At 44.4% G+C, this 144,179-nt stretch overlaps 2 protein-coding genes across 6 annotated transcripts; one reads left to right on the top strand and one right to left on the bottom strand.

Annotated features, from left to right (window-relative positions):
• Window positions 1-25,391: 25,391 nt before the first annotated feature.
• On the bottom strand, window positions 25,392-31,624 carry FBXO48 (F-box protein 48). 2 transcript variants are annotated; one of them, XM_084625272.1, is made up of 3 exons: window positions 31,526-31,624; window positions 30,617-30,957; window positions 25,393-25,816 (listed from the first exon to the last, which is right to left on the bottom strand). In XM_084625272.1, the coding sequence occupies exons 2-3, from the start codon at window positions 30,920-30,922 to the stop codon at window positions 25,655-25,657; spliced, it is 468 nt and encodes a 155-aa protein (XP_084481398.1). In that variant the 5' UTR covers window positions 30,923-30,957; window positions 31,526-31,624; the 3' UTR covers window positions 25,393-25,654. The 2 variants fall into 2 exon arrangements, with proteins under 2 accessions (XP_084481399.1, XP_084481398.1); XM_084625273.1 differs by lacking the exon at window positions 31,526-31,624 and having other exon boundaries at window positions 25,392-25,816; window positions 30,617-31,506.
• A 115-nt stretch (window positions 31,625-31,739) lies between these two features.
• APLF (aprataxin and PNKP like factor) lies at window positions 31,740-123,285 on the top strand. Of its 4 annotated transcripts, XM_084625268.1 has the most exons (11): window positions 31,741-31,981; window positions 38,885-38,956; window positions 59,285-59,451; window positions 61,396-61,588; window positions 63,225-63,351; window positions 65,292-65,479; window positions 72,369-72,772; window positions 81,030-81,155; window positions 101,668-101,714; window positions 105,016-105,057; window positions 120,498-123,285. In XM_084625268.1, the coding sequence occupies exons 1-11, from the start codon at window positions 31,889-31,891 to the stop codon at window positions 120,704-120,706; spliced, it is 1,668 nt and encodes a 555-aa protein (XP_084481394.1). In that variant the 5' UTR covers window positions 31,741-31,888; the 3' UTR covers window positions 120,707-123,285. The 4 variants fall into 4 exon arrangements, with proteins under 4 accessions (XP_084481396.1, XP_084481394.1, XP_084481395.1 ...); XM_084625269.1 differs by lacking the exon at window positions 105,016-105,057; XM_084625270.1 differs by lacking the exons at window positions 101,668-101,714; window positions 105,016-105,057 and having other exon boundaries at window positions 31,740-31,981; window positions 120,498-120,666.
• Window positions 123,286-144,179: the final 20,894 nt, after the last annotated feature.

Genomic DNA, 144,179 nt, shown 5'->3' with positions numbered 1-144,179 from the left:
AGGACAAAAGAAGTAAGAGATGAAGAGAAAGGAGGGAGGGATGGAGGAAAAGGTAAAACCACCCAAAGGACAAACCCTAATGTCCCCAGTGATTCTAAGGGACAAAATCCTAGGTGGGGAATAAAATTCTGCCACCTTAAACTAGCGTTTTCCATGCCTAGAATTCACCTGACACCAGATGGATCAGATTGAACAGGTTCCAAACCTCTCAGAGGCTCTTACCTTCTCAACAGGGACATCTGTTTTCTTGTAAAATCTGTAAAAGGAAAGGAGAAAACTCCAAAGAGGTTCCTCCTCGTGCTCACGTACGTGAACCCTAATACTCTCTCAGTCCTCAAAGAGAGACCTCGAGAAGGAGACTTCCTGAAGCAAAGCCACAGGGATCTCTGGACCTTCCCCTGGCCCTACGCCCCTGTCCTGCCTGACTGATGTTAGCATCTCTCTGTGAGGTCACCACCTCCCCATCACCTTTGACCAATAGGCTGAGCTCCTGCAAAAGGCCTTTGTGATCTCTCTGACACACCCACCCCTCCCCTGCACAGCTAATGTCCTGCTTCTGGCCAGACACTTTGGAGGTTTCAGCTACTAGTACCCTGTGGATCATCCCACTCAATGAGGGTTCATTCCAGGAAGGAAGCCGGCTAGACAGTAAAACATCAGAGGCTGCTCCCAATGCTACACTCAGTTTTTCAGAAATTAGGAGACTGTATGGCCAGAAGAGGCCATTACAGCATTTCATCTGACCCATTGCATATCACAGGTCTCCTGTAGACCACAATAGCTCCTCTCGGGGCAAACACATTTCAGGTAGGCATCTAGTCTTCATTAAACGACATCAAGAGATGGAGAATCCACCACTTTCCTTGGTGGCTAGTTCCTGTGGTGAATCATCCTCGCTGTTGAATATTTGTTCCTTATTTGAAATATGAATTTCTCTCTTTTCACCTTCCAGCCATTGGGTCTTGTGATGCCGTGCTCTGCTAGATTAACGACCCCCTTCATACCCAATATTTTCTCTCCATTAAGGCACTTCAACACTTCAATGAAGTCACCTTTCAATCTTCTTTCAATAAGCTAAACAGGTTGAGCTCTTTCAATAGCTCACTAGAAGGCATTTTTCTCCACCCCTCAGAACATTTGGTGGCTCTTTGCTGCCCCAGCTCCAAGGTCTCAACATCTTTTTCAAATGAGACCACCAAAACCGTATTCCAGGGTATGTCTACACTATGAAATTAGGTCGAATTTATAGAAGTTGGTTTTGTAGAAAGCGTTTTTATACAGTTGATTGTGTGTGTCCCCACCCAAATGCTCTAAGTGCATATAGTCGGCGGAGTGTGTTCACAGTACCGAGGCAACCGTCCACTTCCGGAGCGTTGCACTGTGGGTAGCTATCCCACAGTTCCCGCAGTCTCCACTGCCCATCTGAATTCTGGGTAGAAATCCCAATGCCTGATGGGACTAAAACATTGTGGCGGGTGGTTCTGGGTACATATCGACAGGCCCCTCTTCCCTCCCTCCTTCCGTGAAAGCAAGGGGAGACAATCATTTTGTGCCTTTTTTCTTGAGTTACCTGTGCAGATGCCATATCACAGCAAGCATGGAGCCCGCTCAACTAACCTTCACCGTATGTCTCCTGGGTGCTGGCATACGTGGTAATGCATTGCTACACAGCAGCAGTTTATTGCCTTTTGGCAGCAGACAGTGCAGTATGACTGATAGCCGTCGTCAATGTAGTCCTGGGTGCTCTTTTAACCGACCACGATGAGGTCAGGGGCGCCTTAGCAAACATGGGTGTGACTCAGCCAGGTCATTTCCCTTTTAAGTTTTGTCTCATGGCGATTCAGTCCTAGCAGCAGTGCACTGTCTTTTAATCAGCAGCCAGAAGATGATGGCCAGCAGTCATACTGCACCATCTTCTGCCGAGCACCCAGGAGATGATGATGGCTAGCGGTCGTACTGCACAGTCTGCTGCCAGCAAGATGTATAAAGAGAGATGAAGTGGCTCAAAACAAGAAATAGACCAGATTTGTTTTGTATTCATTTTCTCCTCCCTCCCTCCGTGAAATCAACGGCCTGCTAAACCCAGTTTTGAGTCCTATCCTTGAGGTTTTGAGTTCTATCCTTGAGGGAGTCATTCTGTTTCTCGCAAAGCCACCCCCTTTGTTGATTTTAGTTCCCTGTAAGACAACCCCGTAAGCCATGTCGTCTCATGTGATCCCTCCGTCCGTCAGAGCAATGGCAGACAATCGTTCCACGCCTTTTTTCTGTGCAGACACCATATCACGGCAAGCATGGAGCCCGCTCAGATCACTTTGGCAATTAGGAGCACATTAAACACCACATGCATTATCCAGCAGTATATGCAGCACCAGAACCTGGCAAAGCGAAACCAGGCAAATAGGCAACATTAGCGCGGTGACGAGAGCAATGAGGACATGGACACAGACTTCTCTCAAAGCACTGGCCCTGGCAATGTGGGCATCATGGTGCTAATGGGGCAGGTTCATGCCGTGGAACACCAATTCTGGGCTCAGGAAACAAGCACCGACTGGTGGGACCACATAGTGTTGCAGCTCTGGAACGATTCCCAGTAGCTGCGAAACTTCTGTATGCATAAGGGCACTTTCATGGAACTTTGTGACTTACTTTCCCCTGCCCTGAGGCGCACGAATACCAAGATGAGAGGAGCCCTCACAGTTGAGAAGCGAGTGGCAATAGTCCTGTGGAAGCTTGCAACGCCAGACAGCTACCGGTCAGTCAGGAATCAATTTGGAGTGGGCAAATCTACTGTGGGGGCTGCTGTGATGCAAGTAGCCAATGCAATCAAAGATCTGCTGATATCAAGGGTAGTGACCCTGGGAAATGTGCAGGTCATAGGCGATGGCTTTGCTGCAATGGGATTCCCTAACTCTGGTGGGGCCATAGATGGAACCATATCCCTATCTTGGCACCGGAGCACCAAACCGGCGAGTACATAACCAAAAGGGGTACTTTTCAGTAGTGCTGCAAGCACTGGTGGATCACAAGGTATGTTTCATCAACATAAACGTGGGATGGCCGAGACAGGAACATGACGCTCGCATCTTCAGGAACTCTGGTCTGTTTCAAAAGCTGCAGGAAGGGACTTTATTCCCAGACCAGAAAATAACCCTTGGGGATGTAGAAATGCCTACTGTTATCCTTGGGGACCCAGCCTACCCCTTAATGCCATGGCTCATGAAGCTGTACACAGGCAGCCTGGACAGTAGTCAGGAGCTGTTCAACTACAGGCTGAGCAAGTGCAGAATGGTGGTAGAATGTGCTTTTGGACTTTTAAAAGCTCGCTGGCGCAGTTTACTGACTCGGTTAGACCTCAGCAAAACCAATATTCCCATTGTTATTACAGCTTGCTCTGCGCTCCACAATATCTGTGAGAGTAAGGGGGAGACGTTTCTGGTGGGGTGGGAGGTTGAGGCAAATCGCCTGGCCGCTGGTTTCGCACAGCCAGACACCAGGGCGGTTAGAAGAGCACAGAAGGGAGCAGCGCGCATGAGAGAAGCTTTGAAAACCAGTTGAATGACTGGCTAGGCTACGGTGTGACAGTTCTGTTTGTTTCTCCTTGATGAAACCCCCTACCCCTTGGTTCACTTTACTTCCCTGTAAGCTAACCACCCTCCCCTCCTCCCTTTGATCACCCCTTTAAGAGGCAATAAAGACATTGTTGCTTCACATTCATGCATTCTTTATTCATTCATCACACAAATAGGGGGATAACTGCCAAGGTAGCCCAGGAGGGGTGGTGGAGGAGAGAAGCACCAGGAGGGGTGGTGGAGGAGGGAAGGACAAGGCCACACAGCACTTTAAAAGTTTAAAACTTATTGAATGCCAGCCTTCTGTTGCTTGGGCAATCTTCTGTGGTGGAGTGGCTGGGTGGCCAGAGGTCCCCCACCGAGTTCTTGGGCGTCTGGGTGTGGAGGCTATGGAACTTGGGGAGGAGGGCGGTTGGTTACACAGGGGCTGTAGCGGCAGTCTGTGCTCCTGCTGTCTTTCCTGCAGCTCAACCATATGCTGGAGCATATTAGTTTGATCCTCCAGCAGCCTCAGCATTGAATCCTGCCTCCTCTCATCACGCTGCCGCCACCTTTCAGCTTCAGCCCTCTCTTCAGCCCACCACTTACGCTCTTCAGCCCGCCACCTCTCCTCCCGGTCATTTTGTGCTTTCCTGCACTCTGACATTGTCTGCCTCCACGCATTCGTCTGTGCTCCATCAGTGTGGGAGGACAGCATGAGCTCACAGAACATTTCATCGTCAGTGCCTTTTTTTTCACCTTCTAATCTTCGCTAGCTTCTGGGAAGGAGAAGAATCTGTAATCTTTGTAACACATGCAGCTGGTGGAGAAAAAAAAAGGGACAGTGGTATTTAAAAAGACACATTTTATAGAACAATGGGTACACTCTTTCACGGTAAACCTTACTGTTAACATTATATACATAGCACATGTGCTTTCGTTACAAGGTCGTATTTTGCCTCCCTGCAGCGCGTGGTTAACAGTGGGGAACATTTCTGTTCAGCCACAGGCAAACAGCCCAGCAGGAATGGGCACCTCTGAATGTCCCCTTAAGAAAAGCACCCTATTTCAACCAGGTGACCATGAATAAGATCACGCTTCTTAGGATAACACAGAGAGATAAAGAACGTATGTTGTTTGAATGCCAGCAATCATACACTGCAATGCTTTGTTCTACAATGATTCCCGAGTACGTGCTACTGGCCTGAAGTGGTAAAGTGTCCTACCATGGTGGATGGAATAAGGCTGCCCTCCCCAGAAACCTTTTGCAAAGGCTCCAGGAGAGCCGCGAATGCCAGGGCAAATTTTTCATTCAACATGCTTGCTTTTAAACCATGTATAGTATTTTAAAAGGTACACTCACCAGAGGTCCCTTCTCTGCCTGGTAGGTCCGGGAGGCAGCCTTGGGTGGGTTTGGGGGGGGGTACTAGCTCCAGGTCCAGGGTGAGAAACAGTTCCTAACTGTCGGGAAAACTGGTTTCTCCGCTTGCTTGCTGTGAGCTATTTACAACGTCATCATCATCATCTTCTTCATCCCCAAAACCTGCTTCCGTGTTGCCTCCATCTCCATTGAAGGAATCAAACAACACGGCTAGGGTAGTGGTGGCTGAACCCCCTAAAATGGCATGCAGCTCATCATAGAAGCAGCACGTTTTGGGCTCTGACCTGGAGCGGCCGTTTGTCTCTCTGGTTTTCTGGTAGGCTTGCCTCAGCTCCTTAAGTTTCACGCGGCACTGCTTCGGGTCCCTGTGATGGCCTCTGTCATTCATGCCCTGGGAGATTTTGAAAAATGTTTTGGCATTTCGAAAACTGGAACGTAGTTCTGATAGCACAGATTCCTCTCCCCATACAGAGATCACATCCCATACCTCCCGTTCGGTCCATGCTGGAGCTCTTCTGCGATTCTGGGACTCCATCATGGTCACCTCTGCTGATGAGCTCTGCATGGTCACCTGCAGCTTGCCACGCTGGCCAAACTGGAAATTGAAATTCAAAACTTCGCGGGCCTTTTCCTGTCTACCTGGCCAGTGCATCTGAGTTGAGAGTGCTGTCCAGAACGGTCACAATGGAGCACTCTGGGATACCTCATGGAGAGCAATGCTGTCTAATTGTGTCCACAGTATCCCAAATTTGACCCAGCAAGGCCGATTTCAGCGCTAATCCCCTTGTCGGGGGTGGAGTAAGGAAATTGATTTTAAGAGCCCTTTAAGTCGAAGAAAAGGGCTTCATCGTGTGGACTGGTCCAAGTTTAAATCGATTTAACACTGCTAAATTCGACCTCAACTTCTAGGGTAAACCAGGGCTTACTGATGCTGTGTCACCTCCCTATCCTGCTCATGGCTCTGCTCCTACGTCTAATGATGCCTTTAGCCCTGTTCACCACAACATCACACTGGGAGCTCATGTTGACGGGCTTCTCCACTATGGCCCAGAAAACCCTTTCAGAGTCACTGCTTTCCTGGACACACTTCACCATTCTGGAGGTGTGACCGGCATGCCCTGTTGCTAGCTATAGGACCTTGCATTTGGCTCTGGTCAAATTTCTTTGCTTTGAATGGGTCCAGTTTGCCAAATGAGCCAGATCCCTCTGTATCACTGCCCTCTCCTCATCAGTAATTACCACGCTGCCAGTATTTTGTCACCCATCAATATTATCAGCAGGGATTGTATGTTTGCTCCTAAATCACTGATAAAAATTATTTTAAAAAATTTGTCCTTGAGAGCTTCTTCAGAGGCTTAGTACCCAGGACCAGCGCCCCACAGCACAGTGGGAGGAGACTCTGGCTGGTCTGTGACAAACACCCCTATTTTGGGGGTCCCAGATCATAGTGGAGAAAAATCCCTGTTAGAGCTGGTGGATCATCAGAGACAAGACCCTCTGCAGGGGGTCAGGGTGCTGGGAAAGGGCAGGACAATCTCAGTCCCAGCACAGCTGGGGAAGGTTTCTACCTTTTCTCTGCCTTGGAGCTACTCTCGGATGTTCTTCAGAGGAGGCTCCTCATGGCCATGTCCACAGTCACCTCCTCCTCGTCCTCTGAATCTCTGGAGGTCCCTGCACCAGGGAGAGAAGGGGACAGGGTGACTCCTGCTGCCACGTGGGGAAAGGACAGGGACATGGTGCTGCAATGTGGCCCCTTCCCACCTGCGGGACCCAGGGCAGATCAGGAACCACACTTCCCCCTCTCAGTGATGCCTTCAGCCCCCAACTCCTTCAGGAGCCCATAGCAAAGAGACCCACCCTCCCCCACAGTGTCCTGGACTCACCCGCCCCCACCTGGAGCATTAAGGACCAAAGTGGCAGCATCTAGTATCAGTGGGGTTCATGTGGCTCAAGCCAGACACCTGGGCTGGGGACCCGTCCCCACAACACTGGTCGAGTGCCTGGGCCCAGGGTGTTCACAGCCCCCTCCTCACCCCTCCCTGAGCCCAGCCTGGTTCCTCACCTGGAACAAAGCAGCGGCGCACCTCGGCCTGGCTGCTGCCTCAGGCCCCGGCGCTGCTGCTGTCCCATGGGGAGTGGGCCGAGCTGCTGGAGCTTGGACAGGGTTCCTCCACCTCCTGCCTTCGGGAGGCTGGAAGGTCCTCAGTGACTGGGCAGGGCGATGCCTCCTGCTGGGAATCAGGACTGGGATTCTGGGGCCCGTGCTTCCCACACAACAAGCCCCAGAGCCACCCTGCCCGGCTCCCCTCTTCGGCTGAATCCTGCCTGCCCAGACACATCCTGGGACAGCTCCATTTCAGCCTAGCTGGTGCCCCTTCCACCTCAGCACCTGCATCCGGAGCAGGTTTCCTCCTCCAGAAGGCTGGGCGCTTCCACCTCCTGGCTCGGGCGGGAACTCCTTCCCCACCAGAGGGGACAAAGGGACCGCTCTGCTCCTGGGGAAGATGGCAGCTGCTTCCCTCAGGCTCTGAGGCCACCTGCAGAGCCTTCTTTCTCAACATCCTCAGGAGCCTGGCCAGAATGGAACCGAGCGAGGAGCAGCCGTGAGTCTGGGCCCAAGGCAGCCTCTCACTAACCAGCCTTTTTGTCCCTCCCCATCCCTGTCTCTGCCAGAGCAGCTCCTCCTCCCCGCACAGGGGTGCAGGGAGTGCAATCTACACACACTGCCAGGAGTTCATTGCATCATCTGCTCCCAACGTTCCCCCTCGTCATCCCTGGTGCAGCAATACCCGGGGAGTCTCCTCCTTTTCCAGCACTGGGGTCAGTCACAAAGACCACCTGTCACTTTGGACAAGCAGCTCCCTCCTCCATCCCAGGCCACACCCCCACTCCAGGCTAGAGAAGGAACAGAATCCAGGAGTCCAGATTTCTCCTGGGAAACCATTCCTCATGTCATAGTCCCTAGACATAGCAAGGCCAGGCTCTCCTTGTTTCCCATTGATTTCCATGCTCAGCAGCTCACAGGGTCTAGCCCAGTTCAGAGACTCTCAGCCTTGGGAACAGTCTCCCACAAGGGAAGGGCTGGGAGCCCCATTGCTGGGACCTTTCCAAACACACTGGAGATGGCTCTGGAGAAGCCCCTCCCCTGACTGAAAGCGAGGGACTCCTGGGGTCGCTTTGCAAATCCGATCTCCTTTTGGAGAGATTCTCTCCTCCTCTTTCTGCCTCTCCCCAGACAGACGGGGGATGCCACAGAGGAACCCTAATGCCACTCACTTGCTCTAGGTGATGGAGAGATGGATGGCGGATGCTCAGGGTGGCCAGCTTTCGCTTGCCCTCCTCCTCATTCTCCAAGCTCAAGGCAGGCTGGAAAGGGTGGTGACCTGAGGAATTACCCTGCCGAGCCAGCAGGCAGGGTGAGGACACTGGGCGATCGACTGGCTGTGAAAACAAGAATCTGTCTTATTGCCAAGGGACGGAGTAACTCAGCCAGCAGCAGGGGGTGCAGAACACTGCCCTAGTGCAGGGGAGACAGCGCCTCCCAGATCCTGACTTCCCAGCACTTTACACACCTTTCTGGAGCCTGCTGCTTTTATCAATTTCAAAATAATAAAATACAAATCAAATAGAATATTTCAGCTCTTCGATTAGGTCATAATCTGATCTGAGTAAACGTGATAGGACACCTCATACTATGCACTGCTCCGAGTGACACGCTCCAATGGATCCCCATCTTCCCCCCACCCTGAGTTAGATAGGAGCGGATTGTTATCCCTACTTGAAAGAGAGAGAACCTAAGGCTGAGAAAGGAGAATTGACTTGTCTTTGCCACAGACTGGCTGTGTGACCTCAGTTGGGAATAGGACCCAAGAGCCCCGACTTTCAAACTAACCTTCGGACCTTGAATTTCATACATTGAATGACCTGAATAAAGTGCTCTCAAACGACCAACCACAGTTCATAATAATTATTCAGAAAGTATTTTAGGAGAACTAGAATGTTAGAGAGAATCATGAACTGCTCAGAGACAATTAAAGCAGAGAAGCAGCAAAATTTGTCAACCATATGACTGGTTATGACTTATTTACTTGGTCTTAGAAGAGACCAACAAGGACCTGAGTCAACTCCCTGTTAATAATCCCCTGCTGAGCCAATCAGGGTAGAGGGGTGGGAGGTTGCAGGTTCTTACCAGAGAGCCCAAAGGATGGCCCCGGTCACCGGTGGGGATCACTGTCCGAGCACTATTTCAGTCCCACATTTTTGGGTGGACATCCCACAATGGGAGCTGCAGAGCACCCCCCCAGGACACACACACACACACACACAGACACCCCTCTCCTGGTGGTAGGAGGGGAACTGGGGAAAGGACAAAAGAAGTAAGAGATGAAGAGAAAGGAGAGAGGGATGGAGGGAAAGGTAAAACCACAAAAGGGCAAACCCTAATGTCCCCAGTGATTCTAAGGGAAAAAATCCTAGGTGTTTGGCTGAATATTCTGCCATCATAAACTAATGTTTTCCATGCCGAGATTTCAGCTGGCACCAGATGGATCAAATGGAACAGGTTCCAAACCTCTCAGAGGCTCTTACCTTCTCAACAGGGATGTATGTTTTCTAGTAAAATCAGTAAAAGGAAAGGAGAAAACTTCAAAGAGGTTCCTCCTCGTGCTCACGTACGTGAACCCTAATACTCTCTCAGTCCTCAAAGAGAGACCTCGAGAAGCAGACTTGCTGAAGCAAAGCCACAGGGGATCTCTGACGTTTCCCTGGATCTGCACCCCTGACCTGCCTGGCTGATGTTAGCATCTCTCTGTGAGGTCACCACCTCTCCATCACTCTGACCAATAGGCTGAGCTCCTGCAAAAGGCCTTTGTGATCTCAATGCCACACCCACCCCTCCCCTGCACAGCTAATCTCCTGACGCTGGCCAGACACTTTGGAGGTTTCAGCTACTAGTACCCTGTGGATCATCCCACTCAATGAGGGTTCATTCCAGGAAGCAAGCCGGCTAGACAGTAAAACATCAGAGGCTGCTCCCAATGCTACACTCAGTTTTTCAGAAATTAGGAGACTGTATGGCCAGAAGAGGCCATTACAGCATTTCATCTGACCCCCTGCATATCACAGGCCTCCTGTAGACCACAATAGCTCCTGTCGGGGGAAACACATTCCAGAAAGGCACCTAGTCTTCATTAAATGACATCAAGAGATGGAGAATCCACCACTTTCCTTGGTGGCTAGTTCCTGTGGTGAATCATCCTCACTGTTGAATATTTGTTCCTTATTTGAAATATGAATTTCTCTCTTTTCACCTTCCAGCCATTGGGTATTGTGATGCCGTGCTCTGCTAGATTAAGGAGCCCCTTCATACCCAATATTTTCTCTCCATTAAGGCACTTCAACACTTCAGCAGCTCACTAGAAGGCATTTTTCTCCAGCCCTCAGAACATTAGGTGGCTCTTTGATGCCCCAGCTCCAATGTCTCAACATCTTTTTCAAATGAGGACACCAAAACCGGATGCCGTATTCCAATCTCAGTCTCACTCATGCTCTGTCACCTCCCTATCCTACTCACCGCTCTGCTCCTACCTCTAATGATGGCTTTAGCTCTGTTCACAACAGAATCACACTGGGAGCTCATGATCATGGGCTTCTCCACGATGGCCCCGAAAACACTTTCAGAGTCACTGCTTTCCTGGATATACTTCCCCATTCTGGAGGTGTGACCGGCATGCCCTGTTGCTAGTTATAGGACCTTGCATTTGGCTCTGGTCAAATTTCTTTGCTTTGAATGGGTCCAGTTTGCCACTCACCAGTCACCCACCAGTGTATTTTGTCACCCACCAGTCTTCTCAGCAGGGATTGTATGTTAGCTCTCAAATCACTGATAAAAAATATTTTAAAAATTACTCCTTGAGAGCTTCTTCAGAGCCTTAGTACCCAGAACCTGTGCCCCACAGCACAGTGAGAAAAGAACCCCTTCCCCTCCCATGCCTCTGTCCTCCTTCCAGCGGCTGGGCGCTGTGTCTCGCTCACCACAGTCCTCTCCACCACAGCCGCCTTGCAGCAGTGCAACTCCCATGTGTCCTGTGCTCTCTTCCGTGTAGAGAATCATGCGGGGTGGATGGCATCCAGGAACATGAGCTGCTGGGCCTTGTCCTGCACCCACCAGGAGTGGGGTTAGGGGAGAGAGAGCCAGTGAGCCAGGGACCTCCCTGCCCACCCACACCAGCTGCGGGACTCAGGCCTGAATGGGGGATAGTGGGGACCCGGCCATTGTCCAAATCAACCACAACTCCTACACAAACAAGGTCAGGAACTGGGACAGTGCATGTTGGGGGAGGAGACCCTGGCTGGTCTGTGACAAACACCCCTATTTTGGGGGTCCATGATCATAGTGGAGAAAAGTCCCTGTTAGAGCTGGTGGATCATCAGAGAGAAGACGCTCTGCAGGGGACCCAGGGCAGATCAGGAACCACACTTCCCCCTCTCAGTGATGCCTTCAGCCCCCAACTCCTTCAGGAGCCCATACCAAAGACACCCTCCCTCCCCCACAGTGTCCTGGACTCACCCGCCCCCACCTGGAGTATCAAGGACCAAAGTGGAAGCATCTAGTATCAGTGGGGTTCATGTGGCTCAAGCCAGACACCTGGGCTGGGGACCCATCCCCACAGCACTGGTCGAGTGCCTGGGCCCAGGGTGTTCACAGCCCCCTCCTCATCCCTCCCTGAGCCCAGTCTGGTTCCTCACCTGGAACAAAGCAGCGGCGCACCTCGGCCTGGCTGCTGCCTCAGTCCCTGGCGCTGCTGCTGTCCCATGGGGAGCGGGCTGAGCTGCTCATGCTTGGACAGGGTTCCTCCACCTCCTGCCTTCGGGAGGCTGGAAGGTCCTCAGTGACTGGGCAGGGCGATGCCTCCTGCTGGGAATCAGGACTGGGATTCTGGGGCCCGTGCTTCCCACACAACAAGCCCCAGAGCCATCCTGCCCGGCTCCCCTCTTCGGCTGAATCCTGCCTGCCCAGACACATCCTGGGACAGCTCCATTTCAGCCAAGCTGGTGCCCCTTCCACCTCAGCACCTGCATCTGGAACAGGTTTCCTCCTCCAGAAGGCTGGGCGCTTCCACCTCCTGGCTCGGGCGGGAACTCCTCCCCACCAGAGGGGACAAAGGGACCCCTCTGCTCCTGGGGAAGATGGCAGCTGCTTCCCTCAGGCTCTGAGGCCACCTGCAGAGCCTTCTTTCTCAACATCCTCAGGAGCCTGGCCAGAATGGAACCGAGCGAGGAGCAGCCGTGAGTCTGGGCCCAAGGCAGCCTCTCACTAACCAGCCTTTTTGTCCCTCCCCATCCCTGTCTCTGCCAGAGCAGCTCCTCCCCCCCCAACAGGGGTGCAGGGAGTGCAATCTACACACACTGCCAGGAGTTCATTGCATCATCTGCTCCCAACGTTCCCCCTCGTCATCCCTGGTGCAGCAATACCCGGGGAGTCTCCTCCTTTTCCAGCACTGGGGTCAGTCACAAAGACCACCTGTCACTTTGGACAAGCAGCTCCCTCCTCCATCCCAGGCCACACACCCCCTCCAGGCTAGAGAAGGAACAGAATCCAGGAGTCCAGATTTCTCCTGGGAAACCATTCCTCATGTCATAGTCCCTAGACATAGCAAGGCCAGGCTCTCCTTGTTTCCCATTGATTTCCATGCTCAGCAGCTCACAGGGTCTAGCCCAGTTCAGAGACTCTCAGCCTTGGGAACAGTCTCCCACAAGGGAAGGGCTGGGAGCCCCATTGCTGGGACCTTTCCAAACACACTGGAGATGGCTCTGGAGAAGCCCCTCCCCTGACTGAAAGCGAGGGACTCCTGGGGTCACTTTGCAAATCCGATCTCCTTTTGGAGAGATTCTCTCCTCCTCTTTCTGCCTCTCCCCAGACAGACGGGGGATGCCACAGAGGAACCCTAATGCCACTCACTTGCTCTAGGTGATGGAGAGATGGATGGCGGATGTTCAGGGTGGCCAGCTTTCGCTTGGCCTCCTCCTCATTCTCCAAGCCCAAGGCAGGCTGGAAAGGGTGGTGACCTGAGGAATTATCATGCTGAGCCAGCAGGCAGGGTGGTGACACTGGGTGATCGACTGGCTGTGAAGAAAGAGTCTGTCTTATTGCCAAGAGACGGAGTAACTCAGCCAGCAGCAGGGGGTGCAGAACACTGCCCTAGTGCAGGGGAGACAGCGCCTCCCAGATCCTGACATCCCAGCACTTTACACACCTTCCTGGAGCCTGCTGCTCTTATCAATTTCAAAATAATAAAATACAAATCAAATAGAATATTTCAGGTCTTCGAATAGGTCATAATCTGATCTGAGTAAACGTGATAGGACACCTCTTATTATCTCCTGCTCCAAGTGATACTCTCCAATGGATCCCCATCCTCCCCACACGGTGAGGAAGGTAAGAGCAGATTCTTATCTCTACTTCAAAGACGGAGAAGCTAAGGCTGAGAAAGGAGAATTGACTTGTCTGTCTGACAGTCAGTGGCAGAGTTGGGAATAGGACCCAAGAGCCCAGACTTTCAGACTAACCATCACATCTTGAATTTCATACATTGAATGACCTGAATAAAGAAAAGGAGTACTTGTGGCACCTTAGAGACTAACCAGTTTATTTGAGCATAAGTTTTCGTGAGCTACAGCATCCGATGAAGTCAGCTGTCGATCACGAAAGCTTATGCTCAAATAAATTGGTTAGTCTCTAAGGTGCCACAAGTACTCCTTTTCTTTTTGCGAATACAGACTAACACGGCTGTTACTCTGAGACCTGAATAAAGTGTTCTCAAATGAACAACCACAGTTCAAAGTAATTATTCACAAAGTATTTTAGAAGAACTGGAACGTTAGAGCGAATCATGAACTGCTCAGAAACCATTAATGCAGAGAAGCAGCAAAATTTGTCAACCATATGACTGGTTAGGTCTTATTTACTTGGTCTTAGAAGAGACCAACAAGGACCTGAGTCAACTCCCTGTTAATAATCCCCTACTTAGCCAATCAGGGTAGAGGGGTGGTAGGCTGCGGGTTCTCACCAGAGAACACAAAGGATGGCCCCGTTCACCAGTGGGGATCACTGTCCGAGCACTATTTCAGTCCCACATTTTTGGGAAACATCCCACAATGGGAACTGCAGAGCACCCCCGGACACACACATACATACACACACACTGGGGAACAGGGGTAAGGACAAAAGAAGTAAGAGATGAAGAGAAAGGAGGGAGGGATGGAGGAAAAGTAAAACCAAAAGGACACGCCCTAATCTCCCCAGTGATTCTAAGGGACAAAATCACAGGTGGGGATTAAAATTCTGCCACCTTAAACTAGTGTTTTCCATGCCTAGATTTCAGCTGGCACCAGATGGATCAGATTGAACAGGTTCCAAACCTCTCAGAGGCTCTTATCTTCTCAACAGGAGCATCTGTTTTCTCATAAAATCTGTAAAAGGAAAGGAGGAAACTCCAAGGGGATTCCTCCTCGTGCTCACGAAAGTAAACCCTAATACTCTCTCAGTCCTCAAAGAGAGACCTTGAGTAGGAATCTTGCTGAAGCAAAGCCACGGGGATCTCTTGATTTTTCCCTGGACCTGTGGCCCTGTCCTGTCTGGATGATGTGAGCATCTCTCTGTGAGGTCACCACCTCCCCATCACCTTTGACCAATAGGCTGAGCTCCTGCAAAAGGACTTTGTGATCTCAATGCCACAACCACCCCTCCCCTGCACAGCTAATCTTCTGACGCTAGCCAGACACTTTGGAGGTTTGAATTACTCCCTGTGGATCACCCCACTCAATGAGGGTTCATTCTGGGAAGCAAGCCGGCTAGACAGTAAAACATCAGAGGCTGCTCCCAGTGCTACACTCAGTTTTTCAGAAATTAGGAGACTGTATGGCCAGAAGAGGCCATTACAGCATCTCATCTGACCCCCTGCATATCACAGGCCTCCTGTAGACCACAATAGCTCCTTTTGGGACAAACACATTCCAGAAAGGCATCTAGTCTTCATTAAACGACATCAAGGGATGGAGAATCCACCACTTTCCTTGGCAGCTACTTCCTGTGGTGAATCATCCTCGCTGTTGAATATTTGTTCCTTATTTGAAATATGAATTTCTCTCTTTTCACCTTCCAGCCATTGGGTCTTGTGATGCCGTGCTCTGTTAGATTAACGAGCCCCTTCATACCCAATATTTTTTCTCCATTATGGCACTTCAACACTTCAATGAAGTCACCTTTCAATCTTCTTTCAATAAGCTAAACGGGTTGAGCTCTTTCAATAGCTCAGTAGAAGGCATTTTTCTCCAACCCTCAGAACATTTGGGGGCTCTTTGCTGCCCCCACTCCAGTGTCTCAACATCTTTTTCAAATGAGGACACCAAAACCGGATGCCGTATTCCAATCTCAGTCTCACTCATGCTCTGTCACCTCCCTATCCTACTCACCACTCTGCTCCTACGTCTAATGATGGCTTTAGCCCTGTTCACCACAGCATCACACTGGGAGCTCATGTTGATGAGCTTCTCCACTTTGGCCCCAAAATCCCTTTCAGAGTCACTGCTTTTCTCGACACACTTCCCCATTCTGGAGGTGTGACCGGCATGCCCTGTTGCTAGCTACAGGACCTTGCATTTGGCTCTGGTCAAATTTCTTTGCTTTGAATGGGTCCAGTTTACCAAATGAGCCAGATCCCTCTGTATCACTGTCCTCTCCTCATCAGTAATTACCACGCTGCCAGTATTTTGTCACCCATCAGTCTTCTCAGCAGGGATTGTATGTTCGCTCCCAAATCACTGATAAATATTATTTTAAAAAATTTGTCCTTGAGAGCTTCTTCAGAGCCTTAGTACCCAGGACCTCCTCCCCACAGCACAGTGAGAAAAGGCCGTCCAGCCCTGCTGGTACATAGTGGAGAAGCACAGAACAAACACACATTTAAGACCTGTGCTGTCCATAGGCTCTGAAAAACATGTGGGGGTCAGCAGCTTACAAATGCACTACAGGCCTGTGTTGTAGACAGGTCCCAATGGTGTCTCGGTTTCCCACCCTCTAAAATGGGGAGAGCCAACAAAACCTTGATTAGCTCTATTTGATAGTTGGGGAAACCGAGGCACTCAGCATTGAAGACACTCACTCATAAGCCCAAATGCAGGAATACAAAATGGCAGGTCTTCTGATAGCCAGTCCTGGGACCTAGCCCCGCTTATCCTGGCCTCACTACTCTAACTTTGATCACAGCCTCCTTGGCTTTTCCTCCATGTCCCTTAACCCCACGTCACTGCAGAAGAAAGATTTTCTGTTAGCCAGCTGGCTCTAATACACGCGGATGTCATTCCAAAAGATGTGGTCTTGCTCAGTTCCATGTTATGGTTGGCGGAAGGAACCACTTGGTGACATTCTAGGGCCTGAGTTATACGGGCCAAAGGATTTCCTCTTCCATTGTGTCGTCAGCATCTTTGAGAGGAAGAAGTTGCTGTTAGCCCACGGCTTTCCGGTTTCAACCTGTCCCAGGGTGACATGGCCAGGAAAGGGGTTTGAGCTGAACTGCACCTAGCCCAGGTTATGCAGCTCCCTAGGGTGAAGGAAATAAGTGTGCAGGTCACGTGACAAGAAGCAGTATATGACTCAGACTCAGGCCTCTTGAGAGATATAAGGGCAGCCTGTGCTCAGCCAGGAGAGAGACCCCAAGGGGCGTAGGCATGGGAGGGGCTTGGATAGTCCTTGTAAGGTCAGGGACAAGCCAGCTAGGGGACAGGCTGAGAACTTAGGACAAGACCCTAGGAGGGAACAACATGGTAGTTCAGGTGATGGGGCAGACAGTCCACTTGGGTTAGGCTTTCAGGGCCAGACACCCACAGGTGTCCAGTGATGAGAGCAGGGAATGGGTTGTATGCAGTCCTGCCACTGAGTGATAACGTGATCCTGGCCAAGTCACTCTCCCACCTGGTTCCTCACTTTCTCTGTCTTTGAAATGGGGATCAAGAAAGTGTTTGATCCACTGTTCTTGCTTCCCAAATCCCTGCCGTCCTTGCCCCACACAGGCCTTTGCCCTGTTCCTCAAACTTTCATGCGCATGTTAGTACTGTGTTGCTCCCAACTGCAAGGTCTCATGTACACTCTCCTGCCAGCAAACTGAAGCCGCCCCTTGATCCAGAACAGGAATTGCAGTTCCTGTGCACTGCCCTGAATGGAGTATAGACCATGGGCATGGGGAAGGCAAACACTCACATCCAGGGAGATCATCAGCCTACTCCTCTGCCCCAGGAAGGCCTCTGGTTTTTGCTCTTTTCGGTAGCCGAAGCTGCTGAGTTGGGGGTGCGGTGGACAGAGATGGGAACAGGCCAGAGGATTAATCAAGTGTCAGGGAGAGACTCCCCCTCTGTGGGAAATTATGTTGCCCCTCTGTGGGGAATCCCTTCCTTGCAGATGCTGTGCTTTGGTTCCTGGACTCTGCCAGGAAGTCCAGCTCCCACCCCTAGCAGCTTAGCTGTTCCCTACCTTGCTCGGCACCAAGCCCGCTGCAGAGAATTGCTCTGGGAAGGACTGCAGAGCCAGCTGTCATCCTGGCTGGTGTAGCCCCAGGTTTCATAACCCTGACCCATGGTCTCCGTCCCCTGACAGGCTCTGAAGAAGGCCTGCCCAGAGACACGGATGCCATGCTGAAGAGCCTGCTGACAGCAACCCCCAGCACATACAGACTTCAGCACATCTTGGAGGTGAGCATAATGGGCAGGGGCAGCAGGAATCTTACCTTAGTCCTGGGGAGGCCTGGAAATGAGAGACTGGATGATCCACATTTCCATTGGGTCCTGCTACCTGAGAGCCATTGGGCCACCCGTGGTCAGGGCAGTCAGTGCAGAGCAGTGTTGGGGTCTTTCCTCCTTCAGGGCCAGAGGGAAGGTGCTGGTGCTCGACAACAGGGCTCTGCCTGGTTCTGTTGAGCACTAGCTCCAAGGCTGCAGGCAGGCTTGCGGAGTGAGAGCATCAGACCCCTGTGAGGTCCAGGAGAAGGTCCTCCGAGAACAGCACTGGCTCCTTCCTAGGAAGCTGCTGAGATTCTCAAGGAGGGATTAATCCCTTCTCTCCCATGCACACAGAGGATTGTAAGGAGCAGGTTGTTGTCCTTTGTCCAACAGAGACCTGTCCTAGGTCTCACCCACAAACCTGGGAGAGAGCTGGGAACTTGACTGGGTCCTACCCCAGCACTTGCCCTGGTACACTCTCTTCTCCCCTCCCCCCTTGGCGATTTAGCTATGGCTCTATGAACGAGAAACAAACAGGAACATCTTCTCCATCTCTAAGCCAAACTGGTTTATTAAGTCTGACCGCTCAACATATTTTAGGGGGCGTATTTTCAGTACATGTACAGAACTCATTATACCCCACTTGGACCTACATCACACAAGGATAGTCATGACCAGATTGTTGTCAGCTTTCCAAACATAAGAACGGCCATACTGGGTCAGATCCAAGGTCCATCTAGCCCCATATCCTGTCTTCTGACAGTGGCCAATACCAGGTGCCCAAGAGGAAATGAACAGAACAGGTAATCATCAAGTGGTCCATCCCTTGTCGTTCATTCCCAGCTTCTGGCAAACAGAGGCTAGGCACAGCATCCTTCCCCATCCTGGCTAATAGCCATTGATGGACCTGTCCTCTATGAACTTACCTAGTTCTTTGCTGAACCCTGTTATAGTCTTGGTCTTCACAACATCCTCTGACAAGGAGTTCCACAGGTTGACTGTGCGTTGTGTGAAAAAATACTTCCTTTTTTTAGTTCTAAACCTGCTGCCAATTAATTTCATTTGGTGACCCCTAGTTCTTGAACGATGAGAAGGAGTAAATAACACTTCCTTATTTACTTTCTCCACACCAGTCATGATTTTAAAGACCTCTATCATATCCCCCCTTAGTCGTCTCTTTTCTAAGCTGAAAAGTCCCAGTCTTCTTAATCTCTCCTCATTTGGAAGCTGTTCCATACCCCTAATCATTTTTGTTGCCCTTTTTCTGAACCTTTTCCAATTCCGATATATCTTTCTGAGATGGGGTGACCACATCTGCACACAGTATTCAAGATGTAGGCATACCATGGATTTATATAGAGGCAATATGATATTTTCTGTCTTATTATCTATCCCTTCCTTAATGATTCCCAACATTTTGTTCACATTTTTGACTGCCACTGCATATTGAGTGGATGTTTTCAGAGAACTATCCACAATGACTCCAAGATCTTTTTCTTGAGTGGTCACAGCTAATTTAGACCCCATTGTTTTATAGAGAGAGTTGGGATTGTATTTTCCAATGTCCATTGCTTTGCATTTTTCAACACTGAATTTTGAACATTGCCATTTTGTTGCCCCGCCAGGTGGGATCCTTTTGTAGCTCTTCGCAGTCTGCTTGGGACTTAACTATCTTGAGTAGTTTTTTTTATCACCTGCAAATTTTGACACCTCACTGTTCACTGTCCCAGCCTCTCACACAGATGTATCCTGCAGCAGTCCAGCTGAGGGAGCAGTGGGGACAGGTGATCTCATCCTGTCAAACCAAGCAACATGGATCTCATTGAGGCTCAGATGGAAGATCCCATGCATCTCCTGGAGGTAAGAACTGTTCACTCTTCCTGCCACTTGGGGCTCTTGCAACAAACGGGGGTTCCTGCTCCATATCCTGGTTGGGAGCTTTCCCTGCCCCTGCATCTCAGCCCTGGCACAGAGACCTATTTCTCATCATGATATCCTCCTTTTATTCTCAGAGGATGTGTCCAGGATCCTGGATAATGTTTTCTGCAGGAGGTTTGAGCAGGGAGAGATCACTCACTCTCTTCAACCCGGGTCTGCAGGGTTCATGGGAGCAGCCACACTCCAACCCTCCACCTGGAAGTCTGCTGAAAATTGCTTACCTAGGACCCATGAAGTTCAGCCCCAGTTTGAGGCTTTATTCCTGAGGTCCTATTGGAGGAGTCCCAAAGAAGCTAATTGGCCCTCTGGCCCTGCTTAAGACAGCAGCAGGAACAGGAAGCTGACTGAACACCAGGGCTGCTCCGTGTTCTGGACCGTGTGCTGCCTGTTTCTTCTGCCACTCCCCTGGCTTGATTTCCTGGCATCTGATTTGTGGTTGTGATCGCAAGTTTGTCTTATGCTTCTGATCTTACAGAATCCTGACCCAGCTGACTTGCAACTCCTGTCATGTGAGTGTGGACTCTGGCTCTGACCAGTAGGTCTAGCTGCCCTTGACCCACCTGTGACATTGACTTTTGGACAATTTCTCCAATGTTCTTTTTTGCTTGTCCGGCAAGATACACCAGTGCCTTGGCTCCCAAAGTCCTGAGGGATAGCGCTTGTATTGCCCCCATCCCCATCCCAGCTGCTTTTCCTATGGGAATCTCTCTAGAGCAGAGGAGAAATCTGCTCTTCTCTTAGGATCAGTCCCAGCAGTAATTCCACCCTGGCCGCAGCTCAGCTACTTTGTTTACCTGGGATCAGGGACCACTTTTGAAGCCCTTAGCTGGTGGATGGAGGTGGGAGCAGAGGCTGAAGCTCCAGCAGTTTCCACCAAAGAACACCAGCCTGTCTTTCTATCGTCTGTCTAGGGCTCACCATCCATCTTGGAGCTGAACACCAGATAGGAGCTGATAGATGTTCATGTTCTTGTGTGTGATGGAGCTGTGTGCCAGAGAGGGCCAGGAGAAGATGCTCCATGTGTGGCCAGGACCAGGCTAAACAGCCCGTAATGCTAGGTGAGTCAAACCATGGCCACATATAGACATCTTGGGCATCCATGGGGACTGAATCTGGGCGCTTCGCTGCCAAGAGCACAACTCACTCCAACTTGAGTCATTATGGTAGTGACCCCTGCCAGCCCCTCTGAGGGGCGGGGGGGGAGGTCAGTATTAACTCTGTTAGCTGAGGCACAGGGATGGAAAGCAACTGGCTGCAAGGTCACACACAACATCACTGACAGAGGCAGGAAGGAAGCATGGTACTGATACCAGTCCAGCTCCAACCACTAGACTTCACCTACTTCCAAAGCCAGAGAACCCAGGAGCCATGACTCTGACAGCTAGATCTTAAATGACAAGACCAACCTCCCTCCCACTCAGGAAGCCACAGAAGGGACCATCTGCTGACCTCCCCTTTGTAATGCCACTGTCAGAGACCATTGGTAGTGGGTGCCAAGTGACTGAGCAGGGAATTCCTTGAAAGACTTCTAGAGACTTGCAGGTGTTTCATTGTGACCCTCTGGAAGCTGTGGAAAGAGAGCTACATTGAGGAGACTCTTCTGCTCTAACAAAGTGTTTCTGTTCTCCTAGACAGTCAGCCAGTGAGGCCAGGTCGCAGAATGTGGAAGAGCTGTTTGGTGATGGGTTGGAGGATTCACCATGTAGGTGGCAGCAGCTGCTGTGCCCTCATCTTGCCAGGTCACATAGCTCTGCACCCAGGCATATTCTGCCGGGACATTTCCCATCACCTCCCTCAGCTCGAAAGCACCTTGGGTGGAAAATTTTCCCTCCTACAGTCACACCCACCCAGCCCTGTCCCTCTGCCAGTTTCTCCAGCCTCAGCCCATGGGCCCCAGGGTTGTGAAAATGCCCCTGGGTGTGTATGGTCCTGTCCCCGCCATGTTCTGGGGAGAGCAGCTGGCCCCAGACCACAGGGAGGGATCCAGCAGTGGCCCAAACACCAACTGACACCTGGGGAGCCAGCAGGGCTGGGCAGAGTGGGACGGGCCATGGGGCCTTGCTCCCTGCCTGGGATGGGGTGGGGCTGGCCGGTCCAGGCTAATGGGGTTGTGGGCAGCCCCATTAGGGCCAGATCTGGACCTGCGCCAGGACTGTGGTGGTGTCAAACCCCAAGCCCGTGAGCACCAGGGGACACTGCAGGGTGAATGGGATCCCCCTGGGCCCGGCCTGCCCCAGATCCCTCTCCGCTCAGCCAACGCAGCCTGCCCCAGATCCCCCTGGGCCCAGGCCACCCCTACTCCAACAGGACACACCTGGGGATCAGACTGTGACGAGATCAGCTCCTGAGAAAGCCCCAGCTCAGACACTCACAGGGACAAATTTGCCCCGGAGCACAGAGTGACACTCACACGCTGACAGCACACACCTGAACATACTCCGCACCCAGATGCATACCCTTGCACTTTGCGCACACACACACGCCCACTGCTCATACACATTGAGCACACACACACTGATATACACTGCACACACACACACACACACACACTCCGACTCTCTCTCTCTCACACACACGGCAGGGGACACACCCAGGAGAGACGACTGTGCCGCACGTCCTCTCCAGCCCTTGCCTTTCCCCCAGACCCTGAGACTCAGGTGTTGCTGGGGGTAGGAGGGGGCAGGACACAGCTCCCACTGACTTGGTTGGACATGGGCATCTCCAGAAGCCAGGCCTGCCCCCCCCTGGCTGGGTTGCTGCCCCTCGTGACATCCAGGGACTTGGTCAGGGAACCCATCTCTGAGGGGAACTGGCTGGGGCTGGGGGTTGTGATTATGGGGTACCCAGGGCACCCAGTAAGGGGGTAGATTCACTGGGGCACTAGGGCCATGCGGTTGGAGAGTCTAGGAGTCAGGACTTCTGGGTTCTATCCCTGTCTCTGGGAGAGGAGTGGTATCTAGTGGTTAGAGCAGCGGGGCTGGGACCAGAACTCCTGGGTTCTATTCCCATCCTTGGGGAAATACTGGGTTGAGCATCGCAGGGGCAGGGGCACCAGGCACTGGGGCTGTGCGGTTCTCAGTGTCTCAGGACCCTGCCCTGTGCCTGTTTCCCACCTAACTCCCTGCCCCACCCAACATCTCTGGGCCTCTCAGTGGGAGGACCTGCCCCACCCCAAACCCAACTTCCAAGTTGGGATCCATATAAGAACACTCGAAGGGGAAGGAGATTCAGGGATGCTCAGCTCAGTCAGCAGCTGGATCCATCTCTGAGGGGAGCCCCAGGAGTCACATGAGCCGAGAACAGACCCCAGACAGAGGGAGGGTCACTGTGGATTGAACCCAGGGAGGTGGGAGCAGAATTGAGCCCTGACCCCACTGCACACAGGGATGACTCCGCATTGAAGCTGGGGATAGAGATCAGAAACATTGCAAGAGAGTGAATGCCTAACCCTCCACCTCACCCTAACCGTAACTCTAATCCTAACCCTAACCCTGAAACTCATCCTAACCCTAATTCTAACCCTAAACCGCACCCTCACCCCAACCTTAACTCTACCACGAACTCTAACTTAACCCAAACCCTCACCCTAACCCTACCCCAATCCCTAACTCTAATCCTAACCCTAACCTTAACCCTAAACTTCACCCTCACCCTAATCCATGACCCTAACCTCTAACACTCACTCTCACCCCCTTCCTAACCCTCACCTAAATCCTAACCCTAACTCTCAACCTCACCCTAACCCTAAACTTCACCCTCACCCTAAACCTAACCCTCAGCCTTACCATAACCACTAACCCAAATCCTAACCTTGACCCTCACCCCAACTCCTAAACCTAACTCTAATCCTAACCCCTAAACTAATATTAAGCCTAACCCTCACCCTAAATCCTAACCCTAGCCCTTAACCCTAACTCTCAACTTCACCCTAACCACAATCTCTAACCCTCACCCTCAATCCTAACCCTAACCTTACCCAAACCCTAACTCTAAATGCTAACATTCAACCTCACCCTAACCGTTAACCTCACCTTAACCCCTAATCCTAACCCTCACTCTAAATTTAACCCTAACCCTTGCCCCTAAACCTAACAAACACAAACCCTAACCCTAACCGCTCTCCCGTACCCTCACCCCTAAACCTAACCCTAATCCGAACCCCTCACCCTCACATTAACCCTAACCCTCACTCTAACTCTAATCCTAACCCTAAAGTTAACACTAACCCATCTCATCCTAACCCTCACCCTAACTCCAAACCACTAACTCTAACCCTCAACCTTACCCTAGCTAAAAACCCTAACCCTCAACTCTAACCATAACCCAAACCCTCACCCTAACCCTCACTCTAACGCTCACATGAACTCTAACCCTATCTCAAACCCTACCCTTAATCTAACCACTAACCCTCACCCCGATTCTAACCCTAAATCACTATTGCCTCCTCTCTATATTAGGTTCTCTGTCCAGCTCTCTTCTTTTCCTTCTGAGCCAACTGCTCTTAAACCTCACCCATCAGTTTGCTTGGTTCTCATTGTAAAACATTTTACAATACTTTGTATGAAAGATGCTCTGTCAGGGCTTGTCTAAACACCATTCTATCGGTTTAAAACCCATGTAAATTAGTATGCCCCCAGTGTGGATCCAATTATAAGCACCTGCAATAGAGGTTGTGACAACTGAACTATTTCAGTTAAAAAAAAATCAAGTTTTATATCAGTACAAAAACTGCGTATAGACCAGGACTACAAAATGAGCTTAAGAGGAGGTGGTTTATTGCACCAGGCTACTGCTTTCTCCTCACTGCTCTTCTGTGCAATCCCTTTTGTTTTCCATTCTCCCACTGCTGCTTCCCTTCCATGAATTCATTTACCCTTTTCCTGAACCCACCTGTACAATGTCCTCTGACCTCCCTGCTTTTCTCTTCCCCTGAAGAATTCTCTAACACTTCCCCTTATTACAAAGGCTGGACTCAAGCAGTCAACAGTAAAGTGATATGTAGAAATCTCTTTGCCCCAGGAGCAAAGAGGAAGTGGTGTCAACTAGCTGGAGGCTGGGTGAGGGTAAGAGGATGACTGAATTCCCTTCCTATTGTATGTGGGGTTTCAACTTTAGACTTAAAGAGGTTTATTGGGGAAACTTAACCCTTATTTCCATTTCAAGGAGAGTTCTACTATAATAATTAATGTTAAAATGGCACAGGGGGGGCTGTAACCTGAATTAAGTCAGAGTAAATCCAGCTCAGTTACTCATAGTATGCATCCGATGAAGTGAGCTGTAGCTCACGAAAGCTTATGCTCAAATAAATTGGTTAGTCTCTAAGGTGCCACAAGTCCTCCTTTTCTTTTGGCGAATACAGACTAACAGGGCTGTTACTCTGAAACCTGTCATAGTAGTTTCTGCACTAGTAAAAGATAAAACTTAACTGCTGATTTTTGTTTCTGTGACTGAATACACACTAGGAGCAGGTCAGGGGACTAGGAAGGAGGTACTACTACAATCACTCTTGTGACTGTAACCGTACTTCAAGTAGAACCTGATGGTAAAGAAGGCCAGACTGAAAGAGTTCATACCCAGTAGCTTTGATGCTTATACTGTAGTCAATCCCCTCCATTTCCCATGCCTGGGGCGATTTTTCACTCTAGTGGACTCTTCACTGTCACAGGTTTCTGCTTCATATGAATTTCAAGTAAAAAAACCAAACAAACGTGTAAATGTTTTTTCCATTTTTTTCAAAAAGTGCATAATGAAAAGTCAATCCAGGACTTAACATCTGTTTAACTTAGCAGATGTTTAAAAATAATTACATTGTATAGTTTATATCTCATTTAGGGTTTTTACAAGAAGCTGTTCTGATAAAGTGAAAAATAAAAATAAACTCTGTATTTATACATTTTTTCCAGTGAAGTTTCTACTACATATTTGCAAATGTCACTGGTGTGTATGGCTAAATATTTACAGTAAAAACAGTCAGTTCTGTGCCATTTCTTGCTATTTAAGATCCATGTCTGGTTTCTTATCTTTCCAGTTCTGCTTCCAGTATTTCTCCCCATGTATCAGCATCCATGGGATACATGCTTTTTTCTGGTAAGCCACAGCGTGAGTGAATGTTGCTATATTTTCCACTCAGCCATTCATGCTTCACTTTGCTCTTCCAGTAGTTTCTCAGTAGAGTGACCTGATACAGAGTAAACAGTTAAAAAACCTTGAAAAAGTTGAATAAATTAAGCAGAAGTCAATGTAAACATTGGAAGTTGGGAGAACTCAAGTTTTACACCAGAAGAAGCATCTGCATAACACATTTGGGTGTCTGGGACCTCAATGCAATACATAGGTGTACAAATGCCCTCTAGTGGACCAGGGCTTTAACTTCACATTTTCTGTGTAATATGAGCATCATTCTCACTTCTCAAATCTTCTGCCTCTCATCCCCACCCTTTCAGGCTAAATCCCTACCCTAAAGTAAAACTTCTAAAATATCTTTCTATTTCTCTTCCCTATCCTGCGAGCCCCAAAATAATCTAAACTCTCTTGTGTGCTCATGCAGCAGGGTGGTTGGGTTTCTCTTCCCTGCTCATGCAGGTACTAACTTATTGACGTTTTGACACACGTAGCTTGTTACCTCAACCCTGGATATAAGGAGGTAGAAGTAGCTGTCTGGGAGAGGGATCTAGGGTAGAGAAGGCCTAAGGGAGGAGACTTGGAAATGGCCATATAACCGGAGAAAGACTAGACTAGGATTTGTGATATTTGCTTTGTTAATGAAGTCAGATGCCAGGAAGGTGTTGAGTTTGGATTTCAGTGTGTCTACTATCTTCAGAGCAGCGTGAGTATTCCATCTGCTCACAGCCCTGCCTCCTTATGAGCTCTTGCCTCAAACTGAACTACTAAAACACTTCCTCAGAGAGGAAATGAGTCTGAAACTGTGTAACTCTGAGTTCACTGACCAGTGATCTATGCAGAGGTAGACTTAAAACCCCAAAAGAGGTGGCTGTATCCTACTTTCTTTCAAACTAGTGCTGGTTCAGGGTGGTGGTTGCAATGTCTGAATTCATTCCCTCTCTGATCTGCTACGTCTTGCAGGTGATAGCTGTCATAAAAACGGACATACTGGGTTAGACCAGTGGTCCATCTAGCCCAGCAGCCTGTCTTCTGACAGTGGCCAGTGCCAGGTGCTTAAGAGGGAATGAACAGAACAGGTAATCATCAAGTAATCCCTCCCCTGTCACCCATTCCCAGCTCTGGCAGAGGCTAGGGAAACTTCAGAGCATGGTTTTGAATCCCTGCCCATCCTGGCTAATAGGTCCATCAATGGCTATCCTCCATGAACGTATCTAGTTCTTTTTGAACCCTGTTATAGTCTTGGCCTTCACAACATCCTCTGGTAAAGAGTTCCACAGATTGACTGTGTGTTGTGTGAAGAAATACTTCCTTTTGTTTGTTTTAAATTTGCTGCCTATTAATTTCATTTGAAGACCCTAAATTCTTGTGTTAGATATGAGAAGGTGTTATTTACTCTTATTTAATTTCTCCACACCAGCCATGATTTTCTAGACCTCTATCATATCCGTAGTAGTCTCTTTTCCAAGATGAAAAGTCCATTTTATTAATCTCTCCTCATATGGAAGCTGTTCCACACCCCTAATCATGTTTGATGCTCTTTTCTGTATTTTTTCAAATTCCAATATACCTTTTTTGAGATGGGATGACACATCTGCATGCAGTATTCAAAATATGGGCATATCATGGATTTATACAGAAGCAATATGATATTTTCTTATTATCTACCCCCTTTCCTAATTATTCCCAACATTTTGTTAACTTTCTTGACTGCTGCACATTGAGTGGATGTTTTCAGAGAACTATCCACAATGACTCCAAGATCTCTCTCTTGAGTGGTAACAGCTAATTTAGATCCCATTGTTTTATATGTATAGTAGGGATTTCCAGTGTGCATTTCTTTGCATTTATCTACATTGAATTTCATCTGTCATTTTGTTGCCAAGTCACCTAGTTTCATGAGATCCTTTTGTAGCTCTTCGCAGTCTGCCTGAGACTTAACTACCTTGAGTAATTTTATATCATCTACAAATTTTGCCACCTCACTGTTTACCCCTTTTTCCAGCTCATTTATGAATATGTTGAACAGTACTGGTGGCAGTACAGACCCTGGGGGGACACCACTATTTACCTCTCTCCGTTCTGAAAACTGACCATTTATTCCTACCCTTTGTTTCCTATCTTTTAACCAGTTACTGATCCAGGAGAGGACCTTCTTATGCTGTGAGTAGGGCTCTACCAAATTCACGGCCATGAGCATCACAGACTGTGAAATCTGGTCTTTTGTGTGTTTTTACCCTATACTATACAGATTTCATGGGGGAGGCCAGCATTTCTCAAATTGGGGGGTCACAAGGTTATTTTAAGGAATCTGAACCCAACTCTGAAGGAAGCAATGCAGAAGTAAGGGTGGCATGGTATGGTATTGCCACCCTCACTTCTGCACTGCTGCTGGCAAGGCACTGCCTTCAGAGCTGGGCACCTGGCCAACAGTTGCCACTCTCCAGCTGCCCAGGTCTGAAGACAGCACAGAAGTAAGGGTGGCAATACCATACCATGCCACCCTTACTTCTGCATTGCTTCCTTCAGAGTTGGGTGGCCGGAGAGAGGCAGCTACTGACTGATGGCCCAGCTCTGCAGGCAGCAGCGCAGAAGTAAAGATGGCAATACCATACCATGCCATCCTTACTTCTGCGCTGCTGCTGGCAGCGGCTCTGCCTTCAGAGCTGAGCTTCCGACCAGCAGCTGCTGCTCTCCAGCTGTCTAGCTCTGAAGGCAGCGCTGCTGCCAGCACCAGTACAGAAGTATGGGTAGCAGTACAGCAACCCCCGCTACAATAAACTTGCAACCCCCCACAACTCCTTTTTGGGTCAGGAGCCCTACAATTACAACACCATGACATTTCAGATTTAAATAGCTGAAATCATGAAATTTACACTTTTAAAAATCCTATCACCAATGACCAAATTGGACCGTGAATTTGGTAGGACCCTACTTAGGAGAGCTTACTTTGCTTAAGAGCCTTTGGTGAGGAACCTTGTCAAAGACTTTCTGAAGATCTCAGTACGCTATATCCACTGGATCACCCTTGTCCACGTGCTTGTTGACCCCCTCAAAGAATTCTAGCAGATTGCTGAGGCATGATTTCCCTTAACACTTTTTGTAGACTCTTCCCCCAACAAATCATGTTCATCTATGTGTCTGATAATTCTTTTCTTTACTATAGTTTCAGCCAATTTGCCTGGTACTGAAGTTAGGCTTACTGACCCATAATTGCCAGGATTGCCTCTGGGACCTTTTTTTTTTTTTTTAAATTAGCATCACATTAGCTGTCCTGCAGTCATCTGGTACAGAAGCTGATTTAAATGATAAGTTTAGTAGTTCTGTAACTTCATATTTTAGTTCCTTCTGAACTACTGGGTGAATACCATCTGGTCCTGGAGACTTATTACTGTTTAATTTATTAATTTGTTCCAAAACCTGTCTAATGATACCTCAGTCTGGGGGTAGCCATGTTAGTCTGTATCCACAAAAACAAGGAGTCCGGTGGCACCTTAAAGACTAAGGGATTTATTTGGGCATAAGCTTTCATGGGTAAAAAACTACTTCTTCAGAAGAAGTGGGGTTTTTTTACCCACAAAAGCTTATACCTCAGTCTGGGACATTCCTCAGATTTGTCACCTAAAAAGAATGGCTCAAGTTTGGAAATCTGGCCCCACTGATTGTTTAGCAGGCTTCCTGCTTCTGATGTACTTAAAAATGTTTTCGTTGTTACTTTGAGTCTTTCGCTGGCTGTTCTTCAAATTCTTTTTTGGCCTTCCTAATTATATGTTAGCTTGCCAGAGTTTATGCTTTCTCTATTCCTCAACAGGATTTCACTCAACATGTTCAGCTCCTCCTCACTGTTTTGAGTAGCAGCTGCAATAGTGCTGGGTAAGGGGGTTCTAAAGCAGCTGGTTCTTTGACCCCTAGCTGTATCTAGCTTAAGAGGTATGTAGGGGCAAAAACCTCTAGATCAGCGATTCTAGGAACCCCTTCTCTCCCAACAGTATTTCACTGAAGTAAAATTATGGGGATCATGTATGTAAAACTTTGTCCCTTTCTCAATGTGTTCCATTCCAGAGCTGGACTGATCACTTCTCAAGGATCAGGTAGTTCATTGTCTCTATGATACTCTTATTTTTTGGCATTTCTGCACAGACTGCCAGTTGTGATGGTGTTTGTGATACTATTTCACTACAGCCTGGTCTACACTACAGAGTTAGGTTGATACAAGGTGGCTTATTATGATCTAATTATTTCAGTGTCTACATTAGAATGCTGCTTCTGACGAAGTAAGTCACCTGTTACGCTGACATAACTCCACCTCCATGAGAGGTGTAGCGCTTATGTTGATGCAGTTAGACAGTGATCAACTGACACGGCCTGTTGGCTGTCAGCCCCAAGGGGGGGCTCTCAGCTGGAGTCCTTCTACTCTCTGATGGTGATAGCCTGAGCTGTCAGCTGTGGGAGCTGGCTTGCAGCTGGGGCCCCCAAGCCCTGGTGTGGAGAGCTGGGTGCCAGGTGAGCCCTGCACCCCGCTGACAGCTTGGGCTGGTAGGCTCCAGAGCTGTGTCCTATAATGCCCCACTTCAGTTGGTGGAAACACTCCTGCCGACTGAAGGAGAAAGTGGGGACGTGAACTTCCTCTTTTAATTACTGTGGTGGCTGTACTTCGACTTAGGTCAACTTAATTTTGTCGTGTAAACAAGCCCTGAGACCTCACTGGCTGTAACTATTAGATGGTAACAACTTTGAGTTGCTCTTGACCTTGGATGGATCAGAAATGCTGATCAGAAGAGAACCTCTAATATCTTAATGCTCATCCCAAAAGCTATCCAGTTTCCCAAAGCTAGACAGTCCATGTTCTTAAATTTACCTTCCATGAATATCCATTTCCTCTATCACAGTCTATCTCTCGCTGACAGACAGCTCTTACAGTTAAACAGTGGTGTTTCCACAAATAGTCACTGTTCTCAATTGCACGATTCCAGCTCTTGCATGTCATTGCAGCTTTGCATAAGCTCTGAATATCCAATTCACTGAAAATTTTAAAACTGACTTCTGGAGGCAGCAGCGTCACAAAGTCCTCCCGACTTTCTTCTTTTTTCTTGGCTGGTGGAAGGATGGTCAGTTCTTTACACGAAGCGACTGCCTGTTTGTTCTTCTTTGAGGCTTTCTGCATAATTTAAGGCCTCAATACACCCACCATGAGTAACCCTGGGGGTGAGGAAGTACAGTGGTCACTAAACAGCCTGACATGTAGGTGGTTACATGCCGTTATCACGGATCTCAATTACATAATACATGGAGTTAACTTTCACCAAGTTAATGCATCCGATGAAGTGAGCTGTAGCTCAGGAAAGCTCATGCTCAAATAAATTGGTTAGTCTCTAAGGTGCCACAAGTCCTCCTTTTTTCTAATTTTGAAGGTTATGTTAAAGCGTCTCACATATTAAACAGTGGGCTGTGCCTTGTGCCCAGGCTGGCCCAGCCCTCAAGCAGTGCCGGGTGGGTCACTGGTGCTCTCGTTTGCCCAGCACTCAGCAATCACTCCATTGTTGTACAGGGCCCTGTGCGAAGGCTAGGCTAGCCGAGCCCCAGGTGTTAGGCCAGAGACTGACGGGTGCCCGGCCTGTGCTCAACCATCAGGCGCCCTTTGCCGAGCCCAGCCCCGCCGGGGAGCTCGCCTGGCCAAGCCGTGGCTGGAGCCAGCTCTCATCCCCCCCAGCCGCCGCCGGCGAAGGCAGGTGGAAGGTAACTCCAACCCCGCAGGCCGCCCCCCTACCTGGCCCCACGCTGCTGCCCCCAGCTGACGGTTTAAACGTCTCCCCCATTCGAACGTGTTTGTTTACCCCACCGGCTTCCCGAGGCAATGCGCATGCGGAGGGGGCTGTTGGGGGCGGTGCACGCCGGGATTTGTAGTTTCCCCGCGGCGATGCTCACGCGCGGCCGGGCGGGGAGGGTGACAGTTGGAAACTACCCTTTCCGGGATGGCCGGCCCAGGGGTGGGCGGCGGTGCGGGGATTTAAACACAAACAGCGGCCGCCGGCCCCGCCTCCCGGCACAGAGGGAAACGGAAGGGGGACGAAGGGGACAGCGGGGCCTGCTCCCTGTCCGCAGGCGGAGAGCCCCCGTCCCAGCGACGCCCATGCCGGGCTTCGAGCTAGCGCCCGCGGACGGGGGCTACCCGGTGGCGCTGCCGCCCGGCCAGACAGTGCTGGGAAGAGGCCCCCTGCTGGGAGTAAGTCTGGCTCCTCGCAGGGCGGAGGGGGGGCTCCCTGACCCCGCTGCCCAGTACGGCCGCTGCAGCCCCCAGCCCAGGAACCGCCTCTGGGGGGAGGCCTGGCGCGGGCCTGCCCGGGGCCCCAGGCTGGCCCGGACGCCGCGCACCCCGCTGGGCGAAGAGGCCTCTCCCCCACCGCTGGGTGACGCTCCGACAGGGAGCCATTATCCCTGTCAGCTGCCCCGTCGCTGTGCAGGCCCCGGCGTCGGCAGCCCCGGCCTGGGGCAGATCTGGCACAGCGGGAGGCTTTTATTCGCCTGCTCTTTGCCATAGAGTCTGGGGCCGGAAGGGGCCATGGGCTCAGCTGGTCACCAGACCCACCAGTATAGCCCAGGCTCTCAGACTTCACCCGCTGACCCCAGGGCTGAGCCCCGTCTGGGGGAAGGCCTTATGGGGAATCCGGGGAGGTGGGCGGATGGACGCCTGCCCATGTCTAACGGCCCTTCCCCCAGCCTTGTGGGAGGGACCACTGGGCCTGGGAACCAGATGGAGAAGGTGGGGGGGAGCAACTAAGGAATAACAGGGTCAGGAGCGAGGGTCATAGGTTCAAAACTAGGGATTCAGAGGAGGACACTGAGCAGAGAAACCTCTGACAGTGCCCACTGTTCCTCAGAGCTGTCTAGGGATCCAGCGGACCTCTGCCCAGATGCGTGAAATCAGGGAGGAGCGGAAATAGGTCCCACAGTCGCAAAGCACCCACTCATCTATCATCCTCCTCCTGGTGTTGTAGATGGCTACCTTGGCCAGGGCCAGGAGGAGGTTAATGAGGCAGTCTTGCAACTTGGTGGGGCCATGGACAGAGTGTGCAAATATAAACAGGTGTGGGGAAAAGTGCTGCCAGAACATAGAGGCTGCAACCTGGTGCATTTGAGATGAGCATGCACCAGGTTCTCCCTCACAGCACAAAAGGGGCAGGCGTTGGGGATGGGGGTGAACTGCACTAGGTACACGCCTGTGCTCACGGTTTCACAGAGGGGCCGCCAACCGATATCCCCAGCAGGCTGTGGGACCAGGGTGGATTAGAGGCTGGGGAAGGTGGAAGCAGAGCCCTCCAGCTCCTTTCAAGCATTTCTCCATAATCTGGAATGGTAGGAAACTTGTGTTAACAAAAACGACGATTCTCCTTTAACGTGACTCTAGGAGCTGGGGCTTTAAGAGAAACTCTAAACATTGAGACTAATAAATCGTATGGGTTGGTGATGCTGACTCATTTTCCTGTTTGCATAAACATCTCCTGATTCTCTCCCAAATCAGAGGAAATTAGGGGTCAAACTGTGGAGAGGGAATAGCATCAGTCCCCCAAACTTTCTGCTAACACAAACTAAGTTCTGCTCTGAGACATGAAAGCAAGAGTTCACTTTTCAGCAGCTGACAAGAACGTCTGAGGAACAGTTGGGGGTGCGGGGGGGGGGGGAATGGGGAAATAGTTTTACTTTGTGTAATGACCCATCCACTCCCAGTCTTTATTCAAGCCTAAGTTAATTGTATCCAGTTTGCAAATTAATTCCAATTCAGCAATCTCTCCTTGGAGTCTGTTTTTGAACTGGGAGTGGATGGGTCATTACACAAAGTAAAACTATTTCCCCATGTTTATTCCCCCTGCACCCCCCACTGTTCCTCAGACATTCTTGTCAGCTGCTGGAAATGGCCCATCTTGATTATCACTACAAAAGGTCGTGCCCCCCTCCGGTAATAGCTCACCTTAAGTGATCACTCTCCTTACAGTGTGTATGGTAACACCCATTGTTTCATGTTCTCTATGTATATAAATCTCCCCACTGTATTTTCCACTGAATGCATCCAATGAAGTGAGCTGTAGCTCATGAAAGCTTGTGCTCAGATAAATTTGTTAGTCTCTAAGGTGCCACAAGTACTCCTTTTCTTTTTGCGAATACAGACTAACACGGCTGCTACTCTGAAACCTGTCAATTTTCTCAATAGTAACTTCAGGTATACTTGTAACAATAGGTTGGTAATAACATTTCAGAAAGATGTGACTTAAATTGGCAGTGTCTCTTTCAACAAAACTTTTTTTGCAGGTAGGTTCGAGGTATGTCTACACTATGGGTGCTACAGTGACAGCTGTACAGCTTTAGCACCATAATGTAGACATGTCCTACATCTATAAAGGGGTTTTTCCACATCCCTGAGTGGCAGTAGCTGGGCCAGCAGAAGAATTCTTAACTTAGAATTCTTAAGGTTGGCTTGACTATGGTGCTCAAGAGTTCCTTTCTTACACCCCTAAGCGATGTACTTATGTCAGTCTCAATGTTCAGTGTAGACCAGGGCTTGTACTCACTTCACTCAGCCATATCAGCACTTAGTGCCTAATTGCTATGGTACCTTTCTCTAGGTGGCAAATGTGGCTGCATTTACATTTATATACAAGTTTGTTAAGTAGTTTTAGATATGGGGGAGAGAATTCAAGATAATCTAATACAAATGGTGTTAGTATTTTTAAACTCATTTAAAACAGTAGGATACATTTTTGCCCTTAATTACACCCTATACAAACCAGTGGATTTAACTAGGGGGAGAATTTGATCAGCTGTTTTCTGTGTTTAATTTACTCTTCTGTAATGCTAGTGCCCACACTCAGAATAGTTTGCATGAAGGTGAGAAAAGTGAGATTGACTAGAAAAGGTTGTGAAACTGATCAGTGTGGATTCATCATACTAGATGTGGAATGCAAAAAGGAAACTGTGCAAGTAGTGGAAAGTAAATAAAACTTTGTGTTCTACACATTCTAATATACCAAATTACTTAACATTCCATCTTTTTTTCCAGCTCTGAGGTGTACACATGTCTGCATAATCCCAGCCCAGAGGGCTAAGCACCATATTAACTACCTGGATGGATATATCCCATTTATGCTGTTAAAGAAGCCATCTGCTGTTGTTTGTAGTGGTAGGAAAGGAGTAGTGAGGGGAGGGAACAAGTCCTTTTAAAATAAATTCTTCGGGTTGCATTCAAATTGGGCCTTTTTCACATTTAGATATCCTTTATTGCCTGGGGTTTTTTGCACTGAACCATTATTTTGCATTTGTCCCTTTGGCTGGTCTTCCTCTGAAGAGGGCAGATACATTTTTCCAATTGAAAAGATGGCCATTTGTTGTTTCTCTCGTACACCTGGGTTCACTTTTGTATTTTAAGAGCATCTATAATGTAGTTTTAAGCTGAGTTCTTGGCTGGTTCAAAGAGTTGTGCACAGGGCAGTGTTTCTTCATGGGATGTATTTCATAATTGGACCACTAGGCTGTTACTGATCTATGCTGTTGAATTATATTTGACTTTAGTTTAACTGAGGCATTTTTTCATTTTGTAAATTTTTATGGCTTGAATATATTCCTTACTAATTCATAGAATACCTCCCAGCTGACTTCTAATATATTTTACTTTGTCAGCATTTGCTTTAATAAGAACTGCTTTAGTTGCTTATCTGCATGCTTAATTGATTTTCAAAGGTTAAACTGGTAGCTAAAGAATGGAGGAGGACTGCTTCATGAGGCTCCCAGACCTGCTGTTGTAATATGTTAGACTTAACTGCTCTATGATCTTTGGATTACTGAAGAGCTGAGGAAGGCTTGACTTGGGGGAGGCTGCAGATAAGATCTTTGCAAGCAATGCTTCCCCTATTTAATGTGGGGATGTGTGAAAGATTTATTTGGATCACTTTCTCTGGCTCTGGAAATGTCAGTAGATATGAGCAGGGCATTGGTAGTGGGAACACTTCTTCCCATATTAACTACATTGTCCTTCTGTGGAAAGAGATGAAATCATGTCCATTATGTCAAAACCTCATTTGTAGAACTGGAGTATGGCTGAAAAAATGTAAGACACCTACTAGCCAGAGACCAGTAGGAAAGATGAGCAGTGGTGGGGGAGTTTGAAGGATCAAAAGGCAACACTCTGAGAATTCTAGCCCTCACACCCAACTGTTGGTAGCAGGGCTGGTGCTGGGATTCTTATCAGTGGACTCGGCTCAGATGCTCCGGTTTTCGTATTGGTTTCTGCCTAGTGGGTGTTGGAAAATTGAAAGCCATACCAGCAGCCTCTGGCTGATAAAAAAGAAAGAATATTCTCCCAGCTTACTCCCTCAGAACCTCCTGATTGCTGCAGAGCCATGCTGGCTTGGGTGTCTCTGTTGCTTTACCCTGCCTTCACTCTCAGCAATCAGAGTGGTGCTGGGAAGGATCTATAGATTGAGGTGGATCTCTGTTACGCTCCCCAGGCCTCTGTTTTGTTTTTTTTATTCTAATGCTTACATCTGCTAGTGTTCATAGCTTTCTCAAACAGCAGAGTGTAACTGATCTATCAGTTGTTTGCAGATGAAGAGCTCTGTGTCACTTGAAAGCTAGTTTCTCTTACCAACAGAAGTTTGTCCCATAAAAGATATTCCCTCATCCACCTTGTCACTGTTACCTGTTTCATTGACCACAGGTTCTTAATAGCAAAGGACACTCTGAGTCCTTTTGATTTCTCTCTGTCACCTGGCAAAACTAAGAGCAGCAGAGATATGGGAACAATGTCTTCTAACTCAGTGTAAATTCTTTTATTTCTATAAAGGCTAGATCTATGAACATTGTAGGCTAAAACCATGGAAGTTGCAGACCCCAGCTCAGATAATATCCACTACCAATAGATGGAAGTACCCACAATGACTATCCCAAATATCAATGCAGGTCCCATGATCACATGTGTTTGGCTTCCTCACTGACATATAGCCGACGTACCCTGGGACCACATCAGCACACACACACACCCAGTTATGATGGTGATGTAGTCTGCTACCATCTTTGTTCATGGAGTCTGTTGGTTCTTATTCACATACCTCAGATGGGCATGAAGAATGCTTGGCAGTCTGGCAGAATCATGGACACTAATGTGCTACTGCACACCTTCCAAGCACCTTGAGGTTATTGTGTGTACAAGGGTCTATGACCATTAGCCATTAATTAGGATCCTGTGGTATCAAGGGTTTGTTTTTGCCACAGTAGCAGCTTGATGGATTATTTTGCTAGTTAATTATCTTGTTTTGAATTGGACTCTGATTCCTCACAAGGATAGTAAATTTTGTTGTTCCTGTCCAACAGCAGTACACATTCTTATTGTCATGGGGTTTCTAGTGACTTGGACCTAATAGGATGTTCTCAGTAATCACACAGCACCTTGTTTCTTACTTTGAGCAAGGGGTTGGACTAGATGACCTCCTGAGGTCCCTTCCAACCCTGATATTCTATGATTCAGTGATAACCCTGCTATATATACACCATACACATGCTTACTGTATTCCATCTCTGGCTTGGAACATTTCACACAATGTGCCACCTCTTAATTTATGCTGCTTTTGCCATTAAGGGTGTGAATTTCTCCTGGACTCATACCCATTCCCTTTCTCCCATCTGTGACACCCCGTTTATGTCCCGATTTAGTGCGCTCTAAACTGTTTCATCTTCCTTCTCAAGATAATACATTAGGACCCTCTCCTGAAGTAGCACATTTATGCTTATCCTGTGCAAGCTTTGTTTCTTTCCCTAGCTTTGCTCTTGCAGCACTTGTTTAATATTTTGCATGTAATGTTTGTAGTAAGTGCTTACAACGAGAGGAAAAAGTCTGATTTTTTTCAATTGAATTTATACTGGTCAAATTTAACAAGTTTTACCTTCAGTAATCTCTCAGATGTATTTTCTTGTATAATAATCTCATATATAACGACTGTGTTTTCTCTTATGAATTTATTTGGTTAAGTGAAGTAACATAGTTCCTCACTAGAGGTCACAACATACACTTGTAAGGCTGGTAGCAGTTTTCTGCCAGTTTGAATACACATCTTTAAACCTAATAAACATTGAGAGAAATGAATTACAGTTTCCTACAAAGATGTAATTGGATCTTTTTGCTGTCTTGAATGTCACACTTAAAGGAAATGCATGAACAGGAAAAACTTTCCTTGCAAATAGCAGCAGGTTTCTAGTTAATCCATCAATATTAGTTTTGCTGCACATACAGAAGAGAGAGCTCTCTCACTGTAATAAATGATATTAAAACAAATGACTGTGGCAAAATCTCATTAGAGCGCCAAACGAAAAAACAGGAGAATTAGCATCTATTACATTGGATTAAAAATTATCTCAATTTTTTAATATATCAATTTTTTAAAACAATGAGTTCCTCACAAAATGTTCTTGTAATGCCAGTTCTTAGGAGCTAACAACTTTTTTCCTGAGTTTTGTAAGCCTCAGGGTACTGTCTCTATTTCAGTTTTTGTGTCAGTGTTTCTAGGTTTAACTGTTTGTCTACTGTGGTGATGGTGGTGAAATTTACTGGAGTTACCCTGAAACTTTCTTTATAGAAAACATGAATTCCTGCTTTCTGTGTGCTAGTAGCTTTGAGACCAGCACAGCACTCTATAACATTTCAAGACACATTACTGTCTCTTCTGAGTAGCATTGTCAGACCTTGAAAAATCATAAGATTTTGACAAATGGTAAATTCTGGGGTTTTTTGCTTGCCTTTGGATTTTTGAGCTGGCAGGGCTCATATTCTCAAGCTTTTCTCCACACTGAGGCTAGAAAGTTCATTTCTGGATTTAAAACAGTATAACTTCAGGCACCCAGTTCTGAAAATCTTGATCTTAACGTTTTAATCTAGTTCAAATTACGAATTCTTTTTTTTAAAACTAATTGTGTTATGTGGAACTACTTACAAGGAGTCAGAAACCTACAGCCTGCATGAACTGTACTCAATGAAACCTTTTAATCTGCCTATTGGTTTATCTTGATTTGATTTTTGTTTGCTGTAATGATTCAAGATATGAGTGCCATAATTTGCTCTTATCTCAACGGTCTGTCTTCTTTTCAGATTACAGACAAGAGAGTATCCCGAAAACATGCCATATTGGAAGTGGTGGGTGACCAGCTTCGCATCAAACCGGTAACTTGACTTTTTTGTTGTTTCTGTAACAGTCAAGCTACACCAGAAAAAAGCTACTTTGATATCAGATACACATGGATCTAAGTAAAGCTTAATGAAAATCTGTGTAAGAAGTAGAAATTGATCAGGAATGTCTGAAAATGAAGCTACTGAATTTAATGTGGTGATCCATAGACTCAACACTGCTTTTTCTAAAAGGTGATTGTGGGGTGAAACTGGCATTCTCCAAGGATGGGAACATGGTTTACAAACATCAGTATACTCATTATACCTGTCTGGTGTTATCCCCATTTTTTCGAGACTGTGAGTTGCCTCAGTTCACAGGGGGGGGAAAAAGGATGGTAGAGTAATGAACAAGAGACAGTTCTCCTGACCATGCCCCCCTCCCCTCATTCTGTACAGACCACCCCTTTTCTCATTGGCATATCTGTATTCTGCCATCAAATGATTTCCAATAATTTACTTTTATTTTTGTCTTTTACAACAGTGTAACATTAGAAATACCTAAGAAATATAGAACATAATTATGGAAATGCTGATTGTGACTCCATAGTTAGTTCAGTTTTCCACTTAAAGCAGGGATAAATCCTCTTTTGTATGAAAAATAGTGCATCCTCACTAAGTTTACAGCACTTACTGAGTACAGGATGAATTTTCTGAAAATTTGTAAGAAAATCTGATAATTTCTTGAAGTGAAAATTAAATTGAGTCCTTTAAGAAAATTAACTTTTATCATGAATGATCTTAATGGAATAACACAGATTCTTAAGAACATAAAGTTAAGAATAGCCATACTGGATCAGACATTTGGTCCATCTAGTTCAAGATCCTGTCTTCCCACATTGGCTGGTGCCAAATGCTTTAGAGGGTATGAACAGAACAGGATAGTTCATTGAGTGATCCATCCCGTGTCATGCAGTCCCAGTGTCTGGCAGTCAGAGGTTTAGGGACACCCAGAGCATGGGATTGAGTCCCTGACCATCTTGGCTAATAGCAATTGATGGAAATATCCTCTGTGAAGTTATCTAATTCTTTTTTGAACTCAGTTATACTTCTGTCCTTCACAGTATCCCCGGCAACAAGTTACACAGGCTGATTCTGTTGTCTGAAGGAGTACTTCCTTATATGTGTTTTGAACCTGCTGCCTGTTAATTTTATTGGGTGACCACAGATCGTGTGTTATGTGAAGGGGTCAATAGCACTTCCTTATTCACTTTCTCGACACCATTAATGATTTTATAGACCCCTCAGATCCTCCATCAGTCATCCCTTTTCCAAGATGAACAATCCCAATCTTTTTAATCTCTTCTCATATGGAAGCTATTCCATACCCTTATCATTTTTGTTGCTCTTTTCTGTACTTTTCCCAATTCTAGTAGATCTTTTTGAGCTGGGGCGAACAGAACTGCATGTAGTATTCAAGGTGTGGGCATACCATGGATTTATATAGTGGCATTATGATATATTCTGTCTTGTTATCTATGCCTTTCCTACTAATTCCTAAAATTCTGTTAGCTTTTTTGACTGTCGCTGCTTATTGATTGGATGTTTTCAGAGAACTACACATGATGACTCCAAGATCTTTCTTGAGTGGTAACAGCTAATTTAGACCCTATCATTTTGTATGTATAGGTGGGTTTATGTTTTCCAATGTGCATTACTTTACATTTATCAACACTGAATTTCATCTGTCATTTTGTTGCCCAGACATGCAGTTTTCTGAGATCCCTTTGTAACTCTTCACAGTCAGCTTTGGACTTAACTATCTTGAGTAGTTTTGGATTGTCTGCAGACTTTGCCACCTCACTGTTTACCCCTTTTCCAGATTATTTATCAATATGTTGAACAGCGCTGGTCCTGGTACAGATCCTTGGAGGACCCTATTCTTTACCTCTCTTAACTGTGAAATCGGATCATTTATTGCTATCCTTTGTTTCCTATCTTTTAACCAATTATTGATCCATGAAAGGACCTTCCCTCTTATCCTATGACTACTTAGTTTGCATAGGAGCCTTTGGTGAGGGACCTTGTCAAAGGCTTTCTGAAAGGTCAAGTACATTATATTCACTGGATCACCCTTGTCCACATGTTTGTTTGACTCCCACAAATAATTCTAATAGATTAGTGAGGTGTGATTTCTCTTTACAAAAGCCATGTTGACTCTTCACAAACATATCGTATTCATCTGTGTGTCTGATAATTCTGTTCTTTACTATAATTTCAACCAATTTGCCTGGTATGGAAGTTAGGTTTACTGGCTTGTAATTGCCAGGATTGCCTCTGGAGTCATCTGGTACAGAGGATGATTTAAGCCTCTTTCAGGACTTGCTGCTCTAACAAGCAGTCATTAATGATGTTTAGAAAATTTACTTCTACCTCCTGTTCTGAGGAGACATGTTTCCAGTCAACATGAGGATAGGTGAAATCCCTCATTCTTGTTGGGTTTTCTGTTTTTGTAGCCTCTCTAATCTCCCTGAGAATTTCACAATCACTGTCACCGTCCTGGGCACGGAGTGTAATCCTACTGCTATATTCTTTTTATTCAAGCATGTAATTTTGATTCATTTAAAATTTTAAATATGGTGTATATATGGTGAATAGACATATCTATTCAGGGGACACCATCATAGGGTCTAATCACATCAGCCACACCATCAGAGGCTCATTCACCTGCACATCTACCAATGTGATATATGCCATCATGTGCCAGCAATGCCCCTCTGCCATGTACATTGGCAAAACTGGACAGTCTCTACGTAAAAGAATCAACGGACACAAATCAGACATCAAGAATTATAACATTCAAGAACCAGTCGGAGAACACTTCAATCTCTTTGGTCGCTCGATTACAGACCTAAAAGTGGCAATTCTTCAACAAAAAAACTTCAAAAACAGACTCCAACGAGAGACTGCTGAATTGGAATTAATTTGCAAACTGGATACAATTAACTTAGCCTTGAATAAAGAGTGGGAGTGGATGTGTCATTACACAAAGTAAAACTATTTCCCCATGTTTATTTCCCCTCGTACTGTTCTTATAAAGTGCTGGAAATTGCCCACCTTGATTATCATTACAAAAGGTTCCCGCCCCCGCTCTCCTGCTGGTATTAGCTCACCTTTCCTGATCACTCTTGTTACAGTGTGTATGGTAACACCCATTGTTTCATGTTCTCTGTGTATATAAAATCTCACCACTATACTTTCAACGGTACGCATCCGATGAAGTGAGCTGTAGCTCATGAAAGCTTATGCTCTAATAAATTGGTTAGTCTCTAAGGTGCCACAAGTACTCCTTTTCTTTTTGCAAATACAGACTAACACGGCTGCTACTCTGAAACCTACTAAATAACCTTAGTAGAGCATTTGGTCAGTTCCTGTAGAAAGGAACTCGCAAAGTTAAGTTCTCATCAAGAAGCACTTAAGAAACAATGCATCTTGGAATGCTCCAATCCACATAAAAAGTCTTCCTGGAGACATTCAAGATACCATGCAGGCAATGGCTTCTGCCTGTAAAAACTGAGTGTCATGCATGGACATGTGACTTGCCCAGGTGACCCCAGAACTCCATCTTGGAGCTGGACTTTGCATAGGAGAGAAGAGGGGGTCTCCACCCACAAGAGAGAGTCTATTTAAGCCCATGGGAGACCCCTCCATTTTGTCTTCAGCTGGCTAAGGAGGTAGCCTCTCCACTCCTAAGGATACCTGAAAGAAAGTGGAACAAAAGACAGTAACTACAGGGGGTGTGAATGATTGCTGGACCTGGACTAGAAGGAGATTAGTCTGTAAAAGGAAACTTACTGGAACTGGTGAGGTTTCGTCTGAATTCAGTTTCATTAGACATGGACTTGTGGGTTTTATTTTATTTTGCTTGATAATTCACTTTGTTCTGTCTGTTACTACTTGGAACCGCTTAAATCCTACTTTCTGTATTTAATAAAATCACTTTTTATTTATTAATTAACTCAGAGTGTGTTTTAATACTGGTGGGGGTGTGGGAGGGGAACAGTTGTGCATATCTCTCTATCAGTGTTACAGAGGGTGAACAATTTATGAGTTTACCCCGTATAAGCTTTATACAGGGTAAAACAGATTTATTCAGGGTTTGGACCCCATTGGGAGTTTGGCATCCGAGTGTTAAAGACAGGCACACTTCTGTGAGCTGCTTTCAGTTAAGCCTACAGCTGTTAGGGGACGTGGTTCAGACCTGGGTCTGGGTTTGCAGCAGGCTAGTGGGTCTGTCTCAAACCAAGCAGGGTGCTGGAGTCCTAAGCTGATTGGGCAGGAAAGCAGGGGCAGAAGTAGTCTTGGCACATCAGGTGGCAGCGCCCAGGGGGTTTCTGTGATCCAACCCCTCACACACATGCCCAAGCCACCGGAGGCATCTCTGTTTGAGGAGTGTTTGCATGCAGTGTCGGTGACTGTGTCCCTCCAGGAGATTCCAAAAATTTGACGAAGGCAATGCATGTCAAAGCTGTTGAGCCTCTTTTCCTGATGAGCATATAAGGTCCGTGTCTCGCTCCCACACAAAAGTGTGCTGATAACACATGCACACAGATCTTTGTGTGTTCTGTCAGTTTGTTGTTTTGCCAGTGTAGGTGTGTTGTGGCAGGTTTTCCAATGTGGATCTTGAGTTCTGTTTCAAGTGAAAGGTTGACTGTGAGAGTGGACCCCAGGTATATGAACTTGTGCACCACTTCAAATTCATAGTTGTTGATCTTGCTTCCTCAACCCCTGGAAACATTATGCTCATATTTTTTAGGCTTATGGTAAGCCCAAAGTCTTGACAGGCTTTGGAAAAACTGTCCATAAGGTTTTGGAGATGAGCTTCTCTGTGGGTTGTCACTGCTGAGTCATGAGCAAAGAGGAGGTGTTGGTTAAGGGCCTCTGAGTCTTGGTTTTAGATCTGAGTCTTGCAAGATTGAACAGCTTTCCATCAGATCTTGTGTGCAAGTAGATTCCCTCAGTTGAGGAACCAAAAGCTTGTTTTAATAGTAAGGAGAAGAAGATCACAAACAGAGTTGTGGCAAGTACACAGCCTTGCTTAATTCTGCTACAAATCTGGAAGGCCTCAGAGACTGAGCTGTTGTATTGAACTATGCCGTCCATGCTTTCAAGGAAGGATTGAATCATGCTTAAAAGCTTGTGGGGGACATCCAATCTTTTTTAGAAGTGCAAATAGTCCACTTTTACTGACAAAGTCAAAAGCCTTTGTGACATCATCGAAGGCTATGTAAAGGGGATTTTTTTTTTGTTCTCTGCATTTCTCTTGTAGTTGTCTCAGTGAGAAGATTGTCACGTGAAGAGAAGGGAGTTACTTTATAAGTGGAGAACCAATGTTGAAGGCCAATTCAGTCAGAGTGGATGTGGTCCACTCCCAATAATTGATGAGGAGGTGTCAATACCAAGAGAGGGGAAATTGCTTTTGTAATGAGCCAGCCACTCCCAGTCCCTATTCAAGCCCAAATTAATGATGTTAAGTTTCCAAATGAATTGTAGCTCTGCAGTTTCTCTTTGAAGTCTGTTTTTGAAGTTTTTTTTGTTGAAGAATAACTACTTTTAAATCTGTGATAGAATGTCCAGGGAGATTGAAGTGTTCTCCTCCTGACTTTTTTGTATGTTACCATTTCTGATGTCCGATTTTTGTCCGTTTATCCTTTTATGTAGAGACTGTCCAGTTTGGCCAATGTACATGGCAGAGGGGCATTGCTGACACATTGTGGCATATAACACATTAGTAGATGTGCAGGTGAATGAGCCCCTGATGGTGTAGATGGTGTCATTGGGTCCTATGATGATGTCACTAGAGTATATATGGGGACAGAGAAGGCAATGGGGTTTGTTACAGGGATTGGTTCCTGGGTTAGTGTTTCTGTGGTGTGGTGTGTGGTTGCTGGTGAGTATGTGCTTCAGGTTTGGGGGCTGTCTGTAAGTGAGGATTGGCCTGCCTCCCAAGGCCTGTGCGAGTGAGGGATCGTTTTCCAGGATAGGTTGTAGATTGTCAATGATGCACTGGAGAGGTTTTAGCTGAAGGCTGTACGTGATGGCCAATGGTGTTCTGTTATTTTCCTTGGTGGGCCTGTCCTGTAGTAGATGACTTCTGAATACCCGTCTCGCTCTGTCAATCTGTTTCCTCACTTCCCCAGGTGAGTATTGTAGTTTTAAGAATGCTTGATAGAGATCATGTAGGTGTTTGTCTGAGGGATTAGAGCAAATGCAGTTGTATCTTAGGGCTTGGCTGTAGACAATGGATTGTGTGATGTGTCCTGGATGGAAGCTGGAGGCATGTAGGTAAATATAGCAGTCAGTAGGTTTCCGGTATAGGGTGGTGTTTATGTGGCCATCACTTATTTGCACTGTAGTGTCCAGGAAGTGGATCTCTTGTGTGGACTGGTCCAGGCTGTGGCTGATGGTGTGGTGGAAATTGTTGAAATCCAGGTGGAATTATTCAAGGGTCTCATTCCGGTGGGTCCATATGATAAAGATGTCGTCAATATAGCATAAGTAGAGGAGGGATGCTAGGGAATGAGAGCTGAGGAAGTGTTGTTCTAAGTCAGCCACTCTTCAAAGAGAAACTGCAGAGCTACAATTCATTTGGAAACTTAATACCATCTTTGGGCTTGAATAGGGACTGGGAGTGGCTGGCTCACTACAAAAGCAATTTTCCCTCTCTTGGTATTAACACCTCCTCATCACTTATTGGGAGGGGACTACATCCACCGTGACTGAATTGGTCTTCAACATTGGTTCTCCACTTGTAAGGTAACTCCCTTCTCTTCATGTGCCATAATATATTTATGCCTGTATCTGTAATTTTCACTTCATGCATGTGAAGAAGTGGGTTTTTTACCCACGAAAGCTTATGCCCAAATAAATCTGTTAGTCTTTAAGGTGCCACCGGAGTCCTCGTTGTTTTTGTGGATATAGACTAACACGGCTACCCCTTTGATACTTGAAAACGTTGTGTTGATAATAGATGTTTAAGCTCTGAAGCCGCACTGTGATTCAGGATAGATTCAGTCTGCAAGGGTCCGAAATCTGTTTAGGACAACTCGGGCAAAGGCTTTTCCCATAAGGCTAAGAAGGGAAATGTCACGATATTTGTTACTGTAGCTCCTGTCACCCTTGTTTTTATAAAGAGTGATGATCATAGAATCAAAGAATATCAGGGTTGGAAGGGACCTCAGGAGGTCATCTAGTCCAACTCCCTGCTCAAAGCAGGACCAATCCCCAACTAAATCATCCCAGCCAGGGCTTTGTCAAGCCTGACCTTAAAAATATCTAAGGAAGGAGATTCCACCACCTCCCTACGTAACGCATTCCAGTGTTTCACCACCCTCCTAGTGAAAAAGTTTATCCTAATATCCAACCTAAACTTCCCCCACTGCAACTTGAGACCATTACTCCTTGTTCGGTCATCAGCTACCACTGAGAACAGTCTAGATCCATCCTCTTTGGAACCCCCTTTCAGGTAGTTGAAAGCAGCTATCAAATCCCCCCTCATTCTTCTCTTCCGCAGACTAAACAATCCCAGTTCCCTCAGCCTCTCCTCGTAAGTCATGTGTTCCAGTCCCCTAATCATTTTTGTTGCCCTCCGCTGGACTCTTTCCAATTTTTCCACATCCTTCTTGTAGTGTGGGGCCCAAAACTGGACACAATACTCCAGATGAGGCCTCACCAATGTCGAATAGAGGGGAATGATCATGTCCCTCGATCTGCTGGCAATGCCCCTACATATACATCCCAAAATGCAATTGGCCTTCTTGGCAACAAGGGCACACTTTGACTCATATCCAGCTTCTCGTCCACTGTAACCCCTAGGTCCTTTTCTGCAGAACTGCTGCCTCGCCATTCGGTCCCTAGTCTGTAGCAGTGCATGGGATTCTTCCATCCTGAGTGCAGGACTCTGCACTTGTCCTTCTTGAACCTCATCAGATTTCTTTTGGGCCAATCCTCTAATTTGTCTAGGTTCCTCTATATCCTATCCCTACCCTCCAGCGTATCTACCTCTCCTCCCAGTTTAGTGTCATCTGCAAACTTGCTGAGGGTGCAATCCACACCATCCTCCAGATCATTTATGAAGATATTGAACAAAACCGGCCTGAGGACTGACCCTTGGGGCACTCCACTTGATACTGGCTGCTAACTAGACATGGAGCCATTGATCACTACCCTTTGAGCCCGACAATCTAGCCAACTTTCTATCCACCTTATAGTCCATTCATCCAGCCCATACTTCTTTAACTTGCTGGCAAGAATACTGTGGGAGACAGTGTCAAAAGCTTTGTTAAAGTCAAGGAATAACATGTCCACTGCTTTCCCCTCATCCACAGAGCCAGTTATCTCGTCATAGAAGGCAATTAGATTAGTCAGGCATGACTTGCCCTTGGTGAATCCATGCTGACTGTTCCAGATCACTTTCCTCTCCTCTAAGTGCTTCAGAATTGATTCCTTGAGGACCTGCTCCATGATTTTTCCAGGGACTGAGGTGAGGCTGATTGGCCTGTAGTTCCCAGGATCCTCCTTCTTACCTTTTTTAAAGATGGGCACTACATTAGCCTTTTTCCAGTTGTCCGGGACTTCCCCGGATTGCCATGAGTTTTCAAAGATAATGGCCAATGGCTCTGTAATCACATCCGCCAACTCCTTTAGCACTCTCGGATGCAGCGCATCCAGCCCCATGGACTTGTGCTTGTCCAGCTTTTCTAAATAGTCCCGAACCACTTCTTTCTCCACAGAGGACTGGTCACCTCCTCCCCATGCTGTGCTGCCCAGTGCAGTAGTTTGGGAGCTGACCTTGTTCGTGAAGACAGAGGCAAAAAAAGCATTGAGTACATTAACTTTTTCCACATCCTCTGTCATGAGACTGCCTCCCTCATTCAGTAAGGGGCCCACACTTCCCTTGAGTTTCTTCTTGTTGCTAACATACCTGAAGAAACCCTTCTTGTTACTCTTAACATCCCTTGCTAGCTGCAACTCCAGGTGTGATTTGGCCTTCCTGATTTCACTTCTGCATGCCCGAGCAATATTTTTATACTCATCCCTGGTCATTTGTCCAATCTTTCACTTCTTGTAAACCTCTTTTTTGTGTTTAAGATCAGCAAGGATTTCACTTTAAACCAAGCTGGTCGCCTGCCATATTTACTATTTTTTCTATACATCGGGATGGTTTGTCCCTGTAACCTCAGTAAGGATTCTTTAAAATACAGCCAGCTCTCCTGGACTCCTTTCCCCCTCATGTTATTCTCCCAGGGGATCCTGCCCATCAGTTCCCTGAGGGAGTCAAAGTCTGCTTTTCTGAAGTCCAGGGTCCGTATTCTGCTGCTCTCCTTTCTTCCCTGTGTCAGGATCCTGAACTCGACCATCTCATGGTCACTGCCTCCCAGGTTCCCATTCACTTTAGCTTCCCCTACTAATTCTTCCTGGTTTGTGAGCAGCAGGTCAAGAAGAGGTCTGCCCCTAGTTGGTTCCTCCAGCACTTGCATCAGGAAATTGTCCCCTACATTTTCCAAAAACTTCCTGGATTGTCTGTGCACCGCTGTATTGCTCTCCCAGCAGATATCAGGGTGATTGAAGTCTCCTATGAGAACCAGGGCCTGCGATCTAGTAACTTCCGTGAGTTGCCGGAAGAAAGCCTCGTCCACCTCATCCCCCTGGTCCAGTGGTCTATAGCAGACTCCCACCACGACATCACCCTTGTTGCTCACACTTCTCAACTTAATGCAGAGTCACTCAGGTTTTTCTGCAGTTTCATACTTGAGCTCTGAGCAGTCATACTGCTCCCTTACATACAGTGCAACTCCCCCACCTTTTCTGCCCTGCCTGTCCTTCCTGAACAGTTTATATCCATCCATGACAGTACTCCAGTCATGTGAGTTATCCCACCAAGTCTTTGTTTCCAGTCACATCATAATTCCTTGACTGTGCCAGGACTTCCAGTTCTCCCTGCTTGTTTCCCAGGCTTCTTGCATTTGTGTATAGGCACTTGCGGTAACTTGCTGATCGTCCCTCTTTCTCAGTATGAGGCAGGAGCCCTGCCCCTCTCGCGTGCTCCTGCTCGTGCTTCCTCCCGGTATCCACTTCCCCACTTACCTCAGGGCTTTGGTCTCCTTCCACTGGTGAACCTAGTTTAAATCCCTCCTCACTAGATTAGCCAGCCTGCTTGCGAAGATGCTCTTCCCTCTCTTCGTTAGGTGGAGCCTGTCTCTGCCTAGCACACCTCCTTCTTGGAACACCATCCCATGGTCAAATAATCCAAAGCCTTCTCTCCGACACCACCTGCGTAGCTATTTGTTGACTTTCACGATTCGACGGTCTCTACCCAGGCCTTTTCCTTCCACGGGGAGGATGGACGAGAAGACCACTTGCGCCTCAAACTCCTTTATCCTTCTTCCCACAGCCACGTAGTCTGCAGTGATCCACTCAAGGTCATTCTTGGCAGTATCATTGGTGCCCACGTGAAGAAGCAGGAAGGGGTAGCGATCCGAGGGCTTGATGAGTCTCGGCAGTCTCTCCGTCACATCGTGAATCCTAGCTCCTGGCAAGCAGGCATCTCTCATTTCTTGCGGCACTTAGCCTTCTTTCCAGCACAGGCAGAGCAGTTTCTGAAGATGTTGCAGTAGAATAGGTTTTCTGCATTTTATGACCTCTGATGGTATGCAGTCTTTTCCAGGGGTCTTTCCATTGGGGAGATATATATGACAAGGCTAAGCTCTTCAACAGTTGGTTCATCATTGAGTTGGTTCATAACAGGAAGGCTTTCAGTGGTGTTGATGGCTGCATCCCTAACAATATTTTCATAAGAGTAAAGATCAGAGTAGTGTTCCACCCAGTGATTCATCTGCTTGGTGTGGTCGCTGATTGTTTCCACTGTTGTTGATTTCAGTGGGGCTCTCTTCTTTGAAGTTGGACCCAAGATTTCTTGATCCCCTCATACATGTTTCTGACATGCATAACACTGTTTAAAACTGCCCTACTGATAAGACTGGCATCCGATCTCACCTGTTCCAAATACTATATAAGCATATATATAATGTAGCCATGGGAATGATTATAGGACATGTTGTCATGTCTGGTATGCCTATGTTCTCCAAGACTTCGTGTGATGAATAAGAGGGAGCAGATGAAGTTTTAAGCAGAAGTTACTAGTAACTACTGCAAATTACTTGGAAGCTTCTTCAACCAAATCACAAACTGAATATTGACAAACAACTATGAGCCTCTAACGTGTATTACATGAATATCTATGCAGCACTGACTGAACTCCAAATGTCCTGATCTAGCGATCAATGTCCTTGGAGTAGACTCTCAAATGGACTTCAAGGGGCAGTCTCTTCCTTATGTTCCAAAAGTCCAGGCCAGATTTCTAGCCAGAATATTTTTAGGACATTACTATCTAGTCTAGATATTAGAATATGCTATATTTTATAAATTATTTCTGCAGTACCTTTCAGTATAGTTTCTTCATTACACCAATAAATAGGGAAAGGAAAAAGAAAATATATCAATACGTCTGTCAGTTTTCCCGCAAATCATCTGCGTGTTTGCATGTGGCATTGTTTTAGTCTTATGCAAAACAGGCAGTTCTCTTTAGCTAATGTTGCTTTACTTTTAAGATCAAATCTGTTCATATAGCTGGTAAAATGTTGGTGCTAATACACTTTTCCAAAGTAGTTGGACCAGCTGCTGTTGCAGTTAATGCTCACCCTTATTTTCACTAAGATAATCAAACTTTAAACCTACCATTAAAACTGAAATATAATGCTAAAAATTAAAGGTAGATCCTGAATTCTAGTTTAAACTTCAGATCTAGGGAGTGAGAGAAACCAAATAGAATCTAATAGTTTATTTTCAGCTGAAGATATTCTGTTTAAATGTACCATCTGAACAATGTAGCAAAGGCTTGTCAAGCAGTGCAGAGATTTCTAGGACAAGTGCTGTACCATTTACCAGTGCCTTATTCTAAACATGACTGACTGAAAACCTTTTCAAGAGGGACAACATACTGTGGTGTTACTGTACATAGGATTAAATATATGTTTTTGCACTGAATGCTGGCCAAATAGTTGGGACGTATCCAAAGAAAAATTTGTTGTGTATTAACACAGCAGAGAGTCCACTCAGTTTTTAAGTGATGCTCTCTTCACAGCTTTGCATTCAAGAATATAAAATAGCTTTTGAACTGAGGGAATGGTGTTGGTTCCTAAACTGCATATTATACCACTTAGGTAGTATATAATTTCAGGACTGGCTTTTTGTTTCTAAAGCAGTGTAGTACTGTGGGACAGTGTTTTATTTCAAGTCTGTTCTGCTGTTGAGGAGAGGCAAAATATTTCTCCGACTAAGATAAGTGACTGAATTTTGGTGTGCTGACTTGCTAGCAGTAAACAAATTAATGTGACATCAGGATATTATGATTAATTGCTTTATTGAAAATGAGTGATTTGGGAAATAATATTCAAAGAGCAGGATGTATAAATATCTTTCCCAACTATTCCCAGGGTAATAGTCATATGAACTAGGACAGATTTTAACATTTGTTAAAATGAAAGAATCAAACTGTAGATGTCTTCTGACAAGGTTGTTTGTTGACGGGTTGCTGTTCTGCGGCAGCTTTGGAATCTCTAACTCCCTCCCATACATCTGAAGTCATAACCTAGAGCACGGGTTCTCAAACTGGGGCTCAGGACCCCTCAAGGGGTCACAAGGCTATTACATGGGTGGTCGCGAGCTGTCATCCTCCACCCCAAATCCTGCTTTGCCTCCAACATTTATAATGGTGTTAAATATATAAACACGTGTTTTTAATTTATAAGGGGGGTCGAACTCAGAAGCTTGCTGTGTGAAAGGGGTCACCAGTAAAAAAAAGTTTGAGAACCACTGACCCAGAGACATAACTGTCCAATTTTGTGCAGTTCTGTATGACCGTGACATTACCCAGCGTACAATCTGGACTGATGAACAGCTGCGTCCCCTCAGTTCTCTCACCTGGGGTGTCTTTTACACTGCTTTGCTTAGAGCTACCATTCCTAGTCTGCTCCCTCTCAAACTCCAGCATGTAAATTACTCCCAGTTATACTCTGAGTGCTACCGTCAGCCACTCTTGAATTACACTGCAAAGTAACACCCGCAGATTTCCAGTCTTTCCTCAGAAATGTACATCTTGTACTGCCCAGCTCTCTCCTGGACAACACAAGCTCATAAGATTTGTCACTTTGTTAATGGAAAATAATATGCACAAATCCTGTTATCCGAAATGGAGTTTCCCAAACACTTCAATCTAAACACACTGGTTGAGATAAAACAAGTTTAATTAACTACAAAAGAGAGATTTTAAGTGATTACAAGTAATGAAGCATAAAAGTCAAACTTGTTACAAGAAAATAAAAGTAAATCTCAACTAATGCCTAACTTAACAAGCTAGAGTGAATTCAAAGCAAAGGTCTCCCTCACTACATATTTTAGCAGTCTTACTGGCTGAATCTTTCAGTCAGGATCCCTCTCCCAGTCCAAAGCTGTTCCCTTTGTTCTTCAGGTGTTGTGGATGCTGTGGGTAAAGTTAAAAGAGCAATAATTTGGAGCGTCTCCACTCTTTCCTTTTATAATCCTTTCTCTTCTTTGAGAATCATCTCCAGCTGAGATTCAGGAGACATAAAGTCTGTGTCAACCCGAACCCTCAGCTGTTTTTGTCAAGATGTAGATTTCTGCTCATGTCCTCTTTCCTGCCAAAGAATGGTCAGTTAACCAGGTGATAGTCCATTTAATTTGTTGACACCTGCTTGAGGCGTTGGATAACCTTTTTGTCTCTGGGTGGTTTGTGACTCTTCCCCAGACTCAGAACATATCATTAGTAATATCTTGCAGTAGAATCCTATAACTTTACATAGTGTTGCTTCACATTTTACCAAGAGTTTTCAAATGATACACAAGGCATACTTTGTATGAAATTTATCATAGTCATGTAAAAGGGGTGAACATAGGGGTATATCTTGTCACCCATTTCATGCCATTTTAATAGGTTGATTTGCATATTTGAAAATAACTATAATAACTATAAACTTCCATTTAGAAAAAATGGCAGTTCAGTGCTAGTGAAAGGCAGTGGTGTGACATCCCTGATGTATGAAATTCTATATATATTTGGACAAGTTTTCTACTGCTCTGTCAGCATGCCTTAAGGCTAGTCTGGGGCAGAGCATATTCTCTAGAGCATTGGTTCTCAAACTTATTTGATTGTGCCCCCCTTCTGTGTGTCTGTAGTCATTTACACCTCTCCCCCAAGTACATATACCATCATGCAGCTGCGTAGGGAGAGTGGAGAGCAGTGGCTGCTGGCTGGGCACTCAGCTCTGAAGGCAGTGCACCCCAGGAGCAACGCAAAAATAAGGGTGGCAATGTAAAAAGTGATATTCGTCAATATCACTTTTCACAGCAGACTTAGCACCCCCTTGCTGCTGCTACTCCGGGGCTGACAGCTGGAGCTCTGCCATCTCCAGGGGAGAGACGAGGGGAAGAGAGGCTGAGCTGCCTCGCAGTGAGGGATTGGGGAGTGGGGGAAGGAGAGCACCAGCCCGATGAGGGATTGATTAGGCAGGAGGGAAGAGAGTCCTAGGTCAACAGGGCTCTGGATTTCTCCTTTATCCCTGCCTCCTGAGTGTCCATGTCCCTTCTGCATGAGACCCAGCCACCTGGGGCCAACAGCCAGAGCTTTATAATAATAATAATTAATAATAATAATAAAAAAGGCAGGGTGGGGGAGCACAGAACCTGCACCTCCCTTGGCACATTCCTGTGCATCCTTTGGGAGGCCTACCCCATAGTTTGAGAACCACTGCTCTAGACCAGTGGTTCTCAACCTATTTTCTTGTTGTGTGTTTTCAGTGGTCTGCAAACACATGCTACAATGAAGTACCCGTCCTGTTCTTAAAGGGACAGCTCCTATTAACTGAGCTACACGCTATTTTTCATTGTATTTCTAATGTAACATCCCAATTCATTTGTTTTGCATTATAAAATTATTGCAGTTACTCAAGGGATTTCACATTCTTCACAGAAATAATGTGTATGTATTCATATATGTATAATTTGTTTATACTACATACAAAATGCTATACTAAAAGAACATGAAGTTTGCCAAGTCAAGCACTCACACTTGGAAATGCCTGAATTAAGTTTGCCTGAGCATTATGGTACAGTATGTACTTTCATGATTGCATTCTATTTTTTTCTCCTGTGTGGTTGGTCGGCAAGATTTGGACCCAGGATCTTCAGATGCACAGCATACACTTCTTCTGCTTGAGCTAAAGAAGCAACTAGAAGCCAAAGTAGGCTAATGGAGAGTAGAGGAAAATGATGCAGTTTGCTGGTGTGTTACACAACTATTTGTGATAACCAGCACACAACTGCTATATCAGGATTACTGTGTTATCTTCCTACTTTTGGTAGCTGAGTGTTGTTTAGTGGTTAGAGCAGTGATTACAGATGGGGTAACCAAGCTCATAGGGCTGGGACAGTCATTCTGAAAGATAGTGTGGTCAAGAAGATAGCACTTGGCGCTTTCATAGTAGAGACCTAGGTTCTATTCCCAGCTCTGTCAGAACTGGCTTTGTGGAACTTGTACAACTTCTCACTTTGTAAAAGGCTGTTTGGGGGAATGTTGTTTGCCTAGTTGTTTGCCTCTGATTCTAGGGCTTGTCTACACTGGCAAGTTTCTGTGCAGTAAAGCAGCTTTTTGTGCTGAAACTGCAGACGTGTACACACTGCCAAGCCACTTTGTGCGCAGAAATTCCTCAGTTGCAGCTCTGCAAAAAAACCCACCTCGATGAGAATTGTAAGGCTATTTGCACAGAGGCTCCAGCGCTCTATTGCCAATGTAGATACTTGATTGCTTTCTGCGCTGTAATTGGCCTTCAGGGCTGTCCTGTAATGCCTTAAGTGACCATGCTCCTTGTTTTGAACTGGGCTGCCGTGGAGACATGCACCCCTCCCATTTCAAATCAAAGTTTCTGACAGCTGTTGCTCCGGGACACAAAGCAAACCATTAATGTGGAGTGCTCCTGCTGTTGAACACAGAGAGGTGTCTGTGTGTGAGAGGCTGATGTCGGGGTTTCCCCTCCCCCTGCCTCAGGACTGGTTGCTTCCTCCCGCTGTCTGAACTTACAAGACAGCATGCTGACACACTCTGTCCCCCAAAACAGTCTCTCTCTCCCCCACCACACATACTCCCTGTGTCACGCTCTTCCCCGCCCCCACACTTCAGTTGAAAAGCAGCTGGCAATGCAGTAGGATGCCCATGGAACAATGGGATTGGGAAACCTGCATCATGTGATGCTGGGCCTGCCCCATGAGGCATTGCAAACCTTTCCCAAAGCGCCCTGCTGCCAATTGCACCGTGGGATAGCTACCACAATGCACTGCTGTCTTTGCCATTGCAAGAACTGCTAATGTGGATGTGACAGCAGTTTAATTCCAGCATTTGAATAAAAATGGTATAACTTGTGGCGCAGAAACTTGCCAGTGTAGACATACCATTAGAGGTGTGAGTGAAGCTTTGGTCAGTGATTAGGATTGTCAACTGTGCAGCAATACGAACAGCACTCAGCTGAAGAAATGAGACAAGTACCCATGTGTGACGGGTTCCCCCCGGGGTGCCAGCTTGAACTGGGGTAACACTGAGCCCCCCAGACCGACTAGCCTGGGCTTCCTTTACACTGTACTGCTGTGACCAACCTGCCAAGCCCCCTCCCAGGCTCCAGCACACACACCCTGCTACGGTACATACAGATGCTGTGATCAACTCTGCACAGGGAGGCTACAGCTAAGGAACTGCCCAGCTACTCAAGTGCACACCCCCTTCTTAAGTGTAAACCCAAAATTATACCATCTTGCGCTGCACAGAGATCTGTACAGCGTAAACTCCTGACAGTTGCCCCCCCCTCAATTGTGGAGAAGGATATGTACAACAGATTTCTGCCCCAAGTTATAAATTCCCACACACTGGCTTTAGACAAAGCAAAAGTTGACTCGGGGGGGGGGGGGGGGGGGCTTATACTGGCTGGACCTCCTGAGCAGCAGCCCTGTGTGGGGCAATCTGTGTGCGGGCAGCTCAGTTGGGGATCCAGGTGGAGGGGCGGTTTGGCTGAACAGGGACTTGTTGGGTGGGTTCTGGGTACAATGGTAATGGGATTCTGCAGGGGGGTCCAGGTGAAGGTGGTTTGGGCTCAGCATGGGGGGGTCTGGGTGTGGGGGATTAGTGGGGGTTCCAGATGCTGGTGGAGTGGTGCTCAGTGGGGTGGGGAACCAGGTGCAGCTGGTTGGCACTTGGTGGGGTGGGGATCTGGGTGTGGGTGGCTCGTCAGGGTGGTCCAGTTGCAGGGGGAGTGGGGCTCACTGGGGTGGGGGGGCTTGGTGAGGTAACTGGGTCTGGATGCATGGGGGTTGGGTGGATGGGGGAGCAGCTCCCTATACAGGGATCCCTCCCCCTGCAGCTGAGGAGTGATGGATGCAGGAAGCGAGTGTGTGTGGGGAGTTCGGAGAGCTTCCTGCAGCTGGGGAAGAAATCTGGGGGTGGGTCTGACCTGGCCCCGGATGCCATGCAGGGAAAGAGGAAGTCCCATGCTCCCCAGCCAAACTGGGACTAGCAGCTGATTCTGGCACAGGGTAGGAGCCACTGGCCAGGTCTTCCCCAGTGCCGCCCTGTGCCCCACAGTGATTTACCTCACCGCTGGCTGCCCTGGGCATCTGAAACATAATGCTGTGGAGAGTCACATGACTGCTCTTGTGGCTTCCCTTTGCTTCCCTATCAGAAAGTCATTCTTCTGCGGGGAAGCAAAGAATCCCTCCAGGAGTAGAATTTTCAAGCTTCTGAAAGTTGTTACATAGTTTATGCTGGCTTGTCTGGAAAATTAAACTACTGTTTGCCTTTCTTGCACCGCTAACAACTTGATTGTAACTGAACAACTTAGATCCAATTTCATGGCTTCTGAGTCATCACAGACCTCTGATCAGAGTGCACATTTGAACAAGTTCTACCTCAGACCTTTGCCGTGTTCTTCTCCCAAAGCATTAGTTGTGTGGCTGACGCACAGTAGGCCCATATTTTCCCATCTCGGACTGGCGGTTAATTTCTACTGTTCTTTTCTGCCACTCTTCCTTCAGCCTCTCTTTCCTCTGATTCGTAGTTCAGGGCTGCTGTGCTTGATGTCACTCAGAATTTGTCTACACTGCAGTAAAATAGGAAAAACAGAGGTGTTAAAGAACTTTATTTTAAAAATTGTCAGAAGTTGCAGGAGTTGTCTTCAAGCAGGATAATCGTGGAGGACCAATCATAGTTGAAGAAGGATAGAGTACCACTATTTTTTTCCCCAATTCCCTAGACACATCAAAGACAAGTAATGACTTTAACTTTTACATTTATCCGGAAGAGCACACAACCTTTTTTCTTGACAGAGTTCATAGGTATTTTTCAAAAACTGTTTACAGTTAGAGGAATGTGGAACAGATCAGAAGATAAGATAAATGTGTCATGCTTCTGAAATTTAACCCTGTGCTTTTTATATTGCAGGAATAGAATCTTATTGTGATGTGCGTATGCTGTAAGGACAGGGAAGTTTTCAGAGATCTTCACTTTATTTTCTTGTCTAAATAAATTAAACAAAGTTCATACTGTTATCTCACTCCCCATCACTGAATTATTAATTTTAATTATTCTCTGTGAATGTAAATAAATGCCATCTGTCAGCCAGTTAGAAATGTAAATAAGTAGTGATTGCAATCTTTGCAACTACAGCTTGTAGAATTGAACGGAGAAGCCGAGAAGATGACCTAGGTGACTTTATTCTATAGGGAACAATTATAATGCTGAGGTCACCTAAAATTGATTAGTAGTACCCAAGTGCTTAACTTTATTAAGTGCCATTGATTCCAATTGGACTGTTTAATGTGTGATACACAGTACATAGGTAATTTTTTTGCAGGATACAGGCCTAGCTCTTCCTAGCTGCGGACTCTCCCAGCACATTGGACAGTAGTTCTTATGTACGCAAGCTCATAGCAAACATGATTTTCTATAAGCTTTCTCCATGAAAATCAAAGTAGTTTTGATGGCTAATAGAATTAAATGCACTAATTCATATACTTCATCTAATATATCCTGTGTCTAAAATCTTAGATATTCACAAAGGTAGGTAGTTTTGAAGTCTGACTGTTGAGACTAGAGAGATCAATAAAAGGTTAATCTACAAGAAGGGCTGGATTAACCCGTCCCTGGTCCCTAGGGAAACATACACTTCTGGGATCCTGCCTTCTAATCTGAATAACAGCAGCAGCCTCAGGTTCCTTTTTTTTTATTCATTGCTGGTCCCAAAAGAGGCATTGTTTGCTATAATAGTCACAAAATGACGGGAAATGCAAGCATAAAGGTGGGAGGACACGGAGGAGGAGAGACGGAAGGAAGGGAAAAATACACTTCAGTGATGTTCCCTCCCATACATGCCATTGCAGTAAATTCCCATCCCAGACAGTACGTTTACTACTGTTGTCTGTACACTTACTACTAGTGGCTTCTTTATCCAGTGCCACCTTCCTCTCCTTTACTATGTTGGGAATGGAAAAGTGAGTCTCTGTTGTGTGGTGGAAGGGTGAGGACTATCTCTTCCCACTCATCCACTGGTGCAGATGTGTGCGTGAACTGAAAAAACTTCACTCACTTGAGTGAGTGGTGGCGTTACCTAGCACACGGGTCATAATACCCCTCAAGTAAGTGAAGTTCTTTCAGTTCACGCAAAAATCTGCATTGGCCAAAGCAAAACGTTGGTCGTTCTCCCCCCGCCCTCCCAATTGGGGTCCTATTAAGCATATGCCTAGTTTGCCTATGAGTTGCTCTGGTCCAATCTGCAAGGTGTAATTTATCAAATGAGTCATTTAAAAGGTTTAGAACACTGAAAATATTGGATTTTTTTTTCAACATTTTCCCCAGAATTAAATCTTACCTAGACCTCTGGTGTAAAATTGGTACAGGAATTATTTCATCTTCATAGAAACCAAACAAAATTTAACTATAAATGGAAATATCAACTCAGCCTTATAGCTTCTATTGAACAGCTACCAGTACATACATAATATCGATATAAAAAAAAGTTTATAAGTGGGAATCAGTTGTTTTTTCTAATACTGTACTTTATTTCTATTTAACATACTAACAACTATTCAAAGGTTGCAGCCGTATCTGGAATGGTGTTAGTAACTGAGTCAATGCTTCGCTGCGTAATGTAAGCTACTAGGATTCCTACGGCATAGCACATGGTGTACCAATGTTCTTTTTTAAATTGACAGGTCCATGTAAATCCTTGTTTTTATCAATCACCTGAGAATAGCCATCTATTACCATTGGAAACAGATGAATGGCACGCTTTGAGCCCAGGTGACAGCTTTTCCCTGTTAATCGACAAATACATTTTCAAGGTCCTCTCTACACACTCAGATGTGGAAAGCACACTAAGGTAACGATATCTGATGTGGAAAAACCAATAGTAATACTAGTTGTAACAGAAACTTGTTAATTATAGTTTTCTAAGGCACAACAGATCTTGAATGAACAAAAAATAAATCCAAATAAACATCTGCTTAAAGTCAAGTTTAAATTATTTTATCTCTTCATTAAGAAGATAGAGGGAAAGCATGAAGTAACTAGATCAATCCATATCCGATATATACTGCAGTCCCAATCCTGGAGCCCCAGTGAGTGATTTATTGTAGTATCTGGCGGGGAGGTTGTGGGGAATGAGAAACATGTACCTGCTTTATCATTCGTACCTGTCAGTGTTTTAATAAATAGAATCAAAAGCGCTTTTGTATCTCATGGGTGAGATTTTCAAAGGCATGGCACCCAACTTCCATTGAAAACCTGTGTTGTAGAAAGTGTGGGGAAAATTGAACTTTACTTAAATAGGTAGTATAATGTTAAATGTAATTTTAATTTAAAAAATAAGCTTTGCTTAGCAACCAATAAAAGGATTCTATGTCCATACATCCTGATCTTACAAGTAGGAATCTTGTTTTAAAGACATTTTAGATGTAACCCTTTAGATCTAACTTTTTTTCTGGTAAGTGAGTTACCAAAATATTTATTGGTGGAGGAGCAGAAAAATTACCACGAACACCACTCTTGGGGGACAACTGATTTGAAAGAATGAAACATTTACATTGCTGATAGACACTGTATGTCAGATGGTTCCTATAGTAACCAAAAATTACTGCATACCTTACATTTTCAATCCATTGTGCATTTTCTTTGATACTACACACTGTCCAAGTTGTGGAGAGGAGAGAGCTAGTAGACGGGCAAATGTTAAAGTACAGTTGAAGATCCTGAATCATATTTTAAACTCTTAGAAATTTTTAAACTTCAGAATTTTTTTTTAAAATACACTGACTTCTAGTTTTCCCAAGGGCACTAAAGTTGTCCACAAGCCTCAAGACTGGAACAGCCAACAAGATTTCTGTTTTTTAAAAAAAGCAAAAACCTTTGTAAAGATTGAAAAATGTAAATAGATGAGTGTCAAATTTCAGCCTAGCGCAAATGTTTATCAATTGCCAGCTATTTTATGACAAAACAATGTATGTTGAATTATACAAGTGTGTAAGTAGAAATTAAACCTATGCGCAAATACCGTGCTGAATTAGGCCCCAAATGAAGAAGTGCATTTAATTTATTATATATAGTCTTGTTTACTATTTCTGATTTATAAAGCAACAACAATCTGTACTCTCTACTTTGAAATAAGCTAGTAGGAGAGAATGAAAAATGAGCTACTGCTACAGGGAATGAAAAATGAATGTTTGTTTGAGATATGAGAGCTGGGAATGAAAGTTGGCTTTTCTTTCTGTTCTATTTTAGGATTTTATGCTGCTGATTACTTCTGTAATATTTGTATCTTTTAGAATTTGAATAACATACTTCAAAACCTGTATTCATTTTATGGTAAAAATTATCATTTACAATACTACTACTGCGTTATTGAAAATTAACAGCTCCTACAGTTAAATGAAGGCAGAAACCAATTTATTTTATGGTCAGTAATGCAAATCTAGTTTCACCTTGTCATATTGGGGTTTTGTATGGTCTTGGATCGTAAGTTGTGCTGACTGATGATTTGTTGCTTTTAGGCAACCATGTAGTTTGTTGCCTAGATACATCATAGTAAAAAATTGCCAACAGACTTAAGAGAACGTTATTCTAGCACCATTAATATGTATGGTAGATGCAATACAGTAGAGGTTTCTTGTTGGTCTCTTAATATCTGAAACTGAGGTTTGCTTCTATGTTATGACATTTGAGTGGAAATAGACATTTAGAATACAAATAAACTTGTGTTCAGTTCAAATAGATAAAGGAAGTTTTTGAATTTTTTTTCCACTAAAAGATGTATTTTAATATACTATAGGAAAAATAGCAAGATTGCTGCAGATGAAACAGCAAATAAATCCTCTTCAAGTGGTCATCCTATCAAGATGTCTTGTGATCCATCTTTAGTAGAATTAACATCATGTTCCAATAATAACATACAAGTGAAAGTACATTCTCTATTGGAAAGGACAGCAAAAATTCCAAAAAATGAGACTTCTTCCAAGAGTTTGGTGGGTGTTAATATCTGATTAAATATTGCAACATGTCTGTATTTTTGGAAGGGTGGTCTGAAAATCGGGTAAAATGAAAATTGTTTTTGTTCTTGTCTCTATACCTTTTTAAAACCCATCATGGGGGAGTAGGTTCTTTGACAAATCAAGAGGCTGTTTGAGAATACATTATCTTGATTTTATGTACTATAATAGAATTTCCAAAAAATTTTTGCTTATCACAAAAGCCGTAAGCTGACGTGCCTGAACTTTTCCTTATACCTTATAAACAGGTGCAAAGCAGTAAAAGATTTCTTCAGAACAAAGAATGGCTTTGTAAGTGAGTGATATCAGAAATAAAATTTGTATTTTGTGGGAGAAACAAGTGTTGAGTTCTGCTTATGTCCTTACAAATCCTGTTGCGTTCCAAAGCACCGTGATATACTGAAAAAAAGGGTAAGGTCAGGACTCTGACTGTGAACAGGGACGTGCCCCAGAAGCCATTGCCTAGGGGAATGTACAACACAACACAGTGCTTGTACCCTGCTGAAAAGCCTCTGAAGTTCACATGTATCTAGAACTGTCGACACACTGTTCTGGGTCTAGGTCAGGGAATAAGATCCACATGTATTGTTCACACAGCTTCTTCCAGTTGGTTACAGCTCTGGAGCTGTGTGTTCAGGATCAGACAGAATACAGAAAAAAGGTTCATATTACCCTGCTTTTGTAGTGTTAATGTTTCCTTATGTTTGTGGTAAAGAGGCTTAGAGCCAGAGTTTGCAAACAGAACCGAATTTTCAAAACTCTAATGTCTTGTTATCTTACTCTGGCGGAGTAAAAATGGCTTTCAGATAGTGTAATTATTGAGATGCCAATTTTATTTTATTTTTACTACTGTTGCTTTTCTAATGGAGAAAGCAATATAATGCAAAGACAGATGCAGGACAATTGCTCTTTGATAACATACTATAGCTGATATTTTTCTTTATAAGTACAATTGAAATGCCAGCCTTCATCACACTTACGAGACTTCCAAAATATATTTTATCCCTTCTTAAAAGCAGAGGTTGTCCTGGTTTAAAACTGACTATACCAGTCAACGATCATGTCATAAACAGAGTTTGTATGTTTTTCTTGTTTCTCTAGCCCAGTTCTGGAGTCTTTGTTTCTGAGCATAACTTAACTGGGAGCGAAATAGCCACTTGAGAAATGCTGAACATTTTTGCATCTCCCATTCTGTATAGTAATTCAGTGTTCCTTACTCTCACTGTCTCCAGGCTTTCTGATGCTTCAGTGGCCACAAACCATGTGGCATCGGTGGCAAGGTATCAGTGAGATCTTTTATGAACCTTTTGGTCTGTAAATGAACATAGGCTTTCTTCTGAGTGTTAAGGAGGTCTTAACTGTGGGAGTAAAGAGAGGCTTCTTTAAATACTGATTGGCTGAGAGAGTAGGAGGTGCCAAAATGTTCAGCATTATGACTGACTTTTGCTTCCGTTAAGCTGTACCTACAAGAAAACCAGGTCTGTTTAGGCTGTTTATGAAGACAAAGCTGCTTACAAATGTCTTTTGAACAAAGTCTTTTTTTCATAGTTTCTGTATCCTAAAACTAGAAAAAAAAAAGTACTGTGGTACTAATCAACAAACATTATTTCAGTTTTTTTCTGCTAGTTGTAACGAAAGTGAGGAGCTAAAACCTGTCTGGAGGAAAAGGATGCTTCCATCTTGGATGTTGCAAGGAGACCTCATGGTTCAAAGTCTTTCAACTCCAGTCACTAAAAGAGGTAAGTTAGTAATGCAATACAAAGTACTTATGACAATATGCATATTCTCTGCTTTAATCTCTTCTGACCCATTGATATGGGAAAGTGCAGGTATAAACTGATTATTTTTCCCCCACGGAATCCTCTTTACATTCATCTTTATAGTTTGACAGATGGCTGAACATATTCGCTTCTGTTGCTTCCTTTGTCTCACGTTATCGTCTCTGGTGTTTGCAGCATGCATCCAAAGAGAGGGTGAGTGAGCTAACAGTAAGCTGATGTTTTAGCACTTTTATTTTGACCTGTAAGCCTGACACGGAGGGCACATTTGCCTTCCCAAAAGCTTGTTGACAATTTCTTTCTTTTACATGTTTGGTTTTGTTAATTCTTTTTCTTGATAGATTACACCTTGATGACAGGTTTACCTATATAACAATACTGGTCAGTTTTATAGTGCCTGTTATTCCAAAAAAACATGTCTTGAAGTTTTTTTTTCCAAATTTCAATAGCATCAGCAATACTTCAGCAATCTTTCTGCAATTTGTCCAAGGCTATGGAAATAGGTGTCAGTGTATTTAGCATATCTTCTACATTTGTCTTTAGTTTGTTGTTGACTACTTTTATCATTCTCTAGTATAGAAAGACAAGGTGGGCAAAGTAAAGTCTTTTATTGAACCAACTTCTGAGCTACACACCTTGTCTCCTGGGACCAACACAGTTACAACAACTCTGCAATTTACCAGTATAGTAAGACATGGTAGGCAGCCCAAAAATGAGTTCGCTAACCAGTTCTTCCAGATTATTCAGACAAGTCTGCAGCATCATCTTCAAAGTCATTGCCTTCCGAGAAGCATTTTTCATAATATTTCATTCTGAGAACCAGACCTTGCATCTTTTTGCGGCACTGTTTATATTTGGCACGTGTTCCTTTTTTTAACCCAGAGGTACAGGGATTTCTTGAAGAGATTCCCTGTTTTATGACTTGCAGCCAGTGCTGTTTTTTTCCTCTAGTTCCCAGATGTTGAAGTCAACACTAGAGGCTGCACTCTGAAGAATGTTGTCCCTTTTTTCCCACCCTGTCCTTTGCACTGACACCAGCATTGCTTCTTTCTGGTTGCACACGTTGCTCCTTCTCTCTTGTTACATAAGTCCCCTGTTTGTTTGTATCTCTGTCTGTGTACACATGCAAGGAGCTACAGCAAGGCCATTAATTTGAAGTGGCTTGAAGCAAGGGCTGGTAATTAGTGGGCAGATCACTGTTTTCCCACAAGCTAGAGAGTAAGTTTTCATGGTGGGTGGAGTCATAAATATTCAGAATTTGAGAACTGAGCCAAGCAGAGCTAAGACAGGGAGAAGAGTTTGTCTCATCTGCAAATCAGATCAATAAGCTCTCTATTCCTACATCCAGGTCATTAATAAACAACACCAAACCCTAAAGAGATCCCTGTAGAGCCTCACTTGGGATCTCCCTCCAATCTGATGTCATTCCATTCTTTGTTTGTGGTTGTTTAATCAATTATGTATCCACTTAATGGTGGTTCAGCTAAGGCTGCATTTCTCCTGCCTACTTATCAGAATGTCATGTGGGACTATGTCAAAGCCTCGCTGAAGTCCTGGTATATTATGTCCACTGCATTTCCCCCTATCCTTTCTATCAAAGAAGGAAATCAAGCTGTTTTGGTATGATTTGTTCTTAGTAAATCCATGGTGGCTGCTAGTGATTACCCTTTCATCCTCCAGGTATTTTCAAATTGAATGTTTTATACCTTGCTCTAGTAGCTTCCCAGATGTCGAAGGATTGGTCCTTTGATTGGTCTATAGTTTCCTGGCTCCTTTTCCCTCCTTTTTAAAGATGGGCACTACATTAGCCTTTCTCCAGTCTTCTAGGACCTGTCGTGAGGTCTTGAAGATTGCATTCAAGGTTGGATCCCATAAATGTCCTCCTTTTCTTTTTCTTTAAGGTGGTGGAGTAACAAGAGGCAAAGGGAGAGGAAAAAACAATATGGAACCATCAAAGTCAAGAGCAAATGTGCAAGGGAGAAAACGGTTAGCTTGTGAAGAGCATTTAGGGGATTTCAAAGAGATGGGACAGGATCAGGGAAAAAAGAGCAAAACTACTGAAGAGGAAGCCACTGGCCCCCCATCACGGGTAATGTTTTTTGTATGTTGCTGAGTCCCATTATTTCAATATTATTGAAGTGCAGTTAGCAATGTTAGAGCTTTAAAACTGGTTCATCTCTTATAACTATCTTCAGCTTTTTATCTCATGATAAAATGTTTATTCCAGATAAAACGTGCCTTAGCAGTGTTGTACAAACTAGAAACAGGAATTACTTTAAGGTAAAACAAGAAACCTAGGATATAAAGTACTGTTAAGATTCTTCTGTCAATGATCTGCCACCCCTAGTGCTAACTGTACTACCCGTATCCGTGTTTTGGGGTTCAAAAATTGAAATATACCATAGGATAATCTGAAGGTTTTTAAAAATTAGTGGTGATAATTTGGTAGTATTTTATGTTTTAATCCCATTTACTAATGGCTTTTTTCCAACATATGTTAGAAGGTAACAGATTTTGGCTTGATGGTTTAGTTTTAGAAAAGATGAAGAAACCTCCATGTCTTTATTTTCTGTAATTTTTCCTCTTATTGATAGTTATGTTTTTTCTGATACTTTTACCTTCTGTGAATTTGCTCAGGTTTTTGTGGTTTGTTTTGTTTTGTTATTTTTGTCAGTAGCACCATTTACCAGCGTTGAGATTAGTGCAGGGAAGAGTGGAAGGGGATTTATTTTTAATAGCAGTGATTTATAATAAGATATAGTTTTGTTGTCCTCATGTATGTTTTTGTGGCTTGTATGATCACCTGCTGAAATGTTATTTACCTCAGTCTGTAGTTCTAAGACTTCTTTATGGCTTCCCCTCCACTATCATAAACATTCCATAAATTTTCTCTAGTTCATAGAGGAGGCAGGATGTGAAGTTTTTGTTATAGGGTATCTTGGTTTTTAGATTTTAATATGTGATTTTGGTGGAGATGCTGGTAGTGTGGGAAAGCTAGGTCAGGCAACTGGGCTTTACATTTTCTTTGGAAGGCACCCAGATTTGTGGTCATTCCGATCTCTTCCAGAAGTGAGTTCTACAGTTGTTGACTAGTTGCCAAGAAAGCTATATGGATCTGAATCTTTGGGTTGCCAGTTCCATTGTTTCAGTGGAATTTATCTGTTGTGGGATGTCATGATCAGTGACTGGCCCCTAAGGTAACTTGGGCAAATTTAATAGGAGTGCTTTAAAAATTAAGACAAAAATCTTGAATTTGATTTAGTGTTCAACAAGAAGCTAGTGAAGAGAACCGAGCATAGGGTGACGTGCTCTTGGCTCAGTATTGCTGAGTGAGCAAGCTGCTGTGTTCTGAACCAATTGGAGCTCTTTTAAGGCTGTCAGTTCTATTTCTAGATCCAGAACGTTGAAGTAATCAAGACTAGAGGCTGCAAATGTATCGAACACTATGGTTAATTTTTAATCCTGCACATGGAAAGAGGCTTTTTTTTTTTGCATCCATGACTTTTTTTGATAGATATCCAGAAGCAGTGAGGGTTGTAGGAGATCATGAAGTCTGTTGGACGGTCACAACAATCTGAGGGCAAACTCCATCAATGGAAGCTGATGATATTGAGGTGACAGGTTCTTCAGTGCTTCCTTCGGTCTGCCAGCATCACTGTAATCTTTCCTTGATTCAGCTGATACATGGTGCTATCTAATGTGATGGGAATATAAAGCTTGGTTTTGTCTGCAAGTTGCTAAATCTATAGAGGTGCTGTTTTGCAATCTCCGCTAGCTGCTTTGCAAAGATGCTGAGCAGACTATAGCAGAGGCTGGATTCTTTGCTATTCCCCAGGAAGGGATCTGGAAATTGAGAAGCAGGTGACTGTCTGGATGCAGTCTTATTGAAGCCATCTTAGTTCAATCCTATAAACCTCATCTGTGAGGCAGAGCAGCATTATTTCATGGACAGCTACATTAAGTGGTGTGGGTAGCTGCAGAAATTGGAGGATTTCATAACTTATGTTGGAGAAAAGGTGGCAATTTTTGCTTTTTCCATGGCTAACTCATAGATTTGCAAGAATTCCTTGTGCTTGAGTGTCTGCCTGTGCTGTTGCCTTCAGTGCTTGAGTTTTCTTCTTTCCTTCTGTGTCAGGTTATCTGAGACCCATGGTGATCTGGGAGACGAGGGGAATAGACACCTGTTTTAGCCTCAGTGGCTGTGTTTGATGCCTGGGCGGTGTCATCTATTTCATGTCTTTTTTTGTGGGATGGAATTTCCTAAAAAGATGTTTTGGGATTAGACTAAATCATGACCTTTTGTGAGTAGGCCATTTTAGTAGGTTCTTGTTGCTTGGGTGGGGGGAACTTTCTGATCTCAGTCCAAAGCAGGTGCCTGTTGGTCAATAAGTTTTTCCTACCTTATCTGTAGCCATGTCCTAGGCAAAAACTAGCTCATGTGTGAGCTGTTTTTTTTTTTTTTTTCACTACTACTACTTGGGTGACAAGCTGAGAAGTAAAATGATAATGAGTTAACAAATGCTGGTGAAAGAACTTTTGTTTTCTGGCAGCAGAAGTCATCATTTTATTGTCAATATAGTGGCTGTTTGAGTTTTCATAAACACAGAGCGTGACATACAGTATGTGCCTTAGTTTTGTTTTGCTACACAGAGGAAACAAGAATTCACATGGCAACTTCTGCAAAACGTTGTCACCATTTTCTTTCTTGCTGCTAGGATTGTAAACATAATTACTGGCAACTAATTATGAAAAAGCCACATTTTGTGATAAGATAATGAGGCTTTCCCTGAAAAATGTTTGCCTTTGAACATCTATTTAAAAAAAAAAATCTTAAAAAGAAAGTCTTCTACCAGTCACTTGATTTGATTTTAATGGTTAAAAGATCTTTCTTACATCAAAAATTAACATGTGAATTTATCATTATGGGCATGTCAGAGATTTTTTTTAACTATGCATTTTCAGCCATTAAACTATATTGTGATCAGATTACACTGCGAAGACTGTCCACATTATTTTACCTTTAATGTGTTTACCTTGGAATAAGCTCATCATGAACAGCTTAAACCTTATGGATTGTTTCTTGTCTCTTGATGTAAAAATATTCAGTTTGCCAGACTTAGTATTTCAAATGTGGACTTAGAAGTGTTAACAACACTGGAGAGAGAGAGATTGCATGGAGCATTCCTTATAAGGGCCACCCGGCTTTGTGAAAAAGTTAATTCCTTAGTGCGGTTGGAGAATTAGAACAGAAAGTCCCTTCTCTTTAAATAGAGAGTAAATGGCGGAGAATCTACTGTCAAAGTACAACCCCTGCATTAGGCAGAAAAGACATGGCTTATACTCTCCCAGGACTTGAAAAATTAACCATGCACCTACCAGTTGGAGAATGAAGCCTATTATCCACACAGAACCCATCCTTGGAAGTGAAATTTCACTCTGTTACAGTAAGTTTGGAAATTATGTGTACGTACCTTGAGATCTGTATTTATGTAACAATTTGAAAAAAGCCTTTCAATATTAATTTAAAATGTTCAATATTCATGAAACCCTATCAATATTAACTTAAAATATTACATTTTACAACACAAAGCTAGGGCTGCCAACTTTGGTTGGATGAATTCCTGGAGGTTTCATCACATGACATAATCTTCAATTAAAGATTAATCTTTAATTCCTGGAGACTCAAGGACAATCCTGGAGGGCTGACAACCCTACTTAAAGCATGCATCGGACTTCACAGGCATGAGACAAAGTCCCCAAGGAGCTTATAATGTAACAGCCTGCTCCTATAGATGTTTACTGCAGAGCACAGTGCTTAACATGATAAGCTTCCCTATTGAGTAGTGTACCCTAAAAGTACACTTTCCTCATGACAAATGATATAGCGAATGAGTTATAGGGTTGATAATGGAACTCTGGTTGCAGCTCTGAATATGAAGCTGTACTGAGTGGTTCCATATTCAAAGTAGCTTTTAATTATCTTTAACTCAAACACAACGTAACCAGTTTTCTTTAGACTTTGCAGAAAAAAATTAGCTGGTTGAATGCCATTCTGCAATTAATTCATTGTTTCAAACATGGAAACACTAATTACTAGATGAGCCATAAAACCCTAGTGCTTCAGCCTCAGAACATTATTCCACTATTACCATACTTAGCTGGGGAAAAAAATCTCATATAGGGTTGAAGTACAGAAGTACCTCTTCGATTCACTCTAAGCTGCAGCCAGCCAACAGAAAGTGCGTGTTTGACGTGATTGCCATGACCATCACAAGTAATAAAACGGTTGTCTATAACTTTACTTAATTGCTCTTTTCTTCAGTGAGACTACTGTGCTTGGAAGTAAGTGTTTGTAGCTTAATTAGACATAATATAGACAAAGGAATGGATAAAGGGTTGCTGTGGGGGAAAATATCATACAAGATAGAGGGGGATGTTAGTTGGGCCATTCAGTCAATCTCCCTGCAAATGCAGGATTATTACCTAGCGCACTTTTTGTGTTTTGTGCAGTCTAGTTTTAAGTCTCAGACAATGAGGGTGGTCAATAGGTGGACTGTGGCCCAGATCCAGACTGCCAGATGCTTTTGAACAGACAGCAAAATCTTTTTATTTACTTATTATTATCATTGTTGTTTTTGTATTTTCTCTGGAGTCTGATCTTGACTATACCTTGACCAAGAAATTTGGACCTTGACAAAAAAGTAATTGACTACCCCTGTTTTAACTGCTCCTCTTGTGAGACTATACAGCAGGGGTGGGCAAAATACGGCCCATTTAACATTTCTGTCCAGCCCGCAATGACTAACATTTTTGTCCTCGCGGTGCAGCAGGGCACTCAGGCAGGCTGCCTGTATGCCATGGCCCCATGCTGATCCTGGAAGCGTCTGGCTGCTGCTGGCATGTCTCTGCGTGCCCCTGGTGGGGGGAGGGGAGGCAGCTCCCAGGAAACTGGAGGAAATCGGCCCATGGGAGCTGCAGGGACGGTGCTTGCAGGCACGGGCAGCGCACAGAGACCTGCTGCCCCCCTCCCCGCAAAGGGGCGTGCAGAAACGTTGCAGCAGCAGGCTGCTTCTGGGACCGATGTGGGGCCACAGCATGCAGGCAACCTGCCTGAGCCCTGCTCCGCCGCCGGCTGGGAGCTGCCTGTGGTAAGCGCCTCCCAGCCAGAGCCTTCACCTCGCACCCCCTCCTGCACCCTAACCCCCTGCCCCAGGTCAGAACCCCCTCCTAAACCCAAACTCCCTCGCAGACCCCGCACCCTCTACTGCACCTTCAGTTTTTGCGCGAATTATTTTATTAGGTGACACTGCAGCAGAGGGGTAGGATTTAAAAATTTCATTAATATAGTAGAAATGTGCAGCCCGTGATGACTTACCAAAATTCATGGAGTGGCCCCCTTGTGAAAACTATTGCCCACCCCTGCTATACAGTATATCTAATTATCAGGAAGGCTTACTTGATATTGAATAAATTTTATCCCACTAGTCATATCAGTGTTTATTTTTGACATTCATTTGGTTAGTTCCAGATTTTTAAAGGAACGTGCGCGCACACAAAAAAGAGTCCAAGCTGCTAAATCAGAGAAATACCACAAACTTCTCAAAATCATATTACTATGAACTGAAATAAATGTACTGGAGGGGAGCCTTTCTACAATTAACACTGTAGACCTCACAACAGTTTTGTAGTATATTAAAGCACTATGTAATGTGTATATACAATCTGTAGCATTTGTGTTTCTAGATTAGAGCTGCATGAATAACTGGTTTTTCATTCACTGGCAGTTCCAAAAAATTGTGGAAAACTTCATATTGGGTGAACCCAAACCTGAAATTTTCTTGAATTTTTGTTAAATCAAAAAGTCAGAAAAAAATAGTTTGGAGTTGAGTGAAACCTTTTATTTGAAACTTTTTGTTTGCTTCAGGTATTTTTAACGCTTTTTCAGTAGTGCAAAGGAAATTTTGGAAATGAGCTAGAATGACAAGGGGATTTAGGTGCCATTCACGAAACTGAGGAAGTGCCTGTGTCCCCCATTTATACTTAACAGTCAAATTGCTAGGGCGCTCACCTGGGATGTGGGAGACCCAGATTTGAATCCACACTCTAAAGCAGGGACTGAACGCAGGTGTCTCCCTTTTAGGTTAGTGTCCTAACTACCAGGCTTTAGTGTCTATCTCTCTCTGTCTTTGTGTGTCTCTCTCATCCAGTGAACATGGGAGGGGGGCGATCTGAGTTAAAGTCCCTGCCCCAGAGCAGGGATTCAGATCTGGGTTTTCGAGCCTATGTGAGGGCTCTAATCACAAGGCTATTGGTTTTGTGAATGTTGCCTACATCCCCTTCTGAATCTAGCCCACGAAATCAAAAAGTTTAATTTTGGAAATGTTGAAAAAAATAGTTTCAGCATTTCTAATTTTTTTCCACCTGAAACAAATTGACAAAATCTACATGAATTTGCAAATGGTTTTGATTTGACCTGAATCTGCATTTTGGACTGAAGGAAGTTTCAGCCAAAAATTTTTCCCAGCCCTAGTCCTGGATAGTAAATAGGGGAGCATATGCCTTATAGAAAGAATCTTACACAAGTTATTGAGATAGAGGCTATACTATGTATGTATATATGTATGTATTTATAACTGAGAGAGACCTCACAAAATTAAAAGGAAGAATTTGTTAGCCAAAGGTTCCAGCTCTGACCACAATAGTTTTGACAAACTCTAATCTGTTTCTTGATAAAGATAGAGTCCTGAACTCAAGCTTCTGATTTAAATTTTATTATAAACACAGAAAAGATTTGTTTTAAAAATTGTACTTGATTGTATCATCTCCTCTGTAGGAACATATGTCCTGAATGTTTATGATGGCAGAATCTGAAACCTGCTTACATTCAGAAGTACATTATTCCATGAGTGGTCCATAGAACTATTTGCACAGTAAGGCACTCTAAAGATTGTTGTGATCTTTTATTTTCTATTTCATAGGATGCATCGGGAATACCTCTTAGCAGGGCTATGAGGAAAGTGGAAGAGAATGATGATAAGACTGTGTCACAAAAGATTGAAAGTTCTGTGGAGAAAAGTGATTGTCAGCTCCACAGCAAGAGGCCTGACCACAGGCTAGATGCAAAAAGCCAGCTCTCCACTGACACAAATAAAATGAATGAAAGGGAAAACAAATATGAGGTAATCCATTCTGCAAGCCAACAGACTCACCAGGACAAGCCATCCCACTCTCATGTTTCCCTAGCTGACACTCAAGAGCTTGATTTAAATCAGGATCCTGAAGCTGAAGATTTTAACTCAGCCAGAAGCACAGATGCTCTACAGAGTTCTAAACAAACCAAGCAGAAGAGAACACCCTGCATGTATGGGACAGGTTGCTACAGGTAAAGTGGAATTGTAATTAAGCTAGGTTTCAGAGTAACAGCCGTGTTAGTCTGTATTCACAAAAAGAAAAGGAGTACTTGTGGCACCTTAGAGACTAACCAATTTATTTGCTAGATTCAAATTACGCTAGCAAGTTACTACTTACCCCAAATGGGAGATAATGGTCAATTCATTAGTTTCCTTTTTAAAAATATTGTAAGGAAAGGATTAGAAAAGATCAAATAGAGTAGCAATCTTTTTAGAAGCATAAAAAGGGATATTCTGGAAATGTTACTGACCAGTCAATATAACCTCAGCAGGGGGCGAAATAGGTCAGCAAATTAGAAACCACAGTTCAATAAGCAATAGAACAACTTGCACCAGGCAGTTGCAAGTACAGTAGAGAAAAGGAATTGAATTGGAGAGAATGGCCGACGTGTGTGTATTTTATTAACCGACAAAGATTTTATTAGAAATTGTAATTTTATGTATGTGCATTTGTTGAAGCAATTGCATGTTCTATCTTCTCCCAACAGTTAATTCTTCTTCAAGTAGTGTCCCGATGGGTACTCCACTCTAGGTGCACTTTTGCACCCTGCACATTTGATCAGAGATTTCTCATAGCAGTGTCTGTTCGGGCTGTGCACGTGCCAGCTGCCCTCAGTTGCTTCCCAGCTGCCTCGGCCCAAGATGGATCTCTGGCCGTTGTCCCCATTGAGATTACCTCAACTGTGTCCCAGTTTTTATTCTAGTTCGTAGCATCCGTGTAATTAGTTAGTAAGTAGTAGCAGCTTTCATTTCCTAGTTTAAAAAAAAAAATTTTTCCCATATATATTATATAGATATTACTTAGTAGATGGTTCTTGTTCACTGGGAGGTTATCATACGCCTATGTTTCAGACGTTGATTTGTCATGCTAAGAAGCAGTCCTGGTAACCAACAGGCACTCCTGGTGCATCTGTTGTCTCAGGGAATTACACGTTGCCCAGAAGTGTAACTTCTGTCTGTCGTTAGAATCTAGAGCCAGAAATAACAGGGAGATCAAACTTCCCCTCCACATGATGAAGAGCTCTCTGTGCCCAGCTTTTGACCCAGGTCAAGGGTCCCCTCTCCCCATCCTTCTGGGTATATTGGTCTCCGAGCAAGTCTGCTGCCTCCACTGTCTCTGAGCCACGCTCCTCAAGGGCATCTAAGAGGAAGACCCAAGGCTCCTCTCATAAATCTTCCAAAGACCATGCTCAGAGTTCTCCAGGTCAGGAATCTACCTCAAAAAAGCCGTTGTCGTTAGTACTGAAGTAGCTGAAGACACCATCTGCTCTCCAGTCCAGTACCCATGAGGCTGCTGGTTCCTCAGGTATCGAGGGCACTGCTAGACCAAAAACCAGCCAAACCTCAGGCCTGGAAAGATCATCAGTACTGTCAGCAAACCAGGAAAGATCATCAGTAGTGTCAGCAGACTGAGGTGGCAAGAAGAGCTCTTCCTCTCCTGCCTCGGTACTGAGGAAGCCTGCTCGAATTCCTACTGCACTTCTCTTGGAGGGACCGAGACTCACTGTACTTTCAGCTCCTTTTGCCACTATTACCTTGGTGCAGACCACAGACTCGGTACAGCAGGAGCTTTTGTTTTCCCAGGGACCTGACTGTATCTGAGATGCCCAAATCTCTGCTGTTCAGCTCTGGCATATTTTCAATACCAAGATCACCGGAAATTCACCTGGTATCGATAGTTTCATCTCATTTCTCTGGGTGCTCCATCATTCTCTAGTGAGTTTAAGGAACAGGATTCTGATGAAGACCTTGTCTCAGTTTCCCAAATATTGGTCCAGGGCTCTCCTCCTCACCCTTATAGAGGCCCCTTTCCAGAAGTCTCTGAGCTTATGACCACTCGTGGCCCAAGATCGCAGCCACCATCTCACTGGTTTGAACACCCATGGGTGCCCCCTCCTATAACACCTTCTTGGCCATACTGGGATCCTTGGTTAGACTATTGCCAGAAATTTTTTAGGACTTCAGGCACAGCCCATCACAGAGAGAGGCAGCCTTCATTGCCTGCCCTCTCTAGGAGTCCTGATCCTCAAGAAGAAACCTCTGAGATGCTGAGCCCATGAAGAGGTCTCTCCTGCAGCCAACATCTCCTGATGAAGCAGTTTTGCCTCCTCCTCCATCCTTGGTCAATGATTTTAAGCAGTTTCAGGATCTGGTCAAGAGAATTGCTGACTCGCTCTGCAGATATCTCTCAAGGAAGTTTGCCTCCTCATAAGCTGCTTGACATCCTTCAGAAAGCCTCATCTGCCTGCATAGCCTTAACTGTCAATGAGACCCTTCTGGACCCCACAAAGATCATTCAACACATCTGAGTTTCTATTCCACCTACATGCAAAAGAGTGGATAAGAAATACTACGTTCCAGACTGAGTTTTTATTTTCTCATCACTTTTTTAATTCTTTGGTGGTTAACGTAGTTAACAAATGTGGAAGGCAGCATCATGCTAAATCCACACCCCATGACAAAGATCGTAAGCGTCTAGAACTACTTGGTAGAAAATCTTATTTGTCAGCCTCCTTACAATTTAGAATTGTGAACTACAAGGTGTTAATGGTGAAATATAAATATATAAACTTCACCAAACTGAACTCTTTTGTGGACCACCTACTGGCGGAGCATGGAAAGCAATTCAAGGCAATTATTGGGTAAGGCCAACTGCTTGACAGAAAATCACTACAAGCAGCTCTCTTGATGCTGTTGATACTGCCACCTGTTTGATTTCTACAGTGGCAGTTCTGAGAAGGGCTTCCTGGCTCCAGCTCTCCAGATTTTCTAAAGAAGTCCTTAATACGGTGGAAGACCTCCCTTTTGATGGTTCTAAACTGTCTGCAGATAGCACAGATGATTCTCTGTGCATGTTAAAGGACTCCAGGGCTACTTTGCATTCTCGTGGGATTTATACACCTGCCTACAAAAGAATGTTCAGCAATTCCCAGACAGCTGAGAGATCCCATACTGCCCAATTCCCAACCTCCCAGAGGTGGTATGAATCACATCAGAAGAGAGAGAAATTCCAGAGAAGGAAACCATCCACCTTTCAGCTTTGACCTCTCATCCTTTCATCTCCAAACAGTAATTTTGATGGGCTGGTCCAGGGTCTGAATTACTATCCTCATCCTTACCAGCTGTATCAATTCACCTGCCTTCCTCCCTTTGGCACCTGCCTTTACCACTTCAGGCAGGCTTGGAGTCTATCACTACAGATAAATGGGTGTTGGAGGTCATCTCCACAGGGTACATCATTCACTTTTTCACTCTTCCATCGACAACACTTCTTTTCAATCCCTCTTCAGGGACCCCTCTCACAAGAACTTGGTTCGTCAAGGCAGAGACTCTCTCCTACACTTGGGGGCTACAAAACAGTTCCCATGCAGCACAGAGGAAAGGGGATATGTTCCAGGTTCATTCTGGTAACAAAAAAGAATGACCATTAGAGACCCACCACATATTCTATATTCCATAAACAAGAGCTGTGTCCTGCTCCAGAGGCAGTCTGGGTCACTGATCCCGGGGATATGCCTTTCACCTTCATTGGTTGTCGGATCTACTGAATGCATTCCCACCCACTCCTCAAATAGCCAAAGTTCTACTCAAAATAAAAAAGAACAAAGCCAGAGTCATCCTAATAGTTCTGACCTGTCCCAGACAAACATAGTTTCCTTACCTGTTACAGCTGACCGTTCACTCTCCAGGCCGCTCCTCATCTCCTCTACTGGGAAGATCCTTCGCCCCAGTCTCCCTGAGTGCTTCGTCTCAAAACATTGTTGGTCGATGGCTCTTGGGATTAGAGACAACCTGATCAGAGGAGGTAAAAAAGTACTGTTACCCAGCAGAAAACAGTCTATTCGCTATGCATACTTTCAAAAATGGACAAGATTTGTCTGTTGGTGTGACCTCAAATGTATTCCATTGATGACCTCATTGCTGCCAGCTATACTGGACTGTATCCTAACACTAAAAAGTTTGGGACTATTGCTGAGCTCCATTAGAGTCCATCTGGCAGCATCATTGCTTTCCATTCTCAAATAGAGGGTTATTCCATTTTTGCCCACCCAACAACAGTGAAATCCTTCAGGGGGTTTGGAAATCTCTTTGGGACCTCAGTCTGGTTCTTAAATGCCTTACAAGACCACCATTTGAACCAATGGCTACTTGTTCACTCCTCCATTTATCCATGAAAACTGGATTGCTGACAGCCGTCATGTCGGCAAGCCCCCCTTTCACAGTATTTTTAAAGGACAAGGTCACATTGGTGATCATGCCCCAGATTTTTACCTAAAGTCTCTGAGTTCCATGCTTTGGGAGAATGAATTTGAATCTGCAGACAGTGATATCACATCACCTTTGTTCCAAGGATAAGATAGTGTCACTAATGGCTATGTGACAGTTTCCATTATCCCTAATCACAACAACTCCAGATTTGCTTTAGAATGAAATAAATTGGGTCAATGTTCAATTCAGTTGTGAGCCAACCCCATTGTCTAGGCTCTCTCAGGACAATAGTAAAGGCTAAATTCTTACATGCTGATTTGTTTTTCATGTGTTTTTGTGCCAGCCCAAATGGTTCTCCCTGTCAATAGATGGTTGTTGGTCTGCTGCTGCTGCTGTTTGTTTGCGCTGCATTAATGCCTAGATGGGGCAACCAAAATCAGGCTCCCTCTGTACAAGGTGCTGTATATACATAGTACAAAACTGTCCCTGCTTCATGGTGCTTACAGTGTAAATAGACAAAGGGTGGTGGAAAGACTGTATATCCCCATTTTCCAGATGGGGAATAATCAAGTGATTTGTCGAGGGTTTTAAAAGGAGTGTGTGGTACAACCAGGAACTGAACTAGGATCTCCAGAGTCCCAAGCCAGTGCTTTAACCAAACCACAATACCATACTTTGTCTCAAGTAGTCTCAGCTTAATTTACTCAGCTTGAGTCTGGAAGCTGTTGCACCCTTTATACAGGGACAGTTGTGTTTCATGTCTGCACTTCTTAGAAGGGACAGATATAGAACCTGTTGTCTGAACTGGCAGAACAGGACCCACAGGAACTCTTGGCTTTGCATACACATTTTTTTCTAAATATGTTATATGTTACTCCCTTCTGAAAATGGAATATCTTTAGTTTTCCTTAAACTTAAACTTAGCCCAGCATTTGATAAGCCTCTCTAAGTTCTCTCTTCCAGTAAACTTAATGATGGAGTATGTTACTATAGACACATGCTAGCATGTCAGAACTTTAGATTTAAACTCTTCAGGTTTACAATCAATAGTGTAATAGCTATGGTTTGTGATTGCATTTTTGTTAATGGGACTCCAATGGTGGTGATACTGTAGCAGCAAAGTCATTGTTTTTTTAAAAAATTGATGTTCCAAATGACTTTGTTGCTTGTATACCTATCAAAAGCCTTCTAGGAAATCAATGAGAATTAAAATCCAATCTGTTGATTCAAATCAGCTCGACTGACTTTGTAACTGGTTTGATTAAAGACCCTTTAGCTAGTCAGGAATCTTAAAAAACTGTAGTAAATAGCTCATTGTCACAGCAGGAAGATTTTTCCTGGTGGTTAATTCCTTTGATTTTTGGTAACTGTCATTTTTTGTTCAAATGCTTTGTTTAGCAGCAAGTTGGGTATATAATAACTAAAATTTTCTATAAATTACTGTAAAGCTGCAGGTATTAAATAACTCAGGTATATCAAGTATAATTTTAAAGCTTTTATTTTACAAAGCCGCATAGCTTGTGAATCTTTATAGGCATATAAAATACTCTTGTAAGTAATGTACTGAACTTACTTACACAAGAAAAACCATGTTGTTCTGGTCAGCTGAACATTAGTGTTCTCCACTGTCCAAGAGTTTATTATAGAATTCAGCCATTTCGACAGTGTAGCATATGGGTCATTCCCTAGTGTAATGGATGTGGTGTTCCTTTACTTTTGTCTGAATTGTTTTGTGCCTTAGAAAAGTAGAAAGTTAACTGTAAGTACAGCAATGGGGAGAATGAGTAGATTGTTCTTCTGCTGTCAAGAAGGGAAACATTGGCTTATCTATGGTATATAATTTGATGCTTTTATTGTGCATGCTGGTAACATTGAGCAGAACATGAAATGAAAGCAGAACAGCTAGGACTTCGTCAGACAGGACAGGGTAGAGTTTAATATTTTATTTGCCCTGATGGCCATTTAAGCTTCTTCACACATAGTATGTAATTTGACAGTTAACTTAAATCACTCAGTGTCCCTAAGAAATCTGTATGCTTGATTGAACAAAAAATGATCAGAAAGACCTCCTCTGGTGAAAGGCCAATTATTCAGTGATCTTCATGTTTTGTATAAAGTATCCCTAAAAAGAAAACTGACATATAAAATTCTGTAACTTCTAGACATGACTGCTGTTGGACTTGAGGCATTAGATAGAAACCTACTGCTGTCTGAATCTTGGAGTGGAAATGAACATAAAAATCAATTCAAGAGCATTAGTTTCTTTTGGATCGTTCTGGAAGCTGTGTTAGTTAACCTTGGTGGTCTTCTATTCTCCTTGCTTATCTAGGTAACATATTAGCATTACCTCTAGAAAAATAATTGAACCAACTGACTCTAGGAAGGTTTGGTTTGATGATTATTCTTAAACAAAAAAGGTCAGTTGATTTCCCAAGACATCATTAATTTGGTTGTGCTTAATCTGACTGAAGGAAGTGATGATGATCTCTAAAGGGTTCGGTGATAGTTTAAAAAGATAAAATGACTGTTAAATGCAACTTTAGAGTGTCTGTCTGCAGTTAGTGCACGCAACTTCAAGTGTGGCCTAGTGGGTTGAGCAGAACACTGAGTCTGGATTCAAGTGGTATAGTTGACAATAACTAGCTGTGTGACTTTTGACAAATCACTTACCTTATCATCAGTTAACCCATCTATAAATGGGTATATTTGTATAGTGCTTTGAAATCCTTGTACTACATAAAAGTACATTATGCTGTTAATAGTTTTAGTATCTGGTCTCAGATGTAGCAGAAGCTTCACAATCACCTGCTTCAAATTTTTGAGTTTCTGCATGGGTCACAGGATTGGAGTAAAATGAGCTTAATATGATTGTATAGAGCACTTTGTAGAAGCTACAGCTGAAATCCCCAGACTTCTCACTATGGTGGCACTGATGTGCTGAGGCTGGTAGTACTCAGTGGCTTTCGTGGTCGTATAGATGATTCTTCTTAGGGGTTCATGGCCACTATGACAATCGTGGAGTTGTCCCACGTGGCTTCTGGCTTCGTGTATATAGCAATCCTACTGTCTGAACTAGTGTCTGGAATGGGATTGTAATTTATGAATGTAATGATTGCATCTTACATGTCATGGTCCAATAATTATATCTTGCAGTTTGAGATTCGGGCATTTCTTTTTTTGTCAGAGAAAAGAGCCTATTTTCATGGTCTGCTCAAGTAGACTGAGGAAGATGCATTTTGGCATCTTGTACGCCTGTCAGCGAGAGAGAGAAAGACAAAGAATTGTGTAAATATGCCTATAGGTGTTTGTATTTATTTATGGATTTTAAAAGATAAAAATTGCGAATACAAAAGAGGCTGCAGTTTAACTGTTTAAGTAGGGCAAGTAAAACAGCAATCATTAATGTGTATATTGTATGGAAATAGTTAATTGAAACATACTTTGGAAGATGACCGCTAAGGGAGATTCTGTACTATAGTAGGGTAGTTTACTGTTCTAGGAACTGATCTGAAGAGTTGGGTGTCAGGAAAATAAGACCCAGCTATTCCTAAGTAAGGACTTGTCTTTACAACTGGGTTATCAGTTTTGTAGGTATCTTGTAATAGAGTTTTACCTCTCCATAGAAAGACTTTTTTCCTCATGTCCCATCTTGGTACAGAAGTACTGAAAAAAGCACATGAAGTTTGTATCAGGCCATTAGTTACCATATACTACTTCAATTTGAAGTCAATGGGGAAAACTCCTATTTAACTTTTATCGGAGCACAATCAAGTCCCGTGAGCTAAGACAAAGAAACTGAAAACTTTTATATGATTTGCTATGAAGATAGGTCTTAAATGACTAACATTACAGAATTGAAGCTTACCACGACATACAAAGCCACAAACAGATGAATAATTATGCATTGTGGAATATAAACTTGCTTGAATTAGCTGCACAGCATTCCCCATTCCTGTATGCACATGAGTAGTGAATGTCATATTGTTTACTTTTACTTACATATGTTCCTTAATATCACAGGAAGAATCCAGTTCATTTTCAGCAGTTCAGTCACCCTGGTGACCGCGATTATCATGATGTGGCGGTTGTAAGTCAAGATGATGATGATGACAGACCTGAATGTCCATATGGAACTACTTGTTATAGGTAAGAAACATAATTCAATACAGTTGTCTGTCTATTTGTAAAGCAAGACATATTTTAACTGGGAGCTATGCAAACAAAATGACGATACAGTAGTGTGTAGTTCTTGAAATTAAATCTTGGGTATAGCTTACTGTTGTGGCATTTTTTTGACAGGGTTATGTTTTATTGCCATCTGAAGCTTGCCTTGAACAGTCCTATAGCATTTTTGTCACTAATATTATTTGTTGCAAAGGTACCTCTGATAGTGACCTGATCTAACAGGTTTCAGAGTGGAAGATGTGTTAGTCTGTATCAGCAAAAACAAGGAGTCGTCCTTGTGGCACAATAGAGACTAAGGGATTTATTTGGGCATAAGCTTTCGTGGGCTAAAACCCACTTCATCAGATGCATGGAGTGGAAAATACAGGAGGCAGGTATAAATACACAGCACATGAAAAGACAGGAGTTGCCTTAACGAGTGGGGGGTGGGGTTGTCAGTGGTTAACGAGCCAATTCAGTTAAGGTGGAAGTGGCCTATTCAATTGGCTTGTTAACACTGACACCCCCTCCACTTGTTAAGGCAACTCCTGTCTTTTCATGTGCTGTGTATTTATACCTGCCTCCTGTATTTTCCACTCCATGCATCTGATGAAGTGGGTTTTAGCCCACAAAGCTTATGGCCAAATAAATTTGTTAGGCTCTAAGGTGCCACAAGGACTCCTCATTGTTTTTGCTGATCCAACAGGCATGTTAAAAAAGATAAACCTTACATCCACAATGGGAATGTCGGTGAATAAGTTTCCAAAGTTATGGAGGTTGAAGGTCTATCTACCCTTTATATCCTTTATTTGAAAGAGAGAATGATTTACTCATTCACTACAGCTTATCTGACAAGTGCTTTTTTTTGGTATGCCATGTTGTTGTAGCCATGTTGGTCCCAGGATATTAGAAAAGATGGGTGAAGTAACATATTTTAAAGGCTCAAGTTCTGTTGATGAGAGAGAGACAAGCTTTCAAGCTTACAGAGCTCTTCTTCAAGTCTGAAGAAAAAAGTACACATTCTTTTTGGGCTAGCATTAGTATCCTGACTTCTTATACACGTGTCTTACATCTAATCTGTCACAACAAATACAAATATTTTAATATTCAACACTTTGATTTCTTAGAATAACATGCACACAATTTAATTCACTTTTAAAATATGTCTTGATAAGTAGTAAAGTCCACCTCATGGTGTGAAAGTTCTGCATTTTCTTTTAATGTATATTTAGAATTTGGACAATTGATTGTTTGAAAAGATATCAGCAAGTTTCACTTCACTGCTCAATATACACAGTTAGAGGTTTATCCAGCTGAAATTAATGGCTGCTAGACTTACTGGGCAAAGTCATGTCTTGAAAAGTTGTCAGCATTTCTATTGGGACGTACTGATGCATGAACAACTTCCTTTAACATTACTGACCTCTATACACACAAGTCTAAAAAAAATTCCCCATAGCTTGTTTGGAAACTGGTGACTCTAAAGATGTTCTTAAAGTGCAGTTCTCCTTTGAAAAATGACAGAACCAACACAGCTTCAAGAGAGAGAGTTGGATGCTGTTTTGGTTTGTGCATCTATGTAATTTTTATAAAAACGAAGGAGTCCTTGTGGCACCTTAGAGACTAACAAATTTATTTGGGCATAAGCTTTTGTGGGCTAAAATCCACTTCATCAGATGCATGGAGTGAAAAATACAGTAAGCAGTATATATATTACAGCACATGAAAAGATGGGAGTTGCCTTACCAAGTGGGGGGTCAGTGCTAACAAGGCAAATTTAATTAAGGTGGAAGTGATCTATTCTCAACAGTTGATTACTTTTGTAGTGCTAACGAGGCCAATGCAATCAAGGTGGACATCGCTCATTTCCAACAGTTGACAAGAAGGTGTGAGTGTCAGCAGAGGGAAAATGACTTTTTGTAGTGACCGATCCTCTCCCAATCTTTATTCAGGCCTAATTTGATGGTGTCCAGTTTGCAAATTAATTCCAGTTCTGCAGTTTCTCCTTGAAGTCAGTTTTTGAAGTTTTTTTGTTGAAGGATGGCCACTTTTAAGTCTGTTATTGAGAGTCCAGGGAGATTGAAGTGCTCTCCTACTGGTTTTTGAATGTTAGAAATCTTGATGTCTGATTTGTATCCATTTATTCTTTTGCATAGAGACTGTCTGGTTTGGCCAATGTACATGGCAGAGGGGCATTGCTGGCACATGATGGCATATATCACATTGGTAGATATGCAGGTGAATGAGCCCCTGATGGTGTGGCTGATGTGGTTAGGACCTATGATGGCTCCGGGGTGTCAACGGCGCACAGTGGGGCTAAGGCAGGCTCTCTACCTGCCCTGGCTCCACGCCGCTCCCAGAAGCAGCCAGTATGTCCAGCTGTGGTTCCTGGGGGTGGGGTGGGGCAGGGCAGGTGGCTCCGCAGTGCACTGCCCTTGCCTGTGGGTAGCACCCCTGAAGCTCCCATTAGCCGCCAATTCCCAGTGGGAGCTGCAGGGGGCAGTTAGGGTGACCAGATGCCGTGATTTTATAGGGACAGTCCCGATATTTGGGGCTTTGTCTTATATAGGCTCCTATTACCCCCCACCCCCATCCTGATTTTTCACACTTGCTGTCTGGTCACCCTAGAGTCAGCGCCTGCAGGCAAGGGCAGTGCACGGAGCCCTCTGCCACCTCCTCCCCAAGGGGCTGCAGGGATGTGGTGCCATCCGCTTCCGGGAGCAGCACAGGTCCAGGGCAGGCAGGAGCCTGCCTTAGCTCAACTGCACCATGGGGCTGGCAATCCTGTGGGCCAGACTGAAAGCCCTGATGGGCCAGATCTAGCCCGCGGGCTGTAGTTTGCCCTCCCCTGGGCTAACTACATTTTAAGAACCATTATCTGTCTGTAAATCAGGGATGGGCGAACTTTTTGGCCCGAGGGCCACATGGGCGTTCTGAAACTCTATGGAGGGCCGGGTAGGGAAGGTTATGCCTCCCCAAAGAGCCTGGCCCCTGCCCTCTATCTGTCCCCTCCCACTTCCTGCCCCCCTCAGAACCTCCGACCCATCCAACGCTCCTTGTCCCCTGACCACCCCCTCCCGGGACCCTGGCCCCTAACCACCCCCCCCAGGACCCCACCCCCTATCCAATCCCCCCCTGCTCCCTGTCCCCTGACTTCCCCGACCCCTGTTCACACCCCAGCCCCCAGACAGGCCCCTCCAGGACTCCCACACCTATCCAAACTGCCCTTCCCCCTCCCAGAACCTCCACCCCATCCAACCTCCCCCTGCTCCCTGTCTTCCCCCTGGTATCCCTTGCCCCTTATCCAACCCTCCCCTTACCATGCTGCTCAGAGCAGCAAAGTCCCGCCGCCCGGCCAGAGCCAGCCACGCCGCCGCCGTGCTGCCCAGCAGGAGCGGTGGACCAGAGCACTGCTGGTGCATCGCTCTGAGGCTGCAGGGGAGGGGAGACAGCGGGGGAGGGGCTGAGGGCTAGCCTCCCCGGCCGGATGTGGCCCACGGGCCGTAGTTTGCCAACCTCTGCTGTAAATTGATATTTAGAATAAAAAGGACCTGGCTGATGTTTTGAATGCTTTGGTCTGATTGGGACAGGATTTTTCAAGTGGCCTGTTGCTTCAGGATTTTATCACTATACTCAGCAGATGATTTTTCTTAAGCCTTTGAGCTCCAGCTCAAATTGTGTTCTCCTGTTGGGTTTGAAGCTAGAACTAATTTGAATATCAATCCCCCAATCAAAGGGAAATATCACCTGAAAAGAAAGAAGAAATGTAACCTAGACATTTGAATTGGATTAAAAGAAAAAGCAAGAAAAGATTTCTTTTAAATCCATTACCCAAAACAATATTTACGATTATAATAAAAATGGTACAGTTTGACATGAGACTAAAACATTTTCTTATGTTCACCTTGAAGTGTAACTGAGGCTTTTCATAATAAAGTTCTTTCTATATTGAATTGAAAAACCACTACCACTGAAGTCTCCTTTGTAAATTAGCAATCCATTACTCTTGCACTTAGTGTCTGTTCTGTTAAGCTTTGGTCATATGATGTACCACAAGCCAGTGTGACAAGAGGTCCAACTCCTAAACTCCTCTCTTTATTAGGAGTTGTTTGGATGGAATTTTATAAAAATAGAAGGAAACGGAAAGGACAGCTCTTACTTGTAATTTCCAGTGCTGTTGCCAAAGTACATTTTCTTTTAGCCCTAACCCCAAAACAAGTCTATTTTCTTTACCCTGGTGTTGGGGTTCTTAGAGGCAATCTTCAGATGCAGAAGTTCCCTTTGTTTTCCACTCTTCTTCCTTCAGTGGTCTGCTCTGGGTGTCAAAGGCTACAACACAATTAGCTTTTCCTAAAGTTCAAAATAAGCAGTTGCAAGGGGTTAGCAGATGACTGAGGCCAGGTCTATACTACAGACCTATAGCAGTATAACTACTGTGACAGGGTTGGGCCAGATGGCTACAGGAGAGTGATAGAAGACAGATATATTAGCCCCAGGTTAAGCGGTAAGGTAACAGGGGCAGTTTTTAAAACAGAAAGGAAATTGCTGGAACCAGTTAAGGCAGACAGGCTAATTAGGACACCTGAAGTCAATTAAGAAGCTGCTGGAATCAGTTAAGACAGGCAGGCTAATCAGGGCACCTGGTTTAAAAAGGACCTCACTTCAGTCAGGGAGGGGCGCACAAGGAGCTGAGAGTGAGAGGGCGTGGTGCTGGAGGACTGAGGAGTACAAACGCTATCTGGCATCAGGAGGAAGATCCTATGGTCAGGATACAGAAGGTGTTGGGAGGAGGCCATGGGGAAGTAGCCCAGGGAGTTGTAGCTGTCACACAGGTGTTACAGGAAACACCGTAGACAGCTGCAGTCCACAGAGCCCTGGGGTGGAACCCAGAGTAGAGGGCGGGCCCAGGTTCCCCCCATCCCACCAACTCCCTATTGGATACAGGAGGTGTTGACCTGGAGTGTGGGTCCCACCAGAGGGGAAGGTCCCTGGCCTATCCCCCGACCCACTAGGTGGACCAGCAGAGACTGCGGGGATTGTTCTCCTCCCTTTCCCCATGCTGGCCAGCGATGAGGTTAGCTGAGTGAATGGCAGGTTTGAGCCACTAGCAAAAGTGGCCAAACTGAGGACTACCGTGAATCTCTGAGGCGAGCAAACCTGCCAATAAGCGCAGGACCCACCAAGGCAGAGGAGGAACCTTGTCACACTACGTTGCCCAAAGGTGTGAAAAATCCACACCCCGTGGTAATGTAGTTATACAGACCTAACCCACCTAATAGACAGTGCTGTGTCAACATAGCTACCCAGTCTTGGGAAAGTGGATTAACTATGCCGACAGGAGAAGCTCTCCCGTCTGTGTAGGAGTATCTTCACTTAAGCGCTACAGTCGCTGTACTAAGCAGTCAGGAATTAAGTGTGTTAATTCTGCTGCAGCTCAGGACATGCATTTCCCACCCCACTATCCTTGTGTGGAACTCCACTGTCTGGCCAGCCGAAGAGTAATAGTTATCCATCTAAACCAGTGGTTCTCAACCTGTGGGCTGCTTGCGGCCCAATCAGTGCACAGCTGCAGTCCATGTGACCTCCTCAGGGCTGTAACTAGAGCTGAGCAGGAGGGACACCTGCCCCGGGTGCAGAGCTGCTGGTGAGGATGTAAAATGGGACAGCGGAGGATTGGGTCCAGCAGCAACAGCAGGAGGCTAGGGAGCTCAGCGCTCCCCTCCTCCCTCGCAGGATCGTGGCTCCAGTGACCCTGGCTAGAGGTAACTTCCCAGTATTAGGATCACAGGGGCAGGGTGGGCTGCATGGCTGAATTATGTGCAGCCAAGGTAGGAGACCAATGGGGAAGGGGTGCAGGGGCCTGGAATGTGGGGGGCAGGTGCAGGGGTCCAGAGACACGGGGAGGGGAGTTCAGCTGGTGCATGGGGGGACAGACTGTAGGTGGGGGGACTGGTGACTGGGGGATGTCCCTGAATGGGGGACTAGATACTGGGGGATGTCCCTGGATGGGGGACTAGATACTGGGGCACAGTCCCTGGATGGGGGGGTTGAGTACTGGGGGGCACTCCTTGGGGGGCAGTTGCTGGGTGCTGCTGGGGGGCAATTCCTAGATGGGGGCTGTGTGCATGGGGGGCAGTCCCTCAGGTGGCCGATATGTCCTGGACAGGGCACCCTGTCTCTGGAGGGCAGGCACAAGTTTTAGCCCAGTGTTGCGGGGGTCTGGATGCTGGGGGGTACAGTCCCCAGGGTTTTGGATGATGTGGGGGGAGGCAGTCTGGTGAGGGGATGGGGGACAGTCATTTGGTGGAGGATCTGGGTGTATGGGTGACAGTCCCTGACTGGGGGATTGGGTGCATGAGGGGGCAGTCCCTGGCTGGGGGGGGGGCTGGGTGCCCCGCACTGTGCAGGGCTCTCCATCTTTGCAGGCAGGCTCGGCAGCCGTGCTCTCCAGGGGCTCTGCCCTGCCACACCACCACCAGCAGTGCAGAATTGAGGGTGGCAATACACCATGCCATGCCACCCTTGCAGTAAATTAATTTTAACAGTTAATATTTTGACTTACTTTGCTAATTTAAAATGCCTGTGGTAGACATGTGCCAGTGTTGAAATGAAAGGTGCTATATCAATTTGAATTGTATTGCTGTCATATAACAAATACTAAACTTCTTTTTTCTGTAGCTGTTCAGGTAGTGTATATATTGTGTGGATGAGGCCCACATTGAGAGCTGCATATGTGGCCCACAATAGTAAATAGTTTCAGAACCACTGATCTAAACATTTTACCAATCTAACACAAATCAATGGCAAAAGTGCTGCTGAGTGATATTAACTGGTAGTATTATGGTGATCCTGCTTATCATAGTAGCTACTGTCAGCCTGCCATGTAACAAATTTAAATTGTTTGTAACCCTCATGCAACTGGGGTTGGAAATAAAGGTATTTTACCAGCAGTCCTGTGTTTGTTTGTTTGTTTGTTTTGTAGTGCTAGGGGGGTGTTAATTCCTAGGTCTATAGGGGGTGCTAGAATCATAGGCCTTTGGGATATATTACTTTCTCATACTGCTACTGCTTTCTGTCAGTTTCTGTTAAACCATAAAGTTGTTGTTTTAATTGTACAGGTTATACTGTTGTCTAAACTAGACTAAAACAATTGATGGGAAGATGTAGAAATCTGTTCAAGCTTCTTTTTAGAAGAATCTGAAAACTAATTTATGTGTTTATAGTTATATACAGACCTTTTTAGTACTTTACCATATGATTGTAATATATTAGAATGATTAAATGTGTTTTATAGTAATTTATTTACACTTTAAATTGGTTTAGACAAAAATGGTTTTTCAAGTTCATGCTTAAAATGTTAGCTGAATTTCTACTTTTTCGGACTACTGGAATATAATTTAATAAATGTATTTTTTACTAGTAGTTTAATATATATTGACATGTCAAAGAGCAAAATAAGTTGCTAATCTGTGCTAATAATGCCAAAAACCAAAATCTTTTCAGTTATTTATGACTGGGTATCATTAACAGCTTTAAAAAGGGTTTCCAATGGTTTTTTCCCCACCTTTCTCTTGTTTGTAATATCTTAGATGCATACAATATTTTTTTTCCCTGTTTTTATACCCTAACACTTGGTAAACTTCAGTTATTTTAGTGTTTTATATGCATTTTTATGGAGTACCAGCTAATTTAGCTCTGCTGAGTGGACTTTCTTGTCTGTGGTGTAAACACAGTTCTAGGAGTGTGGTGCTTTCTGCCATCTCTGCTGTGCAGACTAAAAATATTGTGAAATTATGATTGAATGTTACCTGTTTGGGATTTTGGTTCATTTAATTTCTTAGCAGTAACGTAATGTACAGTTGAAGAAGCCTAGAATCCATATATTTCCCATCAGATTATAACAATCTGAACGCAAGTATGTGGCAGTCACTGTAAAAATTGGCATCCGTGAGTGCTATGATCTGGCAGGTGTTTCTGCACCTCTGATCACTGTGCACTCTACCAGGGCGCAGACTTCATCTACGGCATTCCTGGCTCAGGTTCCCATCCAGGAAATCTGCAGAGCAGTGACGTGGTCCTCCATACACACTTTCGCTGTGCATTACGTGATTACTCAGCAGGCCAGAGACGATGCGACCTTTAAAAGAGCAGTACTCCAATCAGTGGACAGCTCCGACCCCTCCTCCTGAACTTGGGCTTGGGAGTCACCTGATTGGCATGGACATGAACAAGCACTCGAAGAAGAAAAAACGGTTACTCACTTCTCGTAGCTGTTGTTCTTCGAAATGTGTTGTTCATGTCCATTCCAATACCCACCCTCCTACCCCTCTGTTAGAGTAGCTGGCAAGAAGGAACTTAAGGGGTGGAGGGTTGGCAGGGCTCTATATTGAACACCATGAAGGCGTGACATCGAGGGGCGCCTGGGCCAACCCAATGGATGCTGCTAGGAGAAAAATCTTCCAGCAATCATTCATGTGCGCACCCACACACCTGATTGGAATGGACATGAACACATAAGAATGGCCATACTGGGTCAGACCATACTGGGTCAGTCCATCCAGCCCAGTATCTGGTCTACCGACAGTGGCCAATGCCAGGTGTCCCAGAGGGAGTGCACCTAATGGGTAAGGATCAAGTGTTCTCTCTCCTGCCATCCATCTCCACCCTCTGACAAACGGAGGCTAGGGACACCATTAATGGACTTAACCTCCATGAATTTATCTAGTTCTCTTTTAAACCCTATCATAGTCCTAGTCTTCACAACCTCCTCAGGCAAGGAGTTTCCACAGGTTGACTGTGCGCTGTGTGAAGAAGAACTTCCTTTTATTTGTTTTAAACCTGCTGCCCATTAATTTCATTTGGTGGCCCCTAGTTCTTATAGTATGGGAACAAGAAAATAACTTTTCCTAATTCGCTTTCTCCACACCACTCATGATTTTATATACTTCTATCATATTCCCTCTCAGTCTCCTCTTTTTCAAGCTGAAAAGTCCTAGCCTCTTTAATCTCTCCTCATATGGAACCCGTTCCAAACCCCTAATCATTTTAGTTGCCCTTCTCTGAACCTTTAATAATGCCATCTCGAAGAACGACAGTTACGAGAAGGGAGTAACCATTTTTTTTTTAATGTTCCACAGGATTTTGTAAGGAAAACGCATAAATGCATCATAGCCTGTTGTGAGAAAGCAGGATGTCTATCTCACTGAATAGGGGATTGTTGGGGCTTCTGACATTCAGAAAGATGTGGTGATCTTTTGTTGCTGCTTTTTGGTGACCAAGAGACAGTTGAGGCTTTTGGCTCTGGGGAGTGGATGCATCTCCTTTTTCCTTCCTCCTTTTGGGCAAAGCAGTTAGGTGACTTTAAATTTGGGATGATCAAGAAATTTTTTAATAGTAATTGTCTGTGCCAATATCTGCTACCATATCTGCACTGATGGAGCACAATAGCTTGATCTCTCTCCTCAAATAAGGAGGGAGTTAAATACTTTAGTTAAATACTTTAAAATGCCAACATTGTCACCCGTCCTCTTAGTCTTCATTAGTAATACCTGGAGTTGAATGGGGCATTTGACATTTCTGAATTTGTTTCCAGCTGTCTCTAGAATCAGGCAGATCTCACTTCAGCTTGTATTCAGTTCACATTTTGAAGGTTACTTTCACAGCTACAAAGACTCCTGCCTCCACATGAATGTGTGGATGGTTGAAATAGCAGTACTGAAAATGCTTCTCCTACACAAGTACTTAATAATTTAGTCAGTAGCTCCCAATTCTCCCATCAGTTCCACAGCGGCACTGAAAGGGCCTATACTCAGTGGCACGTTTGCAAGACTGACCCTCACACAGAGCTTCAACAAACTCTTTTCTCAGATAAATAGATATTTCCCCCCTTTTTAAGTGCATATCTTGTTTGAGTTGGGTTTTTTCATTTTATTCAAGAGTTTTCTCAGATTCTGGAAAGCATAAAAATAATTCAACTGAATACTTCAGTGTAAACATGCTGTAAAAAGCAGAAGCAATATGATTACTGGAATTAATTTTGTTTAATACTTTTTGAAGTAATGCAAACAATGTGGATTCTCAATTATTTGTGTATATTTGAAATATCCAAATTTCTATGAGCAGTCAGATTTGTTATTGCTAGATAAGAAATGCTTATCTTCATACTTGTCTCTGAACAGTTTTCAAATATTGTTTAATGTTCAAAGTGACTAGTGAATGAAAATCATCCAGATATGAAAGCATATCTGGGGACATGTTTTCTATTTTTCTGAAATGTAGCCATTTTAGAACAGTACTCTTCATCTGTTAACATTGCTGGTTGTGGCTGGGCCCACTTGCTCCTGTCTCTGCTCAAGTCCATAAGCAGTTGAGAGAGCTTTATGCTGGTAAAACATTCAGTGCAGTTTATTTACAATGTTGTTTCCCACTTGTACACTATGCAGCCTTATTCCTATGATTTTAGGGAGTCCTTAGCTCCTGCGGCAAGCAGTGAAGAGCAATCTCTCCCTCCCTCTCACCTGCCTGCTTTCCCTCTCCTACTTGGTTCCTGTGCCTTTTTGTATTCTCTGCCTAATGGCTAAATTAGCCTTCCAGCTCTCCTCCACCCACCAATGAGGCACAGCTCTTCTTAACAAGGTCTATTGTACAGTGTTTAATTGGAGCTGTGGTGACCAGAGTGCTGGCTCAGCTGTTGCCCAGCACTCTGTCACACAGGTTATGAACAAAATTAAGTCCATAAAAAATACATTATTGGAGCCTTGAAAACAACTCTATTGTGGGTATTGTTTCAAGTATATACTTCAAGGAACCTTCTTTTTTCTTCTTATTATTGGAGTGATGTGTTGTAAAACCAATCAGAATGCTTCCTCATCTTAAATTTTATTTTGTATGAGGATTATTTTATGAGTCTTGGTTATATTAGCACATTAGATTACATTTGTAATTGGGCATCATAACTTCTGTAGCGGATTTATTTTTCTCTTGCAGTGAATTGCTGCTGTATTATGGAGATTTTTCATAATAGAGTATCTAATTCAGAGCATATTTAAAATGTAGGCCAGGAAAATCACATAAAATGTAGTTTTCATGTTCTGGATTGGACTAATTTACAGGCAATCTGAAATTGACAGGTTTTGGAGACCTATGTTAACATATCCATGTATGTACTATTTACTTTCCTCACACTTCCAGGCACTATTTATTTGTACCACTTTTTATTCTGTGGATCCTGAAAAAAATTGGAAGTGAACTGCTGGCTAGGTAGGTGGTGTAAAAGGTTTTGGTTTTGTGGAACATCGGTTTCCCCTTCTGCTGAGATGGATACTGTATAGCCCTTTCTCCTCATAAAAGGGAAACCAATTTTCCCAGTGATAGGCTGGGTAGAGTAGTCAAGTTTCCAATTTTATATATTTTATTAATAAAACTAAATAAGCAAAAGCATAAAATACATATAAACAAATCAAATTAAAATAAAGTGGGTTACTATCAAATCATCAAATTTTATCTAATTAGTTTGACTAAATCATATCAAATAAACCAATAATTCCTTATCTCTGTTGTTTCCCCAAGTTTTTAGTCTTATTTAGCTATTTACCCCCATTATCAACCTCAGTGCCAAATACTTATACAGGGAGGGTCAAATCCCTCCCAGGCTGAAGCTTCTGCATAAAGTGTCCCGGAGGGCCACAGAACTTCTGTTGGTCCACGGGGGCAGTAATATTTGTATGTATAGAGGCTGGTGTGCATGGGACTTGCATCTCAGTTCACATTTTAGGTGCTAAGTTAACACAAATAAATAAAGCTGTGCAATAATTATGGTTGGTTGTATTAATTTTTCTTTCTTTAAGTGAATGAAAATAATTTAGTTGTGCATGAAGCTTTGATATTTAATGCTATTTCCATTTTATCAGTTGTACAGAAGTTATATTTCTGTTCATTCTTTTACTGGCTTCACGGTAAAGGGACAAGAGATTATTGCTTGTCACTTGTGAAGTTTAACTTGAATAAAAATTACATTGAAGTGAGAGGTTTCAGAGTAACAGCCATGTTAGTCTGTATTCGCAAAAAGAAAAGGAGGACTTGTGGCACCTTAGAGACTAACCAATTTATTTGAGCATAAGCTTTCGTGAGCTACAGCTCACTTCATCAGATGCATACTGTGGAAAGTGTAGAAGATCTTTTTATATACACACAAAGCATGAAAAAATACCTCCTCCCACCCCACTCTCCTGCTGCTAATAGCTTATCTAAAGTGATCACTCTCCTTACAATGTGTATGATAATCAAGTTGGGCCATTTCCAGCGCAAATCCAAGTTTTCTCAACCCCCCCCCCCCCCCCCCACACACAAACTCACTCTCCTGCTGGTAATAGCTTATCCAAAGTGACCACTCTCCTTACATTGTGTATGATAATCAAGGTGGGCCATTTCCAGCACAAATCTAGGGTTTAACAAGAACGTCTGGGGGGGGGGGTAGGAAAAAACAAGGGGAAATAGGCTACCTTGCATAATGACTTAGCCACTCCCAGTCTCTATTCAAGCCTAAGTTAATTGTATCCAATTTGCAAATGAATTCCAATTCAGCAGTTTCTCGCTGGAGTCTGGATTTGAAGTTTTTTTTTGTTGTAAAATAGCGACTTTCATATCTGTAATCGCGTTATCAGAGATATTGAAGTGTTCTCCAACTGGTTTATGAATGTTATAATTCTTGGCATCTGATTTGTGTCCATTTACTCTTTTACGTAGAGACTGTCCAGTTTGACCAATGTACATGGCAGAGGGGCATTGCTGGCACATGATGGCATATATCACATTGGTGGATGTGCAGGTGAACGAGCCTCTGATAGTGTGGCTGATGTTATTAGGCCCTGTGATGGTGTCCCCTGAATAGATATGTGGGCACAGTTGGCAATGGGCTTTGTTGCAAGGATAGGTTAAAGAGTGAAAGTTAATTTTATTCATACAATACTTTTATTTATTCCCTTGCAGCTTTACTACCAGCTGTAACAATACTTCATTAAATTTACCAGAAGGAATAATAGATGTATAATTATGCAGTCATGACAAGTTACAATGGAATATGCTTTGTTCCTGAAGTTCATTAAATGAAGAGACAAACATGCTTCCCCAAGGGTAATGATAAATATGTATTCCTTTGTATTTAGTAAACATTCATCAGATGAAAACTCAGTTCTTTCTGTACATTGTGTGGCAAAATACCTTGTTCGCCTCAGTAGGCTTAGTCCTTTTTAGCCTTGGAGACTCAGGTTTGGGGCAAGGCGAATCCTTGTAGGTGGCACAGGATCCTGCTACTCCTCTCCTCAGTCAGTCCCTTGTGCTTGTTTTCCTTCCCTTCTGGGACACGAGTGCAGCCTCTCTACTGGGAAGGTTTGGTGTCTTGCTGCAAACGGCCTACTGGCAGCTTCCCTGCTCCTCTCACTCCCTCACTCTTTTCCTCCTTCCACCCAGGGGAGGGTTTAAAAAGGTCCCAAGTAGTTGGAGTCAGCTGAACCTAATTGGGCCCTAGCAACCCCTTTTCCAGCTGAACCTTATTGCCCCATGGTTCTCTCTCCTCAGTGGATAGGGAGGGGCCTTTTAATCCCCTGGGACTAATTACTACCCCCTTTTTGTAGCTGTTTGTCCTGGGTTTACCACAATAGTAAATATTATTGTTTCTTAATTAGCATATTAGCATACTATTGCCATATTTTATTCTTACCAAGCCAGCTTAATTTTTTGTTGTTTTGACCTGTAGGTAAGGGCAGGAATAACTTGTTTTTCTTCTTGAATTTCAAGACTTGAGATTGTTAGAAGTTTCAAGATGTGTGTGTTGTCTACAGCTTTTCTAAGCTAGCAAAACTGCAGTGATGTGGAGATGTGATACAGGGATTTTTCTTGTATAAATTAAAGATATAGTTAACTTATTTTGGAAGTGTCCCTTATGAAGAGGTTATTGCCTGCCAACAGCTGAACTTCATTCTCTTTTGGACAGTTTAGTGAATAGCTACTGGAAGGCAGAAAGAGCTATAAAACAGCAGTTATTTAATCAATTGAAGAAAATACATGCAACAAATATGAATTTTCAAATTTTGGCATTCAGTGTTCATGAACTAATAATGCCATAAACTTGTTGTTTGACACTCACTATATTTTTCAGCAAACTCGATCAAAGTGTTTGAGGAGGCATAAACAAATCTTGTATTAAGCAGTGACATACAGGAGAATGATGCAAATGCTTGGTGCCACTACAGTCAAAGATTCACTAGTTCAACTCCCTTGAATTTCATTGGTGATTACCTCTGCTTCCATATGAACGATGGTGAGAATCTCGTATTCTGTGTGACAAACCCAATCCATTAGATATCGTGGGTTTCATTCTCAGTGTGTGTGTATATATAGATCTAGTCTTGTATATAGCACTTCAGAAGTCATTGACTTAGTCATCTAGTGTTTTGGCAACAGTTTTCATTCAGTTAAATGTCACTCTGTGCTTCAGACTTCCTTGAAATCTGATATTTTGGGAAACAGTAGTTACAAAATCACAAATCAAATAAAGTGCTTCTTCTCTTAGCAAGTTGTTTAACAAATTCAAATGAGTGCTTTTTAGAGACTACCTAGACTTTTTTTCTGTGAAATTTCAAGAAAATTAGATTAGTTGAGCAACATGGATTCACAAGGCAGTTTTTGTAGCAAGAGTGTTTTTTGTAGATTATATTAAAGCTTCAACTAATAGCAAATGTTACCGGGTGTCATAAATAACAAATAATATCACATGCTTAGCGATGTGCACTCATCATCATTGAGCAGTGTGGGTTTCAATAATTGGTGTTTTTAAAAAACAAAGAAACATCCTAGTGGTATATGGCTGAGTTGTTTTCCTTGAGTTTTGCTCCAAAATGCATGCAGTTGAACTGCCTTAGGCTTTTTCTGTGGGGAGCCAATTAATACTGGAAGCTACTTTGTCAAGCCTTTGTTTAGAAAGCCTTAACTATATTTACAAAATAGTTGAGCCCAAGATTAATTAAACTAGGGATGTAAGATGTTAACCAGTTAACCTGCCTGAACCGTTAACCCCCGGGCCAGCCGGCCCCAGTGGCCACGCACCAGCCAGTCCTTTAATCGGTTAAACGTTTAAACAAAATATTTTTAATCGTTTAAACGGTTAATTTTTTTAAATGGTATTTACATCCCAAGTTACAACACACTTTCGTTTAAGAATACTTAAGCTGGACATGAACGTCACATTTTAAAAAGTGCATACAAATGAGGCTAAAACTGAATGTCCTTAGTTCATTTTTACATAGTTCTCATGCAGGCAAAACTCATTGACATCAGTAGCTTTGCCTGAGTAAGGACTGAGTAGGAGTTTTAAAATTTGGGGTAACATAAATTTTTAACTATGGAATAAAAATTGGTGAGTAAATGCCATGCAGGCGAGGAGCCCTGGGCTGACAAGGTGGAAGATGCATCTGACCCATCCTCAAATTATAATTGACAAAATCACTTACATAGTCAAACATAGATATAAAATGAATGTGAACTCCCAAAATACTGTCGGTACTCAGTTACAGAATATCTATATCTGTTAATACAAGATTTGAAGCAGCCACAAAAAACTGAGAATTCTCGTCTCTCTGTAATGTATTCATGAGAATTGTTGTCTGAGCATTTGCATCAAAACAACTTTCTGTTTTTGTATATTGCATGTATTTTTAGAGGTGCTGAGCACCAGCAGTTCCAACTAAAGTTAATTGCTGAGGGTGCTCAGCATCTCTGAAAATCTAACCCCAAATCATTAGTTGTCCTGAAAAATGTTCTGTAGTATTCGAACACTGTTTAAATGTGTAGTAAAACAGAAAAGATTAAAATGCAGCCAGAAATATTCTGTTTTTCTGTCTGCTGAGAAATACAGTGATGTGGTCAGTCCCTGATAGAAATTGTAGAACAAAGCACAATAAAGATAATTTGGCAGAATACACTCTTCAGTATGACACAAAAGTGAGACTTTGATGTGTTAAAAACAACTTTTTATTGTAAAATTGGACTCATGCATGTTGTTCTGAAAATCCTCATGAACATGGCTTAACTTAAATGTCCCTTCATATGCGGCGAAAAATGTAGTGTGAAGTTCTGAAATATTAAACTGTGTAAACTATTGTCATAAACTGCTTCACTCTGAACACTTGTAAAAACATTGTTAAAAAGAAACTGAAACTAGTACTGTATATTAAGACTATGAGGTTGTTCCAACAGAAAGTTAATCTTTCTGAAATAGCAGAAGTAAGATTAAATAGGTATAGTAGCTATCAAAAGGCTAGATGGAAAAAAGATGAGAGAACCTCCATCAACAACTAGGGTTGCCAGGCATCCGTTTTTATCAGAATGCCCGGTTGAAAAGAGACCATGGCTGCTTGTGTCAGCGCTGCTGAACGGGCCGCTAAAAGTCCGGTTGGCGGCGCAGCGGGGCTAAGGCAAGCTGCCTGCGAATCACAGATGTGGCCGGCGTGTCTGCTTCTCAGAGCAGAGGCAGCCACAGCGGCTCCACATGCAGCCCCCCCAAATGCTGGCTCTTCAGCTCCCATTGGCCGTGGTTCCCGGACAGTATGCAGAGCCCCCTGGCCCCTCCACCTAGGAGCCGGACATGCCACATGCTTCCTGGAGCCCCCTAAGATAAGTGTCATCTGGTCCCCAACCCCCTGCCCCAGCCCTGAACTCCCTCCCGCACTCCGAACTCCCTCCCAGAGCCCCCTGGTGTACCCCAAACCCCTCATCCCCAGCCCCACCCCAGAGCTTGCAAACCTTCCCACACCCCTGCCCCACCCCTGAGCTCCCTCCTGCACTCCAAATCCCAGAGCCCTTGCCCCCTCCCTTACCCCAACCCCTGCTCCAGCCTGAAGCCCCATCATGCACCCCAAACCCCTCATCCCCGGCCTCACCATGGAGCCCTTGCCCCCAGAGCCGCTGCCCCAGCCTGGTAAAAGTGAATGAGGGTTGGAGAGAGTGAATGACTGGGAGAGGGGAGATGGAGTGAGCCGGGGGTGGGGCCTCAGAGGAGGGGCAGGGCAGGGGTGTTCGGTTTGGCGTGATTAGAAAGTTGGCAACCCTAACAATAACTGAAAAAAACACTGTCTTGTACGGAATGTTACTTGTGTTAGTTAGCTATCACGCACTAGACCTGCAACTTTGAGTGGAAAATAAGAAAACCAAAAGAAAAGGGAAAGACACCATCAAATGAGGGGGGGGGCAAGCCCCCACTCTTGGAGTCCTTTGTCTTATATTTGTCATCCATAGGTTACCACTGGTCATGTGATGGACTCCTGGAACTTTCCATGGTTTTCCTCCAAAACCCTCACACTTCTCAGGACTTATCTTATCTGGAGAATGTTTTTCTATAGTCCAGGCGCACGTTATCTCTAAACAGTCTGTGAACCTATCAGTAGAAGTCCAAGTTCCCAAAACAAGTCAAAGTAGACTTATTCTCTTAGCAAGACTCTGGTTAGGAAAATTAGGCCTTCCCATAACTCCACACAAATGGTCTATTATCCTTAGGCCATTAGTCTTTTTCCCAAAGCCAGGCTTTAATGGGTGGGTTCCACTGCATTGACTGACAGTACAATGTAGTTTCTGAAAAGGGGGGAAGGCCTGTTTTGGGGAGCAGAATGGACGAGCAAAGCTCAAGGAGACCCCAAGATCAGTGGATTTAGACTTTTTTCTCCTCAGATCCTCTGGTTCTGGAGGTCCTGTAATTCTTTCCTCCAGAGGGGAGCCTTCACGACAAATACCACATACTGAATCTAATGAAATTTTGAGAGTCCTGTTGATTTTATCATGGGAGGTACAATTTGGCTCTTAGAATTGTAGCCCTGATCCAAAGGCCATTGAAATCACTGGAAAGTTTCTGTGTTAGCAATAAATTCAGTGAGGAGGACAGGGTTACATCGTTTGTTTAGGGATATTCATAAACAAAGAACTGTAGAAACTAGAATTACAGACTGTAGATCCAATGTCCTACATTAAACAGATTTAATGAAAAGTTACTTTTGTCTTCAAAATTGCACTTTTGAGCAAATATGCTAGTTGTACATATCTCATTTCCTCTGTAGGCCAGATATCATTTGTTTCATACTTTGTGGCTTCACACTGTTTTAATTCTATTATTAAAGGATAACACTGTCATCTAAATACGGGGTCCCCTGTGATTCATGGTGCAGGCTTTCAGGATCTTGCATGATTTTGGCGGGGCGGGAGGGGGCAGTGTTTTTATGACTCTAGAAGCTTTGTGACACCTGTAATAAACATTCCAGTCAATTGCATGTGATTGCCACTCTTTATTTTTCCTCTTTCTCAGTGTGCAAGTTGAGTAAATAATTAGCCCTTCTGACAACTTCTATGAAGACAACTAATTATACAAAAGATTTAAGATGATGAAGGGGTAGCAAATTAATCTTGATTTTTTTTTCTTGTGAAGTGGGAGGTGATTTTATTTTTATCTATCACCATATTTCTACATAAAGGTAACGAACTGTCTTCTTCCTCCCTTGCACTGATCTCTGCTATTAACACTCTGAGTTATTTCTTATTGATGTTAATGAGATTTGAAAACAACTTCAAGGGAAAGTTGAGAGCACTCCTGTGAAATTAAATTCTAAACAAAATATAATTCTTAATATTGGTTTACTAATTAAGGTTCATTACTGCAAGGTGCTGAGTACTCTAGTTCTGATCCAGCAAAGTACATGAACACGAGTGGTCCCATTGACTTCAAGTGCTGTATTGCTGGTGATTAGAAAAAACAAACAACCTATCTTGGGTGCTAGCTTGACTGATTCTTGGGGCTGGGAATTGAGAGGAAAAAATAGTTTTTACTTGTAAATGGAGCATATTTGCATAGAAATCTGTGATAGATGATAAACAAAAAACCCAGCAATAGTGTTTTTAGAGTCTGTTTCCAGCGTACAAATCCACTTTATGGGGGATTTTTTTCAGTGTGTACACTTCCTGCAGAATATTCAGCACATGAACACTGTCTACAATGGCATTTGAAGTTGAATCCTCTTTGATGTATATGAAACTTAAATGTAATAAGTAATTAAAATGTAAAATGATTAATTTTTAAAAATAATTGTGCATATTCCTTGCTGAAGTCAGATATTTATAGTATTATATGTCTAACTTTAGCCTTTTAAAAATATATTTCCTACCCCTTTTGTAGGGTATGTGCATGGGTTGGGCATTGGAACTCATTTAAAAGAGTCTGGGAAATGCAAAATGATGGTTCTTAATAAATCAACATTGTGACGGGGTCTTTGGAGTGCAGCCTGGGCTGTGGGACCACTGAGCCCTCCAAACCCACCAGTCTGGGCTGTCTCTCACACTATGATGCTAATGTCAAGCTACAAGCCTCTGACAGGCACTGCATTTACATAGATATCCACAGTACTCAGACATCTCAATAACACATATAGCGATACTTCATAACTTCACATACAATGATAGTACATACAACCCAACAGGATATTAATGTTCAACAAATCAAATGATTTGAATATGACTTTTAAAATGATACCTCACAAGGCATGCATTGTACAAAACATACAATCATATCTCAATGATGAATATGGGGGTTCCAGGGTGCTATTTGGAGGTACAGAGTGTCACAAACATGAACCTATTCTGCTTTTGAAAATGGTGAACAAACTGTGCTGAACAAATGAGGCGTGTAGGGGAAGGATGGTGCCGTGATTAGAACACTAGCCAAAGACTTGGGAGGCCTGGGTTCAGTTTCCTGCTCTGTCACAGATTTCCTGTGTGGCTTTGGGCAAGTCACTTATTCTCTGTGCCCCTCAGATCTCCATCTGTAAAGTGTGGGTGATAAGAACATAAAAATAGCCATACTGCGTCAGACCAAAGGTCCATCTAGCCCAGTATCCTGTCTTCCAACAGTGGTCAATGCCAGGTGCCCCAAAAGGAATGAACAGAACAAGTAATCATCAAGTGATCCATCCCGTCACCCATTCCCAGCTTCTGGAAACAGAGGCTAGGGACACCATCCCTGCCCATCCTGGCTAATAGCCATTGATGGACCTATCCTCCATGAATGTATCTAGTTCTTTTTTGAAAGACCATATGAAATAGGAAATACTAAGATGAATATACTAAAGATTGAGGCACTGAGGTACAGTAATGGGGGGGGGGGTCTATAAGTGCCATAGATAAATACATATGAGAATGCTAATTCTAGAGAGCTAAAGTCAGTCATATTGATTATTTTAACATAAAAGGTTTTTTGGGGGGGCTGTTTCTTTTTACTGTTTCTTTATATTGAGAGAGCTGCAGATAAGTGATTTGAAACTACGTAGTGATTAATTTAAATTTCATTCACATTCTCTGAAGTTTGATGATTACTTCCATTGTGCAGTGAATAATTCTTGAATGAAGAAACGTGGAATGCAAGGGCAGGAAATTATTTTATTGTATTGGTTTTCATTCTTTGCAGGAAGAATCCACAGCACAAGCTTGAATATAAGCACACTGCACCTCCAGGTAAAGACTCTTGTTCAAAACTTTAAAAATAAGAACAGTGATACACACTTAAAAGGGGGTATGAAATGGTTTATGTTTCTGTTAAGCTTTACTCATTTGTATTTGTCACTTACTATACTCTGTAATGTTGCCATTCCTAATGCTTTAATTCCTTTCCTGCAGTTGTCCACAGTAAAGATTATTGCTTTTCTACTTTACTTAAGATTTATTTCACTAACTATTTTAGATGTCTTTTCATCTGAGTAACCTCACCAGGTGGTTCAACACTAACAGTATGACCTGTACATGCATGGCTTTTATACCATACAGACAAAGACCAAGAAGTAGTAGATATTTGAATCAGTTGGTGGTTTTTACTCCAAACACTGAATGGAACAAAAATTCCATAATTTGAATTACTCTGATTTTTAAGACAGGGCAATCCCAATAAAAGGAAACAAATGATGTACCAGGCTATTGACTTTGCCACAGTATTTACTACTAATTAAAATGTATATCTAAAAAAGAGTTCAGTAATATTACCATACAGCGAGCCATACTGTTTTGCAGTTGTATTGGCATAAGAGTTCACAGTTCCTCTTGGGGTTTTTTTTTGTTTTTGTTTATTTCTGGCAGGGGATCTGAGGAAAATAGTACAATGAGAGAAGGGGTTAAAAATGCAGAATATAGTGCCTGTGATATTTGTTTAAAAAAGCTTGTCTATTTTCTAGATCAGTGGTTCTCTGCATCTGAGATACCAAGTAGTTCCATATTTTCTTTGGGGAACTTAGAGTTTAATTAGGATGGAATCTAAGCATTCATTTAAAAGCTGTTTTTCTTGCATTTCAGGTAGAAGTAATTAGATTTATTGAACACTTAGCATTGGAAAATATTGCAGTTTGATATTTTTCTCTAAAAATGTTATCAAATTTTCTTTTTTTAAGTTTACTAAGCTTTTTCAAGAAAAAAATATAAATTCATCTATCACTCATACAAACAATGCAAGATTTTTAATTTAATACAACTATGCAAATGTAATGCCACTCTGTTCAGAGTTTCCCAAGAGTTAGGGATCACGGCAACGTTATCTCTACAGGAGAAAGTGCAGTTATTTCAATGACCCAGATCTGAAAAATTAGCTCTGTGTAACTCAAAAGCTTCTCTTTCACCAACAGAAGGTGGTCCAATAAAAGATATTACCTCACCCACCTGTCTCCTATTTCAGTAATAGAATAATCTAAAAAAGTAATGTAAACATTGAAACATTTTGTTATATTTACAACTTTTTAAAATGTTCAGCTATTGTGTCCCTGAAGGATAAACAAGAAACCAACATGCCTACAGGGTTGGAGCTCTGGGAAGGAGTGTACTCAAGCAACGGTAGAGTTATGGGGTGCTGGCACTAGTCTTGGAGTCCTGTCAGTTGGATTGCAGGGTCTCAGCTCTCAGAAAGGGGTGTTAGACAGAGGATCTGTACCCTGAGGGTGTGCCCAGAAACCCCCAGCCAGAAGCAGTGCCTGGCCCTGTTCAGACTCAGAAAGCTTAAAACTCACAGGACCCAGTGAAGTGAAACCGAAACACAGCAGCCTAGTGTAGTGCTTCTCAACCGGAGGTCTGGGGCCCTCTGGGGGGTCGCAAGCAGGTTTCAGGGGATCCGCCAAGTGGGGCCAGCGTGAGATTTGCTGTGGCCCAGGACAGAAAGCTGAAGTCCCACTGCATGGGTGTGAAGCCCAGGGCCTGAGCCCCGCCTCAGGGGCCAAAGCCTGAGCAGTGCAGCTTCACAGGGGCCCCTGTGGCATGGGGCTCCAGGCAATTGCCCTGCTTGCTACCCCATAACACCATCCCTGGCTTTTATATTCAGAAAACCTGTTATTGTGGCACAGGTGGGTCGTGGAGTTTTTACAGCATATAGGGGAGGGGGACGGCTCAGAAAGGAAAAGATTGAGAACTCCTGGCTTAGTGAGCTCTACCAGGCCAGTGTGAAATCATATACAGTAGCTCCTCACTTAACATTGTAGTTATGTTTCTGAAAAATGCAACTTTAAGCAAAACAATGTTAAGCGAATCCAATTTCCCTGTAAAAATTAATATAAATGGTGGGGGGGGTTAGGATCCAGGGACATTTTTTTTTTGCCAGACAAAAGGCATTATATACATTTTAAACAAGGAATTTAATACAGGTATAAGTTGTAAACAGTTTTAAACAAGGAATTTAATACTACAATCATTGCTGAGTATGAAGCAATGGGAGGTGCCCCCGCCTTTCCCCACACAGGCACAGCCCACTGGCACTCTGAGGATGTAGGCAAGGAGGCTGAAGTTGCCATAGGCTAGGAGAAGCCATTGTGCAGCAGCAGCTTCCCCTATTGTGCAAGCACCAGGGGCTGGGGGCTTAACCCTCAGCCCGCCCACTCCACCCCTTCCCCCAGACCCTACCTTTAACCCACCTCTTCTCCCTCCCCCACCTCCTCCCCTTTTACTCCGCACACTGCGTCCTCACTCCTCCTCCCTCCCTCCCTCCCTCCTTACCGTGGCAATCAGCTGGTTTGCAGCATTCAGGAGGGAGGGGGCAGGAGCGAGGACTCAGCGCACAGGCTCCCCCTCCCTCCCCTGCCTCCTGAATGCGGCAAACCAGCTGATTGCCAGAGGGAGCGGGCAGCGTGCAGGCTCCCCCCCTCCCTCCCCTTCCTCCTGCCCATGGCAATCAGCGGGTTTGTGGAATTCAGGAGGCAGGGGAGGGAGGGGGGAGGCTGCACACCAAGTCCTCCTCACTTCTACCTCCTGAATGCCTCAGACCAGCTGATTGCTGAGGGCAGGAGGCAGGGGGAGCAAGGGGAAGGTGCTGATCCGCGAGGTCCGCCGGCAGGCAGGAGGCGCTTGGGGGAAGAGGCGTAGGGGAGCTGATGGGGGGCTGCCAGCTGTGGACAAAGCAGGCAGCCAAATGACGTTATAGTAGAGCATTGCACAACTTTAAACGGAGCATGTTCTGTAATGGAGCAGGGACGTCAGATCAAAACAATGTTAAGCAAGATGACGTTAAGTGGGGAGTTACTGTATATGCTTTGCTGGCACAGAAAAGGTGTGGGATCAAACATGGAAAAGGTGTTCATGAGAGGATTACTATCTCGGGAAGTGGTCAGTAATCTGAAAAAGACCAGTCTCATAAATACATAAATGTACATAGTAAATACAGTCACCATGACAGTTACATTAAAATGTGGGAATGTATTCTTTATTTTTGCGGTCTCAGTTATTGATACGTCACAGATTTCTTCTAGATTGTAGTTTCCTTGATAATAGTGGGGGGTTTTTTTCCATTTAGAAACTGAAACAAGAAGAACCAGACAGAAAACTACTAAAAGAGGTTAGAAAGTTCTCATTTTCTAAATGGACCTGTTACTGTTACGTTGGAGGGTTTTTTTTTCAAAATCATGTACATGAAAGACAAAGCAGGTTAAATGTATTAGTTTCAGTTAGAGATGGTGTAATATTGAAGCACTTTATTATGAATGCTACTTGCTAGGTCTCTAGTTGGGGAAAGTGCATTATTTTCTTTTAGTGAATACCCCACTTTGTACTGCATGTGAAAGTCCTTAAATTGGGTGTTCTATGTAAACGTGTTCCAGATAAGCAGACCTAGTTTTACTCTGGAAACGGCAAAGTATCTTTTAACTTGAAAGATGAACACTGAGTGACTTAAACCAATTAATTCCCTAATATTGCCTAGAGGTAAAAGGCAATAAGATAAAAGGAATCAGTATTTCAGCTACAACTGTTTAAAGGCTGGCCAGTAAAGGCTGACTGCCCCAAACATTGATGTATTCCTTTTTGCATTAAGCCGTTTTCTAAAGAACATGAAGGCAATTCACTTTGTGTGCATGTATGCGTGTGCCATTGAGTTTTTCTTTCGTTTAATTTTGTATCTGAAATATTGGTGCCTCATAAGATGTTCTGAATTAAAGGTTCACTAAAATGGAAGTGTAGTGAAGAGTTCATGCTTACCAAATGGAACACTGCTTGATCATTTTTTATCCGTATGTGAAATATTAACGTTCTCTTATAATGCTGTCACTAAAGATGTGTTGATTTGTTTTAAATTGTTTATCTCTCGTTTTGAACAAACGAGATACAAAACATATGTTTATATTTCTTAAAACAATACAGCTACTGTCAAGTGCGGCTTCTTTGAGTAGTGTCCCTCTGGGTGCTCCACTGTAGGTGTATCTGTGCCCCTGCACCTCTAATTGGAGATTTTAGGGAGCAGTGTCCGTTCAGATTGCACATGCTGTCCCTCTCTGACGGTCTGCCTAGAGGCTATCTACTGCTGTGCTGGGGAACCCCTTGATTTCCTTCTCAACCACCTTTGGCGTCCAAGGGAGCAAGAGTTGTCCCTTCCTTATCTGCGTCATTAGCATAAGTAGTAGTAGGTTTTGGTGCTTTTGTTCTTTTGTTGTTCTTAATAGTTAGTGTTTTATTGCCCAGTTGGATTAAAAAAAAAAAGAGCGAGAAGAAAAAGAGCTTCAGTTTACATTTTTCTCTTTTTGGGGGGGGGGTCCCCCATTTGTTCCCTTAAGGGTGTTTAGAAGACATTCTAACTTCTTGCAGTTTAAAAATAAAAAGAAGAAAGAGGAAGAAGTGGCAAGAATATTTCTCTTCTGTATTCTTCACTGCTAGAATGTGATACTACCCTCCCACCACCTGGGGTATACTGGCTCTCCCCTGCTTCAAGAGATGCCTCTCCTTCAAGGAGTCGATTCCAGACATTCTGGACAGACATTCTCACTGTGTCCGGTGCCTGGGGGAGGTCCCATATCCCTGAAAAGTGCTCCCTCTGCCAGGAGCTAAAACAAAGGTCTCATAAAAAACAGGAGCTGAAGTTAAAACTCCTCCTTGTGGAGAATGCACTTCAGCTATCAGAGGACTCCGGTACTGACCCCCGATCATCCCTCGAGCTTTCAGCTTCAAAGGGGAGGTAGAGTCAAAAAAAACCCCAGCAGATTCCCCCTGTAAAGGCTCGAGGGAAAAGGGCTCCAAGACCCCAAACCAAGTTGTTGGCCAGCCAGAGGGTTCCGCAGTGTGATCAGCCACCTCAGTACCTGTAGCAACATTGTTCGGTACCCAGAAAGGGCCTCTGCTGTGAGCTCAGCCGCACTGCCTAGAGACACCAGGGTCTCAGGCTCTCAGGCAGGAGTGCTACTCACTAAGGAGAAAGACAATTACCGTACTGTCTCTAAAAGCGGTACCAAGTAAACCTTCAATACTAGGTGTGACAAAGCTCCTGTCGACAAAGTGCTCTGCACATTTACAACCATCGGTACCGACGATGTACCACGGACACTCCTCTGTGGTACCGAGTGGGCCAACAGTACAGCAAGAGTTCTGATGCCCTAGAACCCTGACAGTTAGGGAAAAACCGCAATCCCCATTGCTTGGTACCCCTGGAAACCTGTTATAACAATATCCTTTGGCAAAGAGTTCCACAGGTTGACTGTGCATTGTGTGAAAAATAGATATAAAAATAGAGAGAAAATGCAGTGTGAGAATGCAAATTTATAACATGTATGGCTGTTAAAGCAATGGATAATGGTGGTAAATATTGAAGGAAAGTAGATGGATGGGAGATCCAGGCCTGGTCCTACAAAGGGATCTGTGAGAGACCCTTATGTCTGCATAGTATGTGAATTTGTGATCTCATTTTTTCAGAGAGAGTCAACAAGGGATCTGAGTGATAGATTCTTTCTTCTTGATAGCTGTATGGCAGTAGCAAAGGATCAGCCAAGGAGTAGGTGGGAGACTGAATTGGCACAGAGAGAGACCAGAGCGGGTGTAGGAAGAGGTGATTTAATAGAAGTAGTTTGTAGAATGCTCTTGAAATGAAGAGATTGATTTTTATAGTGGATACAGAAGTGAAGTTTTTCTCCTTTGCTCATGTTTCAGTGGGCTATGCTGTAGATTAGAATTCTGATGTGTTAGTAATCAATGTCCCCTGCCTATGCAAATTGTAGTAATCTCCATTTTGCCACTGATGATGCTGACAGACGCTCTACCACTGCCAGTGACAGGTAACTCTGCCACTGACGATGCTGATGGATGCATTGCATCTGCACAGAGACCCGTTAAAAACCCTTTGATTGCCCCCATGGAGCCCATTGGGATCATGGCCAAAGAGAGCAATATGTGCTTAATGCTTCAAACTGGTTTTAAACACTTACATCTGCAAAACTTTTATTTTTAAAATCATGTATTTAATTTCCATTACTTTACAAAATGGACATTTTCCTAACAAAACAGCTGCATTTGTTCAGGCCCCAAACTTATTGTGAAGAAGCTAAATTTGAGCTGCCAGGATCATTACAAAATTGATGTAATGGAAGCTTACTATAAACTTATCGGATCTCTAATATTGCACAATTTGTCTATATTTGAAACCTCCGTTTTCTGCAATAGGCAATGCTTGCACCCTGCTGCTCTTGCTAATGGATCAAAAATCATCTCATTATCCTCTTCTTAAATGCATTAAATGCTTTATGCATTGGTGGAAATGGTGTAAAATCTTCATCAGTTTATTTACTACGTTTTTTTTCCTCTTCCTTGAATTAGATTACTGGTTACTCTGATTCACATGCTATAGGCAGGTGATATTACACGAAAGCTTATGCTCAAATAAATTGGTTAGTCTCTAAGGTGCCACAAGTCCTCCTTTTCTTTTTGCGAATACAAACTAACACGGCTGCTACTCTGAAGCCTGATATTACTTTATTACTCAGCTGACTGTCTAGTATTGTCATGGAGTGCTGGTCTCCTCTGCTACTTAATGAAGCTAGTTTTCTTTGTGTCAGTGTTTATTTGTCAAAGCAATTATTTAACAATTACTGGTACTGCTGTATGGTCAAGCAGCAAGTGGAACAGGGAAGTTGCATTTATTTTCCCCATCTCAGTTGCTGCACTTTTATCTCCCCTCAAGACCCATTTAGTCCCAATCTCTTAGCATGTTGATACTGCTGCTTCACTGGCCAAAAGTTCATTTTATGGAGTCTAGTTATTTTACTAAGATGTCATAGGCTGTAACATTAAAAGTTTTTTAAAAGTGCTCAGGTGTCAGTGGGATTTGAGCACTTCTTTGAAAATCTGGCTACGTGTACCCTAAAAATTCCCAGTGGCCTGACTCATCAGTTCTTTAGCAGTTTACTTTTCTAGAGGGCTCCCACTCGAACATAGCAGACTGAAATGGATTTCATGTTACCTCCCAGTAGTTCTGTGAGTTTTGCTCTGTCAACAGATCTTCGAGAAAAGAGAGCAGATCATTTTCTATAGAAATGTTCACTATAGAGTTTATCAATTTATGGAATTGTTTCCAAACGTTGGTGAGAGAGTAAATGTAACCCTCACAACTGCAATTGGTTAATGTATTTCAAATGTAGCCTTTGATTAATGTCAAGTGCAAAATTCACAAGTCACTAATAACAGAATCTTTTACTCAGGCGGCTATATAAATTTATTATAGGAAATGAGACTGGTGAATCACACAGACGCGAGGATTTTATTTGGTATTTAAATACATACAAGTAAAATCAAAGTAATAGAAAAGCAATATAAGTGTAGCAGACAAATCCCCTGCAATGTGTATTCTCTCAACCGACGGAGACCCATCAGACATATCAGAGAAGGAGCAGATGGAAGGAAAAGTAAATGGAGAAGCACCATAAGTAGGAATGAGGTTGCAGGTTTTCACCATCCTGTCATTCTGATGTCCCAACTGGGGGTTGGTATGACCACCTTTTTATACCCTTTTCCCTTACATCCCCCCACATTTAGGACTATATTTGATGTAGGTCGCGGTCCCCATCCATATTTGTCATTCCGAGGGATGATAATTAAGGTTCTGGTTGCTAGCATAAGCTATTGGAATCATATATTTCCCAATATTTCCAACACGTTAATACAGATACTGAAAATCATAGAATATCAGGGTTGGAAGGGACCTCAGGAGGCCATCTAGTCCAACCCCCTGCTCAAAGCAGGACCAATCCCCAACTAAATCAAAATCCATTATTTCAAGCTTAAATTTCCCTTTTGTGGTTTATTTGTTTATCACAAGGTGCATATTGCAAAATCTTACATCCCTACATCAAGCATATTAGGCTAATTGTCTAGGTCTTAGAATTTTTGCAAAGACTATAACAAAATTTTTTGCATTTGTTTTCCCTACTTGTACTACAGCTTTAATTATTTTATTATCAACATTGTTAAGCATTTTAACTTTCCCTAACCTATAGGTTATAGTTTTATTTTAAGAATAAACTTGGCAGGGTTAGGTCAGGGGTCAAGGGCCAACACAAAGAAAACATTGCTGGGCTCTCCCTCTCCAGCAGGCGGATGGGTGAACCCAAAGATCACTGGCATGTGCACGCTTTGTATGTAAAATGTGAGCCACTGATGACACTGTGAATCTGAGGTGTATGCCAGATCTTTTCACAAATGCTCCTTTAAAGCCTTAGCAGTGGTCCTGCATGTACTGCTGTGAAAATGGTGGACAAGAATGGTTGCTTCCCTGACCTCCACAAAAATACCAAGATCTGCTCTACTTAGAGCCAAATCTGCCCGGAGGATAGGTACATACGATTCCTATTAGGATTTTGGTGCAGGTTACATTTGTATGTTTGAGGGCAGAATTAGACACATCTTTCCCATCTGAATCCAGGTTCTGAGTTGGCTCACAGTAAAATCTCTCTTTTGCATGAATGAGATGACATTGTATCACCACAGAATGAAGCGCAAAACAAATGCAAGATTCTTTAATTGACCTGTAAACTAAACTGTTAGATTAGGTTTGTTGAATGTATTTTAGAATGGATGGAAACCCTAGTTCTTCTTCGAGTGCTTGCTCATGTCCATTCCATATTAGGTGTGTGTTCTCGCCACATGCACCGGTGCTGGAAGTTTTTCTCTCAGTGGTATCCATAGGGGACCGGCTCTGGCACCCCCTGGAGCAGCACACACATGCCACGGTATAAGGGGCGCTGCCAGCTCCCCCCACCATCAGTTCCTTCTTGCCGCCAGTGATGGTGCTGGAACGTTTGCTGCTTTGGCTAGCATTGTGTTTCGTTCAGTGTTTCTTCCAAACGTTTTCCTGTAAAATAGTTGTAAACGAGTTAATAATTCTCTTAGTGTTAGTTCTAGTTAGCGGTCCCAGACGGGACTCAGCCTCAGGAAGGGACGTGCCCCGGTCCCCAGGCTTTAAGCCCTGCGATCATTGTAAGTGGCCTGTGCCCATCGGCGACCCGTACGCTAGTTGTTTGAGGTTTCTAGGTGAAGGACACGTAAGTTACAAGTGAATCTGTAACAAACCCTGAACAAAAAGGGAAAGACATCCGTCTCAGGGTGCTCCTGATGGAGTCAGTCCGACTCAGCCCCGAGCATCACAGCATTGGTGTGGAGTGCCCTGCTGGCACTGTTTTTGAGCCAGCACCCATCCGCCTCCCCGGCTCCAGTCAAGAAGCCGAAGAGAAGCGTGAGAGGATGATCCCACACTTCCCATAAGACAAAGGACAGGAGGAGAGCCAAGACCCATGCCGGGCGAGTCAATGCCACCATCAGGGAGTCGGGCCCCCGCTCAAGTTGAGCAGTCCAGTCCATCCCACACTATGCCTGCCACCCTAGACAGTGACGAGGGTCTCCATCATCTAAATGTCCCGTTGACACCAGAGGCCCTGCAGGCAGCACAGGACAGCACAGCATCCTGTCACTACCAGTGCCTCCCACACTGGCTTTACCGGTACCCCGGTCTAAGGGTAAACCTCCCTTGGGATCTTACCGTGTGTCCCCACCTCAGCGGCACCGCTCCCCATGATGAGGGACATCCCGCCAGCACTTGCCCACTCAGAGCCATCACGCCTGGGAGGCAGACTCAACGAAGCCCTTTTCGGTCTCCGCACCCTCAGCACCGACAGCGAGATTCAAGGTGTGGCTTGCTGGTAACCTGGTGCAGACCTACCAAGGAATGCGCCCCCCGGAAAGAGCATCAAGACTGGCCTTTAGTGTCCCCACAGCCATGGAACTGGTCACGCGAACCATCACTGAATGCGGCCACCAGTCACCAACCCACCTTCGCCAATCCCTGCAGTCGGGGAGATCCTCCCAGCGACTGGCCCACTCCCGGTCCCATTCCAGGTCCTGGTACCGGTCGAGTAGCATGAGTCATAGATCACCGGTTTGCTGACGGTCCCAGAGTTCCCACACAACGTCGAGGCCTCAGAAGGCAGGAAACACCCCCCTCCCCCACCAGGTCCATAAGCAGACAAGGGAGCAGCCTGCTGGACCACCAGGGAACGTGGTAGCACCCACAGCACCGGCGTCATCCTCATCGTTGCCAGATGAAGCCATCATGGGTCCCCCTCACCCAGTTCCACAAGATGATGCTAAGGCTCATCAGGAACTATTGAAGAGGGTTGCCTCCAACCTGGGGCTCCAGGCAGAGGAGCTAGAGGAGCCATCGGACTCCCTGTTTGACAACGTCTGCTCCACGACACCTGTTAGTGTGGCTTTGTCCCTGCACGAAGGGGTATCAAAATTATTAATGCCCTGTGGCAAACCCCCTGCTTCCTGCCTCCCATTTCAAAAAGGGCTGGACGTAAATACTTCGTGCCAGCTAAAGGCCATGAGTAACTCTACACCCACTTGGTCCCAAACTCTCTTGTAGTTGAGGCTGTTAATCAAAGGGAGAGGCAAGGGCAACCCGAACCTACGCCCAAAAATAAAGACTCGAAGAGGCTGGATCTGTTTGGGCACAAGGTTTATTCATCTTCTAGCCTTCAATTGAGATTGGCCAACCACCTTGTCCTCCTTGGCCACTACGGATTACAATATGTGGCAGGCCATGTCCAAGTTTGAGGCTTTCGCTTCCCAGAGGGTCCAGGAAGGAATTCCAGGTGATCCTTGAGGAGGGCACTGCACGAGGATGGCCCTCCAGGCAGCTTCAGACACGGTGGATTCCGTAGCTCGCACCATGGCCTCAGCTATCTCGATGCACCGGGCATCCCGGCTGCATCTCTCTGGCCTGTCGACAGAGGCTCAGCAGTCAATGCAGGACCTTCCCTTCAATGGTCAGGCCCTGTTTGCAGCACAGACTGATAGTAAGCTGCATGCGCTCAAGGACTCCTGCACTACCCTGAAAACTCTAGGGCTGTACGTCCCCGGTCCAGCCCATAAGCGGTTCAAACCACAGCCAACTCAGGGCCAAGGGAGCCAACCCCAGCAGGAGCCGCCCCACAAAAAGAGCAGGAGCTACAAATGCCACCTGAGCCACCCACCCCCTCCCTCAGCCCAATCAGGCTCGACCTGAAATAAGCAGGGGAGCAAGCAGGCTTTTTGAGGGTGCGCTAGAGGGTGACCTACCAGATTATACGCCAGATCTATCTTTCATGCCTTTCTCTAACTACCTTTCCTTTTTCCTCCCAGCATGGACCACCATAACCTCAGACCGGTGAGTGCTCAGTACAGTGGTGCAGCGTTATACCGTACAGTTTTTATCCCCCTTCCCCATCCCTCTTCAGGGACCCCTCTCATGAGAGTCTCCTCATGCAGGAGGTAGAAGGGTTGTTGCAGCTGGGTGCGGTGCAAGAGGTTCCCTGTGAGTACGGGAACAAAGTGTTCTATCCCAGTACTTCTTATCCCAAAGGCCAAGGGCAGTCTACGGCCCATCCTGGATCTACAAGACCTCAACAAATACCTAAAGAAGCTGAGGTTCTGCATGGTCTCCCTGCCCTTCATCACCCACTCCCTGGATCCGGGAGACTGGTATGCCACCCTTGACTTGAAGGATGCATGCTTTCATATAGGCACTTCCTACGCTTCAGGGTGGGATCAGACCACTGCCAGTTTGTGGTCCTCCCTTTCAGCCTAGCGACAGCACCAAGGGTGTTTACCAAGTGCATGTCGGTAGTTACGACTTACCTCAGGCACTGGGGTATCCAGATCTTCCCGTACCTGGATGACTGGCTGGTCAAAGGTCAATCCAGATGTCAAGTCCAAAGGGATGTCTCAGTGTTGCAGGCCACATGCTGATCCCTGGGCCTGCTGGTAAATGACAAAAAGTTGACATTAGTTCCAGTGCAGAAGCTAGAGTTCATTGGAGCGGTGCTCGACTCCACCTGTGCTAGAGCATTTCTGCCCCAGGAAAGGTTCCAAGCATTGGTGGACCTCATCGCGGGAGTCTCCGCATTCCCCCTGACCACGACCAGGGTTTGTCTGCACCTGCTGGGACACATGGCAGCATGTACGTATGTCATCTGCCATGCCAGGCTCCAGATGCAGCCCTTATAGCAGTGGCTGGCGATGGTCTATTCCCAGTCCAGAGATCACCTGGAAAAGGTCATTACCATCCCGTTGACGATACTTACCTTGCTGCAATGGTGGACGACCCACTGTCGGTCCTGGAAGGAGTTCCGTTCGACAGCCCTTGTCACTCCATCTAGCTGATATTGGATGCCTCGGACCGAGGCTGGGGAGCGCATCTCGGCAACCTCCAGATCCAGAGCATGTGGTCCCCGGAGGAGATGACGTTGCACATAAACGTCAAAGAGCTCAGAGCAGTACGATTGGCCTGCAGAGTCTTCCTACCGCACCTGGCAGGCGAGGGAGTGAGAGTGTTGACGGACAATATGGCCTCAATGTTCTACATCAACAGGCAAGCGGGAGCATGCTCATTGGCTCTCTATCAAGAGGCTCTCCGATTGTAGGATTTCTGAATTGAGCACGCGATCCACTTGGAGGCTTATCACCTCCCCGGTGTCAGGAACATGCTGGCAGATCACCTCAGCAGATCCTTTTTCTCTCACCACGAGTGGTCACTCCATCCAGAGGTAGCCCGGATGCTCTTCCAGAGGTGGGGAACTCCCCAAGTGGACCTGTTCGCCGCCAGACAGAACAGGAAATGCCATCGCTTCTGTTCCCTGCAGGGTCTGGGCAAGGACTCCCTCCCTGACACCTTCCTCCTGTCATGGTTGGGGGGACTGATGTATGTGTTCCCGCCAATCCCGCTCATCAGCTGAGTCCTGTCAAAGATCAAGAGAGACAAGTCCCAAATTATTATGATCGCCCCGGTGTCGCCACACCAACATTGGTTCGCTCACTGGTGGACCTGGCGGTGGCCTCTCCCTGGACCCTTCCTATCCAACTGGATCTGCTCTTGCAAGATCACAGACCTCTCTTACACCCCAATCTTGCCCCACTCCACCTCACAGCGTGGATGTTGCGTGGTTAAACTCAGAAGAGCAGGCTGCTCTAGCGAGGTCCAGATAATCCTCCTGGAAAGCAGGAAGGCTTCCATTAGAGCGGCCTACCTGGCCAAGTGGATGAGGTTCTCCCACTGGGCATCTGAGCATAGTATTTCTCCAACGCACTCCTCCTTACAATCTATCTTAGATTACCTGCTCCATTTTAAGAACCAGGGGCTGGCCCAGTCCTCTGTCAGGGTGCACCTTGTAGTTATCTCCACTTTCCACCTGCCGCTCCAAGGTCAGACGGTATTCTTACATGACATGTCGGTCCGATTCCTGAGAGGCTTTACCCACCGGCCTGAGCCCCTGTCCCACAGTGGGACCTTAACTTGGTTCTTTCTAGGATTACAGGCCCGCTTTTTGAGCCTATGGGCTCCTGCTCCCTCTCCCACCTGTCATGGAAGGTCGCTTTCCTTGTAGCCATAAAATCCGTGAGACAAGTGTCGGAGATTAAAGCTCTCACATCGGAACTGTTGTATACCATGTTGTGTAAGGACAAAGTTCAACTGCGACCCCATCCGGCCTTTCTGCCGAAGGTGGTGTCTTCCTTCCATGTTAACCCAGACATCTTCCTCCCAGTGTTTTGTCCCAAGTGGCACACCACCAGTGAGGAAAGGAGGCTGCATGCCCTGGATGTCAGACATGCCCTAGCATTTTATCTGGAGCATACCAAGACCTTCCACAAATCGATGCAGCTCTTCATCACGACAGCGGAGAGGATGAAGGACTTTCCAGTGTCTTTGCAGAGGATTTCCAATTGGATCACCTCCTGCATCCAGACCTGTTACGAGTTGGCATAGGTCCCGCCACCACTAATTGTGAGGGCCAGCTTGACCAGAGCTCAGGCGTCCTTGGCAGCCTTCCTGGCACATGTTCCCATCCAGGACATTTGCAGAGCCATGACGTGGTCTTCAGTTCACACGTTTATGGCACATTACACCATCACTCAGCAAGCCAGAGATGACGCTGGGTTCGGCAGAGCTGTGTTGCAATCTACATGTCCATGAACTCGGACCTGTCTCCGTTGGCAGTGTTTGAGAGTCACCTAATATGGAATGGACATGAGCAAGCACTCGAAGAAGAAAAGACAGTTACCTTTTCTGTAACTGGTGTTCTTCGAGATGTGTTGCTCATGTCCATTCCATGACCCGCCCTCCTTCCCCACTGTCAGAGTTTCCGGCAAGAAGGAACTGAGGGTGGGAGGAGCTGGCAGCACCCCTTATAATGCAGCATGTGTGTGCTGCTCCAGGGGGCTCCAGAACCGGTCCCCTATGGTTACCACTGCAAGAAAAACTTCTGGCACCGGTGCATGTGGTGAGCGCACACACCTAATTTGGAATGGACATAAGCAACACATCTTGAAGAACACCAGTTACGGAAAAGGTAACTGTCTTTTCCCGAGAGGCCATGAGTAGCTTTGAAATGCTTTAATTGAAGATCTTTCTGAGACCATCAGTGGTTGATCTGATTTCCTCACATTATTTGTGCTTACTTCTGCTATTACTGAAATACTTAGTCTGGCTGTTCCTACTCACCATGCTTCTTTGAGACATGTTTGCTTACAGTATCTGACTTTAGGCGCCACCCCTCTGGCACTGCTGCTTCAGAGGTAGCAAATGCAGTTGTCGTGCAGTCCAGTTTGGATCATCTGCATAGTGAAGTCCTATCAGTTAATAGTTTTAAGTCCCACTTACATTAAAAATAAGTCTGAGTTTTTTATGGCGTGTGCAGCTACAAGAAATACAATTCAAATAACGTGTCCCTTGTCAGCTGTAGCAGGGGTATGTGTGTGTACACAGGCAGGTGGCCAGCTGAACATGAATATCTGTGGCAGGGTGATGGTATAACTCAGTTATTTTCGAGAGTCTACATATTAAAGATGCAAGGCACTTTCAGTGAGAGTAAACTCACATTTTGTTTCTTTGTGCTCATATGTCTTTCTTCCTGTTTATTTTAGATAACTTAGATTAATTAAAGTGCTCTTAATTGTTGCTGGAGACTAGGTGGGTGAGATAATATATTTTATTCGATCAACTGCTGTTGCTGTGAAGCTCGAAAGCTTGTCCCTTGCACCTGCTAATTGGTCCAATAAAAGATATTACCTCGCTTGTCTTGTCTCTCTCATACCCTGAGACTAACACAGCTGCAACACTACAATCAGCAATGGTTAATATTTGCTGACTTTTTCTAAAAATGTCCTATCTGCTGGGTCCAGTGGTTGCTCCCAAAGGTCAAAGCCTGTAAAAGGCTAGGATCAGCAAGTTCACATTTGAGACTGTCCTTGTCAGCTGTGAATACTGTATCTTGCAGGTAGATACAGTTCCATTAACCTTTAGTACATGCTGTGTGGCACAGCTGCAGTGTTAAGCAGAGTAGAGCTGACATTTCCATATAAATATATTTAAAGTCTAGCAACCAAGAGAAGGGCACTGACTAGATGACATTTGACATGTTTCGTTCGTAATCATTATCCTAACTGCCACCAGAGGGACTGCTAATTGCTTAGTGCCTATATAGAATAAGAGGCCAGGGTTTGAAACGTTATCTAAGGGTAGAATGGTGGTGGATCAGAGCAAAAAGGGTCAATAAGGTTTCATGTAGTCACTGATTCTGTTCACTGTTTGAAAATTTGTGCCTGTCCATTCTACAGCTACCCAGATGAGTGGTCTGCTTTCGCTATCAGCTATATGGAATCCTCTTACGAAGAGCTTTCGTATCTCTAGCAAGCAAATTATCTAGTTCCCAAGAATAGCTTTTTTAAAGAGGATGTGCTGCATCCTCTTGGAGCTTCTTTTGTGTAAACACATTTTAAATAAAAGAGCCTCAAGGTCATCTTGATAAATGTGGTGCCACTAGAAGAGACGGTTTTGTCAGAACTGCTTGCTTAATAAGCTGCCTTAAGAGCCATGGGATTGAGTAAACTTCGTAAGGAACAATAAAAACACCTACGCTGTTCTTTGCTGGAGACTGAAAACGAAGCAAGAAAAAATGTGGCTTCTTTTTTTTTTTTTTTTGGTACCATTTTTAACTATTTGTAGGAGAGTGGCAGAATATCAATAGGCTGATGAAAATAGCCAGCAGCTCCACACAACAGTTCACTTAAAGATGATACAAGTAGTGCTCTGGAAGTGAAGGGGGATTTTTTTTAAGGTTCTGGGCTTACTATACCCAAGAGGGCCAATCTGCCATCTTTACTCACATTGAGCAATACACTACTCTCCAAAGATCCCATATATTTCAGTGGGGCTACTTGATGAGTAAGGTGCTATTCAACAGGCTTAAGAGGTCCCGAATGTGGTCTATAATAGGTCCAGTATCATATAATCATCAACCTGTATTTTCGTTCTTGCCAAATACTCTTGAAGCAGGTAGTTGTTTTTTTTTCTTAACTGGGCAGGGTGGGAGGTGGTTAATGGACAATTGTGGGAGACTTTTCAGAAGTTCTTGAGCACCTCCAGCTCTTACTAAAGTCATTGGGAGCTGCAGGTACTTATGAAAATCACTCTCATGAGAAGACTCGATCCTTTCAAAGAGAGGGACACAGTGGAATCAATATATTCTTTTCTTCAGTTTTCTGCTGCTTTTCTTTTTTCTTCTTCTCCACCCTCCCGTTGTTCAATCCTGTATGCCTCCTTATTTCCAATTTTTCCTTCCTTTGTCTTGCAACTTTACTGTATTTTCACACCTTTTCTAATTGTTTTGTTTGAAATGGTGAGGATTTTGTTTTTACCATATTTAGGACACCTGCCACTTATCTGTTCCCTTATGAATCTACTGCTCCATGGGCCATTAGTGACTTTTGTAACAAACAATACCATTTTCAGCAGTGAAGTTAGTGGGGTTGGGTGGAAATGATTCGTTGCTCCTTTTAGAGCTGATGGTAGGTGGTAAAACAGCAAGCAAGATGGTAGATTACAGCCCAGATTGGCAGAGTTGGCAAGTATTTGATTCCTTTCTAGGCACACACATCATAACTGGATTGTCCAAAGCAAGTAGTTAGATCCAGAGGACTGTGGACTAGGTTTTCTTGGATTGTACTCTTGTCTCCTCCACAGATTGCTGTGTCTTCCAGCACGTCTTTTAACTTCCCTGTGCCATTGTTCACCCATCTGAAAAATGAAAGTAATATTTTATAGTGGTGGTTGTGACATTCCCCAGGGTGCAACTTGAACTGCTGTGTCCCCTTATCTCTCTAGACTGGGACGCCTTTTACACTGCTTTGCTAGTGAACACCAAACCCTCTAGGCTCTGTTCATTCACAGCCACCAGCATGTTAAAACACTCCCAGCTGAATGCATGAATGGTATGCCCAGCCTTCCATGAATAGATACAGGGTGACACCCATATATCCCGCAATCCCAGCCTTGCCCCCCAAAAGATGTGCGTCTTGTTCAGTAACCCACTGGACTGTACAAGCTCATAAATTAGTCTGCCATTCCAACAAAGGGTAATGAATATGCACCAGCCCAGTTGACCTGAGTAGAGAGTCAATCAAACGTGCTGGTTTAGATAAAACAGTAAAACAAGTTTATTAACTAGAGAAAGATTTAAAGTGATTATAAATGATAAGGTATATGAGTTAGAATCAGTTACAAAATAAATAAAAGGATAAACACACAAGCTAATTCCTAAACTTTACCAAGGCCAATAAGTTTAAAAGCAAAAAAGTTTCTTTCACTCACAAGCTTTCAGCAGACTGTACTGGCTGGAAAAACCTCCAGGGCAGGATCACTCCCCCAGTTCAGTGGTGCACCTTTGTCTTTCAAGCAATCTTGCTGCTGTGAGTAGAGACGGCGAAGGAGAGGTCTAGAGGCATTTTCCCCACTTCTTATGCTCTAACCCTTTGTACTGGAAAAGTCTTTCCTGGGTCATGAGGTCAGGCAGTTCCATGGCATATGTGAGCTGCCAGCTGTCCTTCAGATGAACTGTAAATTTCTTGTTTACAACTCCCCTGCTGGTGAATCTCCAATCTTAGCACCTAGCTTTTAGCACCTAGTTGGCCTGCCAGGGTGCCTTTGTCTTTGAGAAAATGGACTGAGGGTGTTACCCAGAACTACAGCATATTTCAGTAACAATCATATAGCAAGATCTTGTAGCACCATATCCAGTTGATACACACATGTTAACAGGACAATTACGTTCAGTGGATTATGAGTTTTCAAATGATACAAGGCATACTTTGTACAAAATATATCATAATCCTATAAATTGGTGAACATGGGGTACATGATGTCAGATGGGGTACAATGTTTCACAGTGATGAGAAGATTACTTAATACATGCTTTGGGATCATTGGGTGCAAAGTGCTAGAAATATAACTAAGTGCAAAGTATTCTATTAATAGAACAGCTAAATAATCCCATAAATAGTTTTGTAATGGTTGTAATAATTTCTGGTAAAAAAAATAAAAGTGAAATTACTGTAACTCTTGAGCTAACTGCATTATAATAAGCACCTCGTAGATCTAGATTTTTCCACAGCACTTGAAGTCTATACTTTAATCTCTCTGCATTTTGCCCTGCACAGGAAAAAGTGTTTTGGAGGAGGACAGCGATAATGATGGTGAACCGAATGAATATGATCTGAATGACAGCTTTCTAGATGACGAGGAGAAAGAGGAATATGACCCTACTGATGAAGATTCCGATTGGGAGCCAGATCCTGAAGACAAAGATAACGAAGATGTTGAAACACTTTTGAAAGAAGCACAAAAATTTATTAAAACCAAAAAGTAGTTTTGTCCAAATGATGTGAAGTACTTACAGCATACCTGTTTACAGGATTGGTGGGGGCTGGGGAATGACTTTGAAAGCCAACTTTACCCGTGCTTGAGACACTACAAACAGATTTTTAATGAGGAAAAAATGAGCAACAGCTTCATTTTCTTTTGATACACATTGTTTTGCCTTCAACTTCTTAGCTGATGAAGTCAAATCATAAAGTCTGGGATTATATTGTGGTTTAACTGAAGACTTTTTTTTTAAAACATCTCTTTTCCAACTTCTTAACAGCTCATATTGTCAGAGGGAGGATTAATGGGTTTGAATGTAGCTATTAACATTCCTCGTGAATATCTTTCTATGCTTGCAAACAAATAAGGATTGTCGACCTACCTTAAGGAGGTTTATAGTTTTGCGAAAGTGTAATATATTCCATGCTAAATAAAGAAAAAGTAACATTGAACAACTTTTTTTATGGCAGATCAAATCATTCTCAGTTCAATAGGAAGTCTTTGTTAAACCAGTTATTTTTATTAGTTTGTTATTCAGCTATCCTACACTATCGTATTAAGTTTTACCAGGCTGTTAATAGTGGATGTCTTCACCTTATAATTGCACTTATTTCTCTGACATTCCTGGTGTAAATTGCTAATTTTGAAAACTGTCTAAATAACTTGGGAAAAACCCATTTTTTAAAATTTATGCTAAATTTCAAATTATGTCCCCAAATCAATTCTAGTGTATCTTTTTTTTCCAGTTAGTGTACACTGATGATACTGTCAATTTATGTTTAAATGGCTGGTTCTACAAACTGACTAAATTATGCTGAGCTTATTTAAGTGAAGCTTGTAGTTTGTTTGCCTAATGCTTCCCATTAAGGCCCTGTTTTCAATTGGCTTGTAACTTTCCCTAACTTTTAACCTTTTCAGACTGAATGTTAATGGAAAGTTTCAGCAAAAATGGTTTAGCCGTTACTGAATACAAGGTTAGGAGAAAATACATTATTTTGCCTGGATTTAAAAAGTATCTTAAAACCATTTTGTTGAGAAGATCCAGCACATCCATTCTTTGGAGCAGGGATCTGAAATTTAGCAGAGGGAGGGGGTTGTCTCCCTGGTTTCAGGGATGTGCCTTTTGCCGTCCTGGTGAAAATCTGCCCATATTTAGTAAAGAGCCTCCATACTTTGCACATGCTCACTAGAAGCTTGTTAGAGTTTGGCAGCTGACTTCTCTGAAGATTGCGTCTGCGCTGAGTATGCTCCACCCCCTCACAGCGCCTGCATTTAATCAGGCTGCGCAAGCACCATCTCCGCAGAATGACTGAGCATGCCCCTCTCCAGGGGCTCTGTAGCACTTTCTCTACAGTTGCTTCTCCCAGAGGCCATGGGTCACTGTGGTGCTCAGTACAGGAACTGAGAGCAGAGTCTTTTCTGTGCTCTCAGTGATCTTCCTGGTGAAGCCTAGGCAGTGAGGAAGAGGAGGAAGGGACTTGATTGGAATTCTGAGGGGTGAGGCACAAAGGGGGTTGGGGGCAGCATGGTTCCACATGTTAGGATTGTTTTTTGTTTCCTTTTTTTAAAAAATGAAGCTATGGCAGAGGAAAAAATAGCATGTGATCATGTAATTAAAGATTGTATCATAGCGTGTATGCACAAGGAGGCTGAATTAAGGTTATGTGGGCATTCTTTATGCAGGAATTTACTAACTTTTGAAGGCTTGACTTTGCAAATATAACATTCTTGTAACGTTGGGGAGTTTTGTATGTAATAGTATGTATATTGGCTTGTATCTCCATGTCTGCAAAGGCACTACGGGTTTTCAGAAATGTTCTCAGCCATTAAGATTTGTGATTTGACAATTATTTAATTTTTTGAAAGGGCTTCAGCGAAGGAGTTCAAATAACCTGCTAGTGTCTAAATCTGTATTGAGCTGTATTTGGAAGCAATATAATATTTTCAAAAATTGTGCATCAGAAATCTGGCTCAGACTTTAGAAGATTGAGTATAAATGATGACTCATGATCTTGTTCTGCATGTTGAGAATTTGGGAATAATTTGTTTACTGTCAGAGTTGTTTCACTTGAAAATAATTCTAGTCATAGATGAGTTTTCTGAGTTTATCTGATTTCATATGTGACCTTAGCAACATTCAGCAAGCAGAAACATTCTGTTCAGTAGTGTGACAATATGAATGTCCATCTGAGCCGCTCCAAAGAGTTGAATTAGAATTTTCTATTAAAATAAAAGTAGCGATTTTCATCTGTGGAGGTTATCAAGGTCATACATCTAATCACAAAAACAAATCTAGAAATCACTTGTAGCTTTACATAATATTATTAAATATAATCCCCCCAGGATTGAAATAAAAATTATATGGAGAGGGTAACTGACCAACTGTTATCAAGAGCCCGCCACAGTTGTTATAGTAGTATGCTGCAGTATCGTCTGCTTAAGTCAAGCCTGAGTTCTGATATTTTTCCTTTCTGTCTCCCGCTCTCAAAAGCAAAATAACTTTTCCATGCTTCCAGTCTGAAATGTGATGGATTTGTTGTAGCTCACGAATGCTTATGCTCAAATAAATTGGTTAGTCTCTAAGGTGCCACAAGTACTCCTTTTCTTTTTGCGAATACAGACTAACACGGCTGATACTCTGAAAAATATCAATCAGATACTTTCTTCCCAAAATTTCTGAGGTGTAAATGAGATTCCCCAAAGTATATGTATTCCTTTTTTCCCCAAGCTTTCCACACATTGCCTGCTAGTGAGCCAGATCTGGCCAGTCAGGTGGTGGCCTTCCCATGCTAATAACTTTTGGTCACTGTTAACCTAGACCACATTAGACTGGCCAGTGAGGGGTCAGTTGCTCTTTATCTCATTACCATCCCCTGAGCACCCTATTATTTCAGATTTAAAATCGCTGACAGAAGTTGAGTTCTTGTGCAGTGGTGGGAGCCGAACTCAAAAGTTTGTATCTAATTTCCTGACTCTCGTCTTAATTTTTTTTAGACTTTTGGGGGGGAAGCCTGGGAGGAAAGTGGGAAAATGTTCTAAAAACATAAGTCATTTAATTTCCAGAGTAAATATATGTGGCTATGTCATAAATATAAAGGGAAGGGTAAACACCTTTAAATCCCTCCTGGCCAGAGGAAAAACCCTTTCATCTGTAAAGGGTTAAGAAGCTAAGACATCCTCGCTGGCACCTGACCAAAATGACCAATGAGGAGACAAGATACTTTCAAAGCTGGAGGGGGGTGGTAAACAAAGGGTTCTCTCTGTCTGTGTGTTGCCTTTGCCGGGACCAGAGCAGGAATGCAGGTCAGAACTCCTGTAAAAAGTCAGTAAGCAATCTAGTTAGATATGCGTTAGATTCTGTTTTGTTTAAATGGCTGATAAAATAAGTTGTGCTGAATGGAATGTATATTCCTGTTTTTGTGTCTTTTTGTAACTTAAGGTTTTGTCTAGTGGGATTCTCTATGTTTTGAATCTGATTACCCTGGAAGGTGTTTACCATCCTGATTTTACAGAGGTGATTCTTTTACTTTTTCTTTAATTAAAATTCTTCTTTGAAGAACCTGATTGCTTTTTCATTGTTCTTAAGATCCAAGGGTTTGGGTCTGTGTTCACCTATACAAATTGGTGAGGATTTTTATTAAGCCTTCCTCAGGAAAGGGGATGTAGGGCTTGGCGGGATTTTGGGGGGAAAGACGTTTCCAAGTGGGCTCTTTCCCTGTTATATTTGTTAGATGCTTGCTGGTGGCAGCAATAAAGTCCAGAGACAAAAGGTAAAATAGTTTGTACCTTGGGGACGTTTTAACCTAAGCTGGTAAAAATAAGCTTAGGGGGTTTTTCATGCAGGTCCCCACATCTGTACCCTAGAGTTCAGAGGAACCTTGATAAGCTAACATGCAATATACCAATGCATAAAGATCTGCATGAGTTGAGCATATAGAGGAATATTATGCCTCCTAAGAAGTAGTCAGATCCTAGGAGCGAATAAATTGCCCACGTAGCAGTGTCTGGAATTACTAAAATTCTACTTTGAAAATTCTGACTAGGAATCCTCAAATATTCAGCTCCATTTTCTCCTTCCATCTCCTTTTCTGCTTGGCTCTTCTAGGTAGGAGGAAGACTGAGGAAAGGAGTAGAAAAGTAGGGAGGATCTGATCATATGAGAAAAGACCAAAAAAATTATTCCCATTGGTTGCCAATCTGCTTAATTAGCATATGGGGAAGAGCTAATGGATCTCCAGGCATGACAAAGCAGGACCCAGAAAATAGTTTAGAACATAAGAACAGCCATACTGGGTCAGACTAAAGGCAAATGTATTAACTACAAATATAGATGTGGCATGTCTTGAATCTTGTGCAGATTGTGCAAGGTGATTTGTCCCCTGATGCAGAAGGGGCAACGTTAGAGAGGACTGGAAGCAGGCCAGGTGGTTGGTCTCATGGCACCAGTTATTATAAGCATGATGGGAGTTTTGTGAAGGAGGAGAGGCTACATGATCCTTGGGGTGAGTTTGTCTGTATGCTTGCTAAATCTGGGGGTTTGGTAGCTAAGTACCTTTGTGGATTGGGACATAAGTGAATTGCTGATGGAGTCAGGAATCATTGTGACAGTGAAGACTGGAGGTTGAGGGTTCCTCCCTCCCTGTCCTAGGTTTAGAATGCTCGACCTGGAATTAGAATTGAGAAGAGTTATAAAGAAAGCTGGGAGCGGCCGTACCTGCGGACGCTCAGGTAAACAAAGCGTCTCGCAGCCCGCCAGGGGCTTATCCTGACCAAGCCACGAACCAAGTTTGGGAACCCCTGCTCTAGATTATATTACTCCCACATGCATGAGATTATATCCAGATGGAGCTGCTGTAGCTCAGCTTTTAGGGGTGAACACTATGATGATATGAATAATAATAAGTGGCAGACTGGATATCATGCTTCAGCATCTTTCTGGCCTCTCTGGCCCCAAGGAAGGTATAAATTGTAGAGAAATAATTATTGCTAATCTTCTTTTAATCTATATTCACATAATATAATGGTAGAATAATTCTCTTAAGTATGTCCAAGAAATGTCCAAGGAAGGAGGACTTTTATTTAGGGCTAGATTCTGCTGCACTTGGTCATGTTTTGTAGATTTTGAGATGAAAAGGGACTACTATGATGATCTCATCTGATCTTTTGTACAACACAGGCCACACTAAATCTATATCTAGTCCAACAACTTGTGGTTGAGCTAGAGCATATCTTCTAGAAAGATCTCTTTTCTGCCATCTTAATGGAAAGACTCCAGTTTATGGAGAATCTACCATATTCCTTGATGAGTTGTCCTAGCCATTAATTATCCTCACTGTTCAAAATGTGTATTTTATTTTCAGTTTAAACACTGCTGACACTCGCTTCCAGCCATTGGATCGTGTCATGCCATTTGTCTGCTGGATTAAAGAGCTCTCTAGTAACAGATATTTTCTCCTTCTGCAGGTAATTGTAGACTGTGAGCAGGTCATCCAAAAAATAACAGAAGGTGCTGTATATTTAAAAAGTATTTCCCTCTCCAATCCCCACAACCAAACTACTGTATGTCGGATGTATAGTTCAAGAACATGAAACTAAAAAAGCTTTTCATTTCAGGTATCTTTCCCATTTACTTATAAAAATATATTTTTCCTTCTAGTTTTCATTCATGTGATGCATAAATAGGAGGTAAAGCTCAGTCTTCAAACACTCATTAATTTTTATATTTTTTTTAATGGGAAAGTTCAACACTTGTATTTCTCTCTTGGTACTGTTAAAGTCATAGAGTGAAATGGATCTCTGTAGAACAGATGATACAAGGTATATGAATCACCTAAGCCAAAGTAAGCCCTTAGGAGGACCTAAGTGGTTCATGGGCTTTGTGCACAGGGTGAATTTCACCCAGAATATTCATATGCAATATATTCCCTATTCATATTTATTTCTAATCAATGAGATAATTGTATGCTAGTCTGAAGATCTTGCTAACCCTGATAAGCAAAGTAAGTCCTGGTTGTTAAAATTTGATTACTTGGCAGGATGTCTTCTTGGAAATGATTATTACTTTTTTTTCCTTGTAATTTAAAATCTGCCATGCTGCTGACTGTTTGCATTGTGTGAGGAAATCCAATAACCACCATGTCATGGGACTCTAATCAAGCCAATGCTGGCAAATAAATAAATAAAATGGCTCAAGTACATCTTCAGTTCTTCTTACAGAAATGTAATGACAAGACTAGGAAGCAATATGAACACAAAGCAATACTGTATTTATGATTCAAATAATTGAGCAACAAGATAATTGTTTGTCAAGTGCCTGGTACAATGAGGACCCAGTCTTGGTTGGGGCCACTCATACAATGTAAATAACAATAATTGTACACACACTCAGCAGGCAGCTTCCCTGGACTAGCAGACAGAGCAGAGCTGGCCATGTGGTGACTGGTCTCACCTAGGGAGCTGGAGGGCAAACTCAGCCTGGCTGGGAAGTTTCCCAGCAAACTCTACAAATTGGGAATCATCAGTGGGGAAGGGAACACCCAGCTGAGGGATCTGCTGTCAGGTCCCTAGAGGCCAATTGTATAATTGTAAATAATAAAACTCATACATTTGACAGTGCCTCAGGGAAACTTTAGTGAAATGCATAAATAGAAGTATTACAGTCCATTTTCCTAGTATGTAGAGCTATGAGACCATTTAGGTTACTGTAAGAATGACAGAAGCAGACAGGTTTCTGATTAGGTCAGTCAGTCAGCTATTGGTAGTTAACAGTCAGGGACACAACCCCATGTCCTGGGTTCTCCTGAACCTCTGACTTCCATAAGATGGGACTGGACAATAGGGGATGGATCACTGAATAAATTGCCCTGTTCTGTTCATTCTCTCCAAAGCATCTGGCACTGACTGCTGGCAGAAGAGAGGATCCTGTGCTAGCTGGACCACTGGTCTGACTCAGTATGGCCATTCTTATGTTCTTAACATCATCTTATGCTCCATCAGCAGGTGACAACATAGGTAATGCACAGTACTTCAGTCACCTCTGATACTATAGACATTGAGAAGATCTGGCAGACAGGTTAGTATAGAGGTGCTGGGATCTGACTTTTGCAGAAAGTTTAGAGAAAATCTGTACTCCTGAGCGGAAAAAATGAGACTAAGGAAGGACTCATTACCCATTTTTGAAGAACAGATGGTTATAAAATGGGATTTGAACTAATGGAGAAAATATAATGTAGCGTCCCCTCTCCACCTGGTTACCTCATTTAATGCCAATCCGCTTACAGGTTTTGATGGACAGGTCTGGGTTCTTTTGGATCCCGTCACCCACTCAACGGGTTGTATCTTCCTTCTTTTTTCCTATGAAATTATTTGGCAGTGCCTCCACCCCCCTCGCTCCTTCCTGGCAGGGTCACCAGGGCAGCTTGGGCGCAAAATTTTAACTAGAGTAATCCCCACTTACTTGCCAAATAGTTGGAGACTTCCAAGAAATAACACAAACACATAAAAATATATTCAATACAATAATTATATTAAACACGAGACAAATACAACATAACAGGGTAAAACACTATTTTTAGGGTCACTGGTGCCCACACTGCAAATACCCGCGACTTGATGTAGAAAGTGTAAAATTAGTGTCCCATTGGTATGCACACTTTGCTGGGGCCCTTGATGACCTATAACCACAAAATTCTTCTCTGCAGTGGTTTAGCAGCGTGGCTGACTGGGTTCAGTACAGCCCAAAGGACTCACAAGTGGGAGAAGGTGGTAAAGCCATCCAGAGGTGTAATATGCAGCAGGTTATAAAATCCTCAAACCCTTACTCCCTGGCATGAGGACCCAGTTCAGGGAGTAGGGGGTCCCCAGAACAAATTCCCTGACTAACTAAACAATGGTGCACTCACAAACTCCATGAATGATCCTCTGGTTTGAAGATGACTCTGGACTCCTCAGTCACTGCAGAGGGGCTGCTCTCTGCTGGCAGGGGTCCTCCTCAGGCAGGAATCCAGGTGCGTGGGTCCCAGGATTTCCCCTCACCACAAAGGGGGTGCAGGGCTCAAGGTGTAGGTTACACAACTACACTAACATCCAAACGGTAGCCTCCTAGCCCAGCCTCCAGTCACACACTCAGCAGGCAGCTTCCCTGGACTAGCAGACAGAGCAGAGCTGGCCATGTGGTGACTGGTCTCGCCTAGGGAGCTGGAGGGCAAACTCAGCCTGGCTGGGAAGTTTCCCAGCAAACTCTACAAATTGGGAATCATCAGTGGGGAAGGGAACACCCAGCTGAGGGATCTGCTGTCAGGTCCCTAGAGGCCAGTTCTCAGGGGGAACCCTGCAGGCCTGGGACTCACCAGCTCCCCACGCAGCCAATCCTGCCCTTTTCCTGGCTGGCTCCAGACTGACTACAAACTGGCTTCTCCCTGGGAGGGCCTCTCACTCCCTAGTGGTTGCTGGGCGGACTCTGAGTCTGCCTTGGCTCCCCCTCCCTACCAGGGGCAATGTGCCTCTCCCTGAGCTGCCAGCAGAGAGAGTCCCAGGAATCTAGGTAATCTCCTTGGGGGTTACAATAAGGATCTGGGGCCAAAAAGTAAGATGTGGAAAAGAAATTTGCTTACACAAATTTCTACAGCCCTTACTCATGATCAGTGAAGCCTGAATGGGAAATACTAACATATGCACTGACGTCCATGTGACTGCTTGTGTAGGTGTTAGCATGAGAATATTGCCAGATTTCATCCTCTGAGAGGGTTTAACAAATGGAATACCTTACTGGGCACAATAGAAGTAGTTAGTTGGAAACCGTACAAGTAGGCAACTATTTGGAAAATAACAAAGAGCTAAATCTGGAGGTTTTGTCTTAGGGTCACACTTTGGTTGGCCACTGCATGTACATGGGTGTGCAAGACCCTCCTTGTCTCCTTGTGCAGCTGCCCATCAACCTCCCACAATTGCAATCCCTGAATAGTCTCTGACCCTGTGAATCATGATGCCAACAAAGAAGCAAGGGGAGGAGGCTCTTGCTAAAGTCAATGACAAATTTTACCTGAGAAAGAAATGGCTAAATACGGCCCAAATATTTTTAACTTCAACCTGGTAACTCAAACAGAAGGAATATGGAATGAAATCCTAGCCCCAGTGAAGCCAATGGAAGTTTTGCCATTGTCTGTAATGAAGACCTTAGATTACCACACATAAAAAGGTATTTGGGGCACCTTCTTTAGAGTGTTCAATAATTGGGAAACCACCAGCATAACGTGTAAATGACCCGTTAGCATGGAATAGGATTAAATAGGTTTCCTGGATTGTCAACTCATGTTCAGTTCATCTGCTTAATTTGTAACTGTGAATACAAAGCTAATTAAAATGAAAAGATTTTATTCCATCTTAAAACTTTCTATTTTCTTCAGCTTCGATTGAAGTTTTATATTTAGTCCCCACCGCAACCAAAGAGCTGACCATTTTAATTAGTTTGGCTAGATACACAGACATTTTGATAAGGAAACCATGAAAAGGCGAAGCAATAACCTGAAATAAATAGATATTACAGTAACTGGGAAACCATTTACACTAATGGATTTTGTTATTAACCAAACTTCAGAAAGCAATTACTATTCATATCTGAATGACTGAATCAGTGACACTCTTTTATGGGAGCTGTTGGCAGTCACTTTTCCTGAATTTAGGGAGAAATGAGAAATTAATAAGTGCAAATTAGTTTCAATGTTTAAATAAATGGGCCTGCACGCATTAGTTTGGTGAGCAGGGTTTGTCTATAACTCAGTAAATAACCCTCACTAACCCCAATGGCCAGTGGCAAAAGCAATATTAGACACTTCTTGTAATCACCCTACTTTGCTGCAGCTTTTAGCAGCAGGCACACAATTTTCTTACTGAAGGAATTTGCAGTAGCAGCAGGGGTATTGGTATTGTCAAGAAAGAGAGAGAGTCATCAGCAGTCATCCAGTCTGGCTCAACAATATGACCACACAAAGAAAACACAGAAACAGATAGATCCACGTGCTCTTTGGGCCAGAAGAAAGATTCAGAGCCCTCTGCTGATCGCTAAGCCATTTTAGACATGCCTTGCTGCATGTATTTAGAACTATAATCGTCAGCCTGGCCTTACATGTGCCTCCTTGTTTAGAAACGCAATGTTGGGTAGTAGCATTTAGAGTGGATAGATGTCTGTATTCCTGACTTTGCCGGAAAATCAGGCACTTAGTGCACAGTGCTCTAAGGCCTTGTCTACGCTGGCAAGTTTGCACGCAGTAAAGCAGCTTTGAGCGCTGTAGCACCCGAGGGGCACACGCGGCCAAGCCACTTAGTGCGCAGAAACTGCGCAGTTGCAGCGCTTTAAAGAAAACCAAAACACCCTGACGAGAGGCGTCAAGCTTTCTGCACCGGGACTACAGCACTGCAGGGCCAGTGTAGACACCTGGTCGATTACAGCGCTGTGACTGGCCTCTGGGAGGTGCCCCACAATGCCTGTTCTCACCTCTCTGGCCATCAGTTTGAACTCTACTGCCCTGCCCTCAGGTGACCAACCGTCATCTCCATTCCTTAAATTCCTTGGGAATTTTGAAAGTCTCCTTCCTGTTTGCTCGGTGATGCGAACAGTGGTCTCAGCCCATCTTTGCAGGTGGCCATGCCTGCTCTACACATGAGGCAATCCCCCTTTAGGAGCAACGCTGAGCTGCTGGACCTCATCAATATTTGGAGAGAGGAGGCTGTCCAGTCCCAGCTGCGCTCCAGCCGTAGACATTTTGATACCTACGGACAGATTTCACAATGCATGACAGAAAGGGGCCTGGACTGGGACACACTGCAGTGCAGAGTCAAAGTGAAGGAGCTGCGGGACACCTACCACAAGGCGCGGGAGGCAAACCACCACTCCGGTGTTGCGCCCACGAGCTGCCGTTTCTACAAAGAGCTGGAAGCGATACTTGGTGATGACCCCACCTCCATTGCAAAGGCCACTGTGGATACTTTGGTGGCTCGTGTGCCAGTCAAGAGTGGACTGAGCCAGGAGGAGGAAACCTTGGATGAGGATGTGGAGGGGGTCAGAGATGCATGCAGCCCAGAGTTCCTCGGAGGAGGCTAGCCAGTCACAGCTATTGGATCTTGGCAAAGTGCAAACAGGAGAGGAGGCCCCTGGTAAGTGGCTTTGAATTTGGAAATCTCTAAAGCGAGTTTTTGGGGGCAGCAGGGTTGCAGAAAGCAGGCTTGTGTCTGTATGATGTATGTATCACCACATGCCTAGTCTGAGCAGTGGAACAGGTGTTGATTGACTCCCTGACTGAATCTGCCTCAGAGATCTCCAGGAAACTCTCATGGAGATACTGGACAATCCGCTGCCACAGGTTCTTTGGCAGAGCTGCTTTGTTTCTTACCCCATTAAGGATAACTTTCCCGCGCCACTCTGCCGTCACTGGGGTGGGGACCATTGCTGCACACAGGAGAGCTGCATAAGGGCCAGAGCAGAAGCCAGTCTTGGAGAAGACCCTCCCTTGATTCTCTGCTCACCCTCAGCTGTGAGATATCTTCCATAATGAGCACAGCCTGTGGAAAATGTGTGGACAGGAATAATTATAAGCCTACAGTGCTAGCTGTTCCCAAGAGTCACGTGCCCAGTGTGCAGTATAATCTTGGAACACCCATTTTCACTGCCCCTAAGGTTACTCACCATTTTGGGGGTCCTGTGGCTCATGTGTGCTTGCCTGGGGTCAGCCAGTTAGTGACAGGTATGTGAATAGTGGCTGTGTTTTAAATCAATGGCCAGTATGTTGCAAACAATACTGCTTCTGTATAATTTTGCATTTGGCTTCACAGATATGACCTTGGGAGCCCAGCCTCCCTGTTCGTTATCGCCGGCTGAACAGCTGCACAGAATTAGAAAGCTGCCACAAAGAACTAAAGAAGACTTTCTACGTGATGTAATGCTGCACTCCATGGTTGAAAAACAAGAATTGAAGGAGTGGAGGGACAGCGAGTAGAGGGACTGAAAGGAGAACACAGCATGCTAAAACGAAGCCACAGACTGTCTCTTAAACTTTGTGGAGCGCCAAGTGGACACGCTCCAGGCTAACACTGCAAACTGAGCAGCTCCACACCTGCCCTCCCCTGCAGCTGCTGTCACAAAATTCTTTCCCATGTGCCACCCCAGACACCACCAACACACTCTTATCAACCTTCTGTCTCCAGCTGTGTTCCATTCCTGCCCCATCGCAGCCCAGCCCTGCGGACTCCCAATACCCACTGCACTCAACACCCGTCCCTCTGCGGTTTAGCCTTGCTGAAGTACAGTACCCGCTGCACTGTACGCCAACGGAGAAGGTTGGATATGACACCTGGGCATACACAAATCTTTAACCTACCTCCTCCTGGGACCCTCCCTTCCCCCCTCCTCCTCAGTGCTGATGTGTTTTTTGTTTGTTGTTGTTTTTCAATAAAATAACTGTTTTGGTTTGAAAGCAATCTTTGTGCTATTAATGGAAAGCAAACAGAGCCCTACAAAGCAACAGGCAAATTCCTTACATCTTCACGGGGCATCGTCTGCCCCAATCACAGTCACCTCCTCGCATGACAAGCACTGCTCTCCCGAGCACTGCAACAAACATTAGTGGCTTTCAGCTTCCAATTGCTGCCTCAAGGCATCCCTGATCCTTATGGCCCCGTGCTGCACCCCTCTAATAGCCCTGATCTCTGGGTGTTCAAATTCAGCCTCCAGGTGCTAAGCCTTAGCGGTCCAGCCCTGAGTGAAGCTTTCACCCTTCCCTTCACAAATATTATGGAGCGTACAGCACGCGGCTATAAGCATAGGAATATTGTCATCGGCCAGGTCTAGCCTTCAATATAGGCAGCGCCAGTGGGCCTTTAAATGGCCAAAAGCACACTCAACAGCCATTCTGCCCTTGCTCAGCCTGTTGTTGAACCACTCCTTGCTGCTGTCAAGGTGCCCTGGGTAGAGATTCATAAGCCACAGCATTAAGGGGTAGGCGGCGTCTCCCAGAATCACAATGGGCATTTTGACTTCCCCTATGGTGATCTTCTAGTCCGGGAAGAAAGTGCCTGCTTGCAGCTTCCTGAACAGGCCAGTGTTCCGAAAGATGCGTGCATCATGCACCTTTCCAGACCAGCCTGCATTAATACCTGTGAAATGCCCATGGTGATCCACAAGTGCCTGGAGAACCATTGAGAAATACCCCTTCCAATTAATGTACTTGGTGGCTAGATGGTCTGGTGCCAGAATTGGAATGTGTGCCATCTATTGCCCCTCTGCAGTTAGGGAAGCCCATTTGTGCAAAGCCATCCACAATGTCACACACGTTGCCCAGAGTCACAGTCTTTCAGAGCAGGATGTGATTAATGGCCCTGCACACTTCCGTCAACACGAGTCCAATGGTCGACTTTCCCACTCTGAACTGGTTAGCGACCTATCGGTAGCAGTCTGGAGTAGCCAGCTTCCACAGTGCAATCACCACGTGCTTCTCCAATGACAGAGCAGCTCTCAGTCTTGTGTCCTTGTGCCGCAGGGCTGGGGAGAGCTCATCGCACAGTCCTATGAAGGTGGCTTTCCTCATCTGAAAGTTCTGCAGCCACTGCTCATCATCCCAGACGTGCATCACAGTGTGATCCCACCACTCAGAGCTTGTTTTCCCAGCCCAAAAGTGACGTTCCACTGTGGTCAGCACCTCCTGAATGCCACAAGCAATCTCGTGCTGTAGCTACTATGCCTGGCAAGATCAGTGTCGCGCTCCTATTGCCTTTGTAGTTTAAGGAGTAACTCCACTGCCACTCGTTATGTGTTAGTCAGAGCGAGCAGCATACTGGTCAACAGTGCAGGATCCATTCCTGCAGCCCAAAGAGGCAGGCCGCGCAGTGCACAAACCATTGAAAGATGGCGCCAAATGTGGATGGAAGCACAGGGATTGCTGAGATGTGAAGCAGTGCATCACAGGGCAGTGGGACAGGACCCAGGATGCCCCGCAACCCCCTCTGCCTTCCTATAACTTTTAGTGGCAGAAGAGAAAGTGATGCTCTGTGGGATAGCTGCCCAGAGTGCACCGCTCCGAATACCACTGCAAGTGCCACAAGTGTGAACATGCTATTGCACAGGCAGCTGACAGTGTGAACACACAACAGCGGTTTCCCTTCAGCACTTTCTGAGCGGCTCTGTAACTCTGCCAGTGTAGAAAGACCCTATGATGTCTGGGTTCCTGAAGTGCAGGTGGAGGATACCTTCCCCTGGAATTTGATCTCTTTGATGGTCCTCTAGAGCCAGATTGTAGCACAATCCATGAGTGTTGCCTTCTGTTTAGTGGTATTGTTGTAAATCAAGTCCTAGAAAGAATCATAGAATCATAGAATATCAGGGTTGGAAGGGACCCCAGAAGGTCATCTAGTCCAACCCCCTGCTCAAAGCAGGACCAATTCCCAGTTAAATCATCCCAGCCAGGGCTTTGTCAAGCCTGACCTTAAAAACCTCGAAGGAAGGAGATTCTACCACCTCCCTAGGTAACGCATTCCAGTGTTTCACCACCCTCTTAGTGAAAAAGTTTTTCCTAATATCCAATCTAAACCTCCCCCACTGCAACTTGAGACCATTACTCCTCGTTCTGTCATCTGCTACCATTGAGAACAGTCTAGAGCCATCCTCTTTGGAACCCCCTTTCAGGTAGTTGAAAGCAGCTATCAAATCCCCCCTCATTCTTCTCTTCTGCAGGCTAAACAATCCCAGCTCCCTCAGCCTCTCCTCATAACTCATGTGTTCCAGTCCCCTAATCATTTTTGTTGCCCTTCGCTGGACTCTCTCCAATTTATCCACATCCTTCTTGAAGTGTGGGGCCCAAAACTGGACACAGTACTCCAGATGAGGCCTCACCAATGTCGAATAGAGGGGAACGATCACGTCCCTCGATCTGCTCGCTATGCCCCTACTTATACAAGTAGCATAAACTTAGCAGAAACCTTAGTTACAAGTGGAGAAGGCTGGAGATCTGTCTTTCTTTACATTCAAAGGAGCATAGTTTGTGACTGACACCCATGTGAAAGTAATGTCTTAGCTGAGCTCTCACAATCTGCACACAGTATCTAACGTACTTATCAGACCCCTCCCCCCTTTACTTCTCTGCAGTTGCCGGCCTAGACAGTTTTGGGGTCAGGCACACGTGCCTCATTTACCCACACTTAGCAGAAGCTGAGACTCAAGATAGCACTTACTTCAACAGCAGCTGCTACCAGGCAGGACTGAATTCATCACTCGTGTTATGCTACATTCATGTCTATTCTTCATGTTATTCCGTTGATGTTCAAGGATTCAACTCTGCAGGTAGGATGAGGGAGCAAAGCGAATGATCTCCTCTGCCAGGAATGTACAGGTCATTATTTTTGATACCCTGTAAAGGGGCTAGCTGGGGCTCAACCCTCTCCGGGGCGGCAGGGAGCCACACCGGCTCGCTACACACAGTTGACTTTGGGGAATTTGTCCGGCCACCGGAGTCTCCCTCGGCAGCCCTTGTGGTAACTGGAATGAGCACTGTAGGCCCGGGCCCTGAGTCAGGGCAAGACACCAAATACTCAGTAGCTCGGGCCCTCAAGCAGGGCGTGAGCAAACATTTCAGTGGTAACAGGCCCAGGCCCTGGGTCAGGACGGGGCAACAAACAGTCAGTAGCTCACAGCATATGTGAATTAGCCCAGGCCTCCAAGGACCTGGAAGAGGGGGAGACTGCCACCCACGAGTTGGGTGGCAGGGGGGACGCAGGTCCTCCCACTCCACTGCATCCCAGCCCGGGGCCCTAGCAGCGGCAAACGACTGGCGCTGCTGGGTCAGCGGGGATCCTGACCGCAACACACTGACATGGGTTCTGGCAGAGTTACAGCCAGCCTAGGGTCGGCTGCCCCCGGGCTACTTCCTAACTCCCCTCCTTCTGGTACCTGGGTCACGGCGGTGTTCTCCGGGGGGTCCAGCACCATGGGTTCCTCGGGGTAGTGGGCAAGCGGCAGGCCCGGTAACTCCTCTATGTAGCGGGCACAGGGCAGGTCTGGTAACTCCCCTGGATAGCGGGTGCAGGGCAGGTCAGGCCAGTCTTGGGGTGGACCTGGGGCCGTGGGGTTTTCCCAGTCGCGGGCTAGGCTGGCGTGTCTGGCCTCCCTGGTGGCTGGTCCTCTAGTGAGCTCTGAGGGCGAGCCCTTATACTTCCGAGTCGCGCCTTTCTAATTCCGGGTCGCCGTCTGTCCCTCTGAGGGGCGGGCTCAGAGCTTCCTGGCTCCGCCCACTCTGGTGTCTGGAGCGGCTCGACCCTCTCTGGGGTGGCCCGGAGCCGCACCGCCTCACTGTATACCCCCTCTTTTTATTAGAAAGTGTTCCAAGAAAACTCCCTTTTGAGAAGCTGCATATTCACTGGAACCTTCGTTGCCCGGATCAGAGTGAGAAGAGAGCTGGCACGGTGACTTCAGCAACTGCAAAAGGCACATTTCTGTTTGGATGATCTAAATGTCGACTTTAATCAAGCATCGTTTGTATCACCCTCAGGTAGATTCTTCAGTCATTTAATTTCCTGGAAATCACTGAATGATTTAACAAAGCTGCCCGCACAGTCCTAAGCTAATGGAACAGGGTGTGCAGCAATGGAAACATGATGACCTGGCCCTAGTCACTATAGCCACGATTCTCAAAAGTGATTCATGATTTGGGTACCTCAGTTTTGTGCTGCCCAGTAGCTTGAATTTCAGAAAGTGTTGAACCCCCCCCCCCTGAAATCAGGCTCCATTAAAGTGCCCACTTCACTTGGGCAGTTGAGGTACTCAAAATCACCTGTCAGTTTTGAAAAGCTTGGCCTGTGTTCACAACTTGCTGTCCCGTGTTTGGAAAGGGTAAAATGCTGCACTGACTTTTAGCTCACATGAAACCCTCTCCAACAGAGGCAACATCTTATTCAAACTCATCCCTTGTCCCCATAATGCCATTGCACCTTGAATTTCGGAATTAGTGTCTTAAAATTGTTTGATGAATAATTTATGCAAACATTTCAACCTGTCAGTTAGTTTTAAACTATTCACCCACAGCTATGGCTTTGGGTATTTGCCGCTCACCTGCGTTTTAGTCATTGAAGTCACATTGTTCTTATGCTCTGAAAGTATTGCTCTAAAATCCACAAAAAACTTCAAAGATGACTGTGTTAACATTCCTGGTCCATGCTCATTCACACAGGTGTTCACTATACTTTCTATCTCTATGAATATGCTGGACTAACATTTTCCTGAATTGCATGGACTACGAGTATCATCTTAAATACAGGAACAAATACACTTTTTGGAGAACTTTTTTTTTACCTAGCTTTCTACACATGCAGTCAGTGGGAGCTAATGTTGTGGAAGTCAGCCTGGAATTTGTCGCAAAAGACATTCTGCATGGGTGTATAAACAGTGGAATATGTTACATAAGTGGAAACTGATCAGAAAAATGGATGTAAGTGATGGGCAGTGTAACCTACCTACATTAAATGGCTGCTCAAAATAAACCCAATTCACTAATGTGTAACATCTGTTTTATGATGGTGTAGTTCCATTGATCTGAGTTACTTTGGCATAAAACTGTGTTAACAAAGTGGTGAATCAGACCCAATGCGTGTAATTTACATACTCAAGGGATGGAAGATGGAAAATTAAAAGAAGCAAATACCATTTACATTAGTGCAAGTTATGCTGGTGCCTGAGTTCCTATAACATATATATATATATATATATATATATATATATATATATATAGGACAGGCTTGGGGATCTGGCCATGCTTCTGTTTTCTGACATACGTACTTCACACAAAGAAAAGGAGTACTTGTGGCACCTTAGAGACTAACCAATTTATTTGAGCATGAGCTTTCGTGAGCTACAGCTCACTTCATCCAATGCATACTTCACACAGCTACTTATATCACTGCTCAAGGCACGCTGACTTACCCCAGGTTGAATCTGGAAAGCTTACACCATTTTAAAAATCTGTGAATACGTGCAGCAGCAAACACTTTGTGCCAAATCACTGTGTATAACATAGTGGGCCAGATTCTGTTTTCAGCTACACCCAGTGTAAATCTGGAATAATTCTGCTGATTTAAATGAAGTTACTATACTTATACTTGGGTAGCAACTCCATTTAACTCAGTAGAATTACTCCAGATTTACACTTGGTGTAGCACAGAGTATCATAGAATCATAGAATATCAGGGTTGGAAGGGACCTCAGGAGGTCATCTAGTCCAACCCCCTGCTCAAAAGCAGGACCCATCCCCAATTAAATCATCCCAGCCAGGGCTTTGTCAAGCCTGACCTTAAAAACTTCTAAGGAAGGAAGGAAGGAATCTGATCCATTCAATTTACCAAAAAGATAAATGTTTAGAAAAAATGTATAATGCAGATTTCTTTAGCTGGGCAACACAACTCATATGTTCCACAATGGGTGTGTCATTTTATTTCTTGTCGGCTAGCATGACCAACTGCCATGAGCTGAAGAAATATCACCCAGAGCGTTACTGTTTTTATAGGGAATTGGGCCTTAATCCTCAGTTAGTGTAAATTGGGGTAGCTCCATTGATTTACACTAGCTGAAGAACTGGTCTAGTTAAATTCTTACACTCATTTTCATGGGAATAACTACTATTGCTTGCAATGGTTGTTGTAACTGCATATTACAAGACACAATTTCTTCCTTGTGTTTTATTTTACCTTTTTTTAGACAAAGTAACTATGACTCAGTGGCTATTTTCTTGCCATCAGTAGAGTGCATTATTGAGTAGGAGATGCTCCACTAATGATATGTCTGTAATGGAAAGTGAAATCTTAAGAGCTTCTTTTAATGATACACACCAGAAATCAATTGTTCTTTTAACAGAACAAGGAAGAAAATCGCTACTGGGCTGTCAGTGTAGCCATTTAGTGTTAGGGGGTTCCAGCAGGTAGCCAGCAGTTTGAATCCCAGCCATTTCTTTTCTTTTAGCCCATTAAAAGGCCAGTCTCTTGCGTTGTGATTTGTCAGGCAGTCACCACAGCTGGAAACAGTAGAATGTGCTGCCATTTTACAGTTCACTGAAAGTGTGAAGGCTGATTTTCTACTACTTACGGCAGCTGCCACTACTGTCTGTGAAACACTGGCTTGTGTGCTGTTGCTGATCTTTAAGAGCTGTCTAATAAATGCTCCCTCCATTAATTCAGAACAGAAGTACATGGGCTGTGTATTCATCCATACCGGTCGGTAGTGTGGATAAATACAGAACAAACATAAAGGGCACATGTAGAGTCCTGACTTATAATGAGTCTCATAAATCATGCCAGTCACATCCCTACCCATTTTAATTTCGCTTCCAGATGTATTGATATTCGCATCCATAGTTATCAATGTCTGCTCTCAGAAGTTCATTACAAACTCAGCCCCTGTACACTGAAAGGGTAATCTGAGTGAACTTGGGTTGAGTTTAGAATGAAAGAGGTCCTAGGTTCAGGCAAACGTGGATTGATTTATGATTTTAATTTCCAAACTGTCTGAAATTCACGGTTTCCCTTTCAATGCAAATTCAGATGCAGTTGGTTTAGCCGAGTTTGGGTTTAAGTTTTGGGATCTTTTGGAACTTGAAACTCAGGGGTGTGGGAATCTTTGTGGAGCAGACAAAGATTTGGTTTGCACCTAGTCAATAAACTGCTGAGTTTCACTCATAGTCCTGAGTGAATGATCCGTATTTTGTCTTGGTGGCTAAATTGAAAAGTTAAAAAAATAGTTCATTTCAAACAGAAACTGAACTTTTTTGTTAGGGTCAAACCAAATGTTCTGAACGTCCATTTGAATTGACGTCTCTGAAACGGTTTCACATTTCTCTGTTGTTGTTGTTCAGGTTTTTTTTTTCTCTGAAACTATGCACTGAATTGACTTGAATTTCTGAATAGTGTTGATGCCCCTTCTCCTCCCTCCGCCCAATGAAGCTTTTGGTAAATTTATTATTCGCAGAACAAAAAATTGCTTGGTTCTATTCACATAGCTTCACTAAAAATGCAAACTGGACAGATGTCAGCTGTTCCTTTGAGGCCCTGGAAGGCCCTGGAGGTAGGAGAATTGGGTGGAGTCGGGTGGGTTCTGATAGACAGGGAGTAGATTTGAGGACCATGCACTGGGATCCTGCACTTCCTGCATCGTGTGAAGACCAGTTGCATGGAGGCTTCCTATTCATCCCAGTTCAGCAGAGCTTGGGGACTGGATGGGGGATAGGAAAGGATCTTATCAGGTGCAGTGGTCCACTGCTATATAGACCCTCCAGCCTGTACAACATGGGTTTAAGTGCACTGCAATGCATATTATGCAGGGACGTTTTCAATGTGCCCTGACCACTGACTAATGTGCACTCAGTCAAAAAAAATCTACTGACTAACGAATGGAACACTAAAAACACACTTGATGCCCACTGGAAATTATTCTCTTTCTTGCCATCTCTACCTTTCTCTTGTGACTATACTACAGCCTGAAGTGCAGAGACAAAGCCCATGTTTGTTACCTACACTCTTCATGGGCCCGAGCTGCTGTTTGTGTCTAGATTAGGATCTGATTCTGAGTTTCACCATAGCTGAGGTGGTTTGGGTATAATGTACCACTGTGCATAGCCAAAACCCTGTGAAAGAAAGTTCAGTGGGATTTGTGCATGATATCTGTGGGCAGAATTAGGCTGAAAGAGGGTGACCTGTACTAATAAATAGAAAATTATTTGTATGTTTTTAAGGAACCACATCACAGATGGATGCTAGCTAGTCTGGGAACCAATGAGGTACAATTATTGTGTCTAAACATATAGTGTCTTCCTAATACAGATGAACTGTAGTCCTTGCTAATAGGTTTCCTAGAATATTAGACCTTGACAATTAGATGAAATTGTATTGGAGTGTACCTGGTTTGGGTCACTAGACAGACTACCCTTGCTTCTCCCTAAGGCCCTGATCCAGAAAAGTACTCAAATATATGCATAACCACATGAGTAGTCCCAATGAAATCAGTGAGACTAACTCACATGCTCAAATATATACTTAAGGGCTTTGCTGAACTGGGGTCTTTGTGAAAGAATCCTGCAGGGGGGAAATGAATGTGTGTATTCATGACATTTATATTATTATCCTGACAGAAGAGATTATACTTCTTTTTTCCTGCTGGTGCAATCATATTTATGATTAGATTTATTCTACTATCCAAAAGAAAGAAGATTGTAAATGATGAATGACTGTTTCTTACTGGGTATGTAGTAGTGTATTTATTAAAGTTCTTATAGAAGATGACAGTGTCCCTCACACTGAAGGGTGACCGTGGAGTGCTTAGTAACAACAATTTGGAAATAAAACAAAAAAGCCAGTAGAAAGAAACTTTTGATATGATTGAGAGCTCTCTGTAACCTCAGCAAATGGTGGGCCAGTCCTTAGCTGGTGTAATTAGGTTTGTTCCATTGACCTCAGTGGTGTCATACCAACTTACATATCAACTTACAGGCTGAGGCTGTTGATGGCTTTGAAACCATGTATATGGGTCAAGTTAATTTCATTTCCACCCCATTAACAAAGGAAAGAAAGCCTGACTATGCAGTTACAGTATAAAGATAAGAGACATGAACATGTTATGAAAAACAACCTATTCAACTTGAATGTGTATAGGGATATTTAATGAGAGCTGCTATATATATGAATTTAGCAAAATAATAGTGGAAGAAAGGGGCAGTATTTTCTAGGGAACTATAGCTCTGTTTTAACGTAGTAATGTAGTATATTCATAACCGAAATGATATCCTCAAGAGGCTTAGCTATATTTTTAAAGGGTAAGAGATTCTCTAAGTATATTTTACAATCAATGATCAGAATAATATATTGTAATCCACTCCAAATGGGAATAGAGATGATTAATAGGACTTAAAGCTGCCAAATTTTCAAATATTGACATCCTGCTCTCGGCACAGCATCATGGAAAATTTTGGCACTTAAAAATGTTAAAAGGAAGGACAAATCAGCATAGGCGCGGGAAGTAGGGATGCGGGGGGCGGGGTGCTGCAGCACCACCAGGTTTTATGCAGGGTCCCAGCTGCACACTCAGGATCCCAGCTGCCGGCCCTGCTCCGTGCGGGGTTCCAGCAGCCGGCCTCGCTCCTGGCCATGTAGGTGGGGGTCCTGCATCCCCGCTACTGGCCCCGTGCCTGGGGGTCCCGGCTGCTGGCCCTGCTCCTGGCCGCGCATGTGGGGTCTCAGTTGCCAGTTCCACATGCGGGGCTCCACTACTGGCCTGCGCCTGCCCCCAGCCTCGGCCTCCTTATCCCTGTCCTTGTCCCCCTCTCCTGAAGACACGGCCCTGCTCCCAGACTCAGCTCGGGTTCGGGGGGGAATGAGGTAAAAAGTTTGGGGATAGTTTTTCTGGCTTTCAGCACCCCCACTATAAAAAGCGTTCCAGCACCACTACAAATCAGTACTTCAAAGGAAAGCCTTGTAGGCTGTTAGGATTCTGGCTGAGTTCAGTACCTGTTTTTGGAGGTATTTATTGAAGTACATTGGACACTTTAATGGTAAGATAGTGGGAACTATATGTCTGAGGCAATTATTCCATTTGCTATAAAAACTGATTGACTCTGATTTGGAGAACATGTAACTGTTTATTTGAGGGAAATACAGGCAGATTCTTAAACATAATACAAAATAAAGACTACTGTTTCTTAGGCAAAAACATGGCTCTTTTATTGTTATCATAGAATCATAGAATATCAGGGTTGGAAGGGACCTCAGGAGGTCATCTAGTCCAACCCCCTGCTCAAAGCAGATCTCATCTTCCCCCTCCTATTCTCATTTATCTGTTTCATCCATCCACTGTCTCTTGTCATAAGAATATAAGAATGGCCATACTTGGTCAGACCAATGATCCATCTAGCCCAGTATCCTGTCTTCCAACAGTGGCCAATGCCAGGTGCTTCAGAGGGCAATCATTGAGTGATTCATCCCCTGTCATCCATGCCCAGCTTCCTGCAATCAGAGGCTAGGGACACCCAGAGCATGGAGTTGCATCCCTGACCACCTTGGCTAATAGCCATTGATGGATCTACCCTCCATGAACTTATCTAATTCTTTTTTGAACCCCACTATAGTTTTAGCCTTCAGAACATCCTCTGGCAACGAGTTCCACAGGCCAACTGTGCGTTGTGTGAAGAAGTACTTCCTTTTGTTTGTTTAAACCTGCTGCCTATTAATTTCATTGGGTGACCCCTGGTTCTTGTGGTATGTGAAGAAGTAAATAACACTTACTTTCTCCACAACATTCACAATCTTATAGACCTCTGTCATATCCCCTTTTAGTAATCTCTTTTCCAAAGTGAAAAGTTCCAGTCTTTTTAAGCTCTCCTCATATGGAAGCTGTTCCATACCCTCAGTCATTTTTGTTGTCCTTCTCTGTACCTTTTCCAATTCTAATGTATCCTCTTTTTTTA

Source organism: Lepidochelys olivacea, assembly GCF_965140295.1.
Source record: "Lepidochelys olivacea isolate rLepOli2 genome assembly, chromosome: 3".
NCBI classification, from domain to species: domain Eukaryota; kingdom Metazoa; phylum Chordata; order Testudines; family Cheloniidae; genus Lepidochelys; species Lepidochelys olivacea.
This window is presented reverse-complemented; position numbering and strand designations above follow the sequence as displayed.

Coding starts and splice junctions, on each gene's coding strand:
- FBXO48 (XM_084625272.1), bottom strand. CDS start 30,922: ATGCAGAAAGCCTCAAAGAAGAACAAACAGGCAGTCGCTTCGTGTAAA. Junction 25,817..30,616: donor GAAATGGATATTCATGGAAG/GTAAATTTAAGA, acceptor ACTCTGTATCAG/GTCACTCTACTGAGAAACTA.
- APLF (XM_084625268.1), top strand. CDS start 31,889: ATGCCGGGCTTCGAGCTAGCGCCCGCGGACGGGGGCTACCCGGTGGCG. Junction 61,589..63,224: donor AGACTTCTTCCAAGAGTTTG/GTGGGTGTTAAT, acceptor ACATTATTTCAG/TTTTTTTCTGCTAGTTGTAA. Junction 63,352..65,291: donor AACTCCAGTCACTAAAAGAG/GTAAGTTAGTAA, acceptor TTTTTCTTTAAG/GTGGTGGAGTAACAAGAGGC.